The 121,896-nt window shown below is 46.7% G+C and overlaps 1 protein-coding gene across 4 annotated transcripts; it reads left to right on the top strand.

The window, feature by feature from the left end:
- The first annotated feature begins 12,531 nt into the window (after positions 1-12,531).
- On the top strand, positions 12,532-121,132 carry PTPN3 (protein tyrosine phosphatase non-receptor type 3). 4 transcript variants are annotated; one of them, XM_082842771.1, is made up of 27 exons: positions 12,532-12,611; positions 47,434-47,588; positions 52,666-52,773; positions 52,863-52,905; positions 54,564-54,642; positions 59,210-59,254; positions 62,322-62,374; positions 67,745-67,865; positions 69,013-69,100; positions 71,963-72,051; positions 73,461-73,524; positions 74,889-75,061; positions 78,082-78,216; positions 80,843-81,019; positions 86,688-86,783; positions 89,334-89,520; positions 89,687-89,761; positions 91,022-91,078; positions 92,347-92,503; positions 95,141-95,301; positions 106,625-106,715; positions 106,997-107,058; positions 109,139-109,285; positions 115,388-115,516; positions 116,451-116,596; positions 117,072-117,207; positions 118,865-121,132. In XM_082842771.1, the coding sequence occupies exons 2-27, from the start codon at positions 47,451-47,453 to the stop codon at positions 118,940-118,942; spliced, it is 2,835 nt and encodes a 944-aa protein (XP_082698897.1). In that variant the 5' UTR covers positions 12,532-12,611; positions 47,434-47,450; the 3' UTR covers positions 118,943-121,132. The 4 variants fall into 4 exon arrangements, with proteins under 4 accessions (XP_082698897.1, XP_082698898.1, XP_082698896.1 ...); XM_082842772.1 differs by lacking the exon at positions 12,532-12,611 and adding an exon at positions 20,427-20,533; XM_082842770.1 differs by lacking the exons at positions 12,532-12,611; positions 86,688-86,783.
- Positions 121,133-121,896: the final 764 nt, after the last annotated feature.

Here is a 121,896-nt window from a genome sequence, read left to right on the forward strand (position 1 = left end):
CTAAACCTGCTGGATATCCCCACGAGCTAAAGATCAGGCAAAGCAGCTTGGGGTGAGTTGTTTGGTTTTCATTAAGTCTCCGTATGGAGGAGAAAAGGGCAAAGGACAGCAGCAGGGAATCAGATTCAGAGAGAGACATTTGACCTCTGCCAGGCATGAGCGCCTTTCTTTCTCTAGAACTTGAAACCCTGCCAAAGACAGCCCCCGGCTTTCATAAAATCAACACATATTTATTAGTCCCTCCTCTGTGCCAGGCACTGTGCTCAGGGCCAGAGACAAGGGGATTAATATGGAAAAGTCCCTGCCCTCGGGGTAGGAGAAGGGCAGAGACTTCCAGGCTTATGTAAGCCCAACCAAGGGATACAGGAGCTTGGATAAACGTTCAGTGGGCATTAAAAACAGGGGCTGGTCGATTCTGTCTGACTAGAAGGTGGAAGATAGTAACAGACACCAAAGGTTCATGAAAAGTCCAGGTGGATGGGGATGGACAATTATACAGAACATTCCAGGCATAGAGCATAACTTGAGTCAGGGCTAGTGACAGAGGTGAACCAGCAGACTGCATTAGTATTTTGGAAGGGCTGACACTTGAGGGCAGGAGGAAGGGGAAGGAGAGGCCAAGGTGATGCAGGACTCAGATCGTGCCTGGCTTTGAACCCCAGGAGAAGGAATTAGAAATGTAGCCAGGATTTTCTGTCCCTGAAACATTTTACACAGGGGTCCTGAAAGTCTGGCTTTCCCTTCCTTAGGAGAACAAGGTAACTCATAATAAATCCTGATTGATTATCTAAAAGTAGATTAAATCTTTTCATCCCCTACATGACATAGTCATGCATGGTCAAAGGCTTACAAATTATGTGCATGGTGTTTTCAGTTTGAAAACGCCTTCACGCATCTTACCTCATCCAGCCCTCACAGTATTTGAGACAGAGGTGTTCCCAATATCTCATTGACATATGAGACCATTAGATTTAGAAGGAGTCCCTAACAACTACTTCTCACGATACTCATGAAAACCTTTCTTCAAAAAGTCTTAAAGATTAGCGTGAGAATGTCTAACTAAGGAAGCCTGTCTTCTCTGCTCTCAGGAACGAGAGAAGTGTGTTTGGCTGTCAAATGACTTTCGGAGAACTGTGTTGGTTGGACCAGTGATTTCCAAATGCCCTTCAGTCTGTGGAACAGTTGCATTGGATTCACCCAAGAGTGTTCGCTCCCCGGGTGACTCTGATTTACAGTCACCTAGAAAAGTGGTCATTTGGCCTCTTTTGGTTGCAAGAATAACTTGAGGCCTTAATGGTGAAAATGTGTTCCACAGGCCTCCTGTCTTGGCATCACTCAGGTAGCTTAATTACCATGCAGTTTCCTGGACCTGACCCAGATCTATCAAATCAGGATCTCCAGAGGTGGGACCCTGGAATTTATATTTTGAACAAGCTCCCAAGATCTGCATGTTCATTTACTGATGGATATCTCTTACTATGTGACAGACGCCATTCCAGGCATGGGAGTGTAATGGTGGGAAAGACCCACAATATCCCTCCCCTAAAGACGCTCCCATTTTGACTCAGCTCTTCGCATGCTGGGGTTTGACAACGGCCTCAACATAATGCACGGTTGCTGTATGACTACAGGAGCCAATATGAAAGATGGACATCTCAAAGAATCCCAGAATAGACACCGAGCTGGGCCCGGGCAAGCCAGGGATAAAAGCAGTTTGGAAAAGAAAGGTCACAAGGCAGAGGCCTCAGCAGCAGGAGCTCCTGTTGTGGCGGCCCCAGTTATCTCGTGCTGGTAAGAAACCACTCTCAAGACTCAGTGGCTGAAAATGGCATTTTTTTTTTTTTTTAATTTCTCATGATTCAGGGTGTTGACTGACTGGTTCTTCTACCGGTCTTCTCTGGGCTCAGCTGAGACAAATCTGGCCTGACTGGGCCTCTCTCCATGGAGTCCTTTATCCCGGGCTTCTTAATGGTAATGGCATGGTAGTCCAGGGTTCCATGAGGGCCAGCCACAGTGGCAGGTGCCTATTAAATATCTACTTGTGGGGCTTCTCTGATGGCACAGTGGTTGAGAATCTGCCTGCCAATGCAGGGGACACGGGTTCGAGCCCTGGTCTGGGAAGATCCCACATGCTGCGGAGCAACTAGGCCCGTGAGCCACAACTACTGAGCCTGCACGTCTGGAGCCTGTGCTCCGCAACAAGAGAGGCCGCGAGAGTAAGAGGCCCGCACACCGTGATGAAGAGTGGCCCCTGCTTGCCCGCAACTAGAGAAAGCCCTTGCACAGAAACAAAGACCCAACACAGCCAAAAATAAATAAATAAATAATAAAATTTAAAAAAAATCTATTTGTGACCTGTTTGCTGATGTCCCATTAGCCAAATCAAGTCACTTTCGCTTAGCCTCAGTGTGGGAGAGGACTACACAGGTACAGGACACCAGGAAGTCACTTCTTTGGGGGTCATTAATGTAACACTTGACCACAGTTTCTCTGGTTGTCTCTCTTTTTTAAAAAATTTTTAAATTATTTTTTTTTGGCCATGCCACACACCTCGCGAGAACTTAGTTCCCTGACCAGGGATTGAACCCGGGCCCACGGCAGTGAAAGTGTGGAGTCCTAACAACTGGACCAGCAGCCAAGTCCCTCTCTGGCTGTCTCTTGATCTTGGGATCTCTTTGTGTGCCTTCTCACTTCTTTCCCTGTGTTCTCCAGTTTAATATCTACGTGAGGGGACTTCCCTGGTGGCACGGTGGTTAGGAATCTGCCTGCCAATGCAGGGGACACAGGTTCGATCCCTGGTCCAGGAAGATCCCACATGCCACAGAACAACTAAGCCCGTGTGCCACAAGTACTGAGCCTGCGCTCTAGAGCCCGCGAGCCACAACTACTGAGCCCGTGTGCCACAACTACGGAAGCCTGCGCGCCTAGAGCCCGTGCTCTGAAACAAGAGAAGCCACCGCAATGAGAAACTCGCGCACCGCAATGAAGAGTAGCCCCCGCTCACCACAACTAGAGAAAGCCCGCACGCAGCAACGAAGACCCAACACAGCCAAAAATAAATAAATTAATTAATTAAAAAAAAAAGATTACTTCAGTGTTAGTGTTGCTTAATAAATAGCTAAAGAGATATTTTTTCCTCCTGAATGGGAAGGATACTTTCCTTTGCTCCATATGCCAAGGCTGGCTTTGCAGAATGGGTCCATTTCCTCCTGCTGGACAGTCCTTGTCTGTCCCCATTTCCGTGCGGGGACATGGACAGCCAGGCTGGGTTGGGTTTTCAGTGGCTCCGCCAAAGCTGGAGACAGAGCAGTACATGTTCCCACGGTCACCTCTTTATCCAAAGCGTGGAAAACTGACTTCATAACTGGCACAGGCTGTGTTTGGGTCAGGAACCCAATATTAACTACAAAGACTGACCTCAACCCAGTGAACTTGAAAAGAAACTAGATAACACTGTTGGGAAATTGTTCCCTCCTGTGAACTGGCATTTGAAATACGTGCTAATATTATGCACATTTTTTTAAATGCCACTGAACGAAGTGTAATGGAAAATAATACACTGGCCTTGGGAAGTCAAGGGACTTGGGCTGACTTGAACATATCAATAAGGCAATCCAATTTCAACTAGTTTTCTCTCACGTCACACGCTTGGTAGGTTCCTGGTTCTCTCTAGGCTCCCAGCATAAGAAGAAATGATGGTAGCAGACTTATTCAATTGTATATAATGTGTTCAGTGTGAATCTAGAGGAATCTAAATGCAGAAGGAGGGGCCCCTGAGTCTGCCTATGCAGTCAGAGAAAGCTGGTTACTCAGACTGGACACGATTGAGAGACAGATGAAGGCTGCCCTCAATGCATCCATCCTACAGTGGGAGGATGAAATGTCGTCACAAGTGCTGACAAAATCGGCCAGCTTCCCATATTTGAGACTGTTTATGATTCTAGGTCACAATGAAATTGGGACCATGAGACACTAAGTGGGGTTTAGCATCCCCACTCTATTCCCTGGTAATTTCTATGTTGCATTTTACTCACTCTGTTATTCCTGGTCCTGATGTCTAAAGATGGAGCTCATGGAATTAACTAGCTCAGCAACTCAGGTAGACAGCAAAGCGGTCCTCGACCTGTAGCCCTTCTGCCAGCACAACTAGGTGACTCCCGGGTGTGAAGAGGCAGGGTTGATGTCCTAAATCCTTGAGTTGTTTCACATAGAAAATGAGTCATAGTGACATCTAATCACTAATTAATTATACCTTATCTGGGACACCACTGATCACATTGCTCCCTAATCTACCTGTCTACAACCATTTGTGTCTCTTTTCTATCCCTCTGTTGGTCAATTAATTATCAAGCTTGCATGCAAAATTCTGGAAGAAATTCCAGAAGGACTTTAGATACAATGTAACGCTTCTTGCTCTCTGCCGAAAGGCCAGCAATTTTTCAGAAGGGGCTCATAGCCCTCTGCATACCTTGCTCAGAAATTATAGTCACAGCCCCCATAATCAGAAGATCTCTAGCCCCATTCAGGGGATTCTCCAAGAGCCTTCCAAAGGGACATGCACGTGTATAACTAAATGCAAGTCAAAATGAGATGACTCCTGGGGTACAGGAGTTAGAGAGCTCATAACCAGTTGGGATAATCCAGGAAGAGGTAGCTGATAAGAAGGATTTTAAAGGACGGATGGGATTTCTTTTTTTTTTTCCTTAATTTATTTTTTTATACAGCAGGTTCTTATTAGTTATCCATTTTATACATATTAGTGTATATATGTCAATCCCAATCGCCCAGTTCATCACACACACACCCCCACCACTTTTCCCCCTTGGTGTCCATACGTTTGTTCTCTACATCTGTGTCTCTATTTCTGCCCTGCAAACCGGTTAAGGATGGACAGGATTTCAACAGGCAGAGATGAGAGAATGAGTCATTTCAGGAGGTTGATATGGGTGGCCTTCATTCTTCAAGGGGAAACGAGAACAAGGTTTGTGCTTGGGCTTGGACTGGGATGACCAAGGCTGGACAAGGTGGTGGCAACAAAGACCAAACTGAGAGAAGCTCACAGAGGTGAGAAAAATGGAGACAGAGTAATGTTTTCTCAGACAGAAGCTGGAGAACTTCACCTTGGAAGGGGAGTTTTAGGATGAAGAAGAGCGGCGTCTGTGTCGGCTGTGGTGGCTGCCACACGAAGTCAATCCCCAAGCACCATTCGGGCATCTTGGCAGGAAATCAGACGACTCTCATCAACCCATACCTTGTATGCAAAGCTGATATGCCTTAGGAGCTCTGCTGTCTCTAACCAAACACAGATTTCTTTAACTTCACATGTGACTCATGTTTACAGAGGCATCGCTGGATAGTCTGTTTGGATTGTGATGCAGTGACTATGTGTACCATGGAAAAAATGAGAAAGACATCCTAGCAGGACGCCAGAGCGCAGTTGAGGAAATCCTGTGATGTGTCATCCATGCAACGCTAGAAGGTCACCAGAGCACGGGGCAGGCTGAACAGCGTCCCCCGTTCTTGAAATGTCACCAGGGGGTGGGAGCACGGTTTTCTGCCGGGCCCAGATCAGGTTTCCAGCGTCTCAGGGATGAAATGGTCAGCCAAGCTAGGAGAGGTTTCAGATGACCGCCTTTTCCTGAATGCAACTCAGTCGAGGCCTGGGTTGTTGCAGTTCCCCATCTTCTTTCTCTGGCCGTTTTGTGACCAGCTGTGTCAGGAAAGCATGACTCTTGATCTGAAGGTCACTGAAAGGACTTTAACTTCTCGTTCATCCTCACCCAAAGCTCTTCTTTTCTCTTCCATTCCTCAGCCACATGCATTTCCAAAACAGGAGTAAGAGTTCTTGACTTACAGCTGTTTCTTTGGAGCAAGCTATACATTGTCAGGCCCTGGTCATACTTACAGCCATGACTTGTCAAGTAACCTATGCTCTGTGCTTCGTTAGCAAAATTGAGAGGGAATCAAAAATGTAAAACAATTTTTAAAATATATTGTACACACATCATTATTTTTTTTCCAGAGAGAACTGGTTTACTTTGAAATAAGTTATATGTCCCACAGTAGATAATTCAGAAGGTACACAAATGTTTCTAGCAAAAAGTAAACACCCGTCCCTCTCTTGCCCCACTTGTCCAATTCCTCTTCGGGCGGTAACGACCTTCCTTGTTTCAGTTTTGTGTGTACTCTACATACTTCAATGTGTTTGTTTTAAGGTCCACTCCTCTAAGCAAACATGACCACCACTATGACTGCCACCGTTACTGCCTCCTTCCAGTCCCATGGTTAGCTTGTTCTTAGCCCCAGGAGAGCATGGTTAGATGCATGCAGTCAGAGATCCAAGGTCAAGAGCAGAGAGCCTGAGAGCTCTCTATTAGGGGGTCCATATTTGCCTGAAGGGAATGCTCTCTCTCCACATCTCTTTCCCTCCCCTCTGCTCCTCTAGATACGCACCTCCTTTAAGAAGCTGCTCTTGTCCGTAGTCCCATTCATCAAAGCATCAGTGATACCTACAAAATCATCTCTTAGTAAAATTTCCCATCCTTTTCGTTTATTACTCAGACTATGTTCTTGGTGTGCACACATTGGAGGCTGTAGGACAGAAGCTATAAAACTTCAGTGTACATAAGATTCTTATAGTTAATTATAAAATGCAGGTCCCTGGGTTCCACAATCAGAGATTCAGGTCTGGCCTGAAGCCAGGAGTCTGCTTTTTCACAAGGACCCCTTCTCCCAAGGTGAACTTGATATATGGTTCCTGGATCAAACTTTTAAAATGCTGCCTTCATTATTGTTCCTGACTCCTTTCCCTTGAATCGTCTGTTAAGGAAACCCTGAGTGTTTCCTTTATCATTGCCGATTTTTTTAAAGCCATGACCTGTGTGTGGCCTCTTCTACATTGCCTGGGTGTTTTTCTCTTTCTCCTTTTGTTCTCGGGCACTTGAACCTTCAAGGTGTGGTTGGGAGACTTGACAAACCCATTCTCCCTGGGTTTTGTAAGACGACACCACTCCTTTCAAGGAAGGCCACTGCTTAAATACTATCAGCCACAGCTCAGGATGCCAACTTTCACTCTGCATTTCTCTTCACTTCAGAGTCAGATCTCAAAAGTCCCTAGACTAACATTTCCATTTTACATGCAGCAGCAAATCTATGTGGTGGTCCATGGGCTATTATGGTCCTTTTGGTCTTCTGGCATAACTACAGCACGTGCACAAGAAGAGTGTTTTTAAAACTCAGGTCTGGGTATCCCTGAGTGTTCGCTCATGTATTCTTGAAGGTCTGAAAACCCTCTGAGATAATTGTTGAATGTTACCTTTCCATTTTGATGATACTATTAAAAATCTATGCATAATCTGGCTCCTGTGGCTGACCCCCTTACAATGGGGGGCTGCTGCATGAATTCAGTTCCCATATTCAAAGGGACAGTTTAAAGGGACAGCATTTAACTTTTGGTGTGTGGACAAGCACATTTGGCTTCCATCTGGCTCAGACTGAAAGACTGAGTCCTTCCTGGGGGTGACAAGGGGAGGGCCCTCAGGTCCTGGCCCCTGGTGCCTCTTTGGCTTCATCTCTTGCAGCCTGCCCCTTGCCCCACCAGCCTCCTTACTGCAGACGTGCTCCCTTAAGGGCATTTCTACTGTTATTCTCTCTGCCCAGAAGGTTCTTCCCCCGGATATCTGCATGAATAATTCCCTCATCTCCTTCAGGTCCTTGCTTAAGTGATTCACTTGCTCAGTCCTATTTCAAATTGCAACTCCCCACTCACCCCACCTCCATCCCTGTGCCTATCACCCTTGCCCCTGGTCTCTTCACATACAACAACATTCACTTATTCATAATGTGTGTTGTTCATTGCCTGGCTTGCCCTGTTAGCATGCATGCCCACAAGAGCAGAAATGGTTGTTTTGTTCACTGATGTCTCCCAGGCACTTAGAGCAGTGCCTGACACACAGTAGGTGTTTAATAAATATTTGATGAAGGAATGAATGAATTAACAACAGTCACCTCATCTCTGTTCTTGTATTTATGCTCAATTTGTTCATCGGTTTTCCAGACAAAACTCCTCTTTTGGCAGTGATGATTTGCAATGGAAAGACATTTTTTAATGGCTAAAACTTTACACTTAAAAATTCGTGTTTCTCAAAGTGAGATCTATGTGGTCCAAGAATTCCAAGAATGCAAGCTGAGGGGATGAGGGGTCCCAAGTCAGACTAACACGTCTCTACAGGCTCCTGACTTGACCACTTCCTCTCCCTCCCTCCTGGGCCAGGGACAGACAGCCTGTCGCGATCTGCCACCTCCGGACAAGCACAGACAGGCCTCTGTGAAAGGAACCTCTCACGTTTTCGCCCAGTTTGAGTGTCATTTTCCCTCTCTCTGCCTCGCTTTCTTTGGCTTGCCAACTTTCAAGTTTGTTTCATTTTTCCTGATAATAAAAGAAACACACTTACCGTAAAACAAGAGTTAGGGACCTCTAAAGACGTACAGAGAAATAGATGCCCAAAGACTTGAAACTCCCCTGATTTGTAAAAGATACCTTCTGTATTTTGTTTCTCTGCTTATAAACGCAATACTCAGACACAGCCGCCCCCATTAATATTTTGGTGCATTTCTTCCTAGCCCTTTTTCTTATGTGTATGTATTAAGATGAAATATCAGAAGTTGCCAATATTCAACCATTGTTGACCTAGGAAATGGCGATTTTATATGGTATATCCTAGTCATTCACACGGTTGAAGCCATACTATGCGTATAATTTTACATCCTATTCTTTTCACTTGTCATTATAACAGCACCACTTGCCCATGTATCCGTGAGCTTGCGTTAACAGCACAAATAATTGATGAGCATTAGCATCTCAGCTGGGAGCCCAGCCTCATAAATCATTGAAAACAGTCCATGTGGTGCCCAGGCTTCCTGAGTCTTGATATGAATGACAATCGCAGTGATTCTTCCAGGAAACTCGTCCTAGAAATGCCCTCAGCCAATTGCCTGGGTGCAGTACCTGGCACCAGATTTTCTGCCCAAATGGCAGCTTCTGGGAATGCTGCTAGTAACTGTGTCCGGTCGTTAATCTTGTCCCTCTTAAATGAATTTGTGCCTTACCAGTGATGCATATTGGGTTTGTGGTATGTCTTCCTCTCCAATGAAATGACTCTCTTTGGCTTTTTGTGTTTACTGTGGTTTGTTTAGTGGTTTCTGGGCCAGGTACAGTCTACCAGCATGATTGAAAGAGAGACCTGACTTTTTTTAGCTTACCAGCAGTAGGAGGGCTGCTTTTAGGGCCCTGGCTTTCTTTCTGCAAACATCATCACACTATCAAGTCTGTACTTTTTCATCACAGCAGAGTCCTGAGGAGTCAGTCCATGGACCATGTGGTGCCTTTATGTTGTGATTCTGCCTCCAAAATGATTGCCCAGGGACAGTAATCTAGGTGGGTCCTCGTTATCTGAGACTTGGGACAGCCCTGTTCCTCATTGGGTCTCTATTTGCTCTAGATCTGGCTGGCTTCAACCACATAGACTAAGAAGATTATATGTCCATCCAAAAGTCTCATTTGCATAAGGTTTGGGAGCTTATAAGATCAACTGACAGTGCTGATAATAACATCCTGTCACTCCAGGTACAACAGTTTAAAAGGATGAACTTTAACATTTTGGCCCCAAGAATAAAACAGTAGCAGGAGACTAGAACATTTAAAGGTAATCTACAGCGTATACACATATCAAAAGGGTAGAGAAAATAAGGCAAAAAGACACAAAAAATGAAATATGCGTTCTCTCTTATGATCGATACATGGCAAGCAGAGAGGCAATATTATAAATATTGACCCTGGCTTTGAGGTCAGTCCAACTTGCATTCAAATCCTGACCCTGTCCCTTACTAGTTGTGAAAGGCTCCTAGACCGCTTCCTTTTCTGTAAAACTGACCTAAAAACACCCACTCTGCAGAATGACTGTATGCAGTAAAGACAGAATATGTGTAAAATACTGATCACACGTGAGCTTGATAATAGTAGTTATTACTGTTATTATTAGACACACAAAACTTGAAGAATTTTTGATTTGATCTTTTAAATGTTTATCATTGCAAACACAACACTGGGACAGTAACAGATAAACTTAAAAAGAAAAACCAACCTCACTACCCACCAAAATCAGACTATTTACATTTTCCCATATTTCCATTACACAGGGTATTTGTATTTTCAGCCTTTTTTCACCTAACATTGTACCGTAAGTTTCCTCCTGTTGCAACACGGTTTAGTTTAGTGTAAAATAGTTATTATTTCAACAAACATAGCATAATCGAATTAATCATTCCTCTGTTTGTGAACATTTATTTGCTTGGGGAATATTCTTTCCTTTTGTTCCTGTTTCTGCTATGGTGAGTTGAAATGCACTGTTTAAAAAATACTTAGGTCTTTTTCCTTAGGTGTATAGATATTTTTTAGCTCGAATTTGAGCACTGTATAAGCTACTGACTGTTCACTGTGGATAAAGAAGAGGTAGCTTCAGCCTAGTTTCTAGCGTAAGGCAAATTGGGACAACGCCAAGAATCCTCATGCTTATTAACCTCAGTTTCCTCATCTCAGCACTTGACAAACTGGTATGAGGATGACCGATAAGTGAGGTAGGCACCCAAAAAATGGATCTTTAAAGTGGACTAAACCTGCTCACGTTCTTGATTTCATTCATTCCCCACACAGGGCCCAGACCGAAACGGTAGGTATTCGTATTATCTGAAGCACAGGGGTAGGTATTCATATCATTTGGGGTAAGGTTCTTACCCCAGGTCACACAGCGGCTGGGAGAGGACGAATAACGTCTTTCGCGGATTATGAATTCCCAGCTTTCCCACTGGGCTTTGAAAACAAAAAATGCCCCCAGACCCCACCCTAACTGAGGGCGGGAACTGAGGGGCTGAGGGTCCAGCTGAGCTCCGCGGGAGGCGTCGTGCGCCCCGCCAGGAGGCTCCGCCTCCCGGGCTCTCGGGCCCCGCCCGGCTCCGAGCATGCCCAGTGCACTCCCCGCCGTCCCAACGGTGCCGGGAGAGCGCTGCAACTCCAGGTTTTGCTGGCGACCGGAGGTCCGGGGGCGGGGGGCGGGTCCGGGCGGGTCCTGTTCCGGGGACTCCTTGGCTAGGTTGAAATTCCACGGACAAGACGCTCGGGCGGCGCCCTGTGCAGGGGCGCAACTCGGGGGCAGGGACCGAACTGAAGCACCAGGTGCTGCAGGCTGCCGCCGAATGGTCCTAGGCCCACAGGGCCCTTGGACTCTCAGGCATCTGGTCCGGACAGGATGATTACAGCCGTCACTCCATCCTTTCATTCACATATTCATTCAACAAACTGTTTTTGAGCACCTACTGTGCCAGGTGCTGTCGTAGGGACTGGGACAATGTCGTGAAGACGGGCAGGGCTACAGCCCCAGAGCTAAAATTCCAGAGGTGAATACACAATAAGTAAGCAAATCAGGGGAAAAGCAGTTGCCGACTTCATCTCCTGCTACTTTGCCCTGCTTGCTATTTCCTAAGCAGTCCTGCGCCTTAGTGTCTGCACTGGCTGATCCCTCTGCCAGAAATGCTCTCCCCAATTTATCTGCGTGGCTGAAATGTCTGACCACGTCATTGAAAACTGCACTCCCTCCACCCCAAGTTTCTTTTCCCCTCGTAAAGCGTATCACCTTCTACTACGCAGTTTGCTTTTTTGCATGTTTATGGTGTATCGCCTGCCTCTCTTCCGCCAAACTCCGGCAAGGGACAAGATTTCTGTCTATTCACCACACGTAAAGAATCAGAGTAAGTGATCAATAATTATTTGTTGAATGAATTAATGGATAGTGATAAATGTGAAGAAAATAAAGTGAGGACATGGAACAAAGGGCTAACTTAGTAAGGTGGTCAGGGAAGGCCTCGGAGAAGGAGGACCTACGTACAATGAGAAGGTTCCAGCCACGGCAATAGCTGGGCAAAGACGTCCCACACAGAGGAGGAAAGGCATGTGTAAATGTCCTGAGGCTAGACAAGTTCTGAGTGTTTGATGGACAGAAAGGTGCTCACGGGGCTGCAGGAATGCAGGAGCCAGATCAGGTAAAGGGCCCATAAGTCTTGGGAAGAAAGTTCAAGCCAGGAAGTTTCTAGTGGAACGGGATGGGCACTGCACTGGGAGTCAGCAGGACCCCAGCTGGGCAAGACTTCTCCTTAAGTCAAAAATTTGTTTATCGCCGGCTGCTCGACATTCCTAGGCATAAAATCACTTAGGGCTGGGCACACAGTAGGTGCCCAATAAATGGTAATGGAACGAATGCCTGCGTGCATGCGCGAGGGGACACCGGGCTGCACGGAACTCGTCAAGAGAGCCCTGGTGGCCCTGGGAGACGCGTCCGAGCACACCGGCCTCGGGTGGGGGCGGGGGCGTCCCGCAGGGCGTTCCGGGAGCCCGCCCCCCGCCCGGCGCGCGGGCCCGTCGCGGCCAGCCGGGCCGGCGGGAGCCGCCCGCGGGCGGCACTGGGCATGCTCAGACGGCGGCCAGGTCGCGCCGCGAGCGAGCTTCTGCGCCGCCCGCACGCGCGACCTACCTGGGCGCCCCGCGCCCCCAGATGCTGCAGGTACGGGCCGACGCGACTCCAGCGGGCTGGGGGCAGGGCACGGGGCCACCGGGGGCCGGGGTCGCGCTGGGCGCTGCCCCGCCCCCACCCTTCCCCAGGCGCGCGGCGAACGCGCGGGCGGGTTGGCGGACGCGGCGGCCCCGGGTTCCCGGCGCCTCGTCGGGGCGGGGAGGGGCGCCCTGGCCGCGCTCACCTGGTGGGGCGCGGGTGGGAGGGAGCAGGCCGGGCCGGGTGGGGCTGGGTCCCGGCGATCCGGGAGGGCCCAGCGGCCGGCGATCCGGGAGGGCCCAGCGCCGCCGCGACCTCGGTCCCTGCCCCGGCCGCCGAGGGGTCGCACAGCCCGCGTGGAGCCAGCCAAGCGCGGCGGCCAAACCTTCTCGGCTCCCAGGGCGAATTCGCCTCTCGGCTTTCAAAGATGGCATTTCCTGGGCCTGGCACGAACTCCAGCGCCAATAAATCCTCCCCGTTCCACGGATGATATGGAATAATTTATCAGGTACCTGCGATGAGACAGCTGCAGTGGGGGAGTGTATGTGAGAGCGCCCAGTCCCCCGGAAATTCCCGTTTTCAGCAACCTGAACTTACTGAGAAGTTGAGGTTGCCTTAAAAATTCATGGGAAGTTGAGAAGACTTGACACCTGGGTTTTTCGAGGTGGTGGAAAGAGCTTGTGACTCGGAAACTGGAGACCTCCATTCAGGTTGGGCTCCCTCTTGGCCAGCTGGTGACCTTGGGGCGAGTTGTCTAACCTCTCTGATCTTCATTTTCCTCCCCTGCAAACAGCCGGTAATAATGCCCACCTCACTGGGTTGTTGGGTGGATTAAGTGGGATAAATTATGTGGAGGTGTTTGGCACCGTGCCCGGCCAAAGCAAACAAGCAGTTGGCATGATGGGAATTTAACTCGTTTAGAGACCCTCGTGGCTCCCATTTCACCAGGAAATTGGAATTACGAAAGCATCTTCAGGGCCTAGTGCCAGATTGACAGACCCTGTCTTTGTGCCCGGGAGAACCTCTACTGAAATCTTTGGAAAAACAATTTAGCTGAATTGTAATCGGAGAGCACCTTCTTTAAAAGCAGTTTTATACATTCAGAAACTCCAGAAGTTGGCAGTTCAGCTTGACTTACAAAAGAGCTGTTTTGCAAGATGATCCATCTTGCAAGTGTTTAAGCAGATGATGCTTTGAAAGTAAAGCCTAGTTAGGAAGATTTCTGTTCTAAAAAGCTCCCAAACCCAGCTTTCAGTGATTATTGAAATTAGGGTTTCTTTCACAATGTTAACATTTGGGGTTCAATAATTCTTTGTTGTGGGGCCTTTTCTATGCGTTGTGGGATGTTTAGCAGCATCTTTGGTCTCCACCCAGTAGATTCCGGTAGCAATCCCTTTCCCTCAGTTGTGCCAACCAAAAATGCTTCCCGACGTCCCTCCCTGTGCGGGGGCAGGGTGCAAATTTTCCCTTTCTCCCCCACTTTAGAACCACCATGCTTTCTGTCATCAGCCTATCTGAGTTGTTTGAGAAGTTCATCTTATGTTTTTACTCTAATAACCAACCTTTGTATAGACTTGTAGAACTGCACAGAGTACATCCATGTGCATCAACTGATTTAATTTTTACAACTCCCCTGTGAGGCTGGTGTTATTCCCATTTTACAGGTGAGGAAACTGAGGCTTTGAGCAGTCAGTTACACAGTATGTGGTGTAGCTGGGATATAACTCATGTCATCTGGTTCCACGGACAGGTCTTTTTCTTCTGCATCAGGCTGCTCTTTATTGTATTGAGACTTTCAAATAGGTGGCGTTCCTGATGATTAAATCAAGATGTAAAGTAGATTGGAAGCTGGAAACCTTTCTGGCTAGTTGAAAATTAACAACAGTAAGCTATTATCTGACAGAGAGTAGGTCATTCTAGTTAAATATTCTAGTTTATAGTAAGCTCCCATAAATCCTGCATACAGTTGATGGAATACCAATGTGCAGAGAATTAGAGTAGAATAAAACGTGCCCAATACTCTGTATTGATCCTGCCTTGTCCCTGGTGATTTGCTGTCTCCTAAAACCAACTCGTATATGCAAATTAGACATCAGCTGGAATGTAAAAGGTCAGGTTACTGAAGGCATCTCAGAGTGGCTGGAGTGGCTGAGGCATTCCGTTCAGCAAGTATTTATTGAGCTGCTTCTACATGGCAGATGCAGTGCTGGGTGGGGATGCAGAGTGGGCCAGTGGACTCCAGTGAACCCGGGGTGCCTGGAGAACTCCTCACGGAGAGGGCAGGTCTTGGCCAGGCCAGACACACAGGAGGCCAAGGTCAGGGACAGCTTGGGGTGGGAGAAAGAACCTAAGTTAACACAGAGTCCAATTCAGGATCCCACACTGCTTCACCATCCTTTTTGAGCCCTCCATTTCCACATTTTATCATAGAGAAGGTATTCTGGTGGCTTTTAACATTCCCATTCAAGTGTCAGGAACCTGGTCAGAGATGAATCTTATCTCTGAAAGAAGTTGGGCTTCCAAGCTGGTAATTGGTCTCAGGGGATTGAGACCAGCTCCTTGATTGTTGACTGTGATCTGGGAGGTTCTGTATGCATTGTTTAATTTCAGTGTGCTCCCTCTCTCCTCTTACAGTTGAGGAAACTCAGCTAGCAAAGGTAGTGTGGGACCAGGAGCTAGAGGGATGAACTGGGACCTTCTGAACTTCGGGTCCAGGCACACGAGGAATTCCATTTTCTAGGATGGACATAATCTACCAGAGGACTTTGGGGACTGGAGGGAACAGGAAGACAAGGCACCCTACCCACCCCCCACCAACCTCGGGGTTTGTGGCATGTTGGGGGATGGGGAGAACCTGCGATTTGTGGTCCTTCCCTCTCTCCGTAGGTAAGTGCCTGTTGACCGTAATCCCAGGGCTCACCTTCCTTCCTTCAGACAATGGTCCTGGGAAGCAGGGCCACCCTCTTCATCTCTTCGCAGGGGCTGGAATGCCGAGGGCAATCCCCTGGCGTTGACAGGCTGGGAGTGTGGGGCAGCCAGCTGGTGTAGCTTCCCAAGCCTGGGCTCTTCTGACCAACTCTAATAGAGACAAGATCGGACCAGGTCAGTGTCCACTCTGCCCAGGTCTGGGTCCTGGCAACTGCAGACTGTGATCTCACAGGCATCTCCTTTCATCCGCCTGAGGGGGAACTAAAAGGGAGTGCTTGGTGGGTCCCTGGCTGAAATCTGATCTGGTCATGGGTTCCGAGACCCAGAGATCTTGCATCTCCATAGCTTCCGGTTATGCCTGATGCACCTGTAATAGCCTTCCGCCTCCAGGGGAAGATCAGCTGTGAGCACAGATATAACAGCAGATTCAGACCTTTACTGAGCCTATACTATGTGTCAGGCCCTAGGGTTACAGAGATGAAAGCTGAACCCGTCTTGGAAGGATTCATGGTGGAGTTGGGAAGACAGTGACATGGTGACATTTCTGTGTGAGTGTGTACACGCATGTGGGCATGCATGTGCTGTCTATCTATGTGTCTGACAACTGCTTTAAAAGAGGATAGAGCTAGATGCAGGAGACCCCAATGGAGAGAGCCATTCATTCTGACGGGCATCAGGGTAGTTGGAGTAGTTGGCATTTGAATTCAGCCTTGAAGGTAGAAAAAGATGGTATTCAGGGGGCAGACAGAATGGCAGATGCAAAGACTCAGAGGCATGAAGAGACTTCTCGTATTTCAGGAATGGTGACTCTTCCCAGGCCCAGCCTCCTGATCTTGGCTAATGCAGGACCCACCTCCTATAGTGAGGGTACCCCCCCATCTCTGTACAGGGGCCTGGCCTCACTCATCCCGGGGTATGTGTCCATTCTCCTTGTTTGTCCTGCATAGGAGCGATGCCTCTGTGCTGTCTCCGAGGCATGAGCACCTTCTGCCAGGGATACCTCTGGTTTTAGTTATTACACACTGATATGACACTTACTAGCTTCCAGGCAATGTTCTGAGTGCTTTCCAAATATTAATCTTTTCATCTTTATAGCAACCCTCTGGCTGTGCTGCTTCCCTGAGTACTGGCCACTGGGTAGGTAGGTGGGGGCAGAGCTCGCGTCCCCGGTCTGTGTCCCTCTGTGGACGATGCTCTCATCATGATACAGCTTCTTCTGGCTGCGGTTTACATCGATGTGCCAGGAAGCAGCCAAGTCTGAGAGTCCTGATGGAGTGCTGACTGCCCCGGATTTTTCTCCCTGACCTCGTTTCCTTCAGGCGGCCAGCAGGGCTCCACTGACTACATTTTCTGAACCAAAGACTGGGCTCTGTAGTCTGAGAAAGAATGTTTGTGCTGCGTCTTTGTGCAAGAGGAGGCCTGGGAGGTGTTGTTTGGATACTGAGAGTGGAATTTTTGAGACATTTCGATGGTTTATGTGGAAAGTTAGAACAGAACATTTGAAATTGGGATAGTCCTGGAAAATTCAGGTCCCGTGATTTACTGTCAGGATACACAAGCTTTTAGTAAATAGTTAAGCGATGTGTAGTTTGAATTTTCTGTACTGAGCCTCTTGGAGCCTCAAAATGGAATAAATAGTACCTTCTAGCCCCAGAATCTTGCTAATACTTACCAGCCCCGGTTTACAGATGGAATGAGGAAACTGAGGCTCAGAGAGATGAAATGACTCCTGGAAGGGCACACTGCTCTACGAGGACAGCCAAGGTTTAAACTCAAGTCTGTCCCCAGGCAAATACTTGACTGTAAAATGAGGATAATAATAGAACCTGTTTCCGTTAAAGGAGCTAATGACCGAAAACCCACTCAGGTAGAACTTGGCACAGAAAAGGGTCCCCTCCCTTTGTGTTTGTGCTGCTGACCCGCAGACAAGCGCCTTGTTTAGCCTTCGATGCTGAGAGTGGCTGTCGCGAGTGATGGCCTGCTCCCAGGGCAGGGCTGAGGGCCCGGCTCACAGGGCTAGAGGGACGTTCCAAGGGGCAGGGTCCAGGACCAGAAAGGGGCTGTGGCCAGCTGGGTGCTGTGTTGACGAAAGGCACTGGTCTGACTTAGAGAGAGGAGTGTGAAGACCTGGTCCCTGCACACTACTTCCCTCAGGTGAGTCAGCCTCGGTCTAGACCTGAGGGTCTTGGTGGGAGAGGCAGCAACCAGCTCTGTCAGCCATCCCTTGACCCGAACCACCGGTGGACCTAGAGTGGAGATAATGACAGCGTGAGCTCAGGTCTTGCTCGCTTTGCTCCCCCCACCATTCCCTCCCCAGGTCTGGTTATCAAATTCATACATGGTTGCTGTAGAAAATTAAGGTGTCAGGGAGCAATGGAAAAATCCTGCATGGTGTTCTTCCTGGAAGCAGCTCTCCCCACCACCATCACCACCATGGAGGACTCCGCATGCCAGCCTGTTCTCTGCTGCAGCCAAGGGGGTCTTTCAAAGCTGCCTCCTTTTGCTTTTAGAATAAAAGACAAAGCTAACGTTGGCATCTCCTGCAGGCCCTGGTGTACGTGCTTTGGTCCCCATGCTTTCTCTGCTCACAGGGCCAGTGAGAACCTGGAACCTTCCTCCCCTCCTCCCCAGTTAACTCATTCTTTGGGCCTTGGCTGCATGATTGTAGATGCCTCCCTTCGCCTTCCTGCTGTGGGCAAAACTGCCTGCTGTAAACGCTCACATTCTGGCCCCCAGGTCTCTCTCCTTTTACAGCACTTTTCACAGTTGCAATTTTGTGCTTAATTAGTGTAATTATTTGTATTAGTACCCGTCTCCCCAGCTACACTGTGAGCTCTGTGAAATCAGGGTCTCTCTTCCTTTAAACACACATGCACACACCACACACACACTTTCTTTGAGACTTCTTTTTTTTCTTTTAACTTTTTATTTTGACCTAATTCAGACTTACAGAGAAGTTCCGAGAATAGAACAGAGAACTCCCATATACCCTTCACCCAGATTTGTCAGATGTTACTGTTTTATCACATTTATTTTATTCTTCTCTCTGGGTGTACATTTTTTTCCTAAACCATTTGAGGATCATTTATAGAGTCTTCCTTTCCCCCTAAATACTTCAGTGTATTTCCTAAAACCAATGACATTCTCCTACATAACCATGGTACACTTTTTAAACAAGAAATCAGTATTGATACAGTACTGTTATCTAATCTACAGACCTACAGGCTTTGCCAGTTGTCTTGGTAGTGTCCTTTGTAGCAAAGAAAACCCCAGATCGTGCGTTGCATGTGGTTATGTCTCTTCAGTCTCCTTTAAATTAGAGCAGTTCCTCAGGCTTTCTTTGTCTTTTGTGACCTTGACATTTTTGGAGAATACAGGCCAGTTATTTGGTAGAATTCTCCTCAGTTTGAGTCTGTTTTAACCCACCGTGTGTCCTCAATGCCACTGAAACATCAAATGCACTCAGTTAACATTTGCTGAATGAAAAAAGTCAGCGTTGTCTAGTCTCCCCCACTCCCACTCCTTTCAGCAGAAGGATGTTTTGGGTTTTTTTGTTTTTTTTTAATTTATTTTTGGCTGCATTGGGTCTTTGTTGCTGCGCGCGGGCTTTCTCTAGTTGCGGCGAGTGGGGGCTACTCTTCGTTGCCGTGCGCGGGCTTCTCATTTCAGTGGCTTCTCTTGTTGGGGAGCACGGGCTCTAGGCACGCGGGCTTCAGTAGTTGTGGCACGCGGGCTCAGTAGTTGTGGTGCACAGGCTTAGTTGCTCCACAGCACGTGGGATCTTCCTGGCCCAGGCCTCGAACCTGTGTCCCATTGCATTGGCAGGCGGATTCTTAACCCCTGTGCCACCAGGGAAGCCCAGAATGTTGTTATTTAGTTGCCATCTTGCTGTATATAGATTTGAATCTTGCTACTTTAATTTTTATGCATTTATTTTTTACTGGAAGTGTAGTTGACATACAATATTATGTCAGTTTCAGGTGAACAACATAGTGATTCGACATTTGCCTACATTATGAAATGATCACCACGATAAGTCTAGTAACCATCTGTCCCCATACAAAGTTATTACATAGTGTGGTCTACATTCCTTAAGCTGTATATTACATACCTGTGGCTTATGTATTTTATAACTGGAAGTTTGTACTTCTTAATCCCTTCACCTAGTTTGCCCAACCTATCCCCCCACCCCCTGCAACCATCTGTTTGTCCTCTGTATCTATGAGTCTATTTCTGTTTTGTTTCATTTGTTCTTCTGTTTTTTAGATTTCACATGTAAGTGAAGTCATACAGTATTTGTCTTTCTCTGTCTGGCTTACCTCACTTAGCATAATAGCCTCTAGTTCAGTGGTCCCCAACCTTTTTGGCACCAGGGACGGGTTTCGTGGAAGACAGTTTTTCCATGGATGGCAGTGGGAATGGTTCAGGTGGTAATGCGAGCAATGGGGAGGGATGGGGAGCGAAGGGGAGCGATGGGGAGGGGTGGGGAGCGAAGGGGAGCAGTGGGGAGCAATGGGGAGGGATGGGGAGCAAAGGGGAGCAGTGGGGAGCGGCAGATGAAGCTTTCCTCGCTCACCCGCTGCTCACCTCCTTCTGTGCTGCCTGGTTCCTAACAGGCCGCGGCCCAGTACCGGTCTGCAGCCCGGGGGTTGCGGACCCCTCCTCTAGATCCGTGTTCCCACAAATGGCAAGATTTTATTCTTTTTTATGGCTGAGTAATATTCCATTGTATATATGCACCACATCTTCTTTGTTCGTTCATCTATCCTGATATTCTTTTTTAATAACACAGCTTTCCCCACAAAAGAGAGGCTTCCTCCAGGAATAGTGAGCTGCTGTCTCTGCAGGAATACAAGCGGACGCCGGGCCATGGCTTGGCAGGGATGCTAGAGTGGAGAACAGAACATTTGGCGAGGGGCAAGACTCAGCCTGCACGTTCCTCCTGACACTGAGTGCCTTCTCCAAATGCAACTCTGACTTCCCAGGCCTAGGGGCCCAAGAATAAGGTAACTAGAATTTCTAACCCAAACCAGAACGTTTTGAGAATAAATGAGGAGCTGTTAATAATTGCATCTAATCAAGTAACTTCAACTTGGGCTATCCTGGACAAATCAGGATATGTGGTCACTCTACCCAAATGTGACTTTGAAGTTGGAGATCAGTGCCTGGGGATCAGCCTAGAAAACCCTCTAGCAGTAGGAATTTTCTGCCTGGACAAAGCGAAACTCATCTCCCTGGCATTGCCTGCCAGGCCCATATTAGTGGCTTTGGTCCTCTCTGTGGTTGCACCTCCCTTGGTGTGCCCCTCCCAGCCTTTCTCCTGCTACATCCACTTTGTTTCAGCCCTCCCCTCACCTGTTCCTTCCTGCCACAGGGACTGAGAGAGCCTGGAACATCACTTCCAAACCCAGGCTGGATGGAAGAGGGGGGATGGGGTTTGTGATACATGCACAGGGGGGAAAACAGGCCAGCTGTGCTTCCTACTGACCCAGTTTTAATGGAATTTAAGAGCCAGGGTGTGTAAGTGAGGTATGGCTGGAGACCAGAGTTTCCCTAGACCTTATCTTTCCCACCCGGCCCCCACCACGCTCACACTTCCACCTGTCTTTTGTGCGCAGACACCCAGGTTCCTCTTCCAGCCCTAGTTCTGAGATCAGAACTGAGTTGCCGGTCTTTGGCAGAGGCACGGAAGCAGCTGGCATTGGGGACCCAGGCACAAGAGGATGGGCATTGAATGACTAGAAGGTGCAGAGAAGGACTTGGATGCAGAGAGACCAGGCAGGAAACCAGCATCTAGGGAGTCTGGTAACAAGGCCAATACAGGGTCATTTATCAGGAAGCCTAGAGTTGGAGTATTGAATGCCTGACACTTGGTCACAGGGGCAGGCACTGGTGTCTGATTAGTCCAGTTCCTTAACTCATTTTCTGCCTAGCAAAAAACATGAACTCTGCCTTCCAGGATTAAAAAGTGTAGGCATACCTCATTGTATTGGGCTTCGCAGATACTGTGTTTTTTACATTGAAGGTTTATGGCAACCCTGCGTCAGTCAGGTCTCTCGGTGCCATTTTTCCAACAGCATTTGCTCACTTCGGGTCTCTGTGTCACCTTTTAGTAATTCTCGCAATATTTCAAACACTCTACTGGCAAAAGGTAATGAGTCACTGAAGGCTCAAATGATGGTTAGCATTTTTTTTAGCAATAAAGTATGTTTAATTAAGGTATGTATATTGTTTTTTAGACATAATGCTGTTATACACTTAATAAACTACAGTATAGTGTAAACATAATTTTTACATGCACTGGCAAACCAAAAAAATGTGTGTAACTCACTTTATTGCGATATTTGCTTTATTGCGGTGTTCTGGAATGGAACCCACAGTATCTCTGAGGTATGCCTGTTTTATAGGGTGAAAATGTGAAGGTATAGAGATTTTCTGGGGCATCCTAGTCCTGTGGACTTCAAGAACATGGTCCAGTGCAGTATAGTGTTTTTATAACTCCAGGCATTGGTGGCTTTAAGGGAAAAGCCAGTTAGAGTTTCTAGTTATTAGAATGCAAGATACTAGCACTTACTGAACTTTGGAAATTTTTCTGGTTAACTGTGATACTATGTTTACTGGTTAAAAATGTTCTCCCCCACACCACCCAGGCATAGCTATGTAAAAGCATTGAGTTTGAGGTCACTTTTTACAGGACAGAGAGGGTCACACAGTGTCTGAACTGGAAAGGACCTCAGAAGAATCTTTTCCAGCTCCCTCTCTTTACAGGTGGGGAAACTGAGGCATGCTCAGGGCACACAGATAGTCACAGAGCAGGGACTGGTACCTGAATCATACAGTTTCCAGCCCCCAGATCTTGGGTGTGTTTTCTAGATATCATCTAAGGAAGTTTATTAAATAGACTGTATATTTCTATCATTTTGTTAACATCTTTTGGCATTTGTCTAACTGTAGAAATAAGCTGTATTGGCATCAAAGTATTAATAGTTGTGCATTTCTTGCTCTTTTATGTAGAAGTTGCTAGGCTGATTTTTTTTTTAATTGATTTATTTTCGGCTGCATTGAGTGTTCGTTGCTGTGCTCGGGCTTCTCATTGCGGTGGCTTCTCTTGTTGTGGATCTCGGGCTCTAGGCATGCGGACTTCAGTAGTTGTGGCATGCGGGCTCAGTAGCTGTGGCTCGTGGGCTCTAGAGCACAGGCTCAGTAGTTGTGGTGCACGGGCTTAGTTGTTCCGCGGCATGTGGGATCTTCCTGGACCAGGGCTTAAACCCGTGTCCCATGCACTGGCAGGTGGATTCTTAACCACTGCACCACCAGGGAAGCCCTGCTAGGCTGATTGGTTTTTTTTCGTTTTTATGTAAGAAGATGATATATACCTTCCATTGAGTTTCTGTATTCTGTACTACTGTTTCTCAAACTTTAGCACATCAGAATCACCTTTTAAAACACAAGCTGCTATGCCCCACCCGCAGAGTTTCTGAGTCAGTGGGTCTGAATCAGACTCAGGTGAGGCCTCAGAATTTGCATTTCTTTTTTTTTTTAGCACTTTTTTAAAACTTTTTGGCCAGGCCATGTGGCCTGCGGGATTTTAGCTCCCCGACCAGGGATCAAACCTGTGGCCCCTGCAGTGGAAGCCCGGAGTCTTAACCACTGGACTGCCAGGGAAGTCCCATAATTTGCATTTCTAACAAGCTCCTCAGTGATGCTGCTGGTCCAGAGACCGGGGACCATCCTTTGAGGATCGCTGCCCCACGCTTAGTGATAGTTCCAGATGGTGTGCTCTGTGCTTTACAGCCAGCTGGGCCCTCCTTGCTGCCCAACCAGCCCTCTGTCCTCCCCTGTTGCTCCCATGCCAGCCAGCCTAGCTTCTCCACTCTCTCTGGGTCTCCTACCTGTTGCCCTCCCCTCTCCAGATGACCCCACCACCTGTGGCCCTGGGATGCTCAGGGCCGTCTGGAGGGAACTTCCTCACCTTTCCTCCTCCCTCCTTCATTTTCTCTTTCTTCCTTTCTTCCAGTTTGAGAAATGAGTGTCTCTGGCTCTGGCTTACCTCTCCACTTCCAGTTGAAAACTGTCCTCCCATCACCAAAAAAAAAAAAAGAAAAGCCTTCTCCCAGCCCGGCCTTACCATTAGGTCACCGCCCCATCACTCCCTTCCTTTCACTGCCAAGCCTGCTGGCGGAATAGTTTACAGTCGCAGCAAAAGATTGGCTCTCACCTCTCTTGACATAGACATGCTATTCAATTCCAGAAGTTCAGGTTTTCTATACCTATGCTGAAAGAAAGACAGTTTTTTTAAGGGTTTTTTTTGTTTGTTTGTTTTTGGCTGCATTGGGTCTTTGCTACCGGGCGCGGGCTTTCTCTAGTTGCGGCAAGCGGGGGCTACTCTTCATTGCAGTGGGCGAGCTTCTCATGTGGTGGCTTCTCTTGTTGTGGAGCACGGGCTCTAGGCATGCGGGCTTCAGTAGTTGTGGCATGTGTGCTCAGTAGTTGTGGCACGCAGGCTCAGTAGTTGTGGCGCGCGGGCTCTAGGGCATGTGGGCTTCAGTAGTCGTGGCTCAAGGGCTTAGTTGCTCTGCAGCATGTGGGATCTTCCCGGACCAGGGCTCGAACCCATGTCCCCTGCATTGGCAGGTGGATTCTTAACCACTGCGCCACCAGGGAAGTCCTAGAGAGACATATTTTTTTTATTTGTGGTAAAGTACACATAATATAAAATTTACCATTTTAACCATTTTTAAGTGTATATACAGTTCCGTGGCATTAAGCACAGTCACACTTGTGTGCTACCATCACCACCAGGCATCCACAGAACTCTCTTCATCTTACAAAACTGAAACTCTACCCACTGAATACTAACTCCCCATTCCCTCCCCGATCCCCCACCCCATCCCTGGCAGCCACCCTCTACTTTCTGTCTCTATTTTTGTCTACTCTAGGTACGTCATATAACTGGAATCATGCAGTACTTGCCGTTTTGTGATTGGCTTATTTCACTTAGCATAATGTCCTCCAGGTTCATCCATGTTGTCACATGTGTCAGAATTTTCTTCCTTTTTAAGGCTGAGTAATGCTCCATTGAACGTACATGCAACATTTTGTTATTCAGTCATCTGTCAATGGATGCCTAGGTTGCTTCCACCTTTTGGCCATTGCAAGTAGTGCTTCTATGAACATGGGTGTACCGAAGGACACAATTCTGATTAAAGGGGGCTTGCAACCTCAGGTGAGATGTTTAGGCATTTATTTATCTAGCAGTCTGAGCTTTATCTATCGCCTGCATCCCCCAGCCCATTGTCCCCAGGCTTCCCCACCTGCCCCTTGAGCAACACTGCCCTTGCTGTGATGGCCAGGAACCGCTCACTTGTCAAGATCAGTGGCATTTCATCACTCAAACCATTTGGTCTTTGTGCCGATGCCCTCCTGCTGGGGCTTCTGTGATGCAGCTCCCCTCCTGCCTCCCCACCCACCCTGGCTCATCCTCTGCTCTCTGGTTCCTTTTCCCTCTGTTCTGTCGTCCTGCAGGCCTTCCTGGGTGAGCACACCTTATCCCATCATCAGGGGCTCACAGGTCTGCTCCAGCCTGGTCATCTCTGTGTGTATCACATCTGAACATCTCCCCCTGAGTGTCCCCAGGTCCCTCTTCTGCATGTGCATGTCCAAAGCAGAGCTCTGCACCTTCCTCCTTAAAAATGTTCTCTCTGTAAGTGACGTGTCTTCCAGCATAGAAACCCCAGGGTCTCCCTTCACTCCTACAGCTGCACTGGACAAAGCCCTCCCATCACACCTCAGCCCCTCCTCCAACCTGCCCCTCCTTCCCCCCACTAAAACTGGGTGGGTTCACACACTTCTCCCATTTGCCTCTCTCCCCAGTGGGTCCCTAACATTTATACCTGCTTCATGTTGTTGCCAGAAAGTGTTCCCTGCAGAAGCACTAAGATCACCTCTTCTCTGCGGGTCCCATGTCGCCTGGCTCCCTCCGGCGTTGCTTTCCCCTGTCTCTCCCCCTGACCCTGCTGGTGATATGCTCTAAGCCAGGGCTTCCCAAGCTTTAGTGCTAACATGCAGATTCTGATTCGAGGGGCCTGGGGGGTGGGCCCTGCCTTCTGCGTCCCTAACAGGCCCCCCAGGTGGTGTTGAGACTGTGGCCAGAGACCACATGTTGAGTAGCTGGACTCCAGAATAGATCTGTGTATGACAAAGTGTGTATCACAAATAAAGTGTTTTTGGTCTATAAATAATGCAGGAATTTAAAATTTTTGTGTTGTAATTTTAACGTTTTCTGTTTTATACAAAGTTAATCTTAAATTTTTTCGGCCATTAGGCAGATTCCCTTGTTGCAGTGATTATTTGCTACTAAAAGACATTTTCAAAGACTAAGAAAGGCTTTAGTTTCTTAAGAGTTACCATATAGGTCCAGGTGAATGAATATATGGGGGGTTGAGAACGTTTCCCCATTAAAGGGGTACATGTTCGGGGTCGGGCCCCCCCCTGTGAGCATCCCCAGGGCAGAGACCTTCTCTTCCTCAGCTCCATCCCCAGGGCCCTGCTGGGCCTCCTCAGGATGTGGGCTGAAGGGTAAAGAGGCAAGTCTCGGCCTCCTCTTGGAGATGATGGTGGAAACTGGTGATTTGATGTGGGAAGACTGGGCTTGGAAGGGAGCCCCGTCATAGGAGGGGAGGGAGAGGGTTCTTGGCAGCTGGCCTTGTTGAGGCCTGTTTTGTGACTTTTAATAGGGTTTTGCTGTGGAGGAGCCACTTGGGAGAAAACTGCTGGTGGAGGTGTCCTCTGGTGCTGGGCTTCCTCCTGGAGAGGGGAGGGGAGGGGAAGGGAGGGGGAGGGGAGGGGAAGGGAGGGGGAGGGGAGGGAAGGGAGGGGAGGGGAAGGGAGGGGAGGGGAAGGGAGGGGAGGGGAGGGGAAGGGAGGGGAGGGGAAGGGAAGGGAGGGGAGGGGAAGGGAGGGGAAGGGAAGGGAGGGAGGGGAAGGGAGGGGAGGGAGGGGGAGGGAGGGGAGGGGAGGGGAGGGAGGGGAGGGGAGGGGAGGGCGGGCAATGGAGCCGAGCAAACTTGGGGGGCTCTGACTGCATTGGCTGCTTCAGGTGGGTCGGAGAAGCATGTCTCAAGTGATGAAGGATCAGGTTCGTGAGTGAGGGGAGGGGGTGGATGTCAGGGAAGGGGGTAGGCGTTGGGGGCCAGGCTGCTCCAAAAGCTTCACTGCTCCTGCTGTCCCATTAGTCTCAGCAATTTAGTCCATCGTTGAAGGGCCTCATGATCTGGCCCCTGCTTGTGTCTCCCACTGTTCTGTGACTTTCCCCCTCGTTTCTAGGTCTGGCCAAAGGACTGTTCCCAGTTAAAATAGGTGTACCACCTCCTCCTGAGCCCTGTGGTGTGCTCTGTTATCTCTTGGTGCAGGTTGTAAGCTGGGGCTGTCTCCGGACCCCCTCTCACTAACTCCGTGACCCCAGCGAGCCTCCTGACGTTTTGATGTCCTCGTTTCCACAGTGGGGCTGACAGGCATCCCCGCCTCACGAGGCTGGGTGAAGATTCCAGGATGCCAAGGGCTTCTCCCAGTGGCACATGGTGATTACTCAGGAAGTACTGGTGGTCCGTCACTGCCTGCCATCTGTCCCTCTCAGTGAGCTTGTCAGAAGGACCGTAGCGTGGCACTTGTCCCCAGGTGGAGCCCCGGTCTCAGATGGAGAGGGCTGTGACCCATGCATGCTGCCCTGGGCAGGGTGGGGCCAGAGTGATGCCGTTGTGGGGTGGACCCCCTGGGGGTGGTGTGTCAGCTCACTGCGTGGATGTTGAAGACACCAAGAGTTGGCAGCTGGCAACAGAGTGAAAGGAGGAAAGCTGAAGGCCTGGGGGAGTTGAAATGGGTCGGCGAGCAGGACCTCTCAGACTTCAACACCGTAGGCCTGGGGCCGGGCGTGAGATTGCGCATTCCTAACGGGCACCTGGGTTGATAACAGTGCTGCCAGTCTGGACACCGCCGTGAGTGGCATTGGTCAGGAATATGACACATGGTGGCGAGGCTCGTGGAGAAGAGCGTATGGAGGAAGTGAAGTAAGCTCAGCTGCGTGGCCGTCTCCGCAGCCCCGTGGAGCGCATGCGCCCAGACGTCTGGGGCGTGGAGGGTTAGGCGGGAGTCAGACTGTGGGTGATGGACAAGGGGCAGCAGGAGCCCCTGCAGGTTTGGGGATAAACGTTGGGTGATTTGATTTTGCCGTTTGATACTCCATCTTTCAAGGTGTAGTTTTGCCATTAGAATCCCCTTAAAAGCTGTCTGCACGGGCTCGAGGATGAGCTGCGGCCACACCCTAGACAAAGCCCCAGCAGCCAGTGGCACACGCCTGACTTAACAGAAGCACTCCCCACACTGGAAGGTGATGATTTGGTTCTTCCTGCATCTCTCTCTGAGACAGCCTCTTCCTCACCTCTGAACCCCAGCACCTGCCGTGGAGCCTGGCCACAGCTGGGGCTCATTAAATGTCTGTGGCGTCACAGGGAGTGAGCTCAGAGTGTTCACGCAGGAAGAACACATAAAGCCCTGTGGCTGAAAGAGCGGGGGAACCAAGCACCGAGTCAGGTGCCTGGGAGAGTGGTGGTGTGGATGGGAGAAGGTGGTGTAAGCCGTCAGCAGGACCGTCTTCGGAAGATGGAACAGGGACTCGGAAAGGATGAGTGCTGGGGATCTGGATTTGGGCATCCGTTGTGAGAGTTGGGCTGGGGGTTTTCTGGAGTGGTGGAGGCTTCAACGGGAGGATGGGAATGTCAGCCAAGAAACCACTGGTTTGATCCAGGAACCCAGAGCAAACCTGATTTTCCGCTTCCTTCAGGAGAGGGCAGGTGTCCAGATTTATGCAAATGGAGGATTAAGAAATCTCTCCCTGTGCATCGGCGTGCCATAAGCAGCTCTTCCCAAGGCTGGGTGGAGCCAGCAGGTTGAGGCCCATCGTGTGGCAGGGGCTGGAGACACAGCTGTGGGCATGTTGAACCTCAGCCATGGAAGGAAGGGCCCCCTGAGGCGGGGGTCTAACTCCCTGAACCTCAGACCCCTGTGAGTTGGGGTCAACCTTATTTTGCTGAGAAGGAAATGGAGTCTCAGAGAGGTTCAGCAACTTGCCCACAGTCACACAGCTGGGAGGCAGAGGAATCAGGCTACAACGTGGGTCCGTGGGCCAGGGGAGTGTCAGGTGGGGCAGCCCAGCCTGGGAGCGGGGTTTCTGGGGGAGGAGTGACAGGTATGGCAGCGGGGCCAGGGCTGGGGCAGGGTGGGGAGGGCTGCGGGTACGAGGCGCTGGGGGCAAGCGGGAGGAAGAGGAAGAAGCAGGGTCAGGTGAAGGCAGAAAGGGGCGAGGAGGTGACCAGGTGTCACGGGAGGGAGGTTTAAGCAGTTACACACCCTCGGCTCGAATGAGGTATCAGGTGACAGCATTTTAAGTTCTATCAGTTTGAATTTTGAACTCTTTCTTGCTCATGGAAAACTTAGGCACTACAGAAAATTTGAAAGAATAGACAGACTAACAGTTTTCACGGTCTTGTGAGTTCCTTCATACTTTATACAATGACTTATTATAGTTGTGGTCACACTGTAGGTACACTTTTGTAACCAGCCTTTTTTACTTAATATTCTAACGTTTTCCATGTCATTATGAAGTCTTCATGGATATCCGTGGCTGTTTTATGATTTACTTAACTGGCCGTCTAAGCTTGAAAATTGGCTTTTTTGGTGCAATTTTCAATGTTATGTCTCTGGGAGGAAGATCTTTGCAAATAAAACTTTCATGTATGGATGTATCCTGACAGTAGGTTCCTAGAAATGGAATTACTGGTCAAACCACCTCCCAGCATTGTTGGAATGATATGCTGTTAGGAGTGCTGACACGAGCCTTCTAGGAGTGCAGGTGTCAGCCTTGTGCACACTAGCTGTTCACTCAGTGCATGTGTGTGTATCTCACAAGCATTTATTAAGTGCCTGTGAGGAGAGACTCCATTTTCTGTGGCCAGGCCAGCACCGTAGCGGCTGCCGGCATCTTGGGCTTGGCTGGGACGTGTGGGAAGTTTGATGGCACGTGATGTCCCAGCTCTGCCTGCCCAGGAGCCCGGGACAGGCAGCGCTCTGTGGCCGCGGGGTTCAGGCAGTGCTCACGCGCGGGTCTGGAGCTGCCTGCCTTCCCCACTGTCACGCTTAGGGACATGGAAGTACTGAGTGTGATGCTCCCATTTTGTCCTTTTATCCATGTCATTCGCAGATACTCAGGCTTGCTAGGCACTGCTCCGGGTGCTAGGGGCACAGCAGTTAACAACAAAGTCCCTGCCTTTAAGGAACTTCCATTCTAGTGGGAGGTAGGGACATGGGAATTGGGAGGAAACAGTCAGTGAACATACTTGATATGTCTAGCGGTGATAAACGCTAAGGAGAAGGGTGCAGTGAGAGGTCTGGACGGCCTCACTGATAAGACACCTGGCTCGCTCTAAGACACTTAGAGCGAGCCAGGTGGAGGATGTCTGAGAGAAGGGAGTTCCAAGCAGAGGGAACAGCAACTGCGAACACCGGAGGTGGGAACGAGCTTGTAACAACTGGGTACAGGGCAGGGGCAATGTGGCTGGAGCAGAGAGTGAGCAGGTGATGTGCTACGCGAGGCAGACAGTGAGGGGGCCCTCGTGTAGCAGAATGAGATCCAGGACCTGGAGTTCATTTTTCCATTGGCAGGTTTTGGAGCCAGAGGACCATCTGGAACAGTTGAGGCTAACCTGGTGCCTTTCTTGGATTTCCAGTGGGTGATCACGCAGGCGTGTGTTTGGTGGGAAAGCTCTGGGAGTGGAAGCCCAGGCTTTGGGAAGTCACTGGCTCCGTCAGCCCTTTGGTTTCCTCCTCTGTGCGATGAAGGACTTGAACTAGGAAACTGGTAAGGGCGTATTGAGCTTTCCAGGGCTGAGACCCTCTGTCCTGTTCTCAGTTAAGTGCTGGTTAGATCTTGGATTGTTTTAGTTGAACTAATAAGAGTATGTAAGTGCAATTGTTGACACATATTTACTTCTTAGTATGGTTGGCCGATCAGGTTTACTTTGTTACAGATAAGTCTTTCAGCCAGCTGTGGGTGGTCTTATAGTAGTGACAAGAAGCAGGTGGGGGATGGAGGGTACTCCCCCCCCACCAAGTGGTTTATCCACTCAACTGTCCATTTAGCCCACAGTTAATTATTGAGCACCTGCTGGGTACCAGGCACCGGGTCGTGGTCTTTAAAAGACCCAGACCCTGCCTTCATGAAGTTCACAGTCTAGTGCAGCAATGCTAGCTCTGCCGGAGGTTCATGGTGGGGAGGGACCCTGGTCGGAAAGACCAGGGTGCCTCCTACCTCTTGCCATAAACAAAAATTAAGTCAAAATGGATCAGTGCCCTAAATATAAGAGCTAAAGCCATGGAACTCTTAAGAAAAAACAGGGATAAATCTTCATGACCTTGGAGTTAGCAGTGGATTCTTGGATATGACACCAAAGCACAAGCAACAAAAGAAAAATAGATAAATTGACTTCATCAAAATTAAAAACTTTTGTATCTCTAAAGACATCAAAAAAGTGAAAAGACAGCCTACAGAATGGGAGAAAATATTTGCAAATCCTATCTGATAAAGGTTTAACATTAAGAATATATAATGAACTCCTATAACTAATCCAAATTAAGATAAACAACCCAATTTCCAAATGGGCAGAAGACTTGAATAGACATTTCTCTGAAGATCTACAAATGGCCAATAAGCACATGAAAAGTTGCTTAACATCAGTAGTCATTAGGAAAATGCAGATTAAAACCACAGTGAGATATCACTTGACATCTATTAGGATGGCTGTTATCAAAAGTATAGGTAAGGATGTGGAGAAATTGGAACCCTCTTATATGGCGAGTAGGAATGTAAAATGGTGCAGCCTCTGTAGAAAGCAGTTTGGTGGCCCTTCAAAAGGCCAAACATAGAATTCCTGTATGACCCGGCAATTCCACTCCTAGGTATATACCCAAAGGTAGATGTTTGGACAGAAATGTCATTGCAGCACTATTTACAACAGCCAAATGGTGGAACCAGCTCAAGTGTCCACAGATGAATGGCTAAACAAAATGTGGTCTCTCCATACAATGGAATATTATTCAGCCTTGAACAGGAATGCAGTTCTTATACATGCTACAGCATGGATGAACCTTAAACATTATGCTAAATCCGCTTATGAAATACCTAGAATAGGCAAATTCATAGAAAGTAGATTAGAGGTTGCCAGAGGTTGGGGGAGGGAGTAGGGAATTATTGCTTCATGGGTGCAGAGTTCCTGTTTGGAGTAATGGAAGAGTTCGGGGAATAGATCGTGGTGTTGGTTGCACAACATCGTGAATGTAATTAATGCCACTGAATTGTACACTTAAAAATGGTTGAAGCGGCAAATTTTATGTTCTGTTTAAACCACAGTTTAAAAAAAAGACCAGAGCAGGTAGTGCTGTGTCTGGGGGGAGTACAACTTTGTCAGGAGCCACTGGGTCTGGGTTCCGCTCTGTGCCGGGTCACCTCGGGCATGGTCCTTGCTGTCTTTAGCCTGAATCCCTCTTCTGATGTGGGAGCTGGACGAGATGACACGTGTAGTCTCTGGTGGGTCATGGGTGGTCAGGAGATGCCTTCCCATCCCCTTTCATTCCATCCTTCCCAGTGTAAAAGGATTGTTCTACCTGGTAGAAAAGACAACAGTAAATCTGTTGGTTTTGCCCAAATTATCATTAATTATCTGCTCATCTGTTCTGCCTTTTTTTGTCAGGTGGTGGTCTAGCCACTTCCTGTCACCCTGTGGCCATGCATCTTTGGTGGCTGGGTTTTTTTTCCTCCCTAAAGCAGGGCTCATCTGGGCCCAACCTCCTGACATTCGTGCCTGCCCTTGATCACTTGCTCCTTCTTCCCTACTCTCATTTACTGTGGGTCCTTTTGGAAGTCTGAGCCCTCCTTATTAGAAGTCATCTGAGCACCTAGCCATGGTTATGCTTCCACTTGCTGGAATACTATAAAACTGTAACAAAAAATGCCAGTGAAGTGTTTGAAATACCTGGACAAATGTTTCATTGCGCAATGATGGGAAAGAGTAGGCTGTATGATTATATAGACATGACGAGTGCAGCGTAAAAAGCAAACTAAAACCCTCCTGAAACAAGACAGCGCTGTTGGTGTTGTGTGACATGAGTGTGTCGTAGCAGCTGGTCTGCTGAGCTGCCCGCTTCTCCTTCCCTCCAGGGTTAGCGGCCTTCCGGTGCTCAGAGCCAACTTGTTTTTTTCACAGCCATGGAGGTAGGTAGGTTCTGCGCTGCCCAAGCACCTCCCTTCGCCGTATGAAAGAACTTCAAGGTTTGGATGTTGTGAGGTTGTCCTGGATCCTCCTGGAGACCCACTCTCCTGCCACACTCAGGATCTAGCTGCCTCCCCGCCCCCATTTATCACTTCCCCCCACCTCGTGGCTGCCCCCATGAGATCTGTTGCTTGGAGCCAACATGTGTGCCCCAAAAGTGAGCGGGCAAGGATCTGGTTGAGCTCAAGTTCATTGAGAAACCCAGTCTCCTGGGGGCTGCAGTGCGCCTGGGCCTGCATCAGGAGTCCTCCAAGTTCTGAGATCCTTGGAGGCAGGTGCCGAGGAAGGGGGCTGGCCGGCCACTCTCGGGATCTCCCTGGAAGGAGAGCTGTTAGTCACGGGGTAGGAGAGGCCCAGGCCAAACCCAGGGCCTGGCCTCAGGAAATGAGGTGGCCCACCCTGCTCTCCCGCGGTTAATAATTAACTCAGGGTGGCTGCCTGTCGAGCTGGAAGGGCCTTTAGACGTTCCGTGCACTCACTCCAGCCTACGCCTTTTGTAGAAGTGAGAGGAAGTCACTTACTATGTTTCCACAATTCTGAAAGATTCGTGTTCCATGTTTTAACTTCTCTGAAATCACGATCTTCACAATCAAAGGGTACTTTGGATGTACTGTTCCTTTAAAATAACTCTTCTGAAACACCTGTTGTCATTTTAGAACAGAGGGAAGATGGTAATAAATACCCGGTCATTACTCAGGTTTCTGATGTTGCAGAGTTAAAGGCAAAAAAGGTTTTTCTGGACCATTTCCTCCCTAAGAGGAAATTTACCAAAATGCGAGCTGTGGGGAGGGTTGATGAAGATTATCTCAAAGGGTAAGAACATACCTGGAGTCAGTAAATTGCAGAAACAATAGTGATTAAGTGGAGCCTTTTCCCTCCAGTGAATCACCTGTAATTCACCTTCCTCCGGTCATGTAGGATGGGGAGCTCAGTGGGGAGGTGTGTGATGCCCTGAACTGAGCTTGGGACCCTCACCCCGTTTGGCGGCTGACTGTGTGACTTGGGCAGGGTTCTCTGAGTCTCATCTACCTTCTGTGAAATGCGGACAGCTGTAGGAACCTTGGTTGCACCCCAGGATAGGAAGCCTGGGAATGGGAACGGCCCAGGGACTAAGACGGAGGGGGGTGGGAGGGGCCGTCATACAGGGGCAGTCCTCAGAGTAGCTGGTATTACGTGTCTGACGTGGGCCAGGGCCTCCACGGGGTTAGATACGAGATTGCCGCTTCTCAGAATTACTTACAGATGATGAAACAGACTTTGAAAGTTAATTTGTCCAGGGTCCTGGCAGCTTGGGAGTGGCGGAGCAGAGACTGGAACCCAAGTCTGGTTTATTCCTTCAGACCTCCAGTCGGCCCTGGCCTGCTGAGACCCCTGGCCACCCAGGGCCCCCAGGCAGTGGTGTCCCTGGTCAAGTGGCTTGAGGACTTCTTGAGATTAAAGAATGGATTGTATGTCTGTATTCCCAGCTCCCAGCATGTGGAAGGTCTCAGTACAAATAAATAAAGGCAGCAATAAGATATATTATTTTCATTTCATTATTCCTAAATACTATTCTGATTAGCATTTTTGGCACGCCTTTATAAGTCTTTTCTTTCTTTTTTTTTTTTAGAGTTAATGTGGTTTCTTTTAATTAATTTTCTGACCCCATTCCCACCCCCGCCCACCTCCAAGTCAAAGCCCTGGAAATCAGACTAGGCTACGTAAAAATACGTTTTTATCTTGGTCTCTAGACCTGCCGGCAACCAGTAGGGTCACTGTACCTAATATAACCTGAGATGGCCCCTCAGATTAAAACTTTACAGGCAGAGGATTTTAAAGCTGGAAGGCGACTTAGAGGGCTCTAAGCTGGGAAACCGAGCTAAAAAGAAATGGAGTAGTAACTTCCCAGGTCACTTCGCTGATTACAGACAAATAGGGCGGTGCTGGCACGGGGCGGGGGTGGGGGGGGAGTATTTTTCTGTGCTTCCTTGAGATAAAATTATGGTGAGGGCTGCTGGTGGTGAGGATTGGGTTTCTCTGGCCAGGCTGCTGCTGGCTTCAGACTCCTTGGCAAGAGCAGAGCTGGCAGGAAGGTCCAGTTGTGAGATTCCAGCTTCTTGGCTGGGATGTGCTGCGATTAGCACATCTCAAACCTTTCAAAGTGACTTTGGCTGTTTTCTTTTCTGAAGGCTTCTGCTGCTTTTGGCTGTAAAGGGGTGGGGGCTGGAGCCTAAGATAGAACTATTATGGACTGACACCCAAATGGGTGTGTCTGTGCCCCAAAGGCAAATATTAGCACAGTATTTTTGTAAAGTTGATGCAACTTGATTCATGTCCCTGTAAGAGTAAATTTATTCTATCCTGTTTTCCAGTCTGTTTGGGGCCCAGTGGAACTATCCAAAGGGAGAATGAGAAGAGACGGGTTGCTTAATTTTAGGTAGAAACTGCTCAATATTTTAGCTTTACGTACTGCTTTTTGTCTTCATGTTGTTTTACCCTCTATTTCATAGTTTGATGGGCCATTTTAGTTTTTTCCCCAAGATGGAGGTATCCATTTAGAATTATTTCCCATGAGAAATCCATTTAAGAAATCCAGTTTTGGACAGTGCCACTTTGAGTGGGTTTTGGCACTGTCGAAACAGAAATCATAATAGAATCTTGGTCCTGGAAGCTGGAAGCTCATCTCTCCTACCCCTTCCAGTGCCAGCCTACCCTCTGCAACTTACTCACCAAGGGCCATATCCACCTCCTCTGCTTGATCACCTCTAGTGACGGGGAGCTCCCTCTCTCCCAAGGCAGTCCCTTCCGTATTTGTGCAGCCCTGAGTGTTCAAAAGGTCTTCCTTCTGGTTTTTTTGTTTTGTTTTGTTTTTTCCTTCCATCTTCCACCTATTGAACCCTTGGGGTCTGAAACAGTCAGTCTAATCTTGGTAGTAGTAATAAGTACCGTTGATCGGGCCCTGCTAGTGCCAGTTAGTATGCACACATGTTACCTTCAGTGCTTAAAACAACCTTGGAAAACAGAATTTCCACCTTTCTATAGATAAGGACACTGAGTCTCGGGGAGGGTGAGTGATCTCTGTTAAGTTCACACAGCTGGTAAGTGTGAGCTGGGGTTCCAGTCCACATTTCTGCTTGATTCCACTGAGGCTGACCTTCCCACAGCCTCACACCATATCCTAATTCCCCTTCTGTGTGACATCCTGGATATTTGAAGAACCTAGTCTCCTCCCTCAGATTTCTCTAGGATTTCAGTTATTCCTCAGACACTCTGACTAATAAATCTGGCTCTGTGGGGTTCCTGAAACGTGCCTGTATTTCCCCTCCTGGCCTCTGCACATGTAGTGTGCAGTTTCTGGACTGCCACTGCTTCTACCTGGCTAGTTTCCCTTTATCCTGCAGGCTTCCCCGTGGAGCCTTTGTGTGCTGGTCCCGCCACCCACCCCAGCCTGCCTGGCTTGGGTCGGGAGCCTTCCTGCTGTTCCCCTGGCACCCTGGGCTTTCATCCCCCTTAGAACTCGAAACTCCAGGCATCTGTGCCTTCCCTCACCCTACTCCCTCGGCCTGGCCCAGAGCAGGTGCCCAGTAAGTAAATACTGAGTGAGTAAAAGGTACGGAACTCCTGCCAAAGTAATAACAAAAGCTGGAAGGAATCATAAACAAGATGGATGGGTCTGTGAAACTGTGGTCCTAGTCCCATGCAGGGATTTGGCTTGGAGGCTGTTGACAGCTTGTCTGGTGGTAGGTCCCACAAGTCTTCTCCCCCAGCGTGGTTTGGTTCAGCCCCTCAACAGCTGGCAGATGTCCCCTCTCTTCTTCCAGCAAGAGGCGGGCTTGCTGGCCTCTGAAGTTTCTGGGTTCACTGATGTGGTACGTAACGGGGGAGTTGACCAGTCACTGTTCAGACACGCTCGGGGTGGGGAGACTGGGACACAGCCCTTCTCATTTCTCCCCAGTGAAGCGTCCACGTGCGTGGAGAAGCGGCTGCAGAAGGCTTGGGTCCTGTGAGATACGTGGTTTAACACTACACCATGGTAACCTTTCCCTAAACGTTTTCTTTAAACTTCTAAAAATCTCATTTAAAAAATCTCATGGAAATGGTGTTAACATTTGGGAGACTGGTCCCCGGGAGGGGCATCATGTTTGGAAGGGGTGTGAGGCAGCTGCTCCAGCCTTCTTGAGAGCAGCACTCTCACACTTGGGATTTGTGCTTTTTTCCTCTGTGGTACTTCAAGAAAGAGGAAAGGAAAGAATGTGATGACGTCATTTAACGTCCTCACAGGTCGAACGTATTCTCTGGTCGCCTAGGAGCAAACTCTGTGTTTCAGGTGCTAGGCGGCTTCTCATCACAGCCCTGGACACTCAGCTCGCGGGTCATCGTCAGAGGTTGGTTTCTCTTTATAGCAACATCACCTCTGTCCCGAAATGCCTGCAGCTCCCACAGCATTCTTAGTCTTGCCCTTCAGGGAGCTTAAAACTACTTCTTGTTATCCTCCTGGTATCAAGTATAACTTTTCTTTGGTTAGTTTTGCAAGTGTCATGGTGTCCAGCCTATAAATAAACCCAACTCCATAATAAGAAAACTATTTGACATTTTGAAGTTGTACGAGAACAAGGGCGCTAATTACAGGTCTCATTGGAACACAACTGATCCTACAGATTACCCCACCCTGCTTCTAAGGGGCTACCGGTTGGAGGTCCACTCCCTGGGCAAGTTACCGGCTCTGTGGAGTAAAGGATTTGATCCCAAGATGGTACTTCTGGAGTATTAGGATTAATAATTGCAGGGTTGGGGGAGGGATAAATTAGGAGGTTGAGATTAACATATATACACTGCTATATATAAAATAAACAACAAGGACCTACTGTATATATAGCACAGGTAACTCTACTCAATTTTTGTAATAACCTATATGAGAAAAGAACCTAAAAAAGAATATGTGTGTGTGTGTGTGTGTGTATGTGTGTGTGTGTGTATATATGTATATGTATTACTGAATCACTGTGCTGTACACCTGAAACTAGCACAACATTGTAAATCAACTATACTTCAATTAAAAAATAAAACTGAACTAGAAAAAGAAGGATTAATAATTGCAGGATAATTTGGGTATTAAGCTGTGGGGTTAAGGAGACTTGTGTGAGCATTTTCTCCCATGCGGTGAATAATGTGAAGTCAGAGTTAAAAACTCATGAATGCATTCATGGAAGCATTTTTTCTAAATAAAAGGCATTAAATACTTTTATATATGCATACCCAAATTAAAAATAAGTCTTGTGCACCAGTACTTCCATTGTCAGCTGTGATTATTGTATTAATTAGCAGGCTTAAAGCTTTAAAGATGTTATTTAAAATTTCTTCGGTGTATAGGCCCAGGACAAATTAGTTTATTGGCTTTACCATTGAATTAGCAACATGAAAATGCCTCCCTTAATGAATAGATATTTCTAATTTAGTAAGTATTCAGTAGTGATTATGTTTACATTCTAAACTAGTTTTTAAAATAAGTTAGTATATTTATCTTTGTATTATTATGCAGTGTTGTACTTTGGAAATTAAAGCCAAGTAAGCGAGGAAAAAAATGGCAGAAGGTAGTGTTGATAAATTTACAAAAATTATAGTCATGGTGAATATTAAATTCCATGTACCAGTTGTATGGTAATATGATTATCAACTGCACATAATGTAAAATTAATAAAGTGAAATCGTTTTTTTAAGATATGGGCATGTCACAGATGAACTAAAATCACCGGTTTTTAATTAGTTGGAGTGAGTTTTATTAACATTTGCAAAGTTAATCATACAAAATGCATGTATATCTTTTTCTCTTCTTCCTTAAGACAGTGGTAGTTGACTGTCACCCACTTATGAGAGTGTGCATAACAGAAGGCGGTCTGGTCTTTTTTTATGACTTGGATATTATGAATTGTTAAGAATTGCTGTCTGTGAGAGACATGAACTAATTTGAACAAAGGGAGACGTCTGGTTAGAAAATATCACATGATAGAATCCTTTCTGAACTGAATTTATTTTCATGTTGCTTTCTTCCTCTGTTATGACCACAGCGCTAATTCCAGCACCAGCATATAGACTGGAGTCTGTTATTTCAACATTGCCTTAAGAAAGTGCTTCCCCAGACTGAGTGATGGGGCAGCTAAGCTATAGAAAACCCTCTTTGGCTCTGGGAAGCGACTTGTAATATAGACGGGAAAACTGACATGGGGTGCTGACCTAACCAAGCCCCTGACTCTAAGCACAGATGGTCAAAACTGAAAGGAAGTATCTGATTAAGAGTTTTCCACTGCCTTGGTGCTCAGACACCCTGCATCAGTGTCCCCTTGGGATGCTTATTACAGATGCAGTTTCTACCTGACAACTAAAGCAAGGCAAGGTCCTGGTTGGGATCTTGGATCAAGAGGAAAGAAATAAAGGGACATCATCAGAACAATTTTCAAAATTTTAGCATGGACTATAAGTGCTTTATTGATGTTAAATTTCCTCAATTTGATAATTGTACTGTGGTTATGAAATGTCCTTGTTCCTGGGAGATACCTGCTAAAATATTTCGAGGTAAAGGGGCATGATATCTACAACTTTCAAGTGTTCATTAGAAAGCTTTGGGGGTGTGGTGTGTGTATGTGCAGGGGAGAGAGAGAAAGCATATGTGACAAAATGTTAAGTTGAATCCAGGCCAGTGGGGATGTACAGGAGTTTCATTTTTCTTGCAGCTTTTCTCTAAGCTCAAAAAATTTTGCAAGTTTTAAAATGCAGTCTCCTGGGTTCTTACTAAACCAGAATCTCTGTGGGTGGTACCCAAGAATCTGTATTTTTTTTTTTTTTTTTTTTGCGGTACGACGGCCTCTCACTGTTGTGGCCTCTCCCGTTGCGGAGCACAGGCTCCAGACGCGCAGGCTCAGCAGCCATGGCTCACGGGCCCAGCCGCTCCGCGGCATGTGGGATCTTCCCGGACCGGGGCACGAACTCAGGTTCCCTGCATTGGCAGGCGGATTCTCAACCACTGCGCCACCAGGGAAGCCCAAGAATCTGTATTTTAACAAGCTCCCCAGATGATTCTTAAGTACACTAAAGTTTAATTTAAATCTCTGGTTAAAAAGAGTCTCCTTTTAATCACTGTTTCTGTTTCAGCAACTTAAATATTAAGTATACATTCTTGCAGTTTGATCTAATCTTGATCTAGTGCTTGATAAATAATAAATCCCCATCCAGATGTTTGTAAGTTTTACCTTTAGGAGGGAATACCCCCTAATCACTTACTTCAGCAGGGTGTAAGGAACACTTAGGCCCAGGTTAAGAACAGATTGGAACTTAGAAGCTGGCCTCGTGGGAGGTGCGGCCAAGCACCGGAAAGTGGTGGTTTTCCTGTCAGTATGCGGCGTGGTCGGGAGTGATGCGAGTGATTATTAAGGCCCCTGCTGGCCCCACCCCAGCCCAGACCCGGTTAGCCTGTGATGCAGCCCAGCTGCTGTGTTTACAGCGAAAAGGAGGAGGAAGCAATATTGGTATTAGCAGCTAAACAAATAAAACATTTATCTTAAATACATTACATACTGGTATTTGAGAAGCTCATAATCTGAGTCCGCCGCCTAGCATGGCTGATTGTATATGAATGTTTATTACTTTTCCATCTAGCGATCCATCTTCTGCTGATCAGACATCTGTTGGGGCTCTTAAATAGCCAGAAAAAGGGAAGCACGCTCTCCTGAGTTCACTAGGGAAAGGGAGGGAATTGGGAGACAGAGAAGGCCTTGTATATTCTGGGAGACTTTTAAAATGAGCTGACACGCGGATGATAAACGAGAAAGCATAACTATCCGTGTTTCCCTTGAGGAAGAGGGAGGAAAGCAGAAAGTCACGCTAGGAGGTGAAGTGTGTTCCTCTGGTGGTCACTAGGTGGTAGCATTGGCCTAGGTCAGCTTGAGGATGGTTCAGGTTGACTCCTGTAGGGAGCCAGCTGTGCCTCATTTGTGTGGTCTGCTCACACATCAGGTGTTTTAAAATCAGGACTGCTTTCTTCTTTTTGTTGTCTCTTCTTTTTTTCCTAACTGAAACTTTTGCACTCTTGAGCTAGAGATCTAGCTCTTATTCTTAAAAACAAGGGTATGAAATATCGTTAACACTTCTTTTTGAAATGATCAAAATGGAGTTGGGTTGCTTTCTGACTTTCTTCTCTAGTGGAGAAGACTACTACTCTCCCTTCTTCCTGCCTGTGGTTCGTTGGCTTGTGAAAAAACAAAGGTCCCCAGGTCAGCCTGTAGACCCTCAGAAAACAAAGCATCACTTCCTCCCTGTCTCGGGCTCCAGGGCAAGTGATAGAAGCCTTGTGAGCCAACCCTGACCAGGAGGGCACCCATGCCCCAGGCAATGGGCTCCTGCTTCAGGGTCCATTGAGTTGGTAAAGTAGCTGACAGGTATAGCACATCTACAATAACTGCGGGAAACACTAGCACAGTATATCTGTAAGTATCTGAAATCAGGATTGCGCTACAAAATCCAGAATCTACAGTCAGCACCTGATGGCACTGGAAGCTTAGCATTGTTTTTGTCTGTTAGTTTGGGCAAATTATGCTCAGAGACTGAGGCTGTCTTTACGGATAATTTATTTATCACGTGTTCACTGTGGGAATTATAATTTTTAATATGTCACAAGCCAATAGCATACAGGATGTTGACTGAAAAAAAAAATGCACAACCTAAAATTGAGCATTATGTTTTATTTGGCAGACTTTCTGAGGACTTCGAGCCCAGCAGGCAGCCTCTCAGATAGCCCTGAGGGACTGTTCTGAAGAGGTAAGGGAGGAGCAGGATATATAGGGAGTTTTTTCAGCAGTGACCAAGTATTCGGAACTTCAAACTGTTCATTAAAGAAAACCAGATATCTCAAATTAAGGAATTTAGCGCTTTTCTATGTATGGGAAGATGCAAGAGTCCGGGCTCACTGAAATCATTCCTTTGAATGATTAGCTCTTTAGGGCCAGTATCCAGTTCTTTCCCATCCAGAGTTCCCTAACCGTTGGGTGCACCGTTGAGGGTGGCTGCAGTGGCTGAGGGCCTGGCAGTGGGCAGCCCCGTTTGTCTCCATCCTGAGTTCCCTCAGGGCTCACCTTCAGGGGCAGCTGTAGTGGCTTGATGGCTGCAACATCCTTTGTTCACTGATAGGGCAACGTTTTTTCATTCATACGGATGATGTCTCTTAATAAGCCAAGAAAGAAAGAACATACTGCAAACCAACGGCACAGTGATTACACTGTTGTTCCAGGCAATGGGGAGATGAAAGAAAAATCCCAAGTTTAGTTGAGATGTCCCTTTCTAGGAGGTGGTTCTCGTAGAGTTCATCCTTCCAACCAAAAGCTGCTGGTTTAGGTCCCTCACCTCTGGGGCATGTAGCTTATGGGCGATCGCACCAGTGTTGCCAGGCAGGGTGGACTGGTCTGAAGGTTATTATTCCAGGAACCGTTACGTGGCTGGCACCACTGCCTATGAGGAGTAGCCTCGCCAAGGCAGGAACAGATGTCCCTTTTCTTCCTGAGACTGCTGCACTGTTTAACATCGCTGTTGACCAAAAGTAGCCTGGGCCTGGCAGGAGCAGGTGTCTCAAGACCTTTGGAGAGCTATTTAGATCAGCGAAGAGTAGCTTTGCCCAGGCCGAACACTCTTGAGTTGCTGGTCAACCTCTTCGTGTTTAGTCCATCATGTGATGGCCACCAAGCTGTTACTGCAGTGTCAGTGACATGATGGTCCTGTCCACTACAGGTCCGAGAGTTGGATAAGAAAGTCCTAATAGCCAACTTCAAAGCCAATTCATCAAAACAGGCTATTCAAAACAAGTTCAAACCACACTTTGTCTGAAACAAGCTTTCACAGCATGGATTTGAAATCGTAAGTCAGTACACAGCAGGTTGTTTAAAAATGCTTTCTATTGAGTGGTATGTGTCACATTGTGTAGGTATTTACACATGGTGATCCTGTGGCTCGTGGCATGTAGTGGGCTCCCACCATCCCATTGCACTGAGATATTGCCTAGGTCTGTAATGTTTTGCAAGTATAATCTTTGTTAAAAACTACAGTCACAGTAGAGCCTCTATTGTTATTGTGCAAAACAGATTCTAAAGCTGAGCTGCCGTGTTTGTTTGTTTGTTTGTTTCTTAACGCAAAGAACCAGCTGCGCTTCCACGTTGTAAAGTGCATCGGCTGCAGATGAAATCATCTGTGGTTGGAGAGGCCAGTGTGTTCCTGGTTGGGTTGTAGCTTTGTTTAGAATTAAGAGGCTTATAAAGGAAGCCATAGAAACCTCAAGTTCCCTAATTGCCACGGTACAGGAAACAGGGCTTGTTAGTCATCATCCATTGTCCTGAGCGGATTGTTTAAGATAAAATTTCAAGACAATCGGAAAACACCACATGACTCAATTATGTGGTTATGCAGCGTCAGGCTCGCTCTCATTCAGGTTTGCTTTGGGAATAATTGTGGGGAGAACGTTTCTGCAACTTTCATGAAATAACCAAATTATGATGTGAAATAACCAAATTATGATGTTGTTGGGTCCCAAGCCCTTTATGTAACAAGCAGAGATCATGTGAGGAGGAAAAAGTAGGTCTCTTCTGGGTTGCTGGTCTACTTGAGTCTGTCAGCAGATGGCTACAGGGTCTCACTGGGAACACCATTAACCCTGGTTAAGTTAGTAAGTTCCCACGGGTACACATGCTGGCACTGGACACAGAGCTGCTCAGGTGAGAGCAGTGTGAAAATCAGCCCTGCCTTGGCCGTGTCAGCCCGCGTGACTTTCACTTGGAGGCTCCTGTTTGAAATCACCCTAGGTTTTTTTTCTGTCCAGGGTTGTGATGTGATTTGCTCTCAGTTTTAGGGGCTCTGAGCAACTGCCCAAGTCTTGCACGTATACCCTCTGAATGGCTCAGATTTTGCGGAACCTATACCATTGTCCCTCAGTTATCTGAAGGGGCTTGGTTCCAGGCCCCGCCCCCCTGCCAACCTTGGACACGAACATCTAAGGATGCTTAAGTCCCTTATATATAGTGGCATAGCATTTGCATATAACCTATGCACATACTTTAATATACTTTAAATCATCTCTAGATTAATTATAATGCAGTATAAATGCTAAGTAAATAGTTGTAAGTATGACATAAATGCTATGTAAGTAGTTGTAGGCTCATGGCAAATTCAAGTTTTGCTTTTTCCAACTTTCTGGGATTTTTTTTTCCTGAATAGTTTTGATCCGTGGTTGGTTGAGTCCAAGGACGTGGACCCCTTGGATATGGAGGGTTGACTGTGTTCTAAGGCCCACCAGCTGAAACACCACCCTGAGGTTCCCTGAAAACCCGCTCCACTTCTCTGGCCCTTCCTTAGAGGGCTTCCCAAAAGGAGTGTCATTCTACACCACACCCCAGAATGCTGAATCACCATCTGTGGGTGGGGCAGGGACAGGCATATTTTCTGAAAGCTCTCCAGGTAATTCTGATGTGCACCTCCCACTAAGAACCACACTTGAAATTGTCCTATTATATCTTTTAAAAAAATTTTATAACCCACCCGAAATTCTTTAGACAAGGACTAAAGAATAAATGTGACATTTCAAATTCAGTGTAGTTAAAGCATTATGAACACATTTGTTGTCTTTTGATAACTTTTGGTCTTACTCAGAAAATGCATCCCTATTCTGATGACATTTTCCTTGGAAAGGGCAAGGTGGGGGTGGTGGCGTGGGTGGAATTTTGTAAGTGACAACAAGTTCCCTTCCACTGCCAGTCCCAGGAATCTTTTTATTAATATTTGAGGTTTCCTCTCCCCATCTGCAGAAGCAGGGAGGTTTTCTTGGAGCTTCTGAAATAGGGTTAGGGACCAAGGGTGCTCTTCTGTCCTGGGTGTACCTTCTACACAGCTTTCATCCCCTCTGTGTTTTCACTGCCTGCAGCTAAGCTGTGCTTCTGTGGTTCCCTGAGGCTCGTCTCTCCTCGGGCCTCTGGTCAGCTTTGTCCTCATACCTTCCTTGCTTCTGATTTCTGGATCTTGATCTCTGGCCCTGCCCTGACCTATTGGTGCTGCTTTTCTGGCTGTGTGTGACTGCCCTTCACAGTGTGGACCCTGGGTCAGCAGCTTCGGCGTCACCCAGGGGTCCGAGAAATGCAGGTTCTCAGGCCCCACCCAGACCTGCTTGCGTTCAAGGTTGCACCTTAACAAGATCCCCAAGTGATCTGTGTGCACGTTACAGTGTGAGGGGCATTGGTCTATGGGACACCACCACTCTGTGTTCTAATGGAAGCCTCCACTCTCATCCCATCCTTTTGTCCTGCCTGTTCCCACCAACCCAAGTTTGTCTATCAGGTTGTACTATTTTTTTTCCAGACTATCAGTCTTGGCTTCATATTTCATTTTATTCATTGACTCATTCAGATATTTACTGACTGCCTACCAGAGCTAGGTATTGGAGATGCAGTGAGCAAACCCAGACCCAGTTCCTGCCCTCGTGAAGCTCAGCTTCTAGCGGCAGAAGCAGATATTAAATACATCATCAGTTATAAATGTGAAATTATGATGAGCACTGTAGAGAGCCTATAACAAATGTATGAGTCATTAGGGACGCCAGGGAAGGCTTCTCTGAGGAGGTGATCCTTGTGCCAAGCACTGAGGCCTGAGTAGGAGTTCTCAGGTGAAGAAAAGCAGAAAGAGCTTCCCAGGCAGAAGGAACAGCATGTGCAAAGGCCCGGCTCATCATAGAAAGTTGACAGAGAATTAATTTTTAATTATTATTATTTTTTTTTTGAGGTACGCAGGCCTCTCACTGTTGTGGCCTCTCCCGTTGTGGAGCACAGGCTCCGGACGTGCAGGCTCAGCAACCACGGCTCACGGGCCCAGCCGCTCCGCGGCATGTGGGATCTTCCCAGACCGGGGCACGAACCCGCGTCCCCTGCATCGGCAGGCGGACTCTCAACCACTGCGCCACCAGGGAAGCCCGAGAATTAATTTTTAAAAGAACGTTAAATTGCTCTTAAGTCCTTCATCTTTATCTGCTCGTCCACCCAATCTTGTCAGATTGACACCTCCATTCCTAAGCTGAGGAGCTGGCCTGGACCCTTGTCCCTCCCGCCGGCACGAAGTGACCATGTGCTCGGTTGCATACCGCTTTAGTCTGTTAGTCTAACACTTCACAATTGCGTTCATTGATAAAACCGCTTTCATTACTGTTCCCTAATATACCATGCTCAGATTTTTAAACTGCTCTCTAATTCCCTCTCCGTTCATGTATTTTTAAAGTAAACTTTGTTGAAATATACATACAAAAGAAGAGCACAAATCTTAAGGGTAGAGCTTGGTGGATTTTCACAAAGTGAGTACACCAGTGTTATTAGCACCCCAATTAAGAGATGGAATTATAAGCATCCCAGAAGACCCCTGGACACCCCCCAGTCACTACATGCAGAGGCAACTGCTGTCCTGTCTTCTGTTGATTAGTTTTGCCTATTCTGAACTTTATGTAGATGGAATCACGCTATACAGGTCATCTATTGAGTCTTGGACGCTTTTGCTCAACACAACACTAGAGGAATTCGTGTTGTGTGTCACAGCAGCTCATTTATTTCCTTTGCTGTGTAGCCATGCATGGTGGGACTCCAACACAGTTTATTCGTTCTGTTGGGTCTTTTACAATTTGGAGCTGTTATGAAAATTCTTATGCATGTCTTCTAATGGATAAATGTATACTTTTCTGTTGGGAATATGCCTAAGAGTGGAATTATTTCACAGAATGTGCATATGTTCAGCTCTCGTAGATACTGCCAAGCAGTTTTCCAAAGTAGCTGCACTAATTTACATCCTCACTAGCAGTGCCTGAGAGTTCCAGTTACTCCACACCATGGCCAACGCTCGGTTTTGTTGGATTTCATCACAGCCATTCTGGTGGGGGTGTGGTTCTGTTGCTTTGAGGTTTCAGTTTGCATTCCTTTGACAGCTAATGTTCCCGTTTTCTACCTAGTTGTTTGTTTTTTCTCTTTTTGATTTGTAGTAGCTCTTTATATATTCTTTGTAGTTATATATTACAGACATCTCTGTGGGTCTTTTTTTTTTAAATAGTCTTTTAATGAATAGATGTTCTTAATGTAGTCTAATTGATCAATAACTATCTTCATATTTTAAATCATTTTTGCATCACATTTAGTTCTGTAAAACCTTAGAGGTGTAATACACAAATATATAAAGTTGTAAAACATTAACAAATTTAAAACCTGGGAAATATAAATTTAAAAGATTTAGACCAGGGAGATAATCAGACACAAATAAGCCATATAATTCTCTGAACGTGTTATAATTGAGCAATAAATATTGTTTAAAGCTGCTTAGAAGTCGAAACTCAGATGGAAACATGGTCCGTTATCTGGCTCTCGTTTATCTGAGCTCTTCAGACAGTTCTGTGAGGGTCAAGGCAGACAGGTGAGGGATGAATGGAATGGGAGGTATGTTCACATGGAACTGGTAATTTGCACATCAGAGCTAACCAGGTGTGTCTTCTGTTACAGGTTATTCAACGATAGTTATGACCTCCCGGTTACGTGCGTTCGGTGGAAGAATTAATAACATACGCACCTCAGAATTACCCAAAGAGAAAACTCGAGCCGAAGTCATCTGCAGTGTCTGCTTTCTAGATGGCTTGGTACAGACCTTTAAAGTTAATGTGAGTTCTCCAAATTTAATTTTTTCTGAATTAATGCCCCTAAGAAATACTTTTCATCTGTTGGTTTATAAAATGAAGAGAAGTTATTTTAAATTAAAAGCTTGAGGTCTCAGATCTTGTATGTTGAGATTGAACTAGAAATATCCTTAAAAACTGTGTCCGTATTCTTACCTCTACCAGGCGTGTCTTCCCCCCTCTTCTTCGTGAACTGTGTGAGTCTTAGATGTTACTGCTTCTGTGACGTCTTTGACTTCCTGGGCTGATTCTCCAATAATGGTGCCCTGTGTGTGCTTTATTAGGGCCCCTGTCACATTGCATGAATAGTAGTTGTAATTATCAGGTTATATGTCACTCTTTAAACCGTGAACTTCTGGAGAAAGGCAATAGTGTCATTTCCCCTGTACCTGCCTCACAGCAAGTACTCATTAAATGTGCAAATGGTAAATGGTGGGTCCTTTCTGGAGGGTAGTGAGATGGTTAGCCTCCCAGATGGCAGGGCTCAGGGAGGGCCTGGCTCGTCCCACCTCAAGCAGAGGCAGGGCTAGAAACGGGGTCTCCAGTCCTACGTCAGCAGTAAGATGCCTAACCAGTAGCCGTCCCTGATGCCTTGCCCCTCCCCAATCACCACTGGGCGTTCGTGACCTTTGCCTGTCTCTCCCATCCTCTGACCGGTTCTAAGGGGGTCACCTCTGACCCCAGATTGGCTGCCAGCATCTGCCCCAGCCTGGAAAATTCAGTGTGCAATGGAAGGCGTCAGAAAGAGAAGAGAGGGTACCGGAGAACAACTCGGGGATATTAGAAGGCCACAAGAATTTGAAGGGTGACAAAAAGTGGTCCCTGCTGGGGTCTTCCCCCACCCATGAGTTTGCCTCCTGCTGACCCCAGGTCACCGTGGACGTTGCTGGCTGAGCAGGCAGGAGAAGAGGGCGTGTGCATGAAGTCGCTGCACAGGGGCTGCTCGGTAGAGGCCCCGAAGGTCTCTTCCAGTTGCTGTAAACTGACAGCTTAGTTCAGACATGGCTCCTTTGTTAAAATTTATGTTGTCTGTCTTGGAGCTGTTCCTCAGTCATATATCTTCTTCCTGACAAGAACATGAATGTTTATTCAGCACATGTTTACTGAGCACCTACTACATGCCAGGCTTTGTTCTGGGTACAAAGAATACAGCAGTGAACAAAACAGAGCAAAATCCCTGCCCTTTTAAAGCTTACATCCTAGAGGGAGGAAACAGACCATAAACAAATGTGTACTATGTCAGGCGGTATCATGTACTTAGAAGAAAAATCGGGATAAGGAAGGTGGAAAGTTAAGGACAGGGCGAGGGGTGGGGTTGTCATTTGTCATTTTATAGAAGCAATTCAGGAGGACCTCACTCATACAGTGACATTTCAGAGGTGACCTAAAGGAAGTAAGGGGAGGAACTGTGTGGTTCTCAGGAGGAAGTGTGTTCCAGGTAGAAGAAACAGCAGAGCAAAGGCCCTGAGGTGGGGTCCCCTTCCCTTAGTGTGGTTGCAGAACAGGCTAGAAGCCAGTGCATCTGGAGTGTAATGAGGAAGGAGGAGGGGAGGAGGCGATGAGGTCAGAGAGTTAACAGGTGATGGGTTCTTTTGTTTTGTTTTTCCTAACAGCCGTTTCAAGAGATTTTCTTTAATATTGTAAAATATTGTGAAGGACAAGTGAGCTAGCAGACACACATGCACCAATGTGCCTTTCGACAAGATTATCCCCTACTCCCACATCAAGGTGGACGTGAGTTTGGAGAAATGAACACAGCAGATGGTACAGACAGAAAAAACACCGATAAAAAGGATGGAATATAACACTGTACTTGGTCATTTTCCTATGTCACAGCAGAACATTTTGGTGCAAATAGTTAATTTTTTCCTCTTTTCCACTTAAGTCTGGAGAGAAAACCCAACTTTTTTGGTAATAAAATAGGTGGGTTTTTTTTTTGTTTGTTTGTTTGTTTTTTGCGGTACACGGGCCTCTCACTGCTGTGGCCTCTCCCGTTGCGGAGCACAGGCTCCGGACGCGCAGGCTCAGCGGCCATGGCTCACGGGCCTAGCCTCTCCGCGGCATGTGGGATCTTCCCGGACCGGGGCATGAACCCGCGTCCCCACCTGCATCGGCAGGCAGACTCTCAACCACTGCGCCACCAGGGAAGCCCTGTTTTGTTACTTTTTTAACGTACCTTTCTTCCTCTTGAGGGGGATAGGGGGATTGTGTAGAGCCTTGTAGGTCGTTCTGAGCACTGGCTCTGTTCTGCATTGGTGAGTTTAGGCAGAGACCTGACATGACCTGACTCAAGTATCACTCTGGATGCTCAGTCGACATTAAACTGGGGGAGGGGGTGAGGCAAGGGCTGAGACTGTTAGTCTGGGGGAGAGACCATGACGATTGGACAGGGCGGTTAATGCGGCTAAGAGTAAACCAAGTCTGGAAATACTTTAAAGGTGGAACCAGTGGGATTTGGAATGTGAAAGAGCCCTCAAGGTGACTCCCAGGGTTTTTGGCCTGAGCAGTGGGCAAGATGGAGCTGCAATTATAGAAATGGGAAAGCCTGCAAGACAAGCAGGTTTGGGGGCAGAAATAACTGGTTCTGTTTCGGACATGGTGCGTTTGAGGTGCCTGTTACTCGTCTGCGTAGAAATGGCACTAGGTACACAAAAGAAGAGTTTAAGGGAAGGGTTTAGGCTGGGATACATATGTGGGTCTTACCAGGGTAGATGTGGCACTTCAGGATCACTTGAGAGGTAAATAGAGAGAAGATACGCATGAGGTTCGGTGTTCAGCGGTTGGGGGGATGAGGAGCAAGCAGGACTGTCCAGGGCGATAAGGGGAGGCCAAGAGGGGGTGAGAATCCCAGGTAAGAGTGTATTCTAAAGAGGAGGAGCGATGAGCCCTGTAGAGGAGAATGCGGACGGCGTCCGCCCAGAGTGATGATCACGTGCCTGGCGTTCAGTGGGCACCCAGTCATCTTCAGTTACGAATGCCGTTGTTATTGTCACTGCTGCCTGTGCTGCCCCCCAAGCTTCCAGCAGCCTGGTCAAGGCTGACTCACACTGAATTTCAATTTGAGGGCCTGGTTGCAACTTCAAATCTCCGTCACTTTATATGTTTCTGCTCCTGGGGGTCATTTGCGCTGTCGCATTCAGATCCTTCAGCCCAGGTCGTCTTATGACCAGGAGCGGCCATCCTCGGGGAAGCTGACCTGGACGTTGGCTGTTCTTAGCTCTGCCCAGAGAGCGAGGCTGTCACGGACAGTGACCTGATGTAGCCGAGATGACCTCTTGTGGGGCAGGCGCCAGGCGGGGAGGGCTTTTCTTATCAAAAATGTATCTTGTTTCAATTCCTTTTGAGAACTCGGTGAGTTGTGCAGATACTGGAATGGATGAATTATGCACTCCAGAGGGGAGAGTGGCAGTGTGCTGGTAACGGGCAGACTCTGGCGTCAGACCCTCCTGAGTCAGGCAGTCAGACCATCCGTCGGCTGACAGCACAGGGCACGGAGCCTCTGAGGCCTCTGTTTGCTCATCAGCACAGGGGATGGTGTTGACAGCTATGTGACATGGCTGCGAAGACTGAAGATCATATATAAAAAGTGCAGAATACCGTGGCAGGCTCCTTGTAGTTGCCCAATAGATTAAAGTTATTAATAATATATATTAAACGTAATATAAAATCATACAAATAATAATTTCAACAAGGGGAGCAGATAGCTCTTTGCATAAAGAGTATCTCGTAATTCGGAGGGAGAATATCTCATGATTTAGAGTATGTGGACCAGGTCATCTTTTCCACACTGTCCTGATTCCCCTGGGATGGGAGGTGACCTGGGAAGTGGAGGAAGCAGCGGGAACCAGGGCCCTGGGGCAGGAAGGGGGATGTGTTCAGGATACAGGCGGTGCCTTGTGTTCCCACACTGTGGGCCAGATAAGTGAGACTGTCCCAGAGAAGCGGCTGCAGGAGGGAGTGACAGTTATCTAATTCTCCTCATCCTGGTCATGGTGACCTGTTTTCAGGTACATCATCTGCTATCAGGTGCTCAAAAAAGCTGCCTTTGCTGGTTCTATACATGGTCTCTTTCTGACTCACATTGCCCTTAAGTTAAATGGTTTGGTTCAAAGGATTCCCAAGAAGTCTGCCTGTTAGAGGAGAATTCGCGATTCCCCACCCCTGTGCCTTCGTGCTGCGCCTTCCGCTTTGATGCCTTTTCTTAGCTCCTGCGCCTGGAGGGAGGGCCTGGCACTCAGCCCCGTCAGCCTCCCAGAACCAGGTCAGGGACTGCTTTCCCTTGTCCCCAGGTTGAGTCACCCATTTGTGTTGTCCTGTGTGTGTTCACTGTGCCCCGAGTGTTTTTTGGCACTTGACACACCGGGTTATGGTCGCTGCTTGCACGGCTGGCCTCTCCAGGAGGGCAGGAAAGGGACACGTGTTATGGCTCTGTCCCCACGCCCAGCACTGTGCCCGGTCTGAAAACACTGAGTGGCGAAGGTGTCCGAGTCCTGCTCTGGACGTGAAGTGTGGTTGAAAGTCTCCGCTGGCTTCTCACCTCGGATGCCGGGGAGTAGGGAAGCAGATAATCCTCCAGTGTCCCTTGCCAGGTCACTTGGAGGATATTTCCAATGGCATTTGCGTATTCTTAGCTGTCTTCCTTCATGTTGTTATAGGGTTTTCCTCCCTATGTATACTTGCATGGCGCCTGAGGATTAACATTTTGCTGTGGATAATCCGTGGGTAGGTCACGGAGAGTTTACTGTCATTGGGATACCTGAGTTTTCCAATTTAGACATGATCGCTTGGGAATCTCAGCTAAGAGGAAGGAAGAAATCTTAGAAAATTAAATTTATCTCATTCTCTTAAATCATATTTATCTTAGCCCTACTTTCCATATGTTCCGTGGGGCTTCTTAATTTGGGATTTATTAAATTCTTATTACTATTTCTTATCGTAGGGTACCTGTGTGCATGAAATCTCTCTGCGTGTTTTAACACCTTCTTGCCTGCAATAAAGACTTTTAAACACCAGTTCTTAATTTGTTTTAAAATTTTGCCCACTGGACATTTTTTTCCCCTAGAAACAAGATACTGGTCAAGTTCTCCTGGATATGGCTTACAACTACTTGGGCGTGACGGAAAAGGAGTATTTTGGTTTGCAGCACGGTGATGACTCAGTGGACCCTCCTGTGAGTACCCTCCCTTGAAGACGTGCTGGGCCCCCCCCCCCCCGCCCTGCTGCGTTTGGTTTTATATCTTATGTTTTCTTACCCAACAGAGATGGCTTGAAGCAAGCAAACCCATCAGGAAGCAGTTAAAAGGTGGGTGTGACCTTCCCATGTCGGTTGAACACTAGGTATTAGTGTATCATGGCCCATTTCTCTCCTCCAATCCTCAGCGTACCCGTAACATCTGGTACCTGGATTCCAGGTGGTCCAAGAGATGTGAGTAAGCTGACTTCTCCCTGTCTGACTTCTGAGTTAGCAGAGATGCTTCCAGGTCAGCCCCCAAGGGTCCTCACCAAATATGGGCAAGAAAGGGAAAGGTGAAAGAAGACAGCTAAGAGCAAAGGAATTCCACATTTCATTTTATAGGAAAGAAGGGGAAGAAGGATGGCCTTTTTCAGCCCAGTGTGAGAGCCAGGATGGGAAAGACACACACACACACACACACACACACACACACACACACACACAGAGTCCTTTTCAACAGCACAGTTCCATTCACAGGAAACAAAGGCATGGGTAAATAGTGTCACAGACATAACACATGAGTGTATCCCAGTGCTGTAGGTTAATTCCCAGTTAGGTGGGTTTTCGAACCACACCTCACTGCACCCTTCACCTGGTTTTCCAACATCACGCTCTCTGTTCCCCTTTATGCACCTTATGCCCCAAACCCGGCCGACATGCAGGGCCTCACGTGCACCCAGAGTTACAGAACCACCCACAGGTACCCAGGTACCTGTACACAGGTACGTTCATAGGTGCACACACACCATTAGAGTCTTTGATACAATCCAGAGATAAAGACAGAGGGTACTACTGAGAAGGGAGGGTGGAGCCCATAATGAACTAATGTAGAGGAAATCAGTGAGGGGGGCAGGGTGGGAAAAGCTTGAGTTTCACAGAGCCAGAAAGTGCTGGAAAGGGCCTGTGAATATATACTGAGTGATGGAGAGGAGAGAAATTGATGTGAAGAAGAGCATGGGATCTTAGCAACACAATCTGATCTTCTCCTGTTCCCACATCCAGCAAAAGAAATGGGCTAATTTTATCCTTGCAAGCAAATGGACTCTTGGCGTTGTTGCAGAAAGCCATATTGGAGTATATTAGCTGTGTAATATTTGCTACTGTATTAATCATTTTTAGAATTCACTTTGCATTAAAAGCATGAAATATTTTGCAGTATAAAAATGATTTTAAAATGCAGAATCAAAAGACTCAGTGCTATAAGTCTGGTGTTATCATTGGCTGTGTGACCCAAGGCAGGTCACATCTCCAAGCCTGGTGGCTAACCTGTTACACAGTGCAGTCGACAGCAGCCTAGCTTACTTATAGTCACGGCAGTATTTAAATTCAAGCGTGTACGTGAAAACATTTGAAAAGTATGAAATCATTATATATGTGGGAGATAACTTCTTTGTGAGTTTTGTATAATCTGTTGATTTAAGGATTTTTAAAGTTCCTAATACAGATAATGGAGTGCATTGTTTGAACACATCCCTAAGTTAAACATGTAATAGGAATTAGATGATTCCTCATTTTATGATAATGTTGCAAAAATATTTTACTTCTTGTAGACTTGGAGATTTCTGAACACTTAACTAACTTATGCACTCCTTTTTTGAAATTAGTCCTTTTATTGATGGAAAAAGCTGTGGTCTAGTGAAAAATGCATCACTTATGGGAGAGTAGCCACTTACATACATTGACTTTTTTAAAGGGAAAATTTAATTTGTTTTTGAAAAATGTTGTAGGAGGTATCCCCTGTACCCTGCATTTTCGAGTAAGATTTTTTATACCTGATCCCAACACACTGCAGCAAGAACAAACCAGGTAATAACATTTTTTTTTAAGTTTTCTATTTAGTATATAAAAATGAGTAACGTCTGAAAATGTACTCTTTAATTTATCACTGTGGCCAGATACTTCACTTGGGTATAACTGTACCAACAGTTACGATCCCAGTAAAAATTGGGGGGTACACGTATTGAAATTTTAATCGGCGAATTCATTTTCATCTTGAGCCTCCTGATTTGGTGCCGTTCCCAGCACGCTCCCATCCACCACCTCCTACCTTCCCCTTCCGTCCAGCTGCCCCTGCATGTTGAGCACCTGTGTTCAGGGACCGCAGTTATTTTCTGCTACTGCGACCAGGAAGTTTGTAAAACAGTCATCTACCTGTCAAACAGCGCAGTGTCTCTGAGGGGCTAGGATTGAGCTCTTTAGGAGAAGGAGAGGTCTCTGAACTGAGAACTTTCTATCAGATCCCCTGTTGGTAGGAGCTGCAAAGGAGAGGAGGCCGGGTCAGTGTCTTTCCTCCGCCTCCGTGAATCTGTGGCTCAGGCAATCCGTGAAACAGATAAGGGCCAGAGGGCTGTGAGCCTTGTTTACCCCTCCAGGCTTGGCGCAGGTCCTGGCCCTGGTGCTGAGCTGGCACGTGGGCTTTCTGGATGGGGACCTGTGTTTGGAATGGAGGGGCAGGCACAGGAAAGTTGTTGCTGTTTGAACATGGACTCTGCAAGCTCCCCTGGGCCTCTCCTTCCCCTCCCCCCAGGGCAACAGCCAGCCCTTCTATTATTGAAACGTTTGTTTTTCTTAGGGAGGGAAACTCTTCCACCAGAAAAAAAAGCAATGAATGTTCAGGATTATTGAATCCTATCCTGTGCCCATTGTGGCCATGAGACCGTCACCAAGGAGGAGACATTAACTTGGACATAAAGTGCTCTTTCGTTTTTTCCTTTTTTTTTAAAAAAATGGTAATCACATGATCCCATTTTAACTTTTAATGTGTTTAAAGGCCAAATATTAGCCTATTACTGTTTTGTCTTCTTTGTACACCTCTTCCCTCTACAATAGAAGACGTTGGAGATTTGACTTGTGTTTACTATTAGGTTAAATTTTAAGCGGGTATAAGATGTCCTGCATGACTCATTGGGTAACCACAGGACATACACGTGATGCCTTGAGTTTTCCTCATAACAGCTTTTCATGCTGGTGGACTAAGGGGGAGTGTAGGACACTCAACTCAACAGGTCAGCTCATAAGCCGGTGGATGCAAAGTGGTGACATGATCTATGAGAATATGTTTGAAATGATCCCCATCAAGGGATGCTTTAAAAAATGTCATGATGGATTTTATGTGTGTGTGTGTGTGTGTGTGTGTCTATATATATATATATATATATATATATATATATATATATATATATAAATTTGTGTGTGTGTTTTTAACCAATGGTGTTCTTTTTGTAATCATAACCCCACAATAAAAAATATATTTGCTTTGTAGTGCATTACACAGATATATGTAAATTACTGAAGCACACATTTCATGAAACAATAGTAACTGCAAAGCACTCTTAAGTGTTCTATTTTCTTCTTTTAAAATGTCACTTGAGGCTCATTAAATTGATTTTCTTACCCACTGAAGGGTTCCCACCCCAAGTGTGACCTGCACTGCCTAAACCAGTGGTCGTCCCTCATTGCCCTGTGTCCTCCCTGAGATGCTGCCGCCCTAGGGTTGCGGCTGCCAGAGTCCCTTAGTGAAGGGATCACTCACACCAGCCTAACCCGGGAGCCCTTCTCCAGGGCCCCTCTCGGTCGTTGGACGCTACTTCCATACCCCACAGGACAGCTTCTTTCTGCTGAGCCTCCCTGTCATTTGAGGGGCATCTGAGGAAAGGTAGGGAGCTCAGGATGGAGAGAAGGCTCGGAGAAATGAGGGCTGCTTTCAGATCTTCCAAGGGCTGTCATGGGAGAGGGGGAATTAGATGTGCTCCGTGGTAGCATTACGGCCAGTGGGTGGAGACTACAGAGAGGCAGATTTTGTCTGAAGACAAATAATAGACTAAATTTTGTTCTTCCCTAAGTTCCAGATAAAATTCGGTTTGTCCGTGTCCCTCCTAAAAGTCACTAGTTCCAGACTGACACTCAACCCCACTGCTCAACCTCCCATGGTAAGATGGGTGGTCCCCGCAGCGTGGAGTAGAGTGTAGCTGTCACCTTCCGGGATGTGGGTAACAGATTTCTCTTAACACAGCAGGAGTCATGGCAGCAGCCACCCCTGTGGCTCCTACAGAGCTGGGGGATAGCCAGGACCGCCAGATCTTCTTCTTAGGCTGGGCCAGGCTTCCACCATTAATTCAAAAAAGTTTTGTTTTGTTTTTACTTTAATGAAGAGTTTTGCCTATATTCCTGGCACTTAGTGTCTTTTTTTTTTTTTTGAGGTATAGTTGATGTACAGTATTATACATAGTATCTTTTTAAAGCCCCAGCTCTGTAGCCTATGCAAAAATAAGTTCCCCTTTAAAGAAATTTCGCTCTCAAGGGTCAAAGGAGGAGTATAGAGGTGGTGTTGGTTCTTTGCTGTTTGTTTACTAAGGATCTAGGCAGGGAGGCGTTTATTGCTTTTTTCTGAAGTTGATGTCATGGATTGGGGTGCACTCCAGAAATGAGCGTTAACGTTCCTGAAGTCAGGCACACAGCATCTCTTTTAAATGACTTCCTCTATTCTAATTGCTAACGTCTCCTTGATTATGAGCCTCCACAGTGGCTGTTTCTGATCAATTTAGGCCGTTCTAAACAGACTTTCATATACGGGCAGTCTCAGAATCAGGCTCTCTCAGGATTCCTAGGAGGTCTCCTAAGTTTGGGCATCATTGCACTATTCTGATCTCTTTGTGTATGATGTCCTGGGGTTGACTCAGAAACGTTGCTGAATATATGACAAAGTAGCATTTGATGACCAGGGGTCTCCAGGTTCCCGTTCTCCTTTACATCCCGAGGAAGACCTTCCGCTTAGCTGCGCTTGTCAGTGAAAGTCCAGATTTACCACTGGATTATCTGTAATTCTGTTCCTTCTCTTCTTTCTCTCAGTAGCATTATAGGAGGAGAGAACACTTAATTCCAGTTGAATTTCAGCTTGGATAAATATAGGAACAAACTAGAAAGGACCAATTGTGTTCTCCTAGGTGGAAAAGATAGAGATTCCAAATTGGAATAAGAGAGAATCAGCAAATGTATGTCACACCATCTCTCGATGCTCTGGCATTCAACACGGTAGGAGTAGTTGGTGATAATTACAGTCAAAGTAATATCAGAGTTAGGAGATGGATCCTAAGCTTTTTAGTCATTAGACGCATAAGAAATTTGTAGCATAATCAGATTGTTTTCATAGCATGCGTGTCCAGCTTGAAATAAGACATAACTGACCCCACATAACCCATACAGCATCCGTATCCTCATCAGTAAAAAATGGAGGTAGCGGTACCCACCGCAGAGTTCTTACGAGGTTGAAATGAGGCGATAAGTTATGAAGTACCACACACAGCCCAGAACTGTGCAAATACAGGGTTGTAATACCATGTGACGCATTCACATCTCAAAACACTGGCACCCTTAACCTTTAAACATAGAAATTAGAAGGAATATTGAGACTGGTTTGTTTAAATTGCTGAAATTCTCTCTCCTGGCCCTGAACACTTCTGCTGCATCTGTATTGGATTTCAAGAATTTTCCCTTTTGTCATCTTGGCTAGATGCTGGAATGTCTATCTCGTGTGAATCCAGGCTTTTAACAGAGAGTGGGAGGCAGAGGTCAAGTGTCACATGTATGCCGTGTCCCTAAATATAACGGTCTCCAGGGCCCTTCCCGGCCTGCACAGCACTGCTGATGCCTTGTGATTCCTGCTCCCTGGGTGGAGGGTCCTGTGACTAGCCAAGAACTTACCAAGTTCTGCCCACAAATCAAGTCCCGGGTTTTGAAGCGACATTGCTGGGAACTCACAGACAAGTGTAGGATTCACCCCGGAGGCCTGGCAGCCTGTAGATGACTGATGTCTGTGCTTTTGCTCGGGCATCCACACTTCCTGGGACACAGGAAAAAGCCCAGCTGGGTGTTTGCAGCCCAGCCAAGGAGGTGTCTTCCTAGATGCTCCACCTCTCAGTAAGTTCACACAGAGGGAACATAGGTGTGCAGATGTTCAGAACAGCAGCCCCTCGGTGTGCGGGGGGCTGCCCGTGGGTCCTGGTGCTCTCAGCTACCCCGAGTTTGACTGGGAAGGTCCAGGCCGGGGGCGCTCATTGGCAGCAGCAGCAGCTGGTTGTTTGGGCTGCTCTCACCCCGTCCATCCTTGCTCAGCCATCCCAAGACAGCATGTGCGGGCGGGAGGCCGGCTGGAAATGCCCCCCGCCACTACCCACTGAGACTAAAGCAGCCTCACGAGCCATTGTTACAGAAGGGGCGTAGCTTTGCAGTGTGCTAAACAGCGCCTGATACTTGAGACAAAAATACGTCTGTGTGTGTTTTGTTTTTCACATGTGCAGGTCTTGTCCTTGACTCATCAATTTTTTTTTTGGCTTATTTTGAGTATTGTGAATTAATGAAAACAATTATTTCATAGGCATTTGTATTTCTTACAACTGAAGATGGATATTTGTGAAGGAAGGTAATGAGACTTTCGCATTCTTCTTTTCCTGTCAGTCGCCCCAGACTACTGAAATTCCTGGGTTTAATCTAATGAGCGTACATTTCTGGTAACAAATGAAATGTAAACAAAGAATGGATGTTGAAAGCAGCATCCTGCTTGGGACATCTGTTTCTAGCTTGGTCTGGATTGGGAGAAGCTGAGGATTGACAAACCTCATTTCATGTTGTTTCAGTTGTATTACAGAAGGTACAGTTATCTTTCTGGTAAAGACCTGAGAAACTTTAAAGGGAGGGAAGGAGAGATCCCGAATGTAAAATGGGCTTCATCCAGGAAAGCAGATCAAGCCCAATTCAGGTCCCGTCTGAGCCCCTTAGTACCCAGAGGTGACTCGTTTTCTCTCTGGGGAACTTGGCTGGAAGACAGGAGCACCGTCCGTGCTTCAGCACTTCTTGTGCATCAGGACCACCTCTGTGGCTGCAAAGTATCTGAGAGGCTCAGGAAGGGAGGAGAAATTCCAAGTCAGTGGTCCCTGAGCCACCTTCTCCAAATCCAGAGTCCTTTCTTGACTTACAGGAGACACTGCAGCAGGTAAACGGGTGGGAACAGCCACGTCTTACTCTCATCCCCCCCACCCCCTCTTTCCTTTTACTGAGGAGGGTCTTCAGAAACCTCCACTGTGCTTCCATGAGGGACCTGGCAGTCTGGCTGGGGAAATGAGACAGAAGCTCGTGAAGCAGTTGGGACCAATATGGGCGGTGGAGCCCACAGCCATCATAGGTTTTAGGAGAAGGAGATGCCGGTGTGAGCTTTGCGAAGAGTGTGGATTGCTGTGATGAGTTGGAGTTGGTGGAGAAGTGAGGAGTTAAATCTCACTGGGCAGAGAGGACATCGCCTCCCCCCGCACAGTCCCAATTGGAGACCACATGCTGGGGGCCTACAGCAGAACAGAGAGAGAGAGGGCTCTTGCTGTCAGAGACCTGCGTCTTGGGTCCACCAGGCAGAGGAGCGCTGTTGAGAGTTTTAAGCAGGAGGGATTTGGCAGGAACAGAATCTATAAAAAAGGCTAGAAGAGGATGAGGGGCTTTCCTGAGGCAGCCTTCTTATATTTCAGGGTAACTCTAGGTTGAAATTACCCACCCCTGTCCTGGGTCCAGGCTGCCTTCTGTGGTGATAGAACTAGTTGTGTCTTTCTTTTCTACACACTGACTTGTTTTCCCCACACGTATTTTGCAAATAGCACGTGTTACGAGATGGGCACTGACTGTGCTGGTCCAGTGAGGCTGGGCCCACTACCCCTACCTCGGGAGCTTCCAGTCTAGCTCTTCAAGTATTAGAAATTGGTCGTCTTCATTTGTTCTTATGCCCCTTGTTTTGTGTGAATCAGTAGAAACCTGTTGAGGGCCACGTCCTGGCTTAGATCCCTGACATCCTTGTCAGGCCTGCAGGTGGCCCTCATCTCTCTGGGGGTGGTGGGCTGTCAGGGTGGCATCCAGCCCTTAGTAGCCGTGGATCTCTTGACAGATTCAGTGGATCTAGTTAGCGTTTCTCCCGGGTTTGAAAGGTCTTGTTCATCCCCTCCTCCCTGAAGAGATAGGTGATCTTGTCTGACAGATGGAGACCCTAAAGCCTGGAGAGTAAGGAAGAAATCTGTCAAAGAACATGGTGTTCTTTAGTTTTTTATTTACACCATTCTTTGGAAATGTTGTTCTTCCTGACTTACTCATAGGATTGTTTCTTCCATCTGGACTGAACCCCCTTAGCCACTCTCCTAAGCTTTTCCCTGAATCCCATTCACCTGCTCTTCCTGTAGCAAGGACACCAACTTAGATTTCATTGAAGCCCATCTTGGTAGGAAAGTGAATGCTGATGTTTGCTTTTCCTTTGGGCCCTCTGGGTCTCCAGATGATCGAATATATAGCAAGCATCCCTAGACATATCTGCATTTAGAAGTTCTAGCAAGAACACATGGTTACTTGAAAGATGGGGCCCCTCAGATAGGGAAGGCTACCTTCATATTTATATGCAGCTTCAGGACCAGCACACAGCACAGCTGACCAGAAGGGAAACGCTGGTGAGCCAACCAGATTAGTCAGAGAGCTGGGGGTGACTCATATCTTGAGAACTTCATGGGCTGCCATGGAAACTGCATGTTTTCTCCACTTTCCACAAGGTTGCTGGGAAGAATGCTTTTAAAATCTGGGTCCCCCCCCCAACCCTGCAAGCCCTCACTCCTGCTTCTGTTCATGTGTTCCTCCACCTGGCAGTGATTCCTGCCCCAGATCTGCTGGCTGAGCTCCTAGGCAGACCGTGAAATCTGTAGCTGAATGGAGAGAAGGGAGCAACCAGGATGATTTGGACTATGACAGAGATGGCGTCATTGGCTGAAACAGGGTGTTTGGGAGGGCGGTGAGCTTAAGAGGAAAGAAGGAAAACAAGTCCAACCTTGGGTTCATGGATTTCTAGTGGATGGCAGGAAAACTGAGGGGTAGCAGACCATTCCCTCTAGATGGGAAGTTTCAGGAGGGTGAATAGATTTAGGAATCTTAAGTCATTGTAACTAATTAAGTAATTCAAAGCTCACAGGAGTTTTAAAATTCAGAATACTTTTCTGTTTTTCCCTTCTAAGAGGATGTCATCCTTCTAGAAAGCAGGTAATCAAGAATCAGAGTCAGCAGAACTCAGGAACTCAGTTAGCCCTACGAGAAGTCTCACGTCTTTACCAGAAAGAGACAAAGGCTGGCTGCCCATTGATCTAAGAGTACACTTTTCTCACTTTGTCTCTTAGTGATATGAGCCTGACCTTTCTTGACCAGCCAAACCCTGGCCAACATTAAACCTTTAGCCTCATGGTATTTGTATTACTATATATTATTTTAAACATGGAAAAATTCTCTTTTAATTTCAAAGACTCTTTAGTGTGTTACTTTTATCTTTTTGAGATTGAGTATCCTAAAATTCTTTGTTATTATTCATGATTTTTTTTAATGGTTAATCCAAGAAAAAGACATGTATTACCCATAATCAATAAGTGTTTTGGGCTGTTGTGGGTTCTGGTGACTTTCCTAATATGTTTTTCTTCTGACAGGTTAACCTGCCCTCTTAACTCAGCGGTGGTTCTAGCATCCTATGCAGTACAGTGTAAGTCACAAAGGAGCATTTCGCAGATGGACAGCTTGTTCTGACTGGTATATTAAGAAACTCACTGGCCTATCCTGTTTGACCGAGTCCCTTCCCCAGGAATCCTGTTGGGCAGCATATCTCTGGCTGTCCAGATATTTCCACTTTCAACCTGACTTAGGCTCTCCTCCAGCTCAGGGATGTTGGATTAGGGAAAGTGGGGTTTCCTCCCAGAGGAGCCCAGAAAACAGAAGACACCTATCGCACGTTACATTTTCCAGAGCCTTCACTCACAATTGGATGTGACTCTATAACGAAATCCCGGTGGGGCAGATACTTCTACCAGTCACTTCTTACAGATGTGGGAACTAAGACCCGGACAGGTTCAGGAATTGGCTGGAGGTCACTCCTGCTACTGGCTTGGTGCTCCTCTGAAACACTGCTGGGATCCTAGAAGTTTATTTTTAGTTTCAGTAGAGCGACGGCTTATATATTGGCCTGGAGCAGCAGTGCCCAATAGAAATACAATGGGAGCTTCATGTGTAACTTTAAGCTTTCTGGTAGGCATGTTAAAGTAAAATGAAATACATTGTACTAATATATCTAAAATATTATTTTAGTATGTAAAAATTTTGATATTTTACATTTTTTTCATACTAAGTCTTTGAAAACCAGTCCAGATTTTACACTTCCAGCACATCTCAACTTGGACTAGCCACATTTCAAGTGCTCAATAGCTCTGTGTGGCTAGTGGCTGCCATGTGGGATGGAAAGTCCAGATGGAATTTTCCATCAAGGCCTGTTTATGCTGAAGTAAGAATCCACTTCTTCAGTCACCAAAATATTATTAGAATATGTTCCACGTGAGGCCCCGTGGTAGATGCCGGATGTGTCCGAGGACAGGGTGCATAGCCAGATGGAAGGTAAAATATCAATTTATAGTTAACCAGCTGCGTGAGGCCAGTGCAGTAACCAACTAGAACTCGTGCAGAGCTGCTCGAGACTTCCTGTGAGCCCCACGCCACCTGGGCTCGCTCCCCTCTTGGCCGACTGTATGGTGGGGAGTTAAGAGAGCTGGGTGGACTGGTCTTGGCAGGCACTGGCTGAACTCCTCCCTCTGCTTTGGTCTCAGAACAGGCAAAATAGCAAGAGAATGCTGACAGGGATTCCTGATGTGGCCTTAAGCCTGCCTGTTCCCCAGGAGCAAAGAACAGACATGGGAGGGGTGAAGGGCAAGGTGGCTGCATGATACCAGGAAGTAGAAGAGAGACCTTCAGCAGTGGCCCTGCTCACTAGTAAGACAAGACCCAGTGTTCATCTCCCTGTATAACCTACATCTCCTTCTCCCCAATGGGAGACTCAGAAGAGATGGCACAGTGACGAGCTTGGGTGGATCTGAAAGTTCCCCTCTCCCCATAATACACCTGGAACAGACCCGGCCGTGTCGCATCCATGTAGGAAATGGCACGGTCACCAGTCAGCTGTATTCTTAGTAGCCACTAGACCCAGTGGACTCCATCGCTGCCAGGCTGATCGGCTGAGGAGAGCGAGTTTTCCTACATCTCAGAGCAAGTTTGGTGCTCACATCTAAAGCTTCAGGTTTGAAGGCCAGGAACACTAGAAAGGACATAGCTTTGGATGCAGACTCCATTTAAATCTGGCTCTCCCTCTGCTTCTAACATGGTGTTACCTCTCTGAATCTCAGTTTTTTCACATGTAAGATGGAGGGGACGATGGCGATTATGACAACTTGGAATATGACCGCTTGGTTCAAGTATCACCTCTGAAGGTGATAAGTAGAAACTCTCTAGTGGACCATCGCTGCTAACTGAGTCAGTGAGAGCACAGGCTGAAGCCACAGTACCTGGGTCTTGTCTCTTCCACTTACACCTACCTGACCTTGAGCCTCTTCAGGCCTCAGCTTCATCGGTCACGTGGAGGTGATAATAATATCTAATCATAGGTTTGAGTGAAGATGAAATATACTTAAAGCTCTTAGCATATGCTGGCTCGTGGCAAGTGTTGTTTAACTCGTACTATATTTTGTGCCCAGAAGAAAGCTGTCTAAAGAACGGCCTGTTGTAAGCAAACTATTCAGAGTACCAAATAAAATTCCTAAGCTTCAATAGTCAGGTTTCCCTCTGCAAAGGACCGATAGAATGGGGGCTAAAGGAAGTTATGAGCACCTGAAAAGTCCAGACTAGCTGCAGTAGAAACATTAGTGTGACTGTCACGCTAATAATATCACAGGTTGTCAGGCGAGCAGTTTTAGGTAGACGTTGCTTACTCCTCCACCCTCAAACATACACCTACACACACTTTTCCATACTTCTGTGCATATATTTCTATAAGATTAATTCTTGGATATGAACTGGATCAAAGATTAAGCCTAGGGACTTACCTGGCGGTCCAGTGGTTAAGACGCCGTGCTTCCAATGCAGGGGGCGGTGGTTTGATCCATGGTGAGGGAACTAAGAGCCCACATGCCACAGGGCGTGGCCAAAAAGTAAAAAAAAAGAAAAATAAGAGTAAACCTAAATTTTATCTGATACGGTTTGCCACATTGTCCCAGAGGGACATCTGATATGAAGACAAGCCTACCAGTAGCCAGTGAAGCCAAAACAAAGCACATTTTCTTACCAGATAAAAAGTAAAGTGATCTGTGAGTAAAGAACCTGAAAGCACTTGATGGTGGAAGATTGCTGGTGACCTGTCAAGGTCTATGAGGGTCAAAGAATGAAGGGTTTTTTAAAATAAATTTATTTGTTTATTAGTTATTTTTGGCTGTGTTGAGTCTTCATTGCTGCGTGTGGGCTTTCTCTAGTTGCGGCGAGCGGGGGTTACTCTTCGTTGCGGTGTGCAGGCTTCTCATTGCGGTGACTTCTCTTTGTTGCGGAGCACGGGCTCTAGGCACACGGGCTTCAGTAGTTGTGGCGCACAGGCTTAGTTGCTCCGCGGCATGTGGGATCTTCCCAGACCAGGAATCGAACCCGTGTCCCCTGCATTGGCAGGCGGATTCTTAACCACTGCGCCATCAGGGAAGTCCCAAGAGTGAAGTTGTTTTTATTTTTTTTTGGCTGCACTGGGTCTTTTGTTGCTGCACATGGGCTTTCTCCAGTTGTGGCGAGTGGGGGCTACTCTTCGTTGAGGTGCGCGGGCTTTTTATCGAGGTGGCTTCTCTTTGTCACGGAGCACGGGCTCTAGGCGTATGGGCTTCAGTAGTTGTGGCGCAGGCTCAGTAGTTGTGACGCAGGCTCAGTAGTTGTGGCGCATGGACTTAGTTGCTCCACAGCATGTGGGATCTTCCCAGACGAGGGATCAAACCCGTGTCCCCTGCATTTGCAGGCAGATTCTTAATCACTGCGCCACCAGGGAAGTCCCCAGGAATGAAGTTTTTGAAAATACATATTTGTTCTATAATGGCCTCTGAGCGTCTGCCACGTGTGGATTCTGCAGTAGCCTCAGGCTGCACAGATAGAGCACAGCTGCTCTCTGCAAAGGGTCTGCAGCCTGGTGGGCAGGCAGATATGGACCAACTGATGCTGGCAGTGAGGATGAGCACAGAGGATGCACTTTGTTCTCCTTGGAGGGGGAAGGAGGGTGCAGGGGTAGGTAGTGTAGAAAAGCTTCCTAGTGATGACCCCTTAAGAAGAGCCTCCAAGATCAAGTTGGAGTTAGATGATTAGCAAATAAGGGCTTTCCCAACAGAACAGCTTGATATGCCGTATATTTGAGTACCTGAGACATACACTCTGTCCTGCAAAATATAAAATATTAGCCAGAAGAATGTATGGGACTTAAAAGACAAGGTATTTCCCACATAAGTGTTTATTTCCTTTTCTTTCTGCTATAATTAGCTTTCTCATGTGTTGCTTCCCCACAAACAGAAAAGCGTGTTACTCTGGAGTTCAGGGCGTGTTGTATGGTAAGTAGATAAAGAAGATGAACTGTGATCAGGGTCTAGGCTCCAAGTTACCAGCCTGAGCAGCAGTGGGCAGGTTCCTTCCTTGAGTCTCCATTTCCTTATCTGTTTAATGGGGATAAAAGTAAGGCCTGTCGCTAGGTTATCAAGAGCATCTAGTGGGATAATGTCATTGTTCATTGAATACAACGTGGAAACCACCCTGTGCTTTGCAGATGGTTTCCAAAGACTGTTTAACTTTGTTTCCCCCTAGTGGTTAACACAGCTCATTGCAGAGTAGCCGACTTAAGATTTCCAGGGACAACCACACTACAGGGAGGTTCACTGGTGGTCTTGTGTTAAGTTCAGACAATTGTCAGTGACTTGACTAAAAAGAGAACCTTGCTATTCATGTTTGCAGAAAGGCACAGGGGTTAGGACTGTTCGTTAATATGTTGGATGACCAAGTCAAGATCCAAGAAGATCTCCATGAGCTGATGCAACCAACAGTGTAAAATTTAACAGGACTCTGCCTTGAGGCTCAAGAAGGTCATTTGCAGCATTTGGTTGTCGTCTGGGGACATGACCACTGTCATCCGCAAATGGCCAGCAGTAGCCCGCAGGCGTGGCAGGCAGGCTGGTAGAATGGTGGGAGCGCTAGCCAGGTTCTGGTCTTGACTGCTGAAAAATAGCTCTGTGATAGGGGTAGGTCCCTTCTCATCTCTGGACCTCACGTTCTCCTTCAACATGCAGAGTTTGGATGAGGCGATTCTAAGGCTTTCTTGGGCTTTCTTCATCAGGGACCCAGCGTCGGGGCATCTAAACTACTTCCTGTAAATGCATTGTCGTACACTTCACCATGCACAAACTCACCTGTAAGCCACACTTGTGCTTACCTCATACGGCCTCGACACTCCTGTTCACAGCTTAGCCACATTTGGCTGGCCTTCATGGCCTGTGGTCCACCCATGACCAAGTCTGTATGTGTAGGTCACTTGGCTTTCTGCCCTTTTCCCCTTCCAAAACTGAACTTTGCAGTAGCCTCTCTGCAGGTGAGTTCCAAACACCCGAGCAGCTACTATGTGCCGTGCCTGGGCACAAGGCCCGAAAGATGAGTCTGACCCACTCCCAGCCCTCAAGGAACAGTGTAAGGAGGACACAGATCCCTTCATTACAGCGCAGATCTCAAAGAGCAGCCCTTGTGTGTGGTGGCAGTTGAGGAGGGTGAGCCCCAGGCTGAGTAGATGTAAAGAAAGATACCCTTGCATCTGACTTTTCAACTTTGGGATGAAATTCACCTAAGCAACTACCTCACTCCTCTCCTTCCCTCCTGAGACTGACTATGAAGCATGACCAAAGATTTCCCCAACCCCTGCCCTTGAGACAGAGAAGGAGTCATTTGATTGAGAAATCTTCTCTGTTGATGCTACAGGTGCTTGTAAATACAGACCACGTTGAAAAGGTGCTTTCCCCTCGTTCTGTCTTGATAGCTCATTTTGGAGACCATGATTCTTCCATTCATCCTCCGGGCTATCTTTCCGATAGTCAGTTCATACCGGATCAGAATGAGGACTTTTTAGCGAAGGTGGAGGCGCTCCATGAGCAGCACAGGTGAGAGGAGGGGCGGGTGACCTACTTTGGGAACTCAGGTCGGGCACTGTCAGACCTCGTGTCCCCTTTTGGGTTTGATGTTGTCTTCTCTTGTTTTTGCTTATGAATCCTCTTTCAAGATGTCGGGGGTTTGTGAACCTTTGAGCCCTTATGATGGCAAATATATCTGGCATTACGAGCATTTCTGTAAAGTGTGAAATCCTATGAGAGTTCAGGATAATTTGCTGCGTTCTTTTTCAGGATGTCATTGAAATCCGTTAGTTCCTGGAGGAAATGCCCATTTTAAATCTGACTGCCCCACAGATTGACCCTACCAGGCAAACCTTTTAACAGGTTCCCATATTTAACGAAACGAGCCGTTCCTTCAGGTGGTTTTGAATAGACAGGCAGACAGACATAGGTGCTGACAGGCTGGGTGAATCCTCGTCCTCTCTGGGTTCAGTTGGGAAAACCACCTTCCTTCCAGAAGGGAGCACCACCCTTCCGCAGCTGCCTCGGGCCAAGCCTCCACTCCAGCAGATTCGCCCGATTCTGGCCTCCTCTTCCCTTGCCTCCTTTCACTTAAAGCTGCAGTGGCTCCATTCAGTCCAGGTCAAATAAGGGTCACCCTGACTGAGAAGGCCAGGTCTCAGGGGACCCTACATTCTCAGGAAGGCCATAGAAACAAAGGCCTAAGCAACCAGTGTCCCTTCAAAAAGGCACTGCCAATCCTCTCCTAGAATTGCTGTCCAGGCAGGAGCCAGCATCCTAAAATAGTACAGTGACGTTTGGAAGTTTGAGGCTGCTGCTAAAAGGATAGATAAAGGCAGAAAGACCTAAAGAGCACGTACTACTTTAGGGACCTGGAAAAGGTAGGGTGGGAATTCCAGAAGGTGACAGGCTTTATCTCTGAATATTGAGAACCTACTAAATGTGAGGTAGTTTTTAATAGAGGAACGAGAGGGCTAGATGAAGTCGTATTCAGTGGACAAGAAGAAAAATGTGGTTTGCTAGCATTTGGGGTTTGATTGTTTAAGATGAATAACATAAGGCATTTAATAACCTTAGAGCAATGGTTTCAATAGTTTTAGATTTTTACTAATTTTAAAAATCGGGGTTAAGATTCTGTTTACTGGGTGAACTCTGCATCTTCTGTCTGCCTTTGCAGTGGGCTGAAGCAGTCAGAAGCGGAATCTTGCTTTATCAACATAGCACGGACCCTCGACTTCTATGGAGTGGAGCTGCACAGTGGTAGGGTAGGTACCCTCAGCATGGCATAGTTCCAAAGTTATTTTTATTTTAATTTCTGAACATCTGAAAGCTTCTTTGAAACTATCTCTTTTCCAGTATAATAAAAAGACCTTTTTTTTTTTTTTTTTAAAGGTACCTGAAAGGTTTAGAAAGTAATATTGAGTTTTGCTGGTTCTTTATCCACTTGGATTTTTTTGTGTTTGCTGTCCTACTTGAAGACTTTTTACTTTTGGGGGGGGGGGTCACGGGGGTTAGAAACAAGTAATTTTTGTAAGACCATCTCATGGTTAAAGAGGTGAAAAATGTATAGAGTTCTGTTTTCCAAGTGGCTCTTTAATGAGCCAGGGTTTCTACTAGTTAATCTCAGTGCTGCTCAAATTAGAGCTAATTATGTGCTCAGATATGATAGTTTTCTATTATGATGGCATGTTTATGAAAATCAAGTATTTTGAATTGGTTGTGACTTTTTAAATAAAACTGATGAATATCTATCATCTGCTGAGCCGTTTCTAACTGCCAGACACAGTCCCTATTTATTTCCCACTGTAATGCCATGAGGTAAGTGTTGTCATTTCCTCCATTTTACAGATGGAGAAACTGATACTCAGGGACTTATCAAAGGTCAGGTAGCACATAAGTAATGGCTTCAGTGTGTGACCCCAGCACTGTCTAATTGGCATCTGACCTTTACATTTTCTACCTGTAATTGGGCCACATCATATCCAGAGGAAGCAAATATTGGTTGAACACGTAGTCCATACTAGCCATTGTTCCAGATGCTTTCATATGTGACCATAAGGTCTCATTTAAAGATTATAGCAGCCTTGGGAAATGTGTTCTAATCACCCCATTTTACAGGTGAGAAGACTGAGGCTCAGGGAAGTTGAGTAAATTACCAAAGTTTACATTTAAATAATATTTTTGCAATTCATAGAAACACTTTCATTTCTTTTCTCTTACTTCAATCCCCTAACTGTGCAGTGTACAGGATATAACATAGGTAATAAAGTAGGAAAAAGACACGGATCTTACAAAACATCAACTTTGGGACTTGACTTAATTTTTATTCCACTTGCAAATACTGTTTTGTCTGGTAGAACGTTGTGGAGCCCTTTCTTCAATGGTGAAGTGGGCTTTGCATCTGCCTGAGTTGATCTGTGCTCCCCCCACCCCCAAGGGTCTCATGAAGGTCCTGACGCCAGTTGATTACCTGTCTGCCTGACACCCCCGTGGTATCAGAGGGAGTTGGGTTACCCTTGGCTGTGCTGCATCAACCAAAGCCCCCTGAAAATCAGTAACTTGATATCACAGAGCTTATTTCCCAGTAGTTCAAAGGCTGTGTGGGTCCCGGTGGCTCTCCAGGGCAGCGCTCCTCCGTGCAGTGATTCAGCAGCCTAGACTGCTTCCGTCTGGTGGCTTCACCATCTTCACATGTGGCCTCCTGCTTGTCCCAAGGGAAGAGGAAGTTGGAGGGCTGCACACCAGCTCTTACATGATTCGGCCCGGAGGGGACTCATCACTTCTGCTCGTTGTTCATCAGCCAGTGAACTGTTGAGCAAAGCTGTTCATCAGCTAATCATACAGTCCTGCTCCGCAAGCTGGGAGGTTTGGAGATGGGCACGGGAATTGAGCGAACAGCGACTGTCCATGCTACCGTGATGACCACAGAACCAGGAGATTTGAGACCCACGTCACTGGCCCACACAAAGCATTCATTTATTTCCTCATTCTGCACTTGATTTTTATTTTGTTTGCTAATTTTCTGTCCCACCTGCTTAATATTTCCCTATATTCTGATCCCAAGTATCACGTTTAATGCAACCCTGGTTTTCAACTTGCCAGTTTGGTTTTGCTTTAAGCATGTGATTTCAGTTGGGTGCCCAATAGTGCTTACTCTCTTGACTTGCCACAACGGGATAAGCAGTGTTTGCTTTGGCCAGTTTCTCCAACTCCCCGTGTTCACATCACTGTTCATAAATGATTTGTCCCACTATCTCTTGAGAGGTGAAGGGGATGAACGTTTTTTATACCTACTGCATACCAATACGTTCTTATATTCTCTAAGTTCAGCTTGATAAAACTCTTTGAGGTGGGTTCGACAATCCTTATTGTACAAAAGGAAAAACTGAGGCCAGTAGCCCAGACCAACACAGCTAGTAAGTGGCAAACCTAAGGTTCCCATCCAGTGGTAACTCTGCCCCTTCTTTAAAATTACGAGTATCTGATTGGGTAAGTAGGGATATAGATGGCTCAAGGGAAGGCACTGTTTATTTTAAAATTTTCATTCTCAAATGGATTTAATGGACTACATCTTGTAGTCGCTGTATCTTCCTTTTATTACCTTCATTATCTATGGCAATGCCTAGCACATGGGCTCTTAATAAATGTTGACTATATTGGACTTATAAGCCATATTTTATTTTTCATTGGGTTTAGAATCAGCAGTTCTACACTTCATATTAATAGCTAAAGCCTTCTCAGTGATGGGAGTTGAGATTTGTTTAAAGCTGTGCGGGGGACGAGGCTTTTCTGATTTCAATATGGTGTCTGATACTAATCGTTGAAGATGTAAAGGCAAATGTTCATTTCTATGATTCTGTGGAATGAGTGAGCTTGCCTGGTGGTAACTTTGTAAACTGGCAGAACCCAGGTGTTGCTGTCAGGCGATGTATTTTCACCTTAGAAGAATTTGGTGCTAAGTACTTGGATCTTAAGTATCTGTTAAGAGGAGATTTTTGCCTGTTTTCTGTAATTTTCCTTTTGGAGCTTACATGTAGTGCTATTTATAAAAGCGTGGGTGCTTAAGTTACCGGAGGGCATAAGCATGACAGTAACACGCTGTGAATCTGAGATCTTCCTTTTTACAGGATCTGCACAGTTTAGATCTAATGATTGGAATTGCTTCTGTGGGCATCGCTGTGTACCGAAAATATATTTGCACAAGTTTCTATCCTTGGTGAGTGCAAACCGGTTCTAATTATTTTCTGAATCGTGCTTTAAAAATATGCTGAACAGGGGCTTCCCTGGTGGCGCAGTGGTTGAGAGTCCGCCTGCCAATGCAGGGGACACGGGTTCATGCCCTGGTCCGGGAGGATCCCACATGCCGCGGAGCGGCTGGGCCCGTGAGCCATGGCCGCTGAGCCTGCGCGTCCGGAGCCTGTGCTCCGCAACGGGAGGGGCCACAGCAGTGAGAGGCCCGCGTACCGCAAAAAAAAAAAAAAAAAAAATGCTGAACAAAAGTAATGGTACCTCTAATTTTAAACTTTTCTTTCTAAAGAAGGGACAGAGACTTTCTCCCAAGTTTTTACCTCTGACCTGTACAATTAATCCAGATTCAGTACTTGGGAAAATTAGTTTGGTTTTTTTTTTGTTTGTTTGTTTTTTTAGTTTGGTTTTTATCAGCATCCCCTTCTTCCCCAGTCACCCTATGGTTTGGGATACCATGTGAAACCTGGATAAAACAACACAAGGCAGGTTTTGGAGTTAAGGAATCCTTCCTGGGCGGCACATTAGCCAGGATTCGGAGAACTTCCTCTGGGCAGGAGCTGTATTTTCAGGGCAGTTCCTTAGTTACTAATTGAAGTTTTACCAAGTGCCCAGTTCTGGTCTAAAAACTCAGGGGGTCCAGCAGACTTGAATCCTGACAAATCTGAGCAAGGCAGTGCTGTCCCCACTGTTCAGAAGGGCTCCATGGTGGAGGACTTACGAGCACAAGCTCAGATCCTGGCTCCAAGCATTCCTGGCTTGAATGATCTTGAGCACTTAAGCGCTGTCTCCCAGCCTCAGTTTCCTCATCTGAAAGCTGGGTATAATGATACGTACTTTTCAGGAGTATTGCAAGTCTTAGTAGAGGGGCTGCTTGTAAAGCTTTAAGTGTAAAGAAGGCTGTTAATGGTGACTATCATTGTGTTACTATGCAAACAATAGAGAGGCTACTGGACACACGGCTATTAAGTGGCTGTTAAGTTTGCGAAGCAGCTGGGATGCGGACGCAGGTCTGTCTGTCCTCCTCCTGCTGCTCCACACTGCCCTCAGCTGTCTTCCCCAGGTACACACCAGCCCTAGCAGAGCTGCAGTATCACAAGAGCAGCTGACAGCAGAGAGCGCATTGCCCATGGTCCTTGTTATTTAAGAGCTACATCATAAACCAGGGGCCCTGATGTGCCGCTCAGCTTCAGTCAACTACTTAGGGTTTGGCCGAGGTGATGGGGCCGCCATCCTTTCTGCGCTGAAGCAAAGTCTAGGGAGCCGAGAGCCCCCAGCCATCGCGATCGTGGACTAGAGAACACACGCCGAGAGGCTCCAGCTGCAACCTGGCTGCTCCCTGATGTGCTTCTTTTGTGTTGTGTTTTACTTTTTTTGCAGGGTGAACATTCTAAAAATTTCTTTCAAAAGGAAGAAATTCTTTATACATCAGCGACAAAAACAGGTGAGTTGTACCTGTGCTTGCTTTGGTTCTTGTGCTTTTAGCCAGTTCAGCCCTTAGTCCTTCAGCAGGTGAAGGAATTTGTCGTACGTGTAACAGGGAAGAAAGAGCATTGCAAACGGTGGAAAGAAAGTGGGCATCAGGGTCCGGTGGGCCCCGCAGTCTTCTGTGTAATTCACTCTGCTTATCTGGCTGAGGAAGTCACTTGCTTTGCAGTCAGAGATGTTGGGTTTCAGGTCCTAGCTCTTCCACTCACCAGTTGGGCGGGTTACTTAACCTCCTGTAGTCTGAGTTACAGGAATGCAACAATGCCCAGTCCTCAGGGAATCATCAGATTTAGATAGAAGTGCTATTGGTCAAAGCACCTGGCCGAGCCCACTGCAGAGTAGCAACAAAAGTCAGCAAGGTCAGTTCCTTCCCTTGATGTGTTTAAAATGCACGGTGGCCTTGCGTATATGTCTCATAGGAGGAGTCTGCAGCTCTCCAGATAACTCAGTTTGGTTTTCCACATGGAGAAGAGCAACTTAGAGGTGAGAGAACCCACAGCTAGTGAAGTGGAGGAGCTGGAATTTGAACCGGTCGTTATGCATCTGAGATGCCCGCTCTTCCCACGACACCGCACTCTGTCTTGTCAGGCTGCATATTTTTCACTTACTGTCACTACGTCATTTCCCAATTTTCCAAAGATAACATGTACCTAAAATGGCTCCACATCACAATAAACTCTTAGGACTGAGAGCACAAAAGCTCAGAGAAAACTAGGACTAGAATCTGGGTCTCCCGAGCCCCAGATGCAAAATTCAAGGTGCCGTAAAAATGCACAGGATGGTAATTTAACATGAGAACAGAAAACCTGAACTCAGGTAGAATGGAGGTAGAGCAAATGATCAAAATGATTATTATAAGTGAGCACTAGATCTGCCTCTCTTTGTGGAAAGCAAATAGAGAAACCCAAAGCATTATAAGATTCCTGTCATTTGATAGGTGAAAGATGATTTCTTCAGGGGAGAGATTTTTCCCAGAGCTAAATTTTGAAAGGAATGTATCAGACAGCCCTTATCTGGTTGCTCCAAATATATCCGACCTAGAAATGTAGGCAGGTGTGAAATGAAAGCATTCATGAAAGACCACAGATGATGATGAAGAGTAGACTCTGGTCGTCTTTATTACCACGTTCATAAAGATGGTTAACAAATCCTGCTGCTGAATATTCTTAGAACCCTGTTTTTGTGGCCTAAGGAATTTTGAAACCAGTTTTCTGCTGTCCATTGTCTCTTACTTGATAACCACCGATGTGGGCATAAAGTGCTTGAGACCCTGCTCCTACATCTGTGTAGATGAAATCTCTACTGTGTTTTTCCTCCCAGACTGAATCCAGGGAACACATAGTGGCCTTCAACATGTTAAATTACCGATCTTGCAAAAACTTATGGAAATCCTGTGTCGAGCACCATACATTCTTTCAGGCAAAGAAGCTACTACCTCAGGAAAAGAATGTTCTGTCTCAGTACTGGACTCTGGGCTCTAGGAACCCCAAAAAGTGAGTATATGCTTTAGGGACAGTCTCCACGCTAGGCTGAGAAATAAACATGTCCTGGTCACCCCTGGGGAGTAAACATCCTCAGGGGGAGGGACGTCTTTGCCCAGGGGCCCCGGCCCTGGGGCCAGAGCTGCTGGTGGGTCTAGAACCATGGGTGAAAGTCTGCTGGGGCCGCAGTGTGTCTTTCCACACACGCAGGCGCTTCTCCTGTTCCTGTCACTTGCTTCTGCCTGCTCAACTCTGTAACACTCAGAGCCCCCAAGCAGCCAGCATTGGAACAGCTCCGTCATGTCACGCCAAGGGAAGCACAAGGCTGTGACTAAGGGTCATCTTGGTGCCATTAAGACAGCCTCTCCCACTGAACAGTAATTCCATAAGACGCTCTATAATAACGAATGAGCAGAAATAAAGATTTCCAGAGTCAGGTGACTTTTTGGCATATACTACATCCAGCAATCACAAGATAGTAACAGTAATGATTACAGTTGACGACTACTGAGTGCTTACCTTGTTCCATGCACATACTTCATTATGCTTCATTCTTTTTTTTTTATATGTTTAATTCTTACAGCAATTCCATGTGTGCTATTATCCGTAGGAATGATATTTAAAATACTTAATGACTAGTAAATAAATCTATACGTTTTAAACTTTTAGACTACAGTGTGTTCTCATGCAGTTTATATTTTTGTATATGTTTTTATTCTAAGATGTAGAATACAAGATGTATAAGATGTAGCAGAAATTCCATATCAAATTATTTTCTAAATTGGTTGGAAAAGTTATTTTTGTGATTTTTATTTTAATTGATGTGGCTGTTACTAAAAATGGTGCCCCTGTCTGAGCCATTATCTGATATGTGGGACTGTATCAGACTATTCCGGTGGCTTTCCTATTACATGGTAATCAGTTGATAGCTTTCTCAGTTGAATAAGTAGTAAATGTCTGTTAGTATCAGTGATAGTATTGATATTTATGGTGCTAAATGCTCTAAGCTTCTGATGAACCAAGAGCAAATATATTTTCCAAGATTTTGTCTTCTAATACTGTCCAGTATTTTTACACATTCAGTAGCTCTATTTCTGAACATGCCGTAAACATAACTTGCTGGAATGTAGCATTTACTTTAGTTGGACTTAATCCTCTTGGTGAGCTGAGAAGTGGCATTGAGAGCAACTAAAAGCTTGGACTCTCTTCCGGAAGGCTGGGTTAAAATCTGACCTACGTCAGTTTTAATTTAATTTGCTTCTTCCATTTCTTCATCTGTAAAATGCAAACAGCACGGAGGATTTTTTTTTTTTCGTTCTCCATTGTGGCAGAAAAAACTACCCCTGTTTTGGTGGCTCAGAGCAGCAACCATTATATCATATCTCAAGATCTTGTGGGTCAGGGTCAGGTATTCGGGAAGGGTGTGGCCAGATGATCCTGCCTCTCCGTGCAGTATGTAGACTAGGGTTTCTCAGTGAGATGCAGCTGGTGGCCGGGCTGGGCTGAGGGTCCGGGACCACTTCTCTCCCACACCGGGTGCCTTTGATGGAATGATCAGAAGGCTGGACTCATCTGGACCCCCACCCTCTCTGTGTGTTCTCAGGGCCTCTCATAGGGTAGTTGGATTTCTTACACAGAGGCTCGGGACTGCAAGAGCCGAAGGCAGAGGTGGCCGGTCATCTTAAAGGCTAGGCCCATACCTGGCACAGCTACTCTTGGTCAAAGCAGTCCCAGGCCAGCCTGGGTTCAAGAGTCAGAGAACTTGCAGCCGTTTTTAATCTGCCCCTAGGGGTCACTTGGGACATGGTGGGTGGCTCAGTGGCCACAGGTCAGCAGTTCTTGACCACCAATACCAGCTTTAGCATACTGGCAAATCTCATCCCTCATTCTCTCCATTTCATAGATGGAGAAACTGAGGCTTAGGTTACGTGATTTGCCCAACCCCTAGAGATACTGCTATACATTTGCATATTGGGCCCTCTGAAACTTATTCGGTATTTTCCAAGCTTATGGGGGCAGTGGAACACTTCTTTTTCCAAAGAGTACCTATTAATAACCTGTGACGCATACTTTGGGGAGCTGCTACATTAAACCTTTGAATCAACCAGCTTGCTCCCCTCATTCCGATGATGTGCTCTCAATCAACGGTAATTTGGTTTCTGATGTAGATTCTCGTGGTGATGCTTCTGTGAGCATTTTGATCAGGGTGACAGCCATACTTCCCATTGAAAATTAGTACATCGATATTCTAGAGGGTGTGCTTCGTGTTACCTATGTTCTTGTGGTTTTTCTGTCCTGTTTTTTGTTGGGTTGATGGTTTAGGCTGCAAGGAATTGCATGGAATGTTTTAATGAGACATGAAAACATTGTTTAAAATTTAGAAATGCCAGAACTGAGTTTCCCCGAAACTGGCTTCAAACTCCGTCCTCTCAAATAATTCATTCTCTGAAGGGTCTAGAGAGCTGAGATTTAAATTCTCTAGGTATAAATAAAATTTGAAAGTAACCTTCAGGGTGGCACATTCAGAGAACATGGCCTGAAACTCTGCTGTCTAAGCATATTTTCTCAGGTCTGCTCTTAAAGAGTTCTGAGTGATTTACAGTGATGGTCTCTGCCAGCTAGGATGACAAAGAACCCTGGGAAGCATGGTTAATGTTTGTACTCATGCCAGTGTGAGTAAAGTGAGCATTCCTTGAAGTTACTTGAACTGTATTTCAGTGTTAATCCTGAAATTCCTTCTATCTGGTAAGGCTTGGTTATATTCTGAAAGCAGTTTTGTTGCTTGAAATAGTAAGGGCAAGAAAATATTTTTTCACCCGAAGAGAAGACATCACATAAGGAAAACCTAGGACAGAAAGGAATCCCTTCTGACCCGTGTACCTCCACTCCTGGTAACCTCTGCTGGGGTCATCAAGGTGTTAACCAGTCATCCGTCAGGGAGGGAGTGTGTGTAGACATGTTTCGCTTACGCTGTCACTTCTTTCTCGTCGAATATGTCAGTGTAGAAAGTGAACCTACATCTGGTTTTTCAGGTCTGTAAATAACCAGTATTGCAAAAAAGTGATCGGAGGGATGGTCTGGAACCCGGCCATGCAGAGATCTTTATCCGTGGAACATTTAGAAACCAAGAGTCTACCGTCTCGGTCTCCTCCTATTACTCCCAACTGGTATGTCTTCCTTTTTTGGTATTACCTACCGGTAAACACTTTACTTCTTTTAAAAACTCAATACAAATAAAAACATAACTACAGGTGGCCTATGGTCAGAGTTTACATTTGCATGTTTGTTGCAGAAGTAACTATTTTTGTGAAATGCACAAGTCTAGCTAAACATTTTCTTTAGTGTATGACGCTGGGATGTTCTTTTTTAAAACGTTATTTGGTCTAAATAAATTTGAGCACTGCAGCTTACTGAAATGCTGCTCTTGAAATTAGCATATTCAGGTTTTGAGAAGTCCTGTGATAAAGAAGCATGTTTAATTTTATTTAATCTCACATTTCCCATTAATGTCAAACAAAATAAACTTTGAGAAAACATAGTAAAGGCATGTAATACAACTGATGTAAGGACGTGTGACCCTCAGCAATAGTAGCAAATGCACATAGGAAAGTAGCCTGCCAACTTTTAAGATGATGGACTCAGCTTAAAAAGAAGGAAGTGGCAGGGATTCCCTGGTGGCGCAGTGGTTGAGAGTCCGCCTGCCGATGCAGGGGACACGGGTTCGTGCCCCGGTCTGGGAAGATCCTACATGCCGCAGAGCGGCTGGACCCGTGAGCCATGGCCGCTGAGCCTGCGTGTCCAGAGCCTGTGCTCCGCAACGGGAGAGGCCACAGCAGTGAGAGGCTCGTATACCGGTAAAAAAAAAAAAAAAAAAAAAAAAAAAAGAAGGAAGTGGCAGTTTGGCAAAGTGGGAAGGGCACTGGGTTTGTAACTGGAAGACCCGGACTCAGATTTTGACTCTCCTGTTCGTTAACAAGTTTGTTTACCTCTCTGGTCTCAGTCTTTCCATCTGTAAAGGGATTGAATGACATAATATACAAGTGCTTTGTAAGCTATACGAAAAGGATCAGGTTTTTGTTATTGTTGTTATTGTTATTTTATTATAATGTTCCTCAAAGACATCAGGCCATTTTGTGAATGCCTTCAAAAGAGCCAGGCATCATCAGAAGGGGAAACCAAGCCAGGAACATTGCCCCAGCCCCACCCTGAAATAAGGGTATGGCTTTCTGTTCATTGCATGATAGGGTGCACCTGTAAATTCTCAAAGAGTGAGCTACCAGGACTAAGGGGCATTCTAACATGCAGGCCAAAAAAGGAGCTGTTGTGCAGGGCCGCTGGGTAAGGGCCCTTCACTGGGGCCTAATGCTCTGGGCAGGGATGGTGATGGTGTTTAGTGTCGGAAATCATAACATGACTGAATAGATTGGTTCTTGGTTTCCTAGATTTAGGCACTCATCCTACAGTAGTAAATTTATGCTATAACGTGGCAGCTTAATTTGTCTGAAAGTCTCTTAGGCAGCAGTGCCAGGGCCCCGGAACAGAGGCCAGGACAGCGTCCAGGAGAGCAGCTGGAGCTGATGTTGCCACGCCAGTGGACTGTAGCTCTTACTGCTATTTATAGGTCCTCTTCTGAGGAATCACAAACCTTTCCACTCTGCTTTGGACACAGTGTTATTGATTATCGGGGCCCAAGGGGATTGCAAATAGTGGAGGCTCTGACAGTCCCAAGGAGAAATGGCTAACAAAGGAGCGGAAGATGCAAAAACAGGGAAAATGAAATTTAGAAAGCTCAGCAGCCTGGGATCACCCACTGCAGGAGCCGATGCCCAGGTGCTGCCCCAGGTGTCACCCCAGGCATCCTGGGGACATTGCTTCATTTGATTCATTTTCAGGAGCCAGGTAGGTACAACTGAGGCTCAGAGAGGTGGTGTGACTTGCCTCATGTCACACAGCTACTGCTGCTATTGGAGGGACAGGGTGGTGCTGGGGCTATGCCCATCTAATACCACATAAGATATATATATATACATACATATATATATATATGTATATATATATATATATACATATACACATACATATACATATATATTTTTTTTTTTTTTTTTGCGGTACACGGGCCCCTCACTGTTGTGGCCTCTCCCGTTGCGGAGCACAGGCTCTGGACGCGCAGGCTCAGCAGCCATGGCTCACGGGCCCAGCCGCTCCGCGGCATGTGGGATCTTCCCAGACCAGGCACGAACCCGTGTTCCCTGCATCGACAGGCGGACTCTCAACCACTGCGCCACCAGGGAAGCCCCATAAGAGATACATTTTAAAAAGCAAACATTTCTTCTTGGATCAAGTGAGATTCGCATGAGGGGATGTAGTTGAAATAAGTCTGCCGAAAAACTTACTTCAGCTTCTAAACCCTTACTTATACCATACAAATGAATCAGAAAAATTGTCTGATGAGCAGTCAATAAAGCCTGTTTACACATTGCGAGCTTGAGTCCTCCTGGAAGAATAACTCCCCCTAAATCAACACTCAATAACTTCCCAGAGAGCAAAAACCAGTCTCATCTGCCCTGTTTATAAAGCTGAGGAGCTGAACCGCTGGGCTAAGAATATCTGGGACCATGTGGCCCTTGGTAGATTCTAGTGTAGTAATGGGTTAACTGGCTCTTAAGTTCCAACAGCATCAGCAAAGGCATCCTTCGAAAGGTCAGAGCACAAAGTTAGATCACTGGTGTCTGATAAAATTCCTAAGTAGAATCTGCTTTCAGCGCTTCACACTGAACCTTTCCCCACCAGGCGAAGTCCTCGACTCCGGCACGAAATCCGAAAGCCACGACACTCTTCCGCAGACAACCTTGTGAACGAAATGACGTACATCACTGAAACTGAAGATGTGTTTTACACCTACAAGGGCTCCATGTCCCCTAAAGACAGCGATTCTGAGATTTCTCAGAACCGAAGCCCACACCGAGAGTAAGAAACTTGTGTTCCTCTCTTTCTTTGTGTCTGCTTGTTTGAGCTGTTGAGGAATTTGCTCAGGCCCAATGGCCGTTTAAGAGGAGGCAAGGGCTGGAGCCTGCAGCCAGCTCCCCGGGGTGCTGTCTGCCAGGCCAAGAACATCATCACGCCTCCCTTCCCCGGCAGGAAGACAGGCTGTGTGCCTGGGGTCAACAGCTTGCCCTGCTTTTTGTCAACAACAGTGACATACTGTCCACACGCTTGTTAGCTCTCCTGAATAGTGTTCTCGCCAGTTCACGAGCAAAGCCCAGTTTAAGCCATTTCATGCTCCAGAGGTTGTAGACATGTTAACTATAGTAGTATTTCTCTTGATTGTCAGAGTTTGACCACTGCAGGATTCCCCGTCACTGGAGATGTGCTTATTTTCTAGCTGTCCACAGAAAGCCTTCTCAGAACCACATTATGTCCTCGGGTTTTTGTTCTTTTTGTTTTTAATGAATAGTCAGTATAAAGAAAAAACATTCGGAGAACATCTCTGATTTTCTTTGTTAAATTTTTGTCAAGGACAGTGTGCATCAAATTCTTTTATGTCCCCACTTTCCTTTTTTAATGTGACAAACGCCCTTCACATTTCAAGGTCAGGAGAAAATATGTCTCTCCTAAAATACTGGCTTGAGTCCTTTTATTATTCAGTAAGATAATATCTAATTCAGTAGTTCCCTGTTTGACTTGATTACCAGGGAGCTCAGAGCTGCATGTCAGGCTCAATTGCATTAGCTTCCCATAGCTCAGGTTTCTGATCTAGTCCCTACTCTTCCTTCCTTGCTTTATTAATGGGCCTTATTTTTTCTCTTGTTTTAATGAATTCACTGTTCTACCACATCTGCACATTTTAGAGTAAGCGATCTCAAATCATTTTTTTGAAGTGAACAAGACATAGATCGTAAATTAAATGACATAAAGTATTATAGGAATGGATCATCTATTAGGAAGTCAACCATGGTCATTGAGTATCCATTCAGTTAAGTCCCATGCTGTGCCCAAAATATAGAAACATATAATGCTTCCCCTAATAGCAAAGGATTAGCAAGAAGGCACTTCAGTTAATCTGTAAATTTTTACCACTCTAGCTACTAGGATTAAAGCATTAAACGCATCCCGATTGTACTGTAGGCATCACAGGTGAATCACAGATCTCACTTCGCACTTAAGTGTGAAGTTGCTACTTCTCTGCTGTCCCTGACCACAGCAAACATAGTTTCCAGCTTTTGTGTTCTTAACACCTCTGATTAAATAATCCTCTGGTCATTATTTCCTTGTGACCTGAGCTTGGATGATGCTTTTGTTGAAACGATCACTATCTCCTGCTCCAACTTGCCGCCTCGCTGAGGTTAAAGTGGAAGGGTGTAAGTTCCTTTGCGTGACACTGGTTTTGCAGTTCTAGGTCTACAAGGGCAGGAGTGCAGGCACGCATGACTTGAGCCAGTTTGAGTCTGTCAGGGGCTGTGTTGCTTTGGTAAAAGGAGAAGGAGGGTTTAGGGAACTGACCGAGGGCTCTGGGATGCCCAGTCACACCCTTCGTGTCAGATCCTCCTGCTGTGGTTTGCAAATCCATCATGGAATTGTGGAGCTTCTGGACCTTCCCTGTCCAGTACAGTAGCCACTAGTCATGTGTGGCTATTCAGATTGAAATTATTTAAAATAAAATAAAATTTAAGTTCAGTTCCTCAGTCACACAAGCCTCATCTCAAGCGCTGAAGAACCACATAAGTAGTGGCTACCATATTGGACAGCACAGATACAGTACATGTCCAGGTGCTGGCTGGAGGAGAGATGAATTCTGTCCAGTGGTATATGGACGTCTTAAAGGGCTACGCTCATTGCCGAGTCCTGCAGCACACTTTGTACACCCTTTGCTGCTCATTGAGGGCATGTGAAGGTGAATTAGACAAGCCTTTGCTTTCAGGGACCTCCAGGCCAGCTGGGCAAATAGCACATTATCAGCCTTCATCATCACACTGTGGGGCTCTGTCACTTTGGTGAAAGGAGAACAGAGTTTGGGCAAATGCGGGTTCTGAGAAGCCTGATTACAGGTCCTAGGTCAGATCTTCCTTCTGTGGCCTGTAATTCCATCTTCCTTCCCCACCATGGAATTAGAGCATCTAGAGCTTCACAGGCCAATACAGCCACACACAGATGGCTATTTAAGTTTATTAAAACTCAGCTGAGAATTCACTTCCTCAAGCCCGGTTCGATTTAAGTAATTTCTAGCCCCACTCACCCCTAGGCGTTGCACATCGGTTCTTCCTGAAACTCCTCCGTGAGACATAAAAAGGTGTATCATCCTGGGGCACTTTTTATTTCGCAGTGAAATGTTAAAAGTAGCAAATAATGGTGATGCAAACGCAGCCTTCCTTGCCATGTCTTTGCCAGGTGAGCCAACAGTAGATGGCTCACAGAATCGAGTTAGCGGCTGTGCTTTGCAAGTGGGGCGAACAGTTGAAAAAGTTCAGCCCCTAGCACCTCACTTAAGTAGGGGACCCCTTCCTGCTGGCAGGAAGCCACCTTCTGCTGGGTTTTCAGAGGCAGCTGGCCTCCCTGAGAGTCTGGTGGCCCTCCATTGCCCAAGCCAAGAAGGGAAGGTTAGTCTGTACTTGGAGAAAAAACTGCGGTGGTGTCTTCAGTGAGTACAGTCATCCCTCGGTACCCAAGGGGGATTGGTTCTAGGACCCTCACAGATACCAGAATCCATGTAAAATGGCTAAGTGTGGTTGGCCCTTCGTATCCCCGGATTTAATTCGATCTGTGCTTGGTTGTATCCACAGATACCCAGGGTGGGCTACAGTATTTTCAAAATGTTTAAGAAACATCGCACATGCTTTTATACAACACATTAGTGTGTTAAGAGACAAAAGGAAGTATCCTGTCAGAAATCAGATGAATAACATCACAGACAGCAAGGAGAGTTCCTTTTAGAAAGAAGAATGAAGTGTAATGTTCTGTACCCATGTAAACAAGAGGAAGAAAGAGAGAAAGGAAGAAACAGAGCGGTTCGACTTTGGCTCTAAACCTTAGTGGTGCAGTTCAGACTCTGGACATCATCCTAGTGGATAAGTCACCTTGGTTTGTTCTGTATTTATAGCAGCGCAGCAAAGTTTATGGTTAGTTACGAGTCCTTGGCAGTTTGCTTTATGCCCGAGTAGGCTGTCCTCTTGTTACTCTCGCAGACATTCTGTGTTCCTTTCCTTGTTTCAGAGCCAAGGCCAAGATGTGCAGAGAAGGAATTTTCCAAAAACAAAAACAACCCACCACCCAGGAAAATGGGAGGGGGTGTTTCCCAAGGGAGAAAAATGACTTTGCAGAGCAGAAGCTGGAGGAAAACAAATTTGAGGGCAGTTGAGGGTTGTGTTTGAAGAACTTCTCCTCAGTGAATGGGGCTTAGTGGTGCCTTTGCTATTTGCCTACTTCCTTCTTTAGAGGCTGCCTTGTTCCAAGGACAGGGGACAGCTGTCGGCTTTTATTTCCAAACTTCTGTACACACAACAATGCGAATATACTTAAATGCTACTGAACTGTAAACTTGAAAATGGTTAAGAAGGTAAATTTTATATTATGTGTATTTCACCACTATTTTAAGAAATGTTTTTAAATAGATTCTCTGCATTGGAAGGAACTTTGGGAATCCCCTTCTTCAGCTGCATCACCAGTGTAGGAAATCCCTCTGCCCTGTCACCTGGTCACCCTGCCGGTGATGGGCAGCTCTCCTGCCATGTGGCAGCCTGTTCTCTAGTTGGACAACCCAGTTGTCCAAGCTGTGTCTCCCCACAGGAGACCAGCCAGCGACAGGGTTTCATTAGAAGTTTTGTGTCCACTTGCCCTGCACCTTGCCTGCACTTCACTTGGTCTTGGGCCACTTACATGTGGACAGCTGACGAATACCTTAAACCCAGCCTGGCCTGATCTCAGCTCATCATCTTCTGTCCAGCCTGTGGCTCCTCCTGTCTTGGTGAGTGGGGCCACGTTTCAGAACCACCCAGTGGGCCCCGATGGGAACTTCAGGCATCCTCGACAACTCCTTCTCTTCCGCCTGCGTCATCTAGTTTCTCACCTGTTGATTCTCCCTCGTGAACATCCCTTGACCTGGACCCCTCCGCCGTCCACCCTGCACTGCCCCTGTGTAGCCGCCATCGTCTCTCGAAGGGACAGTTGCAATAGTGCCCTAAGTGTCCTCCTGTCTCTAGTCTCTCCTCCTTCCAGACCATCCTTAACAAGGGTAACAGGCTCATTTTCCTGAAATTTATGCCCAAGCATGTCACTCCCCCGCTTAAATGCCTTTTCTGTGCTTTTTCAAAATTTCATGCCTCTGCAAATACCACTGAAGATTTTTTATTATGAGAGTTTTGCCTAAAATGTAGGGCTGGCCAAAAAGTTTGTTCCGGCTCTTCCATAAGATCTTATGGAAAATCCCAAAGGAACTTTTGGGCCCACCCAACACTTTCTTCTTCCCTCTTGACTACCTGTTTAAACTTCTACTGGTTTATCTTTCAGACTCAAGCGCCCCCTCCTCTGTGAAGCCTCTCCTGGCCTCCCACTGTATGCTAGACATCTGAGCATCTCCATTACAGCATGATGATAATATTTGATTCCTTTTCTATCTTAAACTAGACAGCGAGCTCTTTGAGGGCAGGGATAGAGCCCTGTTCACCTCTCCTTCCCCCAAACCTGGCGTGGTGCCTGACACTTCATGATATTCCGTGACTACTCTGATGGATGGACAGGTGAATGGGGAGATGGTCACATGAAGCAGGATGTGGCCCTTGGCTAAAGTACAAACAAGCTCCCAAGTTTTTACAGTGGGTACCCCCTCTGCCACTTCCACGGCAGGCCCCCATATCACACAGCATCTAATCTGCACGCCAAGGACTCAGATTTCCTGTAACGAGTTTGGGTTACCTGTCTTCTGTGAGCAGGTCCCCATGGTAGGTGCTGCTGCAGGCTCTGTGTCAATGAGAAATTCTCATCAAAGAGTTCAAGCATGAATTGACGGAAATTTAACAAGTGCTTTCTTGCCCTTAAGTTATCGCAACGTCTGAGTGGGCAGCCTGGGGACAGGTGCATGACCCTTGATTCCATGCGTGATGAGACGTAGAGCTCAGACAGCGGCATCTCTGACCCACATTCCCTCAGCCACCTCCGCAGCTTCTTGAGTGAAGTTTTGATCTCGGGCCCTTGGCATGTATCGCAGGGATAAAAGAGTATCACCTGAAGAACGTCTCCATGTCGTAACACCCATACCATGAAGACATGCTTTCTATTACTCGGTGATCCTTATGTCGGGATCCATGTGAGATATCTGGCTTTGTGTTAAGTACACCAGGAGAGGACTAGGCAGAGGACTAGGGTCTCTCCTGACCTCGAGAAGCTCATAGACTCGAGAGAGAAATGCCACGTGGAATGGCCCCTATTCTATCACCACCATAGCCAGTGCCTCCTTGCGGGCGCCCAGTGAGAGCTGTGAAACCCTCAGTGGGAGCACAGCTTTGCTTGGCTAACAGGTTTGTGCGGGGGTGGGGGGGGACGCGGGGGCCTTTGTCATTTTCTAGGGTGTAGAAAAGAATGGTATGAAAAGCATCACCCAGGAAATCCTGCCATTTTAACTGTCTCTAACCTTGCTTCCCTTCAGAGAAATGAACTCTGTCCTGGCTTTTGTTTCCGATGACTACCGCATTTACAGTTCTGAAGCGTCGGCTTCTGAGGGCGAGCACCCGTTTGTCTGCCGGTCAGTCTGTCTGTCTGTCTGTCTCTGCCCCTTTCACCCCAGGGAGCTGGGGTGGCCAGTGTCTCCCTGGCCACTCTGGCTCCCCGACGGCAGTCACGGTCTCCCTTCCGGCCTCAGGAGCAAATCAGTTGCTTCAGCTCCCTCCTGCTACCCCTTTCTTTGCCCCTTTCACAGCTACCCACTGAAACCCCAGGGGTTCCCCTCTTCTCTCCGTCCTCATCCACTGGGCTCTCCCTTCGGTTGCACCTCACGTCCTGCCCTGGTAGGGAGGAAGGCCACTTGGTGTGGCGTCTTCACTCCTGGCATCCCTGTGCTGCGTCCAGCTGCCACCTTCTTGTTGCTTCCTGTCATTACATGTCCTCCTCGCCATCTGTCTGTCCATCCTCCACACTGAGCGGAGCATTACTGCAGCCTACAGGGAACGTCTGTACATGGTTGATCAGCCAAAAAACTATTGTCATGTTTAATAAATTACCATCTAAGAGTAAGCTCTCCACCCCTACTTAGAAAATGGGATTGGACACATAATGACATTGAATACGTTATTTTTAGTACTATGGGCTGTTTGGGATAGACCATTACATTTTCTACTGAAAAAGAAAAATACTTTAAAACCTTATAAGACGTCATCTAAATTCTATATAATGTAATTCGAAATTCAGAATTTAGAAATTAAATAAATATAATGAATACAGAAATACAGTTTACTGAAAAGTCTGTTGTCTTCTGCTTTGTCACCTTGCTCTTCTGTTTAAATGTCATCACCCTTTCCATCGCTCTCATCTCCAGATTCTTCCAAATGTTTGAAGTATGAATGCTATTTGCGACTTCACAGTAAAGGTTCAGGTCCACCCCTAGAGCTGGAAATGGCTTTTCCTAAACCTCTTTGGCTTTATCTTAGCAACTTCCAAGTTTCCCTTTCTGCCACTAGGAGGTGCTCTTATAAACATCAAAACTTAGAAAAGTTGCCCAACTTCGGGAGAATTTTTTTTTTTTAGCTTCCTTTTAAGTAAATTAAAGTCTCACTTATTTTCAGTCTGAAAACATACCACTAGTACATAACAAAATATCCTCTCTCTGAAATGCCTTCCCATCCAACTTGAAAACCTTAAGGCCAAACTCTTCTCTTGCAAATAGCTCTACTTCTGTACTACTCTGTCACTGAATTTTTTTATTCAAATGAATTGAGATTGTGAATCATTTTGTGTGACTATGATACAGATTTTATATTTAAAGTAAGCTAATTTGAACTTGCTAGGAAACAGAAGCACTACATTAATGAAAACTTCACGGATAAGGACCTGAAATAAAGAGGCAGCAGCAGCTGTCTTTTGTCTGTTTGTTTCACTGAATGTCTGTCTTTGCTCACCTTTCCCGTCACTAACCTGGAATGAGATTAGAATATGGAGGAGTCTGTGGAACATGAGGACAACCCCATATTCTGTTGGCTTTTAAAGGCATCTTTTGCTAGGACTGTGGCTCTGGAAGGGTCTAGTGTGGGTGTGCGTGATGCAGAGAAGTTGCGTGTCCTACACCGTGTTCATCCCTGTGGCCCTGAGAGGTTAGAGAGGAGGGTCTTAGGAGCAGACCTGCTGTGAGGAGAGGAGAGGGGAGAGGTGCTGGGGGAGTCATGTTCATCAGACTTCTGTCTGTCAGGTGAGGGGAAAGCTGTGTGACCTTGGGCAAGTCAATCAGCGCCTCTTGACCTGTTTCTTCATCTGTGAAATGGGAGTTGAACCAGATGACCACAGAGGTCTGTTCAGTTGTAATAGTCTGTAATTCTCGAAGATAACGCCATCCAGTAGAATTTCCTGCGATGATGGAAATGTCCTGTAACTGTGCTGTCCAGTGCAGGAGCCTCTAGCCACATGTGGCTGTTGAGCATTTTTGAAATGTGACTGGTACAACTGAGGAACTTTCTAATCTTAATTTACTTAAATTTAAATAGCCACACGTGACTAGTGACTGCCATATTGGGCCGCGCAGCTCCAAGATACAAAAGGACTTATATTAGAGAAAAATAAAATGTATAATCTCAGTGGAGGCATTAATGGATGTCACAGGTGAATAATGTAAACTAGGATTCATATAAATTGTCCTGAATATGCCACGTTAGTCCCATTTCCTTTGGGTAGCGAACTGTCCTGTGAAGCAGAGCTATGAGTGGGAGTGAGATGGAAGGGAAAAGCTTTCAAAAGGGATGGAGACGCATGCATCTGGGTGAGCTTCAATAATTAAGCACCAGAGTAGCTGGGCATATTTCCCTATCACCCTTCCAAAGCAGCTGAGTTTTCAGCAGTTCCTGGTACTACCCTGCCCTCCTTCCCCTTTTCCCCAAAACTAAAGGCGATGATCTTTAGGCCAGCTGGGGACATGGGCAGCCAGTGGACTCTGGATGTGCCTGAGCCCTGGGCTTGACCTTTGGAGCTCTTCTAAGGTTCCAGGGATTGGTGACAGCCGCGAGATGCCAGGCCCCAACAGTCAGTAATGTTTGCTCTGATAAAATATTAATCCAGTTATTAAAATATCTCCTCCTTCCCCACGATGAAGGAGTATATCCGAGAACAACCCAGCACAAAGCTGCCTGACCCAGAAGTCATCCAGTTCTGTGTCTCCATCTTCAAATGCTCCAGGCTCCTGTTCCCCAGATGGCGTCGATCAGCAGTTCTTAGAGGACTTCCACAGGGTGACCAAAGGGGGCTCCACCGAGGACTCCAGCCAGTACTACTGTGACAAGGTGCGTGACCCCAGGTGCTGCGGCTGAAGTGGCAGCCGACCCAGCCAGGCCTCCCGTGCAGGGCTGCCTTACGGGCGATTAGGTGGTTATGACTCAAAGAAAATAGCATATCACCGACCACTGGAGAAAGAAGTGAGATAACTGATGATTTTCTGACGTTCTCCAGAATGATGGTGACGGCTACTTAGTCTTGATCCGCATCACACCAGATGAAGATGGAAAATTTGGATTTAATCTAAAGGTATGTTGTGTGTAATTTATAAGGACATTTGATGCTCTGAAGCAGTCTTTAGATGACTTTTTAACTTCCATTAGAAATGTGCCACGTACCCAAGGCTGCATAAGGAAATTGGCTCAGCCTTCAGAATTGGGAGCTTTTCTTTGTGGCCATAGTAGCTGCCTCACACCGAGTGCCTGCTCTGTGTACTTATTTATATCACCTTATTGAGTTCTTCTATTAAGTGGTGAAATTGGAATTTTAAAACCCTTTTTTTTTTTTTTCTTGCGGTACGCGGGCCTCTCACTGTTGTGGCCTCTCCCGTTGTGGAGCCCAGGCTCCGGACGCACAGGCTCAGCGGCCATGGCTCACGGGCCCAGCCGCTCCGCGGCATATGGGATCCTCCTGGACCGGGGCACGAGTCTATGTCCCCTGCATCGGCAGGCGGACTCTCAACCACTGCGCCACCAGGGAAGCCCTTAAAACCCATTTTATAGATGCACACTAAGGCTCAGAGAGATGGGAACCCCTCAGCATTGCTAAGAGAGAACAGTGGTTCAAGTGCAGGGCCATCACCCTCCTCTGCCTCCTTCTAGGCAGGCTCTTCAAGCTATGACCTGCAGGCCAAATCCCATCTGTTTTTATAAATAAAGTTTTATTGGAACGCAGACACCTCATTCATTTACAAATGGTTTGTGGCTCCTTTGGCACTACGGTGGCAGAGTGGAGAAGTTGCAACAGAGCCCTCTGTCCCACAAAGCCAAGATAGGTAATATCTGGCCCTGTACAGAAAAGGTTTACTCTAGAGCAAAGTGAGGGCAGGTGGTCTTTGCTGCCCACCCCGCAGCTGCCATCACGCACTCCTTTCCAATACCCGCAGCCCTGCTGACAGCCTGTTCTCAGAGGTCAAAAGCCCTCACGACATGGGGCCTTTCTACAGCTCCTCTCCTCCACTGAAAACCCCCTGTCCATCAGCAGTTAGGGGCTGTGCTTCTTGAGTCCTTCTCCAGGGGATGTTTGCATTTTTTGAAAGGAGGCTGCTTCCTCTAAGTGCGTCTTTGGTCTGTGGAAGGTGGGGATGGCAGTGGGAGGCTTCTGAACAGCCTTCTTTCTGGTTGGCCCACTGGACCCAGGGACCCAGGAACCTTGTCATTCCGAAAGGTGCCAACGCCTGCAATTAGAATAAGTTCAAGGGAAGTTTGAGCCCTCCCTTGTGTCAGAGATATCTGCATGTCTTTGTTGCTGTGAACGACTCAAGTGGTCTTTTAATCTACATGTTTACAGGGAGGAGTGGATCAAAAGATGCCTCTTGTGGTATCAAGGATAAACCCAGAGTCACCTGTAAGTAAACATATTCTGTTATTTCCCAAGTTTGCTTTCCCCTACATGTAACAGATTTCTGTTTCTGTGTCCTGTTTCTTTGTTACTGGCAGCAGAGAGTGTGTGTACATGCATATGCACATAGATAGAAGGAAAGAATGGAGGCCGTTTTCCAGAGCCTTGTTGCTCGTTGTGGTCCCCGAAGCTGCAGCACCAGCATCACCTGGGAGCTCATTGGAAATGCAGACTCTTGGGCCCCACCCAGACCTCCTGGACCAGAATCTGCATTTTAACCAGATCCCCGGATGACTGGTGTGCACGTTGAAATGTAGAAGCCCTGCCCGAAAGAAGGAAACTGGGGCTTAGAGTTTGCTGTTCTGCTCGCTCCGAGTGGGCTCACGGCCCCTGTGTCCCTCCCCCTCCCCACCCTCAGCCCTCTGTCTGGGGCTTTAGGCATCTAGGAGGTGATTTGCTTTTGTATAACAGTGAGCACCAAAGGGTCCCTGTGCCTCCTAAGAAGGTGCCTGTTTGGGAGTTTTACTCTTAAGCTTGTGGTTTACCTTTTCTTACTGCTTGTGGCCTCTGTGAGTTAAGAAGCCTTTCATTCCCACACTGTTCAATGCATGGCTTCTCTCCATAATGGCTTCTGCCTTTGGGGTTATGTTTGCAAAGGCTTTCTCCATCACAAGATAGATAAATACTCGCTTTTAGCTGACAAATCATTTTCTTTTTCTTTTTTTTTTGCGGTATGCGAGCCTCTCACTGTTGTGGCCTCTCCCGTTGCGGAGCACAGGCTCCGGACGCGCAGGCTCAGCGGCCATGGCTCACGGGCCCAGCCGCTCCGTGGCATGTGGGATCTTCCCGGACCGGGGCACGAACTCGTGTCCCCTGTATCGGCAGGCGGACTCTCAACCACTGCGCCACCAGGGAAGCCCTGACGAATCATTTTCTAACCACACATCTAGACAACAAAAGATAGAGGCATTGAAGTCATTATGACATTACAGTAATAAGTGAAGCCTGGCTACCATAGAGAAATAGCCTCAGTAGTTTTCTTAGCTTTACTCCAAAATGTTTCATAACATAGGTTCTGAGCAGGACTCCTTTAAAATCCCACTGCCAGCTACCATGTCAACATTGCAGTGGAGGCAAAAATAAAGACAGTAATGCCTGAGGGAGAAGAAGAGAACTTGGTCATGGTCTCAAGTGTCGGGGCTCAGAAAACATCAGGTTCTTCCCTTGAGGATTGTGTTATGATAACAGAAGAAACTCGCTCTTCCCCCATGCAGGCGGACACCTGCATTCCTAAGCTGAACGAAGGGGATCAAATCGTGCTAATCAACGGCCGGGACATCTCAGAACACACCCATGACCAAGTGGTGATGTTCATCAAAGCCAGCCGGGAGTCGCACACACGGGAGCTGGCCCTGGTGATCAGGAGGAAAGGTAACAGCCACCCGCGGGGGAGGAGCCTTAGCAAAGAGGGCCTTCCACAGCCTGTTCCATGGTTTTGCGACGTTGCACTTGTAGCCAACATGGGAAAATCAAGGGCTTTCCCGTGACCACCTGATGGCCGACTTCTCCCTTGAAAAATATGGAGATCTGCCTCCACAGGGCCCCACCCCTCATGGCCAGTCCTCTGCAGGTAGGCAGCACCCTCCACCCCTTTTTATACTAGGTGTGACCCTCCCCTCCCCCATTCCTCCCAGGCCCAACTCAGCCTACTTCACACACCCCTCTTAGCTGCCTGGCCCTGCCTGCATTTGCATATTCAACCCTTCCTCAAAGGACCAGGTTATATTTTATTCATGTGCATTTGGTTTTTGTTGCAGAGGCGGTAAGCAGAGTGGGGCAGGAGCCTGGCTGCCTTGGGGCTCTTCGAACTCTGCCTCCTACTGGGTTCAGGGACCTTGAGCAAGTTTCTCACCCAGTCTGTGTTTCCGTTTCCTCTAATGTAAAATGAGGATGACATAGTCGCTACCTGCAAGGGTCCCTCGGAAGAGTAAATGATACTCATACTGGAAGGCATCAAAGATGCTGCCCAGTACTTGGTGGGCATTTGAAAGGCAACCTCTGTTGAATACAGCTACTATTATCGTTGTTGTCGTTGTTGTCATAAAGCAATAAGCCGAGTCCTCACGTCCTCCTTCCCAGCTCTCAAATACTGCAGGTGAATGAAGTCCGCGACTCAAGCCCCGGCCCCGCGTCTCCGTTCTGCCCTCACAGTTGTCGGCACAGCCCACGCCCCCTCATGCCTGCCTTCTCTGTTCCCACCGAAACCCCCAGTGCCAGCTCTCATCCCAGCTCCTCCGTGAGGCCCTGCCAGATCTCTCCAGACCCCTACCCACCTCCTCCCACCACCCATCCCCACCAAACCCAGCTCCGTGCTCGGCACACAGTAGGTGTCACTAGTGACAGTAGCTGATGTCTCTGCAGCACCAGCGAAGTGCCTGCACTGTGTTAATTGCTTTGCGTAATTATCCTCTTCAACTCTTAACAATGTTCTCATGAGGTTGGTATTCCTACCCCCAAATGAGGAAGCCAACCACAGAGAGGTTAAGTAAGTTGCCGTGTGTCTGGTAAGGCCACATGATAATAGAGGAGGAAGGAATCCAGCGATCGGGAGCAGGCCTCTCCACATGAAGTGCCGTGTGACGTGCTGGCCAGTACGAGGGGCTGGAACGAGAGCATTCCGGCCGGGCCGGGGGGGAGGGGGTCCTCCACCAACCCATGGCAAAGGGCTGGGGCCTGTGTGAGGTGAGGGAAACAGATGTCTGTAGACGATTAGAGCTTAAAGAGCAGTGCCACTGATTTTCTATCACTGTAATGGTAAGTTCATTTTTAAAAGAAACATTCAAGTAAAAAATGAGTTGATTAAAAGAAAAATAGTAACATAGGGAATAGCAGATAGGACAGAAATCATGAAAATAAGCAGAAGATCTGAGCTTCTGTGGTCAGTGGGAAGAATGTGGTCTTTAGCGTCAGACATGTGGACTGAATTCCTGTGTCCCACCCTGACAGGCTGGGTCACTTTGGGTCACTCTTTTGCCCTATGAATCAGTGTCCTCATCTGTAAAATGGGAATAAAGACCGCTGGTTCAGAGTTGTGAGGATTCAGTTCAGCTACTCTTGGAAAACACAAGACTGGTTCCTTTCTTTCTCCTTTCCTGTTATCTTGAAGGCAGTGGGGAGTCATTGAAGGCTCTTGGGTAAGGGAAGTGACTTCTCTTTCTGGGTAGAAAGGGAACATTCAGAGATGATCCCAAAGTTTGAAATGACTAGACAGAAAGAGGCACGTGAGGCTGGGAAGTATTGTGCATGGTTGGGGAGAGGGGGTCCTCTGTTTGTTTTTACCCGTATTGAGTCTGATGTGAAGGGAGATTTCCAAAGAGGAAGCACAGAGGAGACTAGAGATGTTTACTTGGGAGCCTCCCACCTAACAATGGCCTCAAGTTAGAGACTAACTGACTGAGCTCTGCGGGGCGGTGGTGGTGTGGAGAGAGGGTCAGACCCCGCACCAGTTTCCTGCGAAAATGCCTGTTTTAAGGGAACAAATGAAAGGGACCAGAGAAGGAAGGAAGAGCAGGGGTAGAAGAATAACCAGGTCACAGAGAGCAAAGGGAGAAAATCTGTTTTCTTTAAAAACGTCCTTTCCCTTTCTCTTATCCTTGGCAAAAGCCTCTTGCATACTAAACACAGTCATTTAAAACTAACCAGTGGGCTTCCCTGGTGGCGCAGTGGTTGAGAGCCCGCCTGCCAATGCAGGGGACACAGGTTCGTGCCCCGGTCTGGGAAGATACCACATGCCGCAGAGCAGCTGGGCCCGTGAGCCATGGCCGCTGAGCCTGCGCGTCCAGAGTCTGTGCATCGCAACGGGAGAGGCATTTTGTATAATTAGTACATATTGAATCATTAAACGAGAAGTTGTATCTTTGGTGAAAATGATTACCATGTGCTTAATCATTTAATAAGATGTTTTAAACCATCTGCATTCAGGTGTCATAAGTCTAATTTGGGGGGAGGAATCCCATCACCCAGCACGTGGCTGCACAAACCAGACAAGTTCTTTCTTGTCCGCTACAGCTGTCCACTCGTTTGCTGATATCAAATCTGAAGATGAACTGAACCAGCTTTTCCCAGAGGCCATTTTCCCCGTGTGTCCGGAGGGTGGAGGCACGCTGGAGGGATCCATGGAACAGCTAAAGAAGGGCCTCGAAAGCGGGACGGTGCTGATCCAGTTTGAGGTAAGAGACCCCCAGTGCCTCGGTGGGCTGCTCAGCTGCTGCCAGGTCATCTAAGTCACCAGGCAGCTGTGCTCGTGGAGGGACCACAGAGGGGCTCATGACCTCAGGGAGAAAGCGGGCTGGGGACCATGGCCCATCGCTTGCCCCCCGTTCTAGTAACGATCAGGAGTCATGGAGAAACGTCAGAAATCGAGGAGGTGGGACTCTGAGCATATTTAGCTGCCAACACAAAAGCTCAGAACACTCGACAGTCGAAGGTAGTGGAGAGGCGGCGTGGATGGGTGCAGAGGGATGATGGGGGAGCTGGGCCCCGTGAGGGCACAGGGGCTGGGCTTCCCAAGGCCCCCAGAACCGTGTGGACACGAAACCAAAGTCAGACCACGTCTTCCCTCCCCAGGAGCGACCTCTGCTCATGGGATTGAGACTGTTGACAAAGGCACATGCAGAGACTTCACAAAACAAAGTAGGACCCAAGGAGACTTGTGTTCAAGTCAGCTTTACTGATCACTAACAGAATGAAAACACAGTATGTTTGTCTTCCACATTTTTAAAAAGTTGTAGAAAACAGAGTAGTTCGTGCAGTAAAAAGGTAACAGAAGAGCACAGAGAAGCATGAAGTAGGCCAGTGAAAGAAAACTGATCATGATTAATGACAACATACACAGTCTGGATCCCTAAATTAGGAGAGAGTCTCAGGTCAGATTCAAAAGCGGAAATCTGCACCGCAGAGTTTATTGGAAAGTTGTATAAAGGAAAAAGTCACAGAAGCAAAACTAGGACATTTATCAAATATATGTGACTGATGTGAATCAGTCATTTATCAAATATATGTGACTGATGTGAATCAATATATATTGATTCAGGAAGGCATGAGTAATGTGAGTATCAAACAGGAAGGAAGCAAAGCAGAGAGTCTTGAGTGAGAGAAAGGTTTATTCTATAATGGTGTAAGGAATAGAATGTAAATAAAATACATTATTAAAGCAATGTGTATTGAACAATAGTAAAAAGTAAAACCCACAAGGGAAAGGTGAATTGGCCCCACCAAGAACAATCAATAGGGAATTTTGAACTTGACAGCCTTGACAGATAACATAGACAAAAAATAAGCTGGAATCAGTATAAGAGGGTAGGAATAATATAGTTACTTGGATAGAATTGCTAGACATATACTGAACATCTACAAAGAGAGAGAGCTCTTCTTTCCAGTTGCCTGCAGGAGGCTAGGTAGGCTTAAGATTTTAAAAGAAGAAAATGTAGAAGTTGTATTCTCTGGCTTTTCATTGCAAAAAAGCTCAAAATTGAGACATACTTTTTAAAAAAATTTATTTTATTTTATTTACTTTTGGCTGCATTGGGTCTTCATTGCTGCGCGCGGGTTTTCTCTAGTTGCAGTGAGTGGGGGCTACTCTTCGTTGCGGTGCGTGGGCCTCTCATTGCGGTGGCTTCTCTTGCTGCAGAGCATGGGCTCTAGGTGCAGGGGCTTCAGTAGTTGTGGCTCACGGGCTCTAGAGCGCAGGCTTAGTAGGTGTGGCACACAGGCTTAGTTGCTTCGCAGTATGTGGGATCTTCCTGGACCAAGACTCGAACCCATGTTCCTTGCATTGGCAAGCGGATTCTTAACCACTGCGCCACCAGGGAAGCCCCGAGACAAACATTTTAAACACTAAAACTCAATTATATTTAAACACTCTCCAAAATAATTGAAACAAGGAGCACTTAAAAGCCAGAATATATCAGTTTTATTCTTTTTGGAGGGAGTTGGAAAGGAAAGTCAGAGGGGAACGGCACTGTGGAGTCATTTGTTCTTTCATTCAACGAGTATTAGGTATTCACCATGTGCCAAATGCTACATCAGGAGCACAGTGAGGGAAGGAGAAGGGGGATTTCTGACCCCAAGGAGCTTACGGTCTAATTTTGGTATAGTTGTGGGAATGTATCACGAGTCCCAGAAACAGCTAAAGACCAAGATAGGGTGAGATTTCATTCCACAGACTGTATGTTCTGTAGGGACTGGAGGTGAGAGGATTCCAGGAGGTCCTCTGGGGTGAGATGTAATGTTAATAGAGGGTGGATGGGATTAAGTGTGGAAGGGAGGGTATTCCAGGAGGGTCACAGCCTCCTGGACCCTGATGCAGACTAAGCTCAGAGGGTGTCAGGTAGGGAAACAGGCCTCCCGGGGGTGAGCAGCGCTTAAGGAGTCCTGGGAGATGTCGCCAGGTGATGGAAGCCCTTCACCCAAGACGAACCGGGTCTCTTTGATAAGATTGTCCACAAGGAGGCGCTGTGGGCTCTTGGTGAGGAAAAAGACGGTGCCTCGTCTTGACCGATGCTGCAGAAAATCCCCTGCACTTTCATGTTTTACATATAGGAATCCCCTATCAGGTTTTCCTTGAACAATGCTCATTGAAATTCATTAGGAAGATAAAAAATGCTTTAGAAAGAAGTACCCACTTGTCCCCCTGTGTTTTTAAGTAGTATTTCTCAAAGGGTGACACCCTGACCATCTGTACGGATATCACCTGAGGAGCTTGTTTAAACGGGCCCAGCCCTTAACTACTGAATCAGCCACACTGGGAGGGGGCCTGGATATTGCTTCTTAACAAGATCACCAGGAGGTTTTAATGCACAAGCTGATCCTGCGGATGGGAGAGTCAAGATCGTACCAGAGCCATTGTCCCGCGGCTGCCCATCCTAAGTCCTGCCTTTAGAGCTTATGGTTGGACTAGAGAAGAAATAAGATATGGAGAACATAGAACTTTTAGGGTTAAATTTTAGCACGTACACATTTCCTTCATTTAGTTTAAACGTTTCCTAGAAATTAAGTCGAAAAACCTTCTTTTTAAATAAGTAAATTTGAATTCCAAAATACAGAACAGATAACAGCAGATCTGCTCTGTGATGGAGCTGGTGGGATCCATGGAGCCCTGCCTGTCCGTCTCCACACTGCCCCCCAAGGACCCCTAGACTGTGGAACACAATTTAACAACCACTGCTAGAGGTGGGAGAAGTTGTCTCACATAGCTGCTAGAGGAGGGGAATCCTAAAGGAAGACAAAGGGAAACCTTTAATGCGCACTTACTGTGTGCCAAGGGCTTTACAGGCGTGTCTCACAGCATTCTCACAGCAGCCTGCTGTAGGGCTGGATCAGAGCCTTGGAGAGGTTATCTCACAGTAAATGGCACAGCCTGATTGGAAACCAGGCAGGCTTAACTCGTGGAGCTTGTTCTCTTAACAGCTGTAGACCCTTTGTGTAATTGTATAGGTAACAACAACGTGCTGTTTCTACGTGAGAGTTGTTAGAAGAGCATGACATCAGAGCTAGAAAAGATCTGAGATGCTGTCTAGCCACGTGGAGCCACGCAGGCTTCAAATCCTGACTCTACCACTCATTTCCTGTGTGACCTCAGGCACATCCCTTAACCTCTGTAGCCTCTACTTCCCCATCTGTAAATTGGGTATTTTGAGAGCTGGTTGTAAGAGTTAGATGAGATAAATACTTCATGCGTTGTCTGACGCACAGTCAGGGTGCAAAAAGCAACATCTATTATCATTCATAAATAGAGGAGTCTAAAGAACCTGCCCAGTCCACAGAAGAGGTGGAACCCAGCACTGTCTGACTCCCAGAGTCTCGGCTATTCTGGTTCCCCACCTGCTTCTCCTCCAGTGCCGTCAGCAGGTGGGCGGCTTGGCTGTCGGAGGCTGTGCTCTGAACGGGAGCAGGAAGTGGGCGCTGGTTCCTAGCAGGTGCCCATGCCACCCACTCCGCAGCACAAAGGGCCTGTCCTGGGGTAGCTGGGCAGTGGATGGAATCCCTTTTGCAATGACAAGCTGGTTTTCAGCAAAGCTTGCTTTGAAGCATTTTCTTCATTAATGGAATTCCCCCGTCCCTCCCATGGCTTTCAGAAACAATTACAAATGTGTTCCAGAAAGCGTTGGGTCCCAGCTATAATAAAATCATGCTTAATAATTAGCATTTCTATAGCACTTTGGAGTCTACCAAGTGTGTCTCACATATGTTGTCTCAGTTGACTCTCACAGCAATTCCGTGAGACAGATATGGCCAGAATTATTTGGATCACTCCTTTATAAGTGGAGAGAACAAGGCTCAGAGGCTATGGAACTTGCCCAGTGTCACCCAGCTGGTCAGAGACAGAGCTGGGATTAGAATCTATGTTGAAAAGTCCATTGTCAGAACTCACCCGGTATGACCCAGTTCTTCACTCAACCTCTGATATGAGCCCTTCCCTCCAGGAGCTACACAGTGTGAGCTACTCAATGTGGGCAGTTTGCCAGCATTTGTGACCAGCCTCGAACTGCCTAAATACTGTGTTCAGGCAAGGTAGGGCGTCCCTCTGTCTCTCGTGTAAAGGCGCCCAGATTTGGGGTTCACAGGGCTCCAAGTCCATTACCACCACCAGGATGCTCTCCTCTAAAGAACTCGTTGCCTCAGCCCCAGGGTCATTCCTTCCTGAGAGTAATTTGTGGCTCATTTCATGCTTTTTCCGAGTTGAGCTTTCTGTTTGGGCAAGGGAAAGGGTGTGCATTTGGTATAGACAGTGCTGGATAAAAGCTAAGTGATGATGTTAACTGTCCTTTGAGAACTGGTTTCCCAGCAAGCAAAGGCCCCTTGTGCTCAACCTCATCCAATGGCCTTGCAAGCTCTTTGGAGACTTGTGGAATGCAGTTGATAGAAAATGAGAAACATTTATCCTCCCACCTCTCAGGACTGACGAGTTAGAGCAGTGGCTACAAGGCTCCACCAGAGGTCGAGTCAAACTCGGATACCCCCGCCCCTCCCACCTCAGCATCTTCCCTCTTTGCCAAAACCAGAAGCCATCTTTTTCTCTCTTCTGACCACTGTTTCTCCCGAACCCACTCCTACATCATCCACTGTGAGAAACATCCATTCCTGTCAAAACAGGTGACTTACTGGTCGCTGTGATCATTATAAAAGTTGATTTGGAAGGACAAAGGCAGCTGAAGACTTACACATGTAGGTGTACCTTCAAGATCAGAGCTCATACTAAAAGTTTTTTTTTAATTTTTCAATTTTTTTTTTTCTTTTAAGAAAGGCAGACATTATCAAGTATAACACTTGGAATACAGGGAGCGAACTGCGGGCTTTGGAATGACCACGTGAGTGGCCTTTACATTTCAAGTGCCGGGGACCAATATAAAGGAATTGCCACCCCACCTCATTGTCAAGTATTTATCTGTGAAAGGGACGCTGCAAGAATACTTGAGTATGCCAGCACTGGGATCTGCATTTGGTACTGTGATTTAAAGTAGCACTGTTAAAAATAATAATAAAGTAGCACTATTGAAAGTCCCCAGATTGCCAGCAACAATGTCAGTTCATTTCAGCAAACCTTTACAGGAAGGTAGAGAGGAACTCTGAGTACCCCGTGAGCAGTGTCCTTGCTCCCTGACTGGGTCTGTCAGGTACAAGGGAAAGTGGAAGTCCCCGGTGTGGACGAGCTGTCCGTGAGCAGTAAGTTGTTCTTATGTCTGCAAAGTGGAGGACAACCTCTCGAGGCCTTCATGAAAAACGGGCTACCCTTAGCTTAGTTACATGCCTCCATGCCACCTCTCGTCCTGCTTTACTCAAGTGCTTTGTCCCCTTTGTCCAAAGCAGCAGATCCTGTTATTCCTCGACTCTAAACGTTTTATTTAGCACCTACTATGTACCAGGCACAATGCTGGCCTAGGGTTTATGGTGGTGAACAGAACAAACAAGACACCTGCCTTCATGGAGACCACAGTTTAGTGCTTGATACAGAAAGCACAGTAAATAGCTGTTTTGAAAGCCGTCGCCCTGCGCTAGGCTCTGGGTTATTGACAAGGGCATGAGAGGGAGTCCATTTCTACTATTTGCTCTCCTTACTCATTGTCCCTTCCAGTCCCTCCATTTTCTTTTTTTTTTTTTTTTTTTTTTTTGGTCTTTTCCTTTTTTCTTCCCCCTTCTTGGGTTCTCAGTCTTCAAGAACTCCACTGAGAATTCCCCCTTCATCTGGTTGTGCAGTTGATGGGGTGCTTGCTTCCACTGTGCCAGCCCTTGCCAGCATCCACTGGATGGAGCCAGTTGGGTGTCCAAAGCCTTTATCTGAGCGATGTGAGCAGGTTTCCCATCTTTGGTTGGGCCAAAAGTCTGAGGAGATCAGAGTCATCTCCTGATGCCCTCTCTCTACTTTTAGATGATTTTTTCAAAGGAGGAATGTTTAAACTGGAAAACTGTATGTCTTATCCATCCCCGAACTGTGCTGGTCAACTCCAGCTCCCACTGTTCAGTTTTCGTCTTTGGAGGCCAGAGCCGGTGATATTGATGCTGCAATTTAAATACGGTTGTTCCACAGCAGACCCTCTCAGCTGATCTTCTTATAATTCACCCTTACTCTCACAGCTGCTTAGAACTACACTCTGATATGATGAGAACAAAGCATATGAGGACATAAAAATTAAGATTTTAATAAAACTAAGTGATCTTATAACCCTCTGTCCCTGTGACCTTCTCCAGCCTCCGGATTGCTCTCATTCTAGGGCAGAATTTAAGGGACCTTAAAGGCTAGGAGCTCTTGCCTGCTTCACATACCTTTAGCCCAAGAATGAACAAAGCAAACTGTGTCATTCCAATGAGCAGTTCTTGAAAGAGCCTTTTCTCAATTTCTGGCTAATATAATAGTCTTCATAATAGCTCATTACCTCCCATCCCTGATCCTTCCAGAAAGATATACCTGTGTTTCCAGCACATCACTGTCTACTCCGGACCACCCTTCTCTGGGCAGTGTTTTCACACCCAGCCTGCCATGCAGCTCACAAGGTCTGGAGAAGAGTCCATAAATTGAAAGAACTTGAAAACCAACGGCTAACACCTTCAGAAACTAAGTGTGTGAATAGCACTGAAGCAATTCAGTGGGAATAGGGTTCAGTGTTAGCCTTGGCAAAGCAGGCATAAAAATGAGTGTGTTGTCAACCCTTCTAAAGGCAAAAAAAAAAAAAAAATCTTAGCTTTATTCACCCAACTTTTTGTAAAAAATTTTTAATTATATATATATATATATATATATATATATATATATATATATATTTCTTTTGTTGTAGTTCTTTTTTTTTATTGTTTTTGCGGTACACGGGCCTCTCACCGTTGTGGCCTCTCCCATTGCGGAGCGCAGGCTCAGCGGCCATGGCTCACGGGCCTAGCCGCTCCGCGGCATGTGGGATCTTCCCGGACCAGGGCACAAACCCGTGTCCCCTGCATTGGCAGGAGGACTCTGTAGTACTTTTTCTCACTTCAGTCATTTGAATTTTTTATATAAATTTATTTATTTGTTTATTTATTTATTTTTGGCTGCGTTCAGTCTTCATTCCTGTTGTTGTGGTGCATGGGCTTCACATTGCGGTGGCTTCTCTTATTGCAGAGCACAGGCTCTAGGCACACGGGCTTCAGTAGTTGCAGCATGCAGGCTCGGTAGTTGTGGCACACGGGCTTAGTTGCTCTGCGGCATGTGGGATCTTCCCAGACCAGGGCTGGAACCCGTGTTCCCTGCATTAGCAGGTGGATTCTTAACCACTGTGCCACCAGGGAAGTCCCCAGTCATTTGAATTTTTAAAAATTCATGTTGTAATAATTCAAGTAATTCAGAAATAGCCAAAGTAAAATTAATTGTTTTCTGACCCCCGTCTCCTTTAGCTTCTCTCTCTGTTGTAATTTACAGATAATAATTTGGTGTGTATCCTTGCATACTTGTTCCAGTGATCTTGCAAATATATTTTATACACACACATACATAAGTGCACACACATATGTTATATACACATTGTGCGTATGCTGTTATGTGTAGAAATGGGATCACCACTGTATTATTCTGTGACTTGCATTTTTCACTTAAATAGATGAGTGGAATCTGTACTTTTAGTCTATCTTATTCTATTACTTGCACATAATTTTGTGGTATAACTATATCAGAATTTAAGTCAACACTTTTCCCTGTTGGGAAATATTCAGGCTGTTTCCAGTTTTCTGCCAAAGAAAATATTTTGCCACCAATAAATTTCTTTGATATGTATCTTTGTGCATTTCTGTCAGATAAAGCCCAGGGTGTGCATATTTAAAATTTTGAAGACAGTGCTATAGTACTTTATTTTGTATTTTATTTTTAATACTTTACAATCCTATCAACAGATCATTACAGCTGAGATACATTCATATCCTTGTTGTGATTAAAGCCTTTTGCTAGATCTATGCTCTTCCGCTAGACCATCTCAAGTTGATTACATTTATACCTTTGGTGTTTTTTTTTTTTTTTTTTTGGTGCGTTGGGTCTTTGTTGCGGTGTGCAGGCTCTCATTGCGGTGGCTTCTCTTGTTGCGGAGCTCAGGCTCTAGGCGTTCGGGCTTCAATAGTTGCAGCACGTGGGCTCAGTAGTTGTGGCTCCTGGGCTCTAGAGTGCAGGCTCAGTTGTTGTGGCTCGAGGGCCTAGTTGCTCTGCGGCATGTGGGATCTTCCGAGACCAGGGCTCGAACTTGTGGCGTCTACATTGGCAGGCAGATTCTCAACCACTGAAGCACCAGGGAGGCCCTACGCTTTTGTTATTTGGAAAAGAAAAACTTTTTACCTCCAGGTTAGCTTTACTGGTTATATTCACTCAATTGGATTTCACTTCTATGCAGTTAGTCAGTTAGAACCAAATTTTCATTTAGGGGAATTTGACTCAGATATTCTCCTCCTCCCAGAATCAAACCAAAACTTCTAATGAATCATGAATTTATTTTAAGAAGGAGCCCAGAGAGTTCATTAAAGCTCCCAGACCTTTAAGAAGTTGCTTAGTGACTACTTGATTGTTATGAACTGAAATTGTAAAGATGATTAATAGTTGAGCCTAGGGAAAGATTGGAAATTCTGAACGTTTGGAAAATGTATGAGACATAACATAATTATCATTACCAAAAATGTCTATGCTAATTCTCTCCTGGTGATTTCTGTGCAATTTGTTTAATAAAAGAACTAATAAGAGAAAAAACAGACCAACAGAGGCTGGTTTGTAAAGCAAGAAATACAATTTGCAAAAATATACAGGGAAAGACATTGTTCCACCTCCCTATTCAAATTGTAAACACATTTTAGTTGATGATACTGGCTGCAATTCAGTGGACTAACCATTCTCATATACCCCTGGAGGGCAACTCCATTTTGTGTGTGTGTGTGTGTGTGTGTGTATGTGTGTGTGTGTGTATCAAAGTCCTCAAAAATATGCTTTAATGCAGTAATTCTGTTCCTGGGAGTTTATAGTAGCAAAAAATTGAAAACAGTCTAATCAAGAAGTAGAATAAAAGTTAAACTATGAAAACTTATAGATTATTGAGCCAGTAAAAATCATGTGTATAGAGAATACTTCAAGTATTTAAATGACACAGGGAACTAGACACTATATAATAAGTGGGGAAAACAGCCTTCAAAATTATAGTGGTATTTCCCAGGACATGTCTTGTGAGATGTGAGATCCTCCAAGGCCAAATTAGCTTGAGAAATGCTTAGCTAATCAGAATTTAATAAGGTTATGCACTACAGGACTTGTCGTCTTAGAGATTCATAGAACATAAGGTGACTTGTAGTATTTCCCAAATTTCCTTGACCTTGAAACTTTTTCTAAGCAATACCTAGTAGCTTCTTTCAGAATACTTGGGTTCTATAGAACATAATATGGAAAGTGCTAATAAATGTTCAGTCTCATTTTTTGATTTTAAAAACATAGTGATATCTGTATATTTTATGTGTTTACATATATAATTACATATGTTTGTATACATGTGTGTGTGAAAAAAAAAACTGGAGAAGATAGATGAAGAAGGTCATCTCAGGACTTCCCTGGTGGCGCAGTGGTTAAGAATCCGCCTGCCAATGCAGGGGACACGGCTTTTAGCCCTGGTCTTGAAAGATCTGACATGCCGTGGAACAACTAAGTCCATGCACCACAACTGCTGAGCCGACGTGCCGCAACTACTGAAGCCCGTGCGCCTAGGGCCCATGCTCCGCAACAAGAGAAGCCACAGCAATAAGAAGCCCGCTCACTGCAACAAAGAGTAGCCCCCGCTCGCCGCAACTAGAGAAAGCCCACCCGCAGCAACGAAGACCCAATGCAGTCAAAATAAATAAATAAAATTTTTTAAAAAACAGGTCATCTCAGGGTTGTGAAATTACTGGTAACTTTTTTCTTTATATTAGTCTGAATTTATTAAATTTTCTGCAAAAAAAAAAAAAATCACTTCCAGCTCTGAAAAAAAAGTTGTTTTTAAATTCCCATAAAGTTAACTAAAATCCACTGGTGAATAGTGTTTCACACTCTAGTTTGAAGTGGGGGGACACAGTTGTATAGAAAAGAAAACTCAAAAGGGCAAGGGGAAACTTTGAGAGGGGATGGATGTATCTTACGCCTTTATGGTGGTGATGGTTTTATGGGCGTATACTTATCCCCAAACTCATTGAGTTGTATGTTAACTATATACCACTTTTTACATGTCAGTCATACCTCAATAAAATGTCACTTCAAAGAAAAAAACTCAAGCATTGGCGTCAGATCTGGGTTCAGCCTCTGGTTTTAATCTTGAGCAAAGCATTTAATCTCTGCCTCTCACTTAAAAAATAAGAATACTATCAATACCTCTCACAGAGCTGTTGTCAGCATCACATCAGGTACAGTACGAATGTGTCTAACATGTGCTTGTAGATATGCAAAGATGGTTTTAACTGAATTATTCACTAATGATTGCATGTATAGGGAAATACCTCTTTAAATGAATGTTTAAATGAAGTTTACTATGTATTGGAATAAATGTTTTTACTGTGGGAGTATACTTCTGAAATGAATGAAATGAAATGCTCTTGTTCTTAGCAAAGAGTATGGTTCACTCTATTAAATTGGAAGGAAGTGTTTTTAGACTAATGGAAATGATTTCCATTTAATTTTTAGTCAGAATTCTTTCTTTTTCTCTACTTGCTTTTAGCTCTTGTCAAATAATTGTCATAAAGATGAGATTTTACTTACTGTGATCCATTATCTGTGACTCACACCCCTTCTTATGACTTTTCCTCAAAGATCATCATGTTAAAAAAAAAATTATTGAAGAATTTAGTCAGTTTCTCATGGGATTGTAGAATTTCTTATTGGGAAGATTTTTCTCTTAATATATGAAATCACTGTTAAATGTTAAGATTTTGGTGCTGTGACTGGTAAACTTTACTGATGAAGTATATTTTCACACTCTCTCCATAGCTGTTTTTTGCAATGTTTTTTTTCTTTTTTTTACTTCTCTATTTGTCATTTAGCAACTCTACAGAAAGAAGCCTGGTTTGGCCATCACATTTGCAAAGCTTCCTCAAAATTTGGACAAAAATCGATATAAAGATGTATTGCCTTGTGAGTATCCGGCGTGAATACCTCCTCCCCGCTACCACACACACACTGAGATAATGTTTCCCTTTTTAAAACAGATTGTCTGGTATTCTGGAACGATTTTCAGTGTGTCTGTAAACACCACGGTCTTTACGGCAGCCATTTCAAACTCTGAACAGTTGGGGAATAGTGTTTATGCTAATGAGGCGAGAGCTGCAGATGGGGCTGGGAACTGAACTCTTGTTTACTCGGTGCGATAAAAATAACCCTAGGAATAATCAGTAAATGTCTTGCTCTCCCCACAGATGACACCACCCGGGTATTATTGCAGAGAAACGAAGATTATATTAATGCGAGTTACGTGAACGTAAGTTAAAAATCTGGATCGTGAGAAGAAGCACATTAATCACTGCAACAAGCGTGACAGTGGTGTGTGAGGTGCTTCGCAGTTGGCGAAGTGCTTTCCCGTTCACTCCCTCATTTCATCACCACAGCAGCCGTTGAGGGAAGGCAAAATAGTCTCATTTTACAGAGGATGAAACTAAGGTTCAGAGACATTTAATAATTTGAAAAGTCACAAAGCTAACGGAAGGTGAGACCAAAACTCAGATTCTGTGTCTCTGACTCCATCATCCACATGCCTTCTGTCCTCAACTGCAGACATTTAGGTGTTCTGTTGTTTTGGCCATTGGTATGTTTGTAACTTTCTGTGTTTTTCCCCCATGTCGTTACATCCTGCCTAAAAATAAGAAAAATAAGACCACCTCTGGGCATATAACCCAAAAACAAAAGGTAAAAGATTTCACATGTTGTGGGGAAAACATTCATTTCACTCTGAAAATGCATGTTGGGCAACTTAGCCTCTCTGAACCTCAGTTTCTTTATCTAAACCAGGGGTCAGCACACTTCTTCTGTAGAGGGCCAGACAGTAAATATTTTGGTCTCTGCAAGCCACGAGACAAAATTGAGGATATTAATTAGGTACTTATATAGCCGTTTAAAATGCAACCATGTGAGGGCTTCCCTGGTGGCGCAGTGGTTGGGAGTCCGCCTGCCGATGCGGGGGACACGGGTTCTTGCCCCGGTCCGGGAGAGGCCATAACAGTGAGAGGCCCGCGTACCACACACACACACACACAAATGCAACCATGTGAAAACACAAAAAAACACCTTAGGCTTGCAAAGTGGCAGTTAAAGTTGGCCTTCAGCCCATAGCTTACCAACCTCTGATCTAAATGAACAGATGACTTTTCAAGTTCTCAGGTTATAGCATGATATCAAGAACAACCAGCAAGAATGGGTCTGATCAGTGATTCCACTTATTCAAAAGCATCTGTGGGATTCATTGACCCTCACTTCAATATTCCTGGTGTCCTGCAAGCAGAGCATCAGAAATGGTGGGGCTGCTAAGACCATGCAGTCCTGGGGTGGGGACTGGCTGAGACCAGGGCTGAGGAAGCCCTTAACCCAAGCACCAACCAAACCATGAGTTAGGCACCTCCATTTACCTTTGCCATCTAAGAATGAGTGAATCCCAGTGCCGCTCCAAAGCTCAGCCAGTTCTGAGTGTTCTTTCATAGAAAACACTTAGTTTAGAAGCAGAAGGAGAGCAGAGTGGGAGAGGGACACTGAGGACAGTTGAAAACATTTTGACATCTAGCATTAATCAACTCAGATGGTAACCTTGTGAGGTGATGTGTTCATGAACTGGACTCTAGGAATCATTTCACAGTGTATACATATATCAAACCATCATGTTGTACACCTTAAATATATACAGTTTTTATTTGTCAGTTATACCTCAGTAAAGCTGGGGCTGGGAGGGAGACTGATCGACTCAGTGGCACAAACATTGGCAGCCGTGCAGAAAGCAAAGTGGAACAGCAGTTGGTGGGATAAGCCTGTATGGCTTATGCTTCAAAGAAAATAAATATTTTGATAGAAAACCCTGCATAGGGAAAGATGTAAGCATGAGGATTGGCATGTGTTGCTGAAAATGCAGTTACCCAATATTGACTATATTTAGGATACAGCGGTGAAGGTCATTTAAACTCTTTTCCATCTTGTAGGTCCACTTCTGATTATCGCCTATTGACTATCATATAGTTTTATCTTAAATATCTAATGCTAGTATTATTGTTAAATACTAGCATTTGAAGCTTTTTTTTTTTTGGCCGCATGGCTTGTGGGATCTTAGTTCCCAGACCAGGGATCGAACCTGCGCCCCCTGCAGTGGTAGCGTGGAGTCTTAACCACTGGACCGCCAGGGAAGTCCCTTTGAAGCATTTCTGAGAGTAGCTTTTTCTTTGATTATTCTTATTGGCCAAAAATTGATAGAGATGTTATTCTGGTGTGATGACAGTCACTAAGTGAAAGAATGTAAGATCCAGTTCCCTGTCCACCTTGTGGCAGTAACGGATTCTAATGCCTTAACAATCTCTTGCCAGATGGAAATTCCTGCTGCTAACCTTGTGAACAAGTACATTGCCGCTCAGGGACCCCTGCCACATACCTGTGCACAATTTTGGCAGGTAGTCTGGGATCAGAAGTTGTCACTCATCGTCATGTTGACCACTCTCACAGAGCGAGGGCGGGTAAGTGGCTTGATCTCCAATTCAGAAGTGTGCATGTCACACTGTGCTCTGCAGAACGTGAATTTCAGAGCTGGAAAAGGTCTTAATGAAATGTCACCCGGTCCAGCCCCTATGTGACCCATAAATCTCCTGTACAGAGCTACTGATGGATACCTCCAGTGACTGGAAGCTCAGCACTTTTCCTGCCCACTCCCTGGCCTTTCCAAGCTAAGGAGTGATCAGACAGCCCCTTCCATTCCTGCCTCCGATCCATTATAACAAGCAGGAAGGCTCTTCACCTTGCCTTACCTGTCCAAGAACCCCTGTTTTAGCTGTGGCCTTACCCACCCAGGACAAGTGCTGGTCCTGAGAAGAGCAGTGTGAGTGCCAGGTTCACAATGGCCATAAAAAGTAGAAGAAATGACCTCTGTCAACCTCTGCTTGTGTTGCAGCAAAACCTGATGCAAAAAAGAGGTAAGAAGGGCTTAATTAGGAGAGTGATGGGCGCCCTGCTGTGCTCAGCCTGACGTGCATTTTCCATAGGAACAGATCGCTGATGATATAACAGAAGTCAGTGTGCAAGGGATACTGTGCAGCATGAGTTCTCTAACTTCTGCCTGCATCTGGGTATCTTCATTATGAAATGTTTATCCAGAAACACATTCCAAAATCAAATATAAAGCAATTTTGAACCACCTATTTTGAATGATCTTTGTGCCACTTCCTCCCAGGCCTCTCTTTGGTGTGTAGCTCAGAATTGAGCTGTGCTGAAAGTCAGAATACAGGACTGGAATGGATAGTATGTTTGAGGAGATCAGGCTACCCTCTCACCCAAAACAGCAAAATAAGTATTCCTACTCGTTCTAGAGAGACCCGTGGATTGCAGAGGGCTTTCACACAGGTTGTCCCAGGCAGATGGCTCCCCGCCTTGGCTAAAACACTTCCAGGTCCATCCATGAGTACTCGGCTCTGATTTTTTTAAAAATCCCTCTTTACGACACGCTGAAATCCACGTCACTTTGAACCACCACCCCACCTGCTTCTCTTACCTGGAAGACTCAGTAATAAGTTACCCTTCTCTTCTATGCAATGCCCTTTCAGATATGTGAAAATAACCCTCGACTTCCATTAAGGTGGCAGTCAGCAAAAATTGTCTGGTCTTTGTCTCAGTGGTGCTGTTAGCCAGTTTCCCCATTTTGTGCTCAAGCATTTGACTCCGGAAACCTACATGCAGCACGCTGGTGGGGCTCTGGAGCCAGACGATCTGGGTTCAGAACACGTTCTTCTCGAGCAAGTTATTTAACCTCTCTGACCCTCAGCTTCCCTGAATATAAACTGCAGATACTAGTGCCGCCTTGGAGGGTTTGTGAAGACTAAGACGATATATGTGAAAAGCCTAGAGAGCTGCCTGTCGCAGGTGTCCAGCAGACATTAGCTGCTGTGTGTCTGTGTGGCCATGATTATCATCCCTGGGAGGATGAGCCGTCAGATCTGGCCTTCCGCGTGCGCTTGGGCTCCTCGGGCTTTCCATCTGTCATTCTCTGTGTTGGCTCTCACCCTTAGCTTCTTGTCACTCACAGTCTCGATCAGAATCTCTTCTCTTCACATAAGTCACCATTTAAAACATGTAAAGGCCCTCGAGAAGCAGTAGAAAGCTCCTTCTAGAATACTGTGAGTCAGAGGCGTTGAGGGCACTCTTCGGGGAGCAGGTGCTCATTCTCTCAGCTCTGCTTCCAGCCCTGGCCATCTCTCCATCTTGTCTACCTGGTTACCGTGAGAACTCTCAGAAGCTTTGCTGAAACCACCAGGCAGCAGGTCTATGGCATCACCTGATCTCCTTATCTGGAAATCTTGTTTTTGCCTATTTTTAATTTTTGTTTATATTCCGGTTTTGTATGCATGTGTGATTTTCTAATCTTGTTTTGGAAAGGCAGTGAAATTACTGGGACCTTTTTTGAACTTAGGGAACTCCAGCTGGCCCACAGTCCTATCCTGTCCTCTCTCTTTTTCTGGAGCGCCTGCACCCATCTTGTTCCGTGGTGTCCTGGGTAAGAGGGCAGATGCTAGGGCCATGCTTCCTGAATTCGAATCCCTGCTCGGTCACTTCCTACCTGTGTGGCTTAGGAAACCTGCAGAACCTCTGCATAAAATGGAATAATAATGACACCGATCGTCGATTTGTGGAGTAACTGAATGAGTTAATACAGGCAGCTTTCTTGGAACAGTGCTTGGCACACAGTAAATATTATACAGATACTAGCTAGCAGTAATAGTAGTTTGGGTACACCTTAATTGTTGCCGGGGCTGTACTATTACTGTAGTATTATTTATTATGATTCTTCAAATTGGCTCACCTGTTTTTGCTTTAAAAAATTTCCTTTGGGGCTTCCCTGGTGGCGCAGTGGTTGAGAGTCCGCCTGCCGATGCAGGGGACACGGGTTCGTGCCCCGGTCTGGGAAGATCCCACGTGCCGCGGAGCGGCTGGGCCCGTGAGCCATGGCCGCTGAGCCTGCACGTCCGGAGCCTGTGCTCCGCAAGGCGAGAGGCCACAGCAGTGAGAGGCCCGCGTACCGCAAAAAAAAAAAAAAAATTTCCTTTGAAATATATATCTGAAATGGAAGCCCAGTATCACTTGCCATAAAAAGAAGGTATGTGTAAAAATGCAAAAACCACAAGACAATGTTTTTAAAGTCTAAATAAATATTCTTGCCTTCCAGGCTGTGAACCCAAGGCGTGCTTGCCCACACACTCATGTGCTGTCTCCTAAAAAGAGAGTTAAAGTACTAGGGAGATAATGTTAAAGCTATCCTGGACCCCAACTGAGAAACTCTCTATGGCATACATAGAAAAACCCACTTTCCCACCGTGTGGCTCTATGCCGTTTAATACAGACCCCCATCTCCTCCTAGCCTCCTACCAAATCCCACACTTTGCAGGCCTTGATCTGGGCCATTGTGGTATGTTATAGATGACAAGACATTGGCCTTGTTGTCTCCAGAATCTCCCCATATGAAACTGTGCCACGTTTGCCTGCCTGTTCTGTGACTCTGGGGAACGTGGATACTCCAGGTTTTCTCAGAAACTGCCCATGGAGGTGCTACTCTCAGAGCTCATGAGGTCTTTCAGTGGTGCTGCAACTCCTGTGAGCCAACACCTGAACCCATGGGGCAGCCAGGAGCTCTCCTCACCTGTGTTGGGCTGCTCCTTCCCCTTCAAAGTTGGCTCGGCCCTTCCCAGCTGCAAGATCATTGTTCTCCTTGGAGAAAAGAGAGTGCCAGCAGGCGTGGTTAGTGACAGACACCTGCCCCGATGGCAGTCCCTTCTTCCCCTCATTCTGCCTGTTCCAGCTCAGGAGAAAAGGCCCTTTCTTCCATCCAGGAGGCCTCACTTCCACCGGCTGCCCTTGTAGGTCCTGCCCCTCCTGTTTTGTCCTGATTGGAGTCCGCTCTGAACCTGAGCTCCTCCAAGGTCTCCATGTAACCTGGTGGGTTGGTTGGTTTCCCAGCCCTTTCTTCCTAATGGAACCCCTTCCGGCTGGTTCCATCGGGTTAGAGATTCCCATCTCCCACGAGTCAGAGCATTCCCTTCGTAAGCTCTGGCCCTGGGAACTTACCTCTGTTGTTTATCAATGGTTGGAAACCTGTTCTCAAATCCAGGCTACGCGTTTCCTCCCTCTCCTGTTACAAACGCTCAGGTGACCTGAGCCCTTTATCCTGAGGTCCCTTATCTGGTCCTCACCACCCCCCTGAGTTCCTCCTGATTAGGAGTCAGTCACTCCAGGCCAGCAGCTCTGTCCCCTACTTCTTCCGAGAGATGAAGCTCTTGGCATGTCCCGGTTGCTTTCTCCCATATTCTGCATTTTGCGGGGTGAACCTCCCCACAGGCGAATAGCTGGCGGGGTCCCCGTCGCCGCTCTGTGCTGCGCTCACGTCTGTAGGTGCTGGAAGCCTTGCCCAGAGGCCAGTGGTCAGTGAGGCGCTCCTGCCACAGAATAGCTTTCATCTCTCCCTCTTTTCATTCCGACCTAAAACGTTTTCCATTGTGTTCTCCCTTCAGGTCCATGGGTTTCCTCCAAGAGGAAACAGAGGTATAGAGGTATATAGTCTTTCCATTGAAAGGGTCTTCTCCTTCCCCTCCCATCAAGGATGTTTCTTCTGGGGGGAAAATTATTTTTTACATCTATATATGCTCCATTTCCTGTATGTAGGGTCTGACACAAGTGGATTCACTCTCTGAGCCTCAGTTTACTCTTATGCAAAACAGAGACAATGACGGTATCTACCTCATAAGATTGTTTGGAAACCCAGATAAGATAATGTCCATAAAAAGCACCATTTAGTGCTTAGCATATACTGATCAAGATAGTAGGCATTAGGGAATCCCCTGGCAGTCCAGTGGTTAGGACTCTGAGCTTCCACTGCAGGGGGCCTGGGTTCAATCCCTGGTCAGGGAACTAAGATCCTGCCAGCCGCACAGTACGGCCAAAACTGAGGTTCAGAGAAGTGAAGTACCTTGCCCAGGATTGCAAGTTAGTGGAACTTATCAACCAGGAGGGAAACTCAGGATGTGCACAAACTTCTTGTTCTTTCCGCTACACCCCCAGTGCTTAGAGATCCAAATAGACCTAAAATCTAAATTTGATCAAGGAGTAAAGAGAGTCCAGTTCTGGTCAGATTCACTGGGAGTCTCTGGAAATAGAGGTATTTGTGGCTCAGTCCTGCACGGGCTCGTCGCTTCAGAGCGAAGCTTGCCATCAGCTGTCCTGTGGGCAGGACCCTTGGGAGCCTGCAGCAGACAGCTACACCCCCACAGATAAGGAAGCAGATGCAGGCCTGCTGGGTGTTGGCTCTGCCTCGGGTTCTATGGACAGCAGTCCTTCGTGTCTTGGAGAAGCTGGGAAGTGGCCACTAACCAAAATACCCAGGTGTAAGGTTTACAAGTAAACTCTTAACGCCAACTTTTCAGCGGCATGCTTTAATTTCACATATTCACTGTGACGTTTGAAAATAAGAATAGAAAAGCTCTTTTAAATTACGTGCATCTGTTGGTTTATACCCCCTCTCAGCTGTAAGTAAATGTAATTTTTACCCAAGTTGATGCAGCTGTAGGCTTGGAGAGAACATTTGTTTTGAATGCATCAGAATTTGACTTGATGGATCTACGATGGGATAGGCAGCTTGGCCCTGAGCTTTGCTTCGAGGCCAGAGGCAGGAGTGAGACTACTAGGGAACACGTTTCAGGATTTGGAAGGGGGAAGAGAAAACGGGAGAGGCCGTGGGGAGCCACAGCAGCCCTGGACCTGGGGCAGCCCACTTAACCCTGCTGAGCCCGGGTTTCCCCCTCTGCTGTCTGGCACGCGTCAGCTCCGTAGGAGTCGTATATGAAAGCACTGGTGGGGCCTGCGGCAGCAGGGATGATAATGGCCACCGTCACTGCTGACCTGCCCCCACCCCGCAGTGAGCCTGGCGCTACACACCATTCTCTCCAGCCTCTGTCACCATCTGGGAAGCAGGTGCTGGCCTGTCTTTCAGGTGAAGAATGTGAAAGTCAGAGAGCTTAAGTAGTAGCAGGTTCAAGGTCACAGGGCTCACCGTGGAGGAGAAAATGATCGTAGCAGACGTCGGTCTGGCTCCCAGAGGTGTGCTCTTAGTGGCTGTGCCGAGAGGAGTGGACGCCGAAGGAGGGATGAGGTGGAAAGGGGTGTTGAGAGCAGAGAAGGGGCCGAGGGACGGGGGTGTCGGGTAGAGGTCACTCCTAAGTCGAGGCCCCATGTCGGAGGCGCTCCTGTTTCTCCAGCAGTTGGACCCTGGTGATGAAGGAGGAAAGTCTGTGTGCTCAAATTCCAGCTCCAGCTGGAGTGAGAGCTGTGGCCTGGCCCCTGGCGGGTTGACCCCCCCCCCCACTCCCCAGCTGCCCAGGGGAGTAAGGGAGGTTCCCCGCCCACCCTCAGAAAACAGGCGCAGCACAAAAGTGGCCTCGCCTGCGTCTCTCTTCTCCCAGCAGCTCTGAGTACCTGGTGCGAGTGAGAGGGCTCTGGCCAAACATCCAACCCGTCTGCCCAGTAACCGCCACGAGGACCACCGCACAGCCGAGCCTAACCCCTCCCCGCTGGTTTCCTTGCAGACCAAATGCCACCAGTACTGGCCCTATCCTCCCGAGGTCATGGAACACGGCAGCTTTCACATCCGCTGTCAGTCGGAGGACTGCACCATCGCTTACGTGTTCCGTGAAATGCTGGTCACGAACACCGAGGTGAGCGCTGCACGGGCGGCGAGCGGTCCAGGGGAGGGCACGGGTTAGAGGCAGGCGCTGAATCAGCATCCACCGTGGGCCCGGGTAGCGCTCTACTTCTAGGTCAGTCTGTGTTTTCACCTGGTGGGCATTTCAGTAGATGTACAGACGGCCTGGAAAAGAGCCAGCACCCGTGTCCACAGCAGCATATTTCACAATAGCCGACAGGTGGAAACAGCCCAAGTGTCCACTGACAGAGAAATGGATAAACAGAATGTGGTGTATTCATATAATGGAATCCTAGTCCCCCTTTACAGAGAAGGAAGTTCTGACACATGCTACTGCATGGTTGAACCTCGAAGACGTTATGCTGAGTGGAAGGAGCCAGACCCCAAAGGTCAGGCTTTATACTGTGCTAAAGTATACCTCACAGGCGTTATACTGTGAGGTACCTGGAGTAGTCGGTTCACAGAGACAGAAAGGAGGACGGTGGTCGCCAGGGCTGCGTGGCTGGGGAATGAAGTTAGTGTTTAATGGGCACAGTGTTTCAGTTTGGGAAGATGAAAAGGCTCTGGAAGGAATTGTACATAATGTTTAACATGGTAAACTTCTTGTTATGTGTCTTTTGACCATAAAAAAAAAAAGAGCCAACGTGGGTGGCCCTAATCGTAAGTACCATAGGAGCAAACGGGAAGAGACCACTGTGGGCAGAAGTGGTGGAGGAGACATCGGGCAGGAGGTGGTCCCATCGGAACCCTCGAGAGTGGGTGTTTGGGAGCGTATGGAAGGCGGGTGGGCAGGAGTTGGCAGTGGCCGTGGCAGGGTGGTACCCAGTGGCTAGAAGAGTGTCCGGAGACAGGAGCTCCCTGGCTGGAGGCCGGAGTAGGGCCAGGGTCCTCCTGTCCACCTGCCCACCGTCCAGGTAACTCAGCGAGGCCACTCTGTCTCTTCGCAGACCGGAGAGGAGCACACCGTGACGCATCTCCAGTACGTGGCATGGCCAGACCACGGCGTTCCCGATGACTCCTCAGACTTTCTGGAATTTGTAAACTATGTGAGGTCCCTGAGAGTGGAAGGTGAACCCGTCCTAGTTCACTGCAGGTACTGTGGCTTGTTGGCTCTATTTTTTTAATACTCATACTCCTTGGGAAAGGCCTGGAGAAAGTTGGCAGGCATCAAGCCCACCTAAATCCCACAAGACTAGATATGCTTTTTACAAAGCTCTCTTTGCTTTCTTTCTTCACAATGTCAAAAGATCCGGACAGACTTGTGATTGCAGCGCAGAACTGGAGAACAAACTCCCTCCCTCATCTTTCCCTCTGTTCCCAGCTGACTGACCTCACAGCAGATGCGCATAAGATGGGGGGTGGAGTTTGCACGGAAGGGTGGGTTTCTTCCCATTGATTTTTAAGCCCCCGGTCTGTTCAAGAGCACACCTTGAGCGCGTGTTTTGTGTTCTTTGAAAGTCAGAGGAGGAAAGCTCCCTCTGAGTAAGCGTGGGAACTGGCGAGGAGCTGAGCTGGGCTGTGCAGAAATGCTGTCTGAGCAAATCCCATCTTTGCTCCTTTCCCCCCAGTGCTGGGATAGGTCGAACCGGTGTGTTGGTCACCATGGAAACATCCATGTGCCTGATCGAGAGGAACCTGCCCGTTTACCCACTGGATATTGTTCGGAAAATGCGAGACCAGCGCGCCATGATGGTGCAGACATCAGTGAGTAGAAATCCAGTAATAAAAATACTAACGATGGCCAGGCCTGCACGAAGGGCTTTTGCAGGTCGCGAGACCAAGGCCCTAAGGGACTGAGTCACTTGCCCACGGTCACAGAGCTTGTCAGGGGCTGAGCAGATCCAACACCCACCCCATCCAAGTTCTGCCTCTCGCTACCCACCCCTTCTGCTGCCTCACAGTTTGTTTCCTGCCAGCCGCTTGGCCAGGGAGCAGCCCCGGTTGCCCTCTGCATTGTCAAGCCACTGACGCGTCATGTGTCTGTCCATCGGAAGTAAGCAAGGTCACCTGAGGGTTTCACCCCACCCGCCTGCTCCTGGGTGAGCCTTTTGACTCAGCAGATGTCTCACATGGCCCTACTCTCTCCTCTTCTGGGCTCTCTCCCACGTACGTCACGCCTGGGTACCTGGCACTGCAAGTGTCCACAAGAGGAAATATTGTGGCTTCCCCCCAGAGCTGCAACAGGGGCAGTGGGGTGGCACGGAAAGTTCATGATTCACCCTCCCCCACATACTGGGCAACCTCTGAAGAGTGCCTTAACCTCTCTCTAAGCCTCAGTTTCCCCATCTGCAAAATAAGGGCTATCCCGTATTCATTCATTTATCCGTTCAACAGATAATTGCACAAGCAGGAGAGACCTGAGCTTGTATCTAGTAGAACTGGGTCAGTTGACTGTGAATCTCGGCAGCAGTGGGAGGAGTCCAAAGGGAGTCTAAGAGCTCGGGAAGAGTATCGAAAGCTGACTTTGGAAAGTCAGGGCTTTCTGGAGGAACGGCCTCCGAGGCCATACCCCCCGATGGATGAGGAGAAGTTAGCAAAGAAGGGACTGGGACTTGCCCTGAGCTCTGTGTCCTCACGGACTCATGGACCAAGCTCATAAGATAAGATACTCTAACGATGGTGAGCTCATGTTTTAAATTCACGTGCACCCAGGAAACCTGGTTAAGAAAAAAAAAAAAATCAGGTTCTCTGCCCTGTTTTGTGGTATGGAAGACCTCGTTGCTAGTTAAAGAATGTTTAAAGTGCATCTTCTGGGCACATTTTCCTAGCTGGTGCAGCTCAGTCTGAATGCTTTCTTGTCACCCAGGACACATCAGTCAAACAAGTCTCTTAGGTGTTTGTTAATATAAAGAACCTTACCCTGTAGAGTGGCTTTCAGTGGCTTTCCTTTGGAAGACAAAATCCAGACTCTTTATCTCAGTGCAAGGCCTTCTGCAGCCAGGGCCCAGCCCACCCGTGCCACCCTCCTACCAGCCCCGCTACCGACAGCTGTCCTGGGCCAGGACCGTGAGCCCTGGCTGTGTTCCTCTGAACGGGCCGCCCTTTCATTTCCACGTACACTGGTGTGTACATTGGAACAGCCACCCTGCAGCAACCTGTGTCCCTCCCTGACTCCCTGAGACTGCCGGTGCCTCCCTCTGCCGTGTTTCCATGCCACGGTTGCCCAGCCCTCATCACATAGTGAGCTCACAGGTAGGTGTGTCTTCTCCACACCGGGTCCCTGATGTAGCCCAGGGCCTGGCTCGGCCGGAGCTGGAGCTCAGGGTGTTTATGAGTGAGGTGAAAGAATAACTGTGTCTGTGGTCTGATGCAGCATTTGTGGAACTGCTGGCCAGCTTGACGGCTTTCTGTTCCTTTCCAGAGCCAGTACAAGTTTGTGTGTGAAGCGATCCTTCGTGTTTATGAAGAAGGCTTAGTCCAAATGCTGGATCCCAGTTAAGATGACTGTGAAGACGTTCATTCCTCTTTCCCAAGGGCGTCCTCCTTCTCTCTGGAAACAGCAGGAGGAATTTGTAGGCTGTGGGAAAGGAATGAGCATATTTGAACCCAAGCACTTTAAATTTCTATTAAAAGAAAAAGGTATCGTGTACATAGGAACTGTGTAGATAACGCATGCGGTTATAGCATCATTTAGGCCCGCACCTCCTCCGGAGAGATAAGCAGAAGGGGATCTCAGTTTGGGGCCTGTCCTAATGCCTCCCTCCTTCTCCGTCTCCATATTCCTGTAAACCATCCTTGGGCAATTGAGAGGGGACGCCAGCAACCCTGTTGACCTCCCAGAAACGAGATGGTGTGGCTGTTCAGAGTTGCTTGGATGAGTTGTGTGTATATGTGTATAGGACTAAGGGCTGAGCTTTCCGTGTGTCTGGGCGGAGCTGGAACAGTCAGCGTTCACCTGCCCTGATGTTAACGAGAAACCCCATGAATGTACTGAACGGCAGGGGGTGGGGTGTCAGGCCTAGGGGCAAGCGGTGCCTTTTCTGCCCTCCCTTCCTTGGTCCCATCTCCCTGCCACTTCCAATATTCACGTTTCTGAGACTCGTGTCCAAATGCCCTGCCTTCTCCCTGCATTAGTGACCCTCCTCAGGTTCACACCAGCGCCTGAACCCGGCAGTGCAGGTTTCGGGTGAGTTTTCAGTTGAGACTCTGAGAACAAGGACTCCCAGTGTTGTCCCACGTGTTCGTTTTTGGAGCAGGTGCCTGTTGCCTCTGCTTTTCTCTTGCTGTACCCTCAGCACCCAGGACTGGAACCATCCACTACTGAATCTAAGACATGGATTGCTGCTACTTCGAGCTATTACACTTGAAACGTTACAATTTTCTTGAGGGGAGATGGGATGTCACCTAAATACTCAGAATCTTTGGCCCTTCTGAGAAAAGATCTAGTCGTTGAGCCATGGGAAACCCAGCTTCTAGAGGGTTGCCTGTGGAGGTGTGTGTGTGTCTGTGTGTTGTGTGTGCTCCCACGGGTGAGTGTTTCTTGGGATTCCTAACTTGATTCAAATTACAGTTGAGTTTATATAAAGAATGAGTCTCTGTATAGAAGAACAAATGTGTGCATTCACTCTTAGTTACAATGGTCTTCGTTTCGTTTCAAAGGAGAGGATCAGACTATCTGAATATAAACACAATTTGATGTTAATTTATTCTAAGTACACCATGATTTTGATTGTCCTAAAGAATTCTGCCTTTGTTAATACTATGTTAATTTTTTTTTAAATTTGTGACAGGATTGTAGCAAATTATTATTTAAGGAAAATAAATTACGTAAACATTCTAAAGTGGTATTTTGAAATAGTGGTTTTATGTATCCAGAAGAAACAGCTAAGTATCCAATTTCTTAACGGGATTTATAGAAAAAGGATGGTTTCATGTTATAGTGCACTGAAATGAGGCCGTTTTGTTGTTTAGCAAACTGGGCTAATTGAGTAGTTTCCTGGTCACAAACTGGGTAAAAGACCTTTACTGTAGGGGCCAGGTTTCTAAAGGTTGTCTCCAGACCGAGCATATTTACCGCATTCTTTACATCTTTTCCCCACCGATGTTCTACTGTTAAATGGCCAGGGTGGAGGAAGGTGTTGTGCCGTGTCATGAGCCATACTGTGCAACAGGAGATACCGAAGCCCCATCCTTGTCAGCGTAATGCCAGGCTAGCAGAGTGTAGCAGCAGAGTCTGGAGCTAAGGGGTACGGGATTTGGTTTCTGATTCCACTCAACAGCTAGCCCTAGGCCTAGCCACTTATGCGCTTTACCTCCATCTTCTCATCTGTAAAATAGGAGAAATAAATAATACTGAGGACTTTGGGTCGGATATGAGGATTGAATAAGATGATGCTATAAAAATTTTCATCAGCTGGAATCTGACACTGCTCTGGATGAATTACTTTGAAAAGGTAACTTATCAGTGACTAGCCCCCAAATCCATGAAACAGAAGTAGAAGCAGCTGGGGTTTTGTAAGAGAAAATCGCTTTTCTTCTCAAGAGCACCAAGGGCACAAAGGAGTATCATACAAGTACTTCTGGACTCAGAAAATTTGATCAGCCAGGCACCAAAAAAGAGGGAAAGCTGAAGTGAATTTAAATGCCGTCAGGATACTGAGCAAATCATGGCCATTTGATAAAAAGGCATCCTCACCCTGTGTGTAAAAACCTTGTGAAGTCTAAATGAGTTTGGAGATTTATGTTTTATTCTTTTTTTAAGAAACAGATTTTTTCATATGGTTGAGGAAATGCTGCCGTTCTTTTACATCAATTTCCAAAAAGTTTACCGAAGGTTGCAACCAGCCTTTTTCTGCCACTGTGCGGGCCAGTAGTTCAGACTCAGCAGATGTTACCAGGAACAAAATCCATGAAATCCTGGGGAAGAACAAGACAAGAGAGTTATCGAAAGGAGTAAAATATGCAAGTGGATACTACGGATGCTACCAATTAATTTATGGAGTTCAAGATTCCTGCTTCATCACCTTACACACTTAAGCAATTATACCTGAGAAGCCTGTTTTAGCCCAAAGTGAAGAATGTCATCAAAATCAGGATAAACATTTTGCCTGGGAAATTGGGGTATGAACGGAGAAGACATTTACATCCTGTGTTCTGGCACTCTCGGAAGATCTAATTAGACTCGTCGATGTGCAGACATAAAATGGGAAATCCCTCCTGGTGTCACTCCATAGAACCTGCACTAGGTGTTTTGATTTTCCAGAACGAGAGATCCAACTCAGTTTGGTTGGGGGAGAAGCGGGGAGGGTTGGATCACAAACTTGGGCTGGTCTTTAGTTCCTACCACAGTAACTTATACTTCAGTTTGCTTTGAGATTAGCATAGATGCTGTTGCTGCCAGGTTGCTGGTTGATGTTTCTTGTTCCTCGTAGAAGTTATCGTAGAACCGGAGGC

Source organism: Leucopleurus acutus (assembly GCF_964270905.1).
Source record: "Leucopleurus acutus genome assembly, chromosome: 7".
Lineage (NCBI taxonomy): Eukaryota > Metazoa > Chordata > Mammalia > Artiodactyla > Delphinidae > Leucopleurus > Leucopleurus acutus.

What these genes read in the sequence shown, in the direction of transcription:
- PTPN3 (XM_082842771.1), top strand. Translation starts at nt 47,451, where the DNA reads ATGACCTCCCGGTTACGTGCGTTCGGTGGAAGAATTAATAACATACGC. An exon ending in ATGGATATTTGTGAAGGAAG is followed by an intron (nt 59,255 to 62,321) that starts GTAATGAGACTT and finishes TTCTTCTGACAG; the next exon opens with GTTAACCTGCCCTCTTAACT. An exon ending in CGGTGCTGATCCAGTTTGAG is followed by an intron (nt 95,302 to 106,624) that starts GTAAGAGACCCC and finishes TTTGTCATTTAG; the next exon opens with CAACTCTACAGAAAGAAGCC.